Below are 144,179 nucleotides of genomic sequence, written 5' to 3'. Positions count from 1 at the left end.
TTGTCCTTACTATAAAATTAATAGTTTGACCAACTTCTGAGGGGACAGGTTTTTGCACTTGTGAAAATCAAATTAAAGCCACCTTTGCCAAACAGGATAAAAAGAAAAAAGATCTTGGTGCCTGAAACTTCGAAAGCAACACTTCATTTATTACAATCTTTTTCTAGTGCCAAAGTACAAATTATGTAAAAAATGGAACTGCAGCTGCAAAGAAGCCATGACTGTAACATGCAGCACATCACCCTTGAGTTTGATGGGGCAGTTGCAAGACAATGAAGCCATCAAAGGACTCGCACTTTAATCCACACAACCTATTTGTTGTCCAAGCCACTGAGGAAGAAAAAGAGTCTGTCCATTTCACTGTGATCTCTCTCACACTTGAGTAAGTCTCATTCCTGTGGCTGTCAAGGTAACTTTGTGCTGGCCTCATGAATCACAAGCTCCCTGAATACCAGCTTAGATGGGACTTGAAAACGCTCCACTGATACAGGTCTGTGGGAATAACCTGTTTGTCAAGTGACAGCACTCAGAGAAAGGGCACGTCTAAGAAAAAGGGAGTGTTGTTAGGCTGTGGTTACATCCTGGTAACTCCTAAGGAACATGGGAGGAGCCTGCAGAGATAGGCTTATTTCAGTGGAAGCAAAAATGTCCAAATTCCCATGTCATTGATTCTACCTTGATCTGTCTGATTTCCTTCAGACTTGTGAGGTTCTTAAATGTAATTGGAGAAAAGCTTCCATTTATTGTGGTAGTTAATGCTGATGTCACTTCCTAATACTCTTATTACTGTGCTTTGCCAAAGGTCTATTTAGTATGCAGGCCACATTCTATAAACTTATTAAAAAATTAAGAAGATGCCTGAGGCTCTCACAATCTAATTAAGACACAGTTATGAAAGAGATGATGAAGTAAATCTTATCTGACAATGCATATTCAGGTTTATAAATTTTATTTTGGTTTTGTACTAACTGGTTGCTGATATGCGTTGACTGGTAAGATTTTGGCCAAATTTTTTATTTTTATAGTAAGCGTGTGGTAGGAAGTTCATTCTATCTGAATGATGGCAGACCTTTCAAGAAAAAAAGAAAGAAATGTAATTAACAATTATTCAACTTCTGATAGTTACTCATGGGGGTTTTTTAACTGTTGGCTTGGTTTGACTGCTCACAGCAGAGTGGGTCACTTGTGATAACACAATTTAACTAGGTCTTATCAATAAGAAATTTCAAACATACAGTGTTCTCATACACTCAAGTCTGCAGACAGAAAGACTATCCTAAGGTGTAGCTATCCTACAGCAACAATAATGTATAACTCAGGTCAGGTTCCAAATCTACCTTAAAAAGATTAGTGTATGAAAGCTTGAAGTTTAACTTCTACTTAAGCTTAAATATTGTCCAACATCTGTATAGCTGTGAAGTAAGCTATTTCTGATCAGACACCTCGTGATTGTCTGGAGACGCTTTCACTGAGACCCTTCATTTTTGTTCTCAGTGTAAGCCAATCTCAATCAGCAGTTTGCAATCTACCTTCCAAAGTCAACAGAAACTGGTTTTGAACAAATAAATAAGCCACTTACTTACATTTTATTCTTTCTTTTTCAAAACCAAAGCGCAACTTTTTTTTTTCTGCTAGCTTTTCCTCTAAGCTCTCTTCTCTTTATTTGTCTTTGTTATTGCTGTTTTCTGTAAATTTGTATAAAATAAGTGAGGTATGTCTTTATTTTCCAGGCTCATTATTAAACTTCCATGTGTGGATTTCTTAAAGCCTTTCTGGCTCCACGACGCTGCGTAGCAAAGCAGAAGCTGCGGTTTACCAAGAATGCTCTCTGGAATGCACAATCAGTGGTTACTCCGCAGTTTCAATGTACCTACCAATTGTTTTTCCAGTAACCAGAAAATGGCATGCAAATAATTTCTTTTTTATTTTATGCATTAATTCTACTTAGCTGATATCAATTTTCTGGATTCTGGTGGAGTTCTACTGCACCAAGTTGATCTCATTGCTTTAGACCTTTCCTTGCTTGTTTTATTTGTTATAGAACGGCTGCACCCTTTCTGCTCTGCAGAGTATTGTTTGTAGATTGCTATGCTAGGACTTCTCACTTGCTGTTTTTTTGTTTATTTCAAAAATGTTACTTTTATTCAGTTTGATACAATATCTAATAGGGATTTGCAGGAAAAAAATTCACACTCCCCCCTGCCCCCACTCCTAAGCATATACTACTGCAGTTTACTTTTGTGTCAGGTCTGATGATCATGCAGCTAGAAGGCAAGTTGGTTTGATCTGATCTGACAGAAAGACCAAAAATGTTCTGGTACTTCTGTGAAGCATAACCTCAATGGCTTTTGCTCCTGCAAGTCTTTCTAAAATTTTATAATAATCTGTATAACTTCTGTGTGGAAGAGATTTCCTGCAGATTTTTCTGCAACATATTTACTGACAGCACAATGAAAGTGCCAGCTGCAGCCCTCCTTGACTTGACCTGCCAGCATGACGTACACTGAACATACTCACCACAGTGGGGCTGTCCTTCAGCTAGCCACACTTTCTGCCTTGTTCTTTAGTATCCATGTGTGCAGCACCCAGGATTTCAGTCCAACAAATTTAAACTCAAGACTCAAATTGCTAGCCTGGATTCTCCAAGTAGAGAGATTTTGGACTCCCATTCTTAGGTCATATATCTCTTTTTTTTTTACTGTTGGAAATCAGAAAACAACAGCTAAATTTTTATTTTCTTGCTACTCTTTTGCACCACTCTGGTTTCACAGTAAGTAACATATTTGTAACGTTGTCTTACATAAGAGTTCATCTTGCTTTCAGATAAATGTTGGATTTAGGTTAGATTCCCCTCAGAAACTAAGAACTGTGCTGGAAAGAACAAACAAGACACGGATTTGTTGGGATGCTTTTCTAATATACTTTATTCTTTCAGCTCAACTCATCACACAGAGAGAATGACTGAGAACCCATGTCTTAGGGGCATTTTCTGTTATGGATTCTGATAGGGACAATACACTACTTACCTAACGGTGCATGAATATAAAATAGCAATTAGATTTAATATAGCTGAATTTATGAGAGTAAGCAATCTAGCCTGTGCTTGAGCTACAAACTCAAACTCAGTTTCCTTGCATCCCCTCTTCAGTTGCCCAAACAATCAGCCCAGTGGTGCATAACCTCTTTCATTTTGTAAAAATTCTGTGCTGGGTGGTATGATGACTCAATATCTTATTCTTACTATTTTCTTATATCCTGGCCGCTGTTGCAGTACTGCTGCTAAAGTTTTAATTCTGTACTAGCTCATGGTGTGATCATTAATGCTTGTTCTTCATCAAAAGTGTAATGGATGTGAACAGTAATTGCACAGAGTTAAAACGGGTTAATTGGGCACGCAAGCTTCTCTGCAGGTCATCCACTTGGCTGTAAAATCCAGTGACACTGCAAAAAAGCATCTTCTCAGTAATAATATGACATCTCTATATAACACACAAAGCACACTGACATCATTCTGACAGAGTACTATGCTAAGCCATTATTATTGCCATGCAGAATTTTTTATAAATATCTACAAAGTACTTATTCATTTTGTTAGTGGTCCTTTTTACCACAGTGAATGGCAGAGAGAAAAAAAAATGTTTGCTTTCAGAGCATATGGCATGTATTTTATAGTTCAGTGAATGCAATCCAAAAAAATACTGCATGTGTCTGTGTGTGCGTATGACAAAAAATAGGGGAGGAAGGAGAGAAAGAGAGTTTCTGTGAATTTGTTTGATTATCTGTAGATTCTTTTCTCTATGACATTTTATTAATGCAGTTTTCACTTTACAGCTTTGCAGGAAAACAATGATCAGTATCTGAAAGTCCTAAGGCACTGAACAAGCACTAGGCACAATCACAGATATATTTGTATATATATCTGTAGCTGCTGCTACCTGAAAAGTAGCATTCAGCCTATAAAAGCTTCATGTCTTGATAACTCTCAAGTACTGTGACTGATGGCAGAGGCAGATGCCAGCAAGCCTCCCAGTGCAAAAAGCACTGTGCTACAAAAGCAGCTGACATTAATGGACCTTCTGTGGCACCTCTGTGAGTGAAGCACTCTACAATGAGAGTGGAAGACTCAGATTCTGACGGATGTCATATACTAAAATAAAGTTCCATCTTCTGTGTCTCTCAGAAAAGAAGGATATATTATCTAATGATGCTTAAGGGATGGAGTAATTTTAAGGCATAATAATGCTTCCACTTTTTAGTTGTGCAAGTCTATTTTATTAAGCTTATAAACAATGCTACATGTGGTTCTGGGGAAGGAAGGATGGCACTGGTTTCTGTATGTATATGTGTAAGCAGCTGAGTCCTGTTTGTTTATTCACACATTCATCTTCCCACCTGACAGCCAACCAGGTGAGAAAGGTACAGATAATAATACCCAAAATATTTGAACATACAACGTGACTCAAGCCATTGTATGTACACAGGAGACAGGACTGCACACTCTATACATGTTAAAAAGGCTTGTCATATAGTTACAAAAGCTCTGTCTCTGCTAATGAATTCTGGACTAGTATAACTTAACTACACACTGCAAAATTCTACTGTCTGATGCTCTTCAGAGGGACAAAACAAGTTCATAATCGTGTTTTTAATCACATTTTCAACCATGTGTTCTCATAAAAGTGCCTGTCTCTGCTTTTATAAAAAACATCTGCAGAAGGGATTTAAACCAGAATATTCACAATTGCAAAGTTTTGTCGGTGCAAATTTCTTTCATATAAATAAAGCTTTAGTTACTTAGGACATTTACTTCCATCCAAGGTAAAATCTGTCAATGTGCTTTTCACAAAGTAATTTAAAATATTTTGAAAAAAAAAATGCTGGGCACTGTAATATTACACGCTTACATGCTGTATATGTCTTTTTGCCTGAGTAAATCATGAAATAAATAATAGTTCATTGGAGGAAGCCCTTCTTGCTTCATTGCATGCTAAATTTTATATTAGCAGGATTTTGTATATGCATCAGCATGGACATACAACTCATAATAGCTGCCAGTGTCATTTTACACACATCCTTTAAGCCAGTACTCTCTGAATATTTTACAAACAATGATTAAAGCTCACAGCCTCATTGGGCTTGTATAAAGTATTACCTATCTATCACACAGATGAATAGAATTATGTTTTAGAGAAGAGTGCAGAGTCTGGTGTCTCAAGCCCCGCTGTAAATAAGGCATGCCCTGATAGCTCTGAAGAAATGTTTCAACACTCTAGGTACAGATCTGATTGTACAAGCCAGTGGTTAATAAAGTAGTTCATTAATCTGCAATCTCTTATCTGGCTGTAGAAATTATGTAGGCCTTTAAAAGTACATAGAGTGTGGTTGTGCAGAATAAAAGTAAAGGGACACAGTCAACCTGATATATAACAAATCACTGAATATGAGCTAAAAATTGGTTCTAGAGACATTTACAAGAGGCTGGCTGCTTCCTAGATCTTGCAGAGGGATTATTTGTAGGTAAATCAGATATTTCTGGCTTATTTCTGGCAGGTCATAATCCAAATATTTTTCTGCTCTGACCACTTTGAGGTTCAAACATCTTAGATATAGAAACTTTCCTTCCCTACAGAGAACAGCCATTCCATCTGGACTTATACAAGCTTTAAAAGAGTAAAAAGATTCCTTGTGTGCTCCTCCCAAGATGCGTGCACGCACAAAGAACAGATACTGTTTGGCTACAGGTAAATATTGTGCTTGGATGAATAGGGAAAGTAAAAAAAAAAAATAAAGGTGTTTAAAAGTGAGAGAAACTCTGCAGGACTGTTTCCCTGACAGTGCAAATAGCAGACTATTCTTTAGTAATGTTGTGCATATATAGACACATTACACCTGTCCGAATGTGGAAGCTGAGTTCTTGCTGTGGGTGAAAAACTTCGAACTAACTTGCACTTTTTTCAGGTGAAGAAAGTAAAAGACTCTGAGAGACTTTCCTTGAAGTAAAGTTAAGGTTATAAAGAAAATAATTACTTAACACTGTTTTTTTAATGCTCAGGTGGTAATGACACGGAGAAAATGCAATTCTCACTGAGGTCTACCATATGTTAGACCTCCTCTGGCAATTTCAGTTCAAATCTTTAAAAATCTTTTTCCCATGTATCAACTGGAAAATTTTTAACAAAAATCATTCTTCAGTAAAACAGTCCTAGGGGTTAAAATGGAAGACCAGAACTTAGAGATTATTTTTATTTTTCAGGTACCAGATGCACATTCAAAAGAAATTTTGAGACATGCTGAAAAACATAGAGAAAACATTTTTCCTTCTGGACATATTCATCTTTAGGCAATGGTGGGCAAAGTGCCTGTGTCACCCCAAGCACTCAGAGGGAACTCCCAAGGTGTCCAGAATAGGAGAGAACAGAAAAGTGCCCTGACGTGCGATGACAAATCTCACTCTTTCCTTGGAGAGTACTAAGGTGAGTAGAAGTGAAGAGGAGGAGCTACTGTTCCCTTAAAGTCTCTGCTTCATCCATATCTGATTTTTTTTTTTTTGAAATGATGAACTCCCAGTGGATTTACATAGTCCACTCTGAGCTGTATGTGTAGCGATACTACACATGGGCTGTATACACAGTTAGGTACACAGTGAAACTTGTCTAAAGTCCTACCCTAGAGAACCAGAAGATGTGCTGCTTTGCAGAGATGTTCTTTAGGTAAAGGTCAACTAAAATCCTACTAGAAACCTTGAGGATCCTTTAAATTACCTCCTTAAGAGAGTGAGCTATTTACTGGACATGGTCATCTGTGAAACTTTCACTGCTTTTCATAAAAACCAAGGATTCAGTGAGGTGAACTTTCAGCCATGCCAAAGCAGGCTTTTCTAAGTGGTTATTCTACCTCCAGGGGTGCCTGGAGCCAGTACTCCTTAATAATACAGGATGGGGAGTAGGTGGGGGGAAGCTATTAGCCTGAAGCACAAGTTTATTTTCAGGTTTAAAAAAGCAGAGGGTCTGAATAAAAATAAAACTAAAGCTCTCATCACCAGCACAACAACAGGAGTAAAAAAGATTAATATGATAATTCCTGGAGTTATTCTGTGTGCAATATGCAGAAATAATTGAGCATCAGTAGCAGAATGCTACTACTAATGCACAGAGGTCTGCCTCATGCTGTTCCTGGACTTCTGGCTGTGGAGTGTCTCAGGTGGCAATGAAGCTGTGCACATCCTCCTGTAATGTAGGAATCCTAGTAATACATCCTAATGGATCATCCTAATATTTCTCACTTGGACTTAAATGTGAGCATCTTGCTTTGTATTTATGTGAGCCTTATTTCCAGGCTCCAGTAGAGTTGCAAAGCTCTTCAGAGCCAGGGATAAGAACTCGATGTGACATTTAAGCAAACTCTGTACCATGCTTTCTTGTACCCTGAGTGGCCAGAGACTAGCCTTTATGCCGTTTGTACATTATGAGTCACTTTTGTCTGCCTTTGAACCAGTGTCCATAAAATGAAAGATTAATGAGATCATCTGCAGCCATCCCTCACACGAAAAACATTCATCCCCTCATCACTCTGCCTCTACAGAAATGACATTTAGCCTGCTCCGCACAATGATGTCTGATATTACCAATTGTGCAGGGCCGCTTCCCCCAGCCTCCCTATCCTAAAACTCATGCATCTGCACAAAAATGAGATTCAGAATCAGCAGGGATTTTTGAAAATTCATTGCCCTGCATAAAGCGCTCAGCCTAAATGATGAAATGACAGAAGCAGTCATTTTGCCAATGCCCCATTCTTAGTTCCAAAAGACTTAATTTCTGCTTTCCTGGTAACCTATTAAAACACGCCTTTCTTCAAGTCACAACAAATCAACAAAATAATTACTCTAAGAAAGCTAGGTTTCCAAAACTGCTTCCTGACTTTTTAACTCCTCCTTTTCTTTTTTTTTTTCTGAAAAATGACACAAAATGTTATTTCTACACTGGGCATAAAAGGAGATTTTGCAGAAAAAAAGAGAGAGAAAGAGATAAAGGGGTGGGAGGAGGGGAAGAATAAAGGAAGCAAGTAAGGAAGCAAGGAAAGAAGGAAGGAAAAAGAGGAAGAGAGGAAGAGAGGAAGGAAGGAAGGAAGGAAGGAAGGAAGGAAGGAAGGAAGGAAGGAAGGAAGGAAGGAAGGAAGGAAGGAAGGAAGGAAGGGAGGGAGGGAGGGAGGGAGGAAGGGAGGAAGGAAGGGAGGAAGGAAGGAAGGGAGGAAGGGAGGAAGGGAGGAAGGGAGGGAGGGAAAACGATAGAAAGAGAAAAGGCAATAAAAAGGAAGGAAGGGAACAAGAATCTTCTTAACTTTTATCTGCATGCAAAGTACATTCCATAAAGCACAGGAAACTGGGTCCTACGTACCCTGCGAACACATGTATTAAGTGATTTATGTTAAAGAAGAAGTTTCATCCAACTATATATTCTCACAGACTGTTTATTTTGGTTATGAAGGAAACTACAAATCTGCAACTCATAACTCATATAGCTCCTTTTTCCTTAATTAACTATTTAACTAAAAAACATCTGGTAATCTGCCATCTGCAATCATCTCATTCTTCAGATTTTCATTGCAAATTCCTTGTCATTAGGTTATCCAAAAGACCCTTGTTATAGGGGGAAAGGAAATTAATCCATGTCCCATTGTTCCTCGCTGCATAAAACTAAATCCTGTGCTTCTTTCTGTCTCCTCTGGGAATTTCTGTAGTGCAAGACAGAGCGTGCATTAAAGCAGAGATGTTTTAATGGATCTTTAGCTTTCTTACTGGAGGCTTCAGCAAAGGAAATATTCTGCTATGGTCACTGGTAAGCACAAAATATATTAAGGGATATGACACAGATGTTTTTATATCCAAGTTATTCTATGCCTCTACAAAATCCAATACAGAGAAGCTTACACTGAGAAGCTAGAAAGGGACTAATTCAAGGGTCCTGGTGTTTAGAACTTTTGCCTTGGTTAAGTACAGAAGGAAGCTCAGCCTCTAGCCTTAATTCAGACCATAAGAGTGACTTAGGGTCCCCTGTGGTTGCCAAATGTTCTTCTGCGGTAAATGTCCTCTGGTTTTTGTGGGTGCTCTTTTTCTCTCTTTCTCCATGTTCTTTGAAAACAGAGTAAATAAAAATGGCTTGTCCTAATGAATAACTTGTAATATCCCAAAACAGTTGTCTTCATACAACAGTCAGCCATATCTCATTCACCACTAGCTATATGACCCTCATCATTAGTACCATCACAATGAGTCATTGTCACCATTGGACTGAGACAGGGAAATACGATAGTTTGCATACCAGACAGGGGGAGAGCAGGTGTAACTTGCCTGGAAGTATTTAGGAAGGAATAGGAATCAAAAGCATCTTAAATCAATTTCTGGAGAACTAATTATCAGGGATGCTCTTTACAAATGATAAATCCAGCTGAAACAAAGCAGACAATGAAAATAATCCTGTTAGTTTGTTTCCAAGTAGAATGTTCAGCTATTTCATACAATGAATGCAGGATTTGAACACTGCAGCTCTCAGCAAGTCTACAGAGCTCTGTCTTCTTTCTTCTGTACATATGTCCCTTTGCAGTGTTTGAAGGAAGCAGCCTGACTTACTAAATCAAATAAAAATCTATAGATAACCATTCTAGGCAAAATAAACTAATAAGAGAAGGGAGGACGGGAGAGACCATAATAAACAGAGAAACAACTCTAAGAGTATTCAGATTTGAAACCTTATTTCTCTGTCTGCATGTGCATGTGACAGACAATAAAGCAAATGTAAAGAAGGGAGAGTAGTGAGAAAATAGCTGCAAATTTCTAAGTCAGATGACTGGATATCAGAGTAGAGAGAAAGTAATGATAAAGCTTTGGGTGGGGCAGTCTCATCATTAAAGACTCTTGTTTCTCGTTTATCTCAGCTCCTGTTATAAAACCCAGCAAAATGGCTCTTAGACATTGTAAAGCCGATTGCTGAACTGGTTTGGGGAAGATGAATACTGTTGTTATTGCTGCTTGCTCTCACTCTCCTATACTCTGTCTTGCTCCCTCACTGAGTCTGTATTTGGAACACTAGAAAAACTTTACTCAGCTAGCATGAGATTATATTTTTTACTAGCATTTGACATTTCCATGGTCTGTGATCACAGTGGAATTAAAGTGATATCGTCTCCACATGACTAACCCAGAGCTGAAAATCAGTCTCAGGAAGAAAACAAGGTAAACATACCTGACCACAGCCTTGTATCAGGAAGGGAGGTGACCTGAGATGGCCAAGCAAGGGGAGAGTATGGACAGGGAAAATATTCCCAACTGGAGTATAAATGACTTGGTTTATATTCTTTTAAATAGTTTGTGTGACTTCTAGTGGCCTTTGCTGCCTTCTGTGTCCCTGCGCCTTGAATTTGTGGAAGTCACTTGGACCTGTGGATGCAGCAGCATATTTACATGGATGTTAGCTACTGCTAGGCTTCTGTTGCAGAAGTGCAAGTCAGCCAGGGGTTAGAGATCGATGTGTCCACACATTTTCCTTAAACAAACACAGGGAAAAAAAAAAAATTTAATTGAAATTAACACAGCAACTTCTCTTTCCCCCAAACAAATGTCCCAAGACAGAATCACAGAATGGTTGATGTTGGCCTAGTCCAACCCCCTGCTCAAAGCAGAGTCACCTAGGGCAAGTTTCTCAGCTTTGTGTCCAGCTGGGTTTTGAATATCTCAAAGGATGGAGACTCCACAGCCTCTCTGGACAATGTGTTCCACTGTTCAGTCACCCCCGTAGGAAAAAAACTCTCTCTTTTAATGTTTAAATGCATTTTTTTGTATTTAAAGTTGTGCTGATTGCTTCTTGTTCTCTCACTAGATTCCACTGACAAGACCTAATGCATCTTGTTTTTAAGAATCTGGATAACATATGATATGCACAGTAGAGACAGATTAAAACAAAAAATTTCAAACCTCTACACAGACACACATATTTTTGCAGGGTGGATTTTTTCCCATTTTTCTCTCACTCCAACAATTTCCAGGACCTCTGAACTGTAGCATACTTCACACAGTCCTCACTCTGTGTTTGCTATGTATTTGCTCCTTGCTGCTCTCAGGAGCCTCCTCATCTCTGCTTCTGCTGGATGCTCCCAGCCTCCCCCTTGTCTCAGTCCTTGCTGACCCCTAGCACACTCTGTGGCATCCCTCACAACCACAGGCAGTCCTGCTTTTAAAAAGGCACAAGTTCCCCTTCCATCTCCAAAAGGGATCCAGAATTTTGCAGCAAGGAGAAGTCAAGCAGGTGATCTTCTTCCCTGCCATTCAGCCATGTTTTTTAACGGAATATAATATAAACAACGTACTGCAGAAGAACAAATAAACCAAATACCTTTCATCACTGCTGTGTTTGCTGACTGTAAGGTATAGTTGGTAAACATTACTGCTAGCTTTCCAGTATGCTGGTGTGCTTAGATTAAGCTGGGAATATTTCCAAAACTCCCAGTGAAAAAGATGTATTATTTCAAATCAGAACAGTTTCTATTACAGGGTTAGTAATGCATTATGCTACGAGCACCAGATGGTGGGAGTTCTTGTAGAGTAAGGTACACAGAGACAGATGATGTAATGAAGGTATATCCTTCATTGCTTGTCCTGGCATAATTTTATGTTATAATTTAGATGTTAATAGATTTAGCTTTGTAGCTTTTCTGCACTGCATGTCACTGTCTTGTCCCTATTTTACAGACAAGGAATCCAGTCAAAGACAATTACATATTCTCACATCAATACATTATCATACTCACTAATTCTACATTTTACACTACAGTAACTGTTTGAGTGACTTGGGTAAACCAACACAGGAAGTACGTGAGAAAAACAGGATGATATTCCAGCATTTTTATTTTCTTTTTTTTTACATTTTATGTTGTTTTTAGCCACAGAGTCAGCCTCTGCTAATGTAAAAAATGAAATATTTAATTCCCCAATATACATCACTATGTCACCAACCCTGATTGACTTTAAACAATGAGGATGAGAGTAGGATCACATTAAAACACAGTCAGAAAAGCTTAGGCGAATTTAGTTTTCCCATATGTATGAGCAGGAGCATTTCCTGTACCCGACAACATATCTTGAAAGTAGGAAGTCTTCTGCAGTCACAGAAAAGTTATATTAAAACAATCAAAGAAATGAAAAAACAACCCAACATTCATCCTAATCATCAAAATGTATTTCAAGCCACCAGCCGCTGGGCTAGCCTGGATGTTTTTCAACCTCACGGGATATTAGTTTTGACCCTTTTGGCCTTTTGGTTTAATAATTTTACAGTGTGATTGAATTCTAATATTCAGGTGCTGAGAAGAGATGGCTGGTGCTGAGCTGGTATTGCTCAGGCTGAGCAGATGGGATACATTGTGTCTGGGAAGATGAAGCTGATACTTCTTGTTAGTTATGTTTGCACTGTGTTGCAATTAAATAAACACAGTAAATATACACACCTAGTATTTTTGTTTTCTGGTGGGTTTTTTTTAACGAACGAGCTGATTCCTCACCTGTTTGTGAGAGATAAGCTATAATGTACTGTTAACATATAGTTTTTATCTCTGCTCAGCAATAAAGATGGTTTATAAATGATATCTCTGCCATAAGGTAAACAAAGATAATAGACCTGATTTGTAAGCAGCATATGGGCCCTTGTATTGAATTTATTTCCTTTTTTATTTCTCGGATTTGCCTAGGGCCTGTGTTCTGTTTGTTTAGGTTTTAATCCAAAAATGAATCTTAAAGACATCTCTTCAAATTGTGCATTGCCCCTGTTATTAACAAAGTGTAATTCAGACATCTGCTGAACTGTCCCCCAATATAATCTTCAGAAAGACAAAATTAACACAGCTCTAGCCAATTATTATGTTAATTCTATGTTGTGGAACTTCAGCATCTGCATTTAATAGAAATGTGTTATTAATGAAAATATGTAGTTTAAAAACAGCTTCTGAAATTTAATCACTTATCTAGAGGAGGAACACTTTTTGTTGCTATATAAGCATTAAGCATCCATTTTGGATCATGCTATTTTTTTTTAAATGGCATTCTTTAAGACAGAAGGATAAAGTTAAATTAGTATAGTTCAAAGAATGCTACGAAATACCTTAGTGGGTCTACTTTCTGCCTAATGGCTGTGAGACTTACCAGCATCCAAACCTGTGATTCCAAAACCTTCATCAAGCTTTTCCTAGCCCTGGAATAACCAGAAGTCTCTCTCAGGAAGGAGTTTGACCACTGTGTTTTTGGAAGTTAGAACACAATCTCCTGTAAGACAGCTGTACTTTAAAGAAAAGAATTAGCCCTTTGTTAGTTTCTGTATCAAAGAACTTTGGCACATGAATCAGCATTTGCAATTGGATTCAGTTCTGTGTCAGATTTAATGTAAGTCTTAGTCCTAACATGATCAGCAAAAACTCCTTAATAACTCTCATATGCTACTGCATAACGAGCACAACAGTTTAAGATGCTGCAGTCACAGCCCACGTGGTTGTCTGATATTCTGTCTCTAAGTAAAGTCAAAACTGAGTGATGGTAACAGATGATGAGTCCACTGGAATCCTATTTCAGACTAATAGAGAATGAGTTAGCTTAAATGATTTTCAAGTTTATTCTGATTAAAGTCGCTCTGCCTTTGAAATGGACAAAATAAAGTCATACAATCTAGAAGAGCAGCTCAGTTTCAGAAACAATGACTGAATTTTATTTTCTTTATAAAATCTTTTTTCCACTGAAGACCATCAGGACTTAACACAAAATTTCTTTGTATGAAATTCTTGTTGACTTCCAAGGGATGAGAATTTCACTCCAACATTTTACAGTGTCAGATTTTTGCCAGACAAATAAAACTTACACTATACTCCCTTTTCTTCAGTGCAAAATTAGCCAACTGTCTGCTTTCACACTTCCTATTTGGAACTGCTTTGGTAACTGAAGCCTGAATGCAGACTGTGATTTATACTCTTGTCACAAATAAGACAACACATCCCCAAAACTATGCTTTTTCCCCTTTCAGGTCAGTAAAGCCTGAATAACAACCCCATCTACCAGGCCTGTGAAAAAATCAGACAGGCTTTACATATATGTGGAGAGTCTGTTTTGATACTTTGCCCGAGAGGCAGATTTTACTCTTCTATTTTTAGGTGCCAAGTGACTAAATGAAATAAGAGCCAGAATTGGGTTCTGAAGGAAGAAAAACATTTACTCAGGGTCTTTTAAATTTTCGTTGATCCTACTTCAAGAAAGCACTGACTGAACAAGAGCGCATCATCTAACATGTTCATTGGTAATGAGTGTTATGAAGATGCCATGTTCTGTTAACACATTAGAAGATTTAAAAAGAGACAGCTGAAGGTGCACAGGGTGCCCACATCCTGTCTGGTCTCCGTCTCCACAGACAACAGTGCCACAGTGGTATGCATTTCCTGCAAGTAGCTCACAGAAGAGGGCAATGAAGCTTTGCTAAAAGTGTGGTTGGCAATATTTTCTGATTTTTCGAGGTTCAGGTTCCCTCTGATATTAAGAAGCAGTGTTCTGGTTGAGTTCTCAATATTCAGATGAGACCTCACACTGAAGTCTGGTATACTTACAATCGTTTAGAATGTCATGACAGTCAGGTGTCTATGAAAGGACATTAAAGTAAAAAAACAATGAAAATTCATCTTGTTGTTATATGTGTGTTGCAGGATCTGTAAATCTTATTAAACTGATTCCATTCCACACATCTTGAAACTACAAAATGGAAAAGGAGAATTTGAGGATAGCAGGATAGTCAGTTTAATTTCATTTAATTTGAATAGTGTCAGCAAACAATCAGATTTGTAAGCTCCTGGGGAAACATAATGATGAACTTTGACCACTAAGCACAAACTGTGACAAGACAATCTAATTTCCGTCTATGATGTTGTAGTGGTCATTACAGATGGAGAATCAGTAGAAGTCATACAGCTGATTTTCTGTGAAGCTTATGTCTCAGAAGTCATTTTCATCAACAAATTAGGGAAGAATAATAGAACCACTTCAGGGGAGATACAAAACTGGTTCCACACTCACAGTTAACAACTCATAGAGTGCAAAGAGGGATGAAGTGGCAGAATGGGAACTTGCATGAATGTAGTGATGTTTCATATTCATGACACAGAGAAAAGAGGATAGTTTAGAAGATTCAGAACATTTGAGTTCAGAAGCTTCTTACAAACTATAGAACTTTATTGAACTGAGCATCAAATTGAGTTTTTAGAATAAACAGATAAAATTAATATTAATAAATAACCAATACAATATTACCTTATGAGTTCTACAGGGAATCAGAAATGAAATTTCTGTAATGTAGTACGAAATCTAATCATTTAAAAATGTGCTTCATGGAAATGAATACAAATAGTTTAAAAAGGTGCTATTAGGGACTGATATAGCTAAGGACTAACATGTCTCACTTCTGTGTTGGAAGGCAAAGTATAAAAATAAATAGAACTAATAGTGAATATAATGTGCATGGAAAGGTCAGTATAATTTCTGAAAATGAAATTTTGGGTCTCACAGAGCTACCAGAGGTCTTTTAAGGTCCACTTAATACATGGATAAAGCGTGAGCAGAGGATGCTATCACAAACTGAACAGGAATCAACAAAGTAATGCTGTGTTGTGAAAAGGAAAATGCCAAAAGGGAACAACAGCTGTAAGAGTGATATAATTCTGATTTCCTTATACTGGTAGCAGCTTGATATTACATGTAGTTTTGTTGTGATGCACTTGAAAAAACAAGTAAAATGCTTGGACAGAGTCACCAGGAAAGAAAAGAAGTGAAAGAAAAGAAGTGGAAGAAAAGGACCTTAGATGCATGAATGGCAAGAAATGATTGAAGGATCTGACCCTGCTTGGTTAAGAAAGACATGTCAGAGGTTAGAAAAACTAGTAGTTGTTAAAATCAAAACAAATAATTGTTTCATTCTCCATGTCCAGGGCTAGTAGGATAAGTAGTAATGGATTTAAGTTTCAGCAGGGATTTAGACAAGGCGTTGGGAAACTTCACCTAAACTCCACATGCAATTTCCTGGGACACAGTATATATCACAAAATATAAAGCAATGATCAGACATCTATGTGGAGTGCCATGAGGTAGAAGAGAGGGAAAGATTAGAGGTCTTAAAACATCCTTTCCAGACTAGTATTTTATGATTCAATAATTATATCGGGATTTCAAGATCTGTTTCAGGAATTTTAATTTAAGCACCTAACCTCACTAGTTGTACAATAGTTCAGTTATTACTTTTATTATGTCATTTCCAACAAAATAGCTTTGTTTGTTTTCTCATCAGAAAACACTGATCCAGTGCTTGTCAGGAATTGCTACAGTATTCCTCAAAGACTGGGAAACATTTATCCCAGGCTATTATCATTCCAAAGTGCTGAGTGATGTCATGCCTGGTCTCAGTTAAGAGCTGGTAATGAATGGCAGGCATTTTTTCCATCTATAACCTTGAATTAAGTATGCTTTTGAGTTTACAGGTTGGCTTTGTATGTGGAGAGATTCTGCATTGGAATGTACACATTTAGTAATCAAATGGGGAAGGGAGCATCTTACTACTAAAAGAGTTCAAGAGATGTTAATAGGCAGTTCAAGAACAGGTGACTTTGCATATCGAAGGAATAAAAAACCCACACAGTCTATAATTTAATAGCAGGAATGTCAAAACTATCTCCAGACCATCAAAGGTAAACCAACTTTGGGAAGAGAAAATTATTTGGGAAGGGAAGCCTTAGAAGATCCTCAGAAATGACGGGCTTGAAGAGTTCCTAGGAAAAGATTTACATAGACAAAATCAAAACAAGCAAGCAAAGCTCAGTGTGGCTTACGAAGAATATTTGATTGCCCAGGAGAAAGCCCTGAGAAAGCAGTTACGCAGTAAGATGGAGACCCATCTTGAACAAGAGAGTCTCCAGCTGAATATTTGCAACAGAAAAATTATGTTAGTGTAACTCAATAAAGTAGTGTCCTTTTGTTACCTGTCCTTTACAAGCATCTATAATATTGTTGTATATTTAAAGGTTTAAATATGTTTTATTTGCATTTTACCATAATCTGGTTCAGATCGTGGCTATTAAAATACTTATAGTTAACAGCAAACTATTCTACATCAGCAGATGTGGTGACGCTTAAAATTGGGTTCTTACCAAATTCACAGCCTCCCTAAATATTGATGCAAGAAATTCAAAGGGTAAAGATCTATTCTTCCATTTAAGCTGCATGGATAAGAAACTATATCATGAGCTTAAGAAAGAAAGAGATATTTTTCAGTAGTAACTGTGTGGCTCTGTAGTGAGCAGGACACTGAAGCCTGAAGGTCCCAGAGGAATTGTTCAAGACTGCTGTAGCCAAGGTAGTTTGTGTTCCTACTGCCCAGCCACTTGAATTTCAGCCTATTAAACAAGCAAGAATTAGTGTTTTGAAGGCACTATCAAGGAGAGGTGCAAACTTTATTGAACAGGCAAGTGAAAAAGAGCAAGGTTCAACAAGTACATTTCTGCTGGAGATTAAAAGGTAAAATAGCATAGAGAATATGCAGAATAAAAAATCCAGCCAGAGCTGTAACTGTACACAGAGAAACAACTGGTTGCTTTTGAAGGCAGTTAAGCAAGACATAATGTGTCTGTTGAGAACATAGATGGAATGTAGAATGTAGGACTGTGAGGGAGGAAAAAAAGCCAGAATAGACAGAAACTTTTGTAGTCCTGGAATATGTCATGAAGAATGCGGAGTGTTATTAAGACAATACACTTGGAGGAATCGGCTGGGGAAGAGCAGGAATTTATCCTTGAGCAGGAAGGTGTCAGGGGCCTCTCACTAGTGGGAGTTACTACTTACTTGCAGGCATGCTGCCTGAAATGACTCTTCTTCCATGATAAACATAGAGTGGCTAATACCAGAGAAGTTGTGGCTGACAGATAGAGCTGCCACTGCCAACAAGCCAGAGGTAGCTAAGGACTACGATTCACTCGCTGACACCAATACTGGGAAGTCACAGGAGTTATAGAATAAGGATCAACCCCGCTGAATGACAGTACCTGTACCACAGGAAGATTTTATGTGCCAGAAAAGAATCTCTCTTTATGTAGAAGACCGTGTCTCAATGCACCATTGCAGGCCTAAAATAACAAAGAAATTCCTCATGAAAAATTGTGGCTATGCAGAGAGGTACCTCAAAGATGAGAGGTATTGTCAGAGAGAGACCTGTAGACTATTAGGTACACACAGTGCTTTTACAGCTAGCATACTACTGTTCTCATTTAAGATCAAGAATATTTCTGAGGTGCTCAAGAAATGATTCTTCTTCATCTTAACAGGCGGGGTGAAGTAAGGACTGCTGCAGTTTCTGTGACCAGACCTCAAAAGCTGAAAAGCATATCTGCTTCCAGGAAAGTCCCACTGAGTTCCTCTCTCAGATGGTCAAACAGCCATTTTCAATGGTCTTCATGGTCATTATGAGTGCACTTGTGGATCAGGATAGATGGAAAAAAATACTCTTCCTCCAATCCCGGCAAGAAATTCTGCTATCTAATATCATAAAGCAAGTGCTTTGCCCTTTCAGATAAGAACTGAAAAGACAAATTTTATGATCTTTAAAGAATTATAAAATGATGACACTTGTTTCTTATTATCCAGAAATAAATTGTTTAACAGACATTTTCATCAAAATACTTAAGGCTAAGTTGAAAATATATGCAATCAAAAAGATTGCAATGGCAGCATAATATTACCTCATTTACTCTCTGGCTACTACCAGGTCCTTCGAAATCTGTGCAGTTCATCGGTTTAGACACCCATACAGAAACTAGAACCAGAAATCATCAGATCTCAGTGGATATTTTTTGTGAAGGAGTACTAGGTTGAAAGAGGAACTTCATGTATTCAGAGTGTTATGTGTTGTTTTAAAATCCACATTACATTTGATGTAACCAAATATGATCAAAGGTCAACAGACTGGAAGAAGCCAAAGGCCTGGAAGAAGTGCTACAGCTGGAATAGTTGCATGAATTCTTTTGAAGTAGAGGACTTGGTGTTACCCTTAATCCTTGAAAACTACTTTAAGATGCAAAATTCTTAGGAGGGAAGCCTTTAAGGAAATGAACAGGTTAATGAATGTACTTACAATGTCAGGAAATGGCACAGTCAGGCTCTTCCACAAACTACACATTAATAGTATGGAAGCCTGTTACAGATGTGAACAGGTTATAAACACTGGTTGTGGGAAAGAGAAGGGATCCCAAACACCTCTGCTGTTAGGTGTACTCACAACAATGAAAGGAAACTCGTTCAAGACCATAAGTCTTCTCTAGGAGTTAGCTCCTTCTACAAAGGCAGAACTACATTTTTCAAAATCAATAGAAAAATGCTTTTGATAAAATAGCAGGTTTTGATGAAGATGCTACCAGACAAAGCTGCAGCCAGGAATATGAGGTCAGGGATGTCTGAGCATTGTAACTAAGGACTAAGACAAAATTAAGTAGCCCCTGAGACACAGTAAGAACATTTAGAAAATGCATTTTCCATATGACTTCCCAAAGACTCAGCACAATGACAGTATTTCATTTACTTCCTTTTTTCAGGTAAGTAATTTACTAGAAACTCAAAACTGATTCAGCCATCTCAACCAAACTTCTGTTGGGTTTGATCAGTGTATATTGTCAGATTCCTCTCAAAGTGTTCAAAACTACATTCACCAAAGACAATTTGGGAGATCAAGAAAGTGCTTCTTGGACTGTTCAGTGCAGAATTTACATTTCAGAAGGCAGCTAAACAAGAGATGCCAGGACTCCATTATTTTGCCCATGATTATCTTGGTGGCAATAGTTGGAGCAGGTCCAGAGGAGGGCCACAAAAATGAACAGAGGGATGGAAGACCTCTCCTGTCAAGAAAGGCTGAGAGAGTTGTGGTTGTTCAACCTGGAGAAGAGAAGGGTCCGGGGAGACCTTATTGCGGCCTTTCAGTACCTGAAGGGGACCTACAAGAAAGATGCAGAGGGAGTTTTTACAAGGACCTGTGGTGATAGGACACGGGGTAATGGCTTCAAGTTGAAAGAGGGTAGATTTAGATTAGATATAAGAAAGAAATTCTTTACTATGAGGGCTGTGAGGCACTGGCACAGGTTGCCCAGAGACGTTGTGGATGCGCCTCCCTGGAAGTGTTCAAGGCCAGGTTGGATGGGGCTTTCAGCAACTTGGTCTAGTGGAAAGTGTCCTGGCCCATGGCAGGGGGGTTGGACCTAAATGACCTTTAAAGGTCCCTTCCTGGGCCCCCAGCTTGAGGATGGAATACCTTCCTAGTCCGTAAGTGAAAGCCACAGTGGACTGGATACCTGAAAGCCAAAAATCAATGACTAAGAAAGTTCTTTGGACCGTGGAACCATGGTGTGGAGTGTGAATCTTGGAGACATGAGATAGGAACCTATTCTTATTACCCATTTTTATAGGAAGTTATTGGAAGAATATTTTTTGCAAAAATAAATGTGGAATTCACCTTAAATAAGTGTAGTGATGAATGAAGCTGTGAAAGTAGGACACTGAGGTAAAGTCAGAATGAACATAAGTTGTTTTGGGTTTGATATTTAAAAAAAAATTCTTAGCTGTTTCTATGAATTGATGGAAAATGTGAATATTTAATCTTCTTATCTTGACTTAAGACGCATCAAAATACTGAAACTTGACTATGCCCTTTGGGACCAGAATTTACTTTTTCCCCATTTTTCCCGGCTTTTCTTTAGTGGAATAATTTCTGATCAACTATGAAATCAGTATCGTATCCTCTGCTGGATTTTTTTTTTTTTATAACTCTTGATTTTATCACCAGTAGTACAACTGAGAATTTTGATGTTTTGTCATCTTTTAAATTAGAATCAAGCAAAAATATGTAATTGGTGAATTTTTTTTCTAAATTTAAAATTATCTGTGTACAAAGGTTTGAAAAATGTGTCTGATTGCCAAATACTCCTTAGCAAAAGCAAAACAAGGATCAGGTAAAATGTAAATTTAAAAATATTTCATTATTTTTATACTTAATTTGGATATTTGATGGCTTGTTTCATAGCCTTTTTCATCCATTGACTTGATAACATTTTGTTGAATTAGCTCGTTCCATCCCAAATCCAGACACTCCAAGCCCCCTCATGCAGTAGGGGCATAACTGCATTTTTTTTCCTTAGAAGTTATGTGAAATTTTAACAATCATTTAACTATTGAATTAATAATTTGTTTGGATTTCTCTAGAAGTGCTGTTACTAGTTTGAAGCTGAAATAAATTAAAAAACACAAACATAAACATATCCTGAAGTATAAAAATGGACTTGCATTCACGGCTGTATTATACAACATAGTATAACAAAAAGGCTCTGAGCAAAGCCTGAAATCAAATCTTCTGTGGAGAGGACCCTCAAAGCATGGATTAATTAAAACCTACATTTGAATCTTACCATTTTGGGAACATCTGTTGTGCTTAGCTTATGCCAAAGTACAGGCTATAATGTTTTTTCACAAAGACATCTTTTTAAATGCAAAGAAGCTTTCATAAATACTATCTATTTCTTAATTTTTTAACAGGAGAACAAGGTGATGCACGGGGTGAATTGCATCCTCTGATACTATTTCCTCCTTTTATTCTTCTTATCCTTTCCAGTTTTAGAATTTTCAGACCTCATCCCTAAGTGAGGCTTATTCAGTCACCCTGTTTTTTCTAATATGTGGCAGTGCTGTTAATATATCTGTAAATGCAATCGGTTTGATTTTCTTGCTCTTTTGTCATAGCAATACCCTGTTGTTCCCTGTTGAGCTTGGTCTAGCATAATCCCTGAGATTATTTTCTTGCAGCATCACTTCACTATTTTTGGATTGCTTTATTTAGGAAACAAACATTTTGTGTTCTGTGTCTGCGTGCCTGTCAGTCACACCTGGTTGGGTTGTTTTGTTGTGGTTTTTTTGTTTTGTTTTGTTTTTAATTTGTTAGTTATTTTTAAACAAGTAGGAGACTAAAAGGTCTCAGAGATAGCCAGATGCTCAAAAATATGTGAAAATGGGTGCAAAGACTCTGTAAATGACCATTCTCAGGGAAAGCTAGAGAGAGCACAGGCAGCTGGGCAATCCACAGCCCTGCACTGGCTTACCACTACACCACTGCATCACTACTCTCTCTCAGCCACCCACAGCATCTTTTCCCCGTTACACAGCTAGTTCTGTATTTAAAAGGTGGTAGGTAACATGGAAGGAGCTGAAAGCACTATGCAGGAACAACAGAGATATTGCACTAGAGGTGGGCCATGAACCAAAAGAGGGGACACAGTGGAAAAGAACATGGAAAAGGAGGGGAGAGAATGGAAAAGGATATGGGATATACAACATCTTCCACATATAAACTATGTGAACACTAAGCAGAAGGGAAATTATAGAAGTATGGAAAGGAGAAGGTTGCTAATAAACAGTAAAAACAGCTAATATTTAGACACAGTAACATGCCTGAGAAATACATAAGACTAAGCAAAGCTTTTGAAAATAAACCATAAAAAATCCTTGCTGGATAAATTGATAAAATGATGTAATACTACTTGTAGTCATATTTGGATGGATGGGAAGGGGACAGAAGTGTGACTAGAATACATTCTTCCACTAGTTAAAAACGGAATTCTCTCAGCTTAAAAATACTATTTTTGTATCATATCTGGGCTGGAAAAACAAGTCACATTCAAGAATAAAAAAGAAAAGGCATATGGAGGACATCCAGCTGGGCAATGATCAGAGGCAATGCAGCATGTTCAGGAGTTCGTTTTTGCTATATTAAAAGTCTGTTTTGAAAATAACTTCAAATTGTTTCATCTGATCATTGGAAGAATGAAAGCAACACTGGTAGGCTTTTCCATCAAATTGTGTTGGCATTTTTTTTCTTTGACTTTTTTTTTTTTAATTCAGCATATGGAATTTTAGAGCTGAAGTAGAAACATGCCTTCAGTTGTGTTAGTTGTTTGAAAACTTAACAGAAAATACTTATTATTAAGTCTTATTCATTTCAGCACTATCTATTCATTGATGTTTTATTTAACAGCAGAAAGTCTGTGAAAAATAAGTAGCAGTAATGAAATAATAATACAGAAAATGCTTTCTTTTGAGGCCATATGTTTTCCTCCTTTAAGAGAGGAAGTTTTTCATTGCTGTAAAGGCTAGTTGTTTTTACCTCCTGACAACCCTTAATTAGATTAAAACAAAGCCCATTATCCCACTATAAATTTACAAATACATCAAGTAGGCACACTTCATACTGTAAGGGAGACAAAGTGTGATTAGATGTCCACCAAAAAAGAAAGAGATAAGGGAAAGATTGCCTTTTGAACAGAATGAAAGAAGAAATCTTGTCACTGAGGATGTCCTTGATTTATGTCATGGCAACCAGGCTGTATCATTTTAGGAATCCCACTAAGGATTCTACTTACGTAATAAAAATATGGAAGGTGGCCTATACAACAGAGGGGCACTACAGGATCACATTTAAATATGATATAACTTCCTTTAATGTCAGTTTAGTATGGCATTTGATCTTCAGCTGTATTTCAGATCCTTGTGCCTTACATGAGTGAGGAATTGGTGTATCAAATGCAAACATGTAAAACCATGCTTCTTAGAGAAGTATTGAGTGATTTGGAATATTTATCCTCTTAAGAATAAGCAATGCTTCACAAAACTTTTCACTTAGAGGGCAATATCTCAATACAGGACTTAATTAATCAATTACTTTAAATGTCAGTAAAGATTCAGAATCTGTTCTGAAAAAAAATAAACCAGAGCATGAGAATAAGACTTTAGGGAAGTCTTATGAGAAATGTAATCTCATTAGAGAAGCCAACCATCACACTGAGAAGGACAGTGTCTTCTAAAGTGGAATTGACATCTTGTAAAGATTTCTCAGAAACCGGTTTTCCCTATCTAAGTTTAGATTGCTGAATCACTGCAGAAACTATTACCTACTTTGGCATGGGTTTCAACAGTACTTTCTCTTTCAGAATGTTTTATTTAGACTAAATCACAAACCTTATATTGTAGAGTGACAGTAGTAGAAAACTAAAAAAATCCAACTTTTTTAAACCACATTTTTAATTATATCTGTAAACACTAAAGGCCATTTTATAGGTACTCCTACAACTAAGATAATGCTTTTTATTCTTAAATAGATTCTCTCCTGTAACAGTACAGATACTAGTCTCTAAACTACTTTAGAGAGGATGTACAGGGATTTTATTGCAGCATTTTTTAACACTTGTACTATCTGTCCTAGCCTGTAGTTCAGTAATAGAGTATTTCCATCGCTAGCAATAGACCACAGGATTTGTACTGAGTTTATGAGACTTCAAGACTATGGCTTGTCAGACTTACTCTGTCTTGATCTGCCTGGAACTTTGCTTTGACCTGGTTTAGCTGTAACAGTATTTTTTTCTAACAATCCAATAACCATGCTTAATTTGTTTTAATATGGCTTCTCTTCTTATGGTATAGCCATAGTTTTATATATAGTTGTAATGAGTAGTCGTCCTGTATAGAATGAGATATTTTGTGACTCTCATGTAATGAATCAACGCAGAGAAATACGTGCCCTGTATGACAGCAGAGGCCTTGAGAAGAGGAGGCACAGTGTGCAGTATAGAGGAATATAGGCATGGGATGATAAGAGATGGGGCACTGGAAAGCACATGGCGATAAACAACTCATCAACAGTTACTTGAAGAAATGCAGACCTGCACAAAACTCGCTTTAGAGGTATCACAAGAACACCATATGCAGTATATTTGGATGTAACATGGACTTACAGACCAATGAAGAAAAAACAAGGTGTAAAAGAGAATTAGCAAATAAATAAAAATGACCACAGCAGACCCTAAAGTGAAGAATAAACCAACAATATCATCATAGTTTTCCCAGTCAAGGACTTGGAGTGCTGGTGATTCACAATATGTTACCCCAAAGGATGGACGGAAGGATCCTGAGGGGCAGTGGAAGGGTAAGTACAATGCCAGAAAAAGGTTTATCAGCTAGGAAATGTGATACAATTCTAGCTGTATTATTATTGAAGCAGGTTTTTGTTTGTTTGCTTAGGTTTGGTTTTTTAGTATGGTGATATCTTTGTCTTTATGCTCCTTGTTTTCGTTTTCTCTTTTAGTTAGATAATAGAATCATAGAATTATACAATGGTTTGGGTTGGAAGGGACCTTAAAGGTCATCTAGTTCCAACTCCCCTACCATCGTCCGGGACATCTTCCACTAGACCAGGTTGCTGAAAGCCCCATCCAACCTGGCCTTGAACACTTCCAGGGATGGAGCATCCACAACTTCTCTGGACAACTTGTTCCAGTGCCTCACCACTCTCATAGTAAAGAATTTCTTTCTTATATCTAATCTAAATCTACCCTCTTTCAGTTCAAAACCATTACCCCTTGTCCTGTCACTACAAGCCCTTGTAAAAAGTCCCTCTCCCGCTATCTTGTAGGCCCTCTTCAGGGCTATAAGGTCTCCCTGCAGCCTTCTCTCCTCCAGGCTGAACAAGCCTTACTGCCTCAGCCTTTCTTGACAGGAGAGTTGTTCCATCCCTCTGATCATTTTTGTGGCCATTCTCTGGACCCGCTCCAATTGGTCAATGTCTTTCCTGTGCTGAGGGCTCCAGAGCTGGACACAGTACTCCAGGTAGTGTCACACCAGAGAGGAGAGCCAGAATCACTTCCCTCGCCCTGCTGGCCATGCTTCTTTTGATGCAGCCCAAGATATGGTTGGTTTTCTGAGCTGCAAGCTTATGTTGCCGGGTCATGATGAGTTTCTCACCCTGAAGTCCTTCTCCTCAGGGCTGTTCTCAACCCATTCTCCGCCCAGTCTGTATTTGTTCTTGGGATTGCTGCGACCCATGTGCAGGACCTTGCACTTGGCCTTGTTGAACTTCATGAGGTTTGCACAGGCCCACACTCAAGACTGTCAAGGCTGCCCTGGAAGGATCCTTTCCCTCCAGCATGTTAACAGCTTGGCGTCATCAGCAAACTTGCTGAGGGTGCACTCAAGCCCACTGTCCATGTTGCTGACAAAGACGTTAAACAGCACTGGTCCCAGTACTGACCCCTGAGGAACACCACTTGTCACTGCTCTCCACTCGGACATCGAGCAATTGACTGCATCTCTTTGAGTGTGACCGTCCAGCCAGTTCCTTATCCACTGAGTGGTCCATCCATCAAATCAACATCTCTCCAATTTAGAGACAAGGATGTTGTGTGGAACAGTGTCAGATGCTTTGCACAAGTCCAGGTAGATGACATCAGTTGCTCTTCCCTTATCCACCAATGCAGTAACCCCACTGTAGAAGCCCACCACATTTTTCAAGCACGCTTTGCCCTTAGTGAAGCCATGTTTGCTATCACCAATCACCTCATTTTCCCTGTGCCTTAGCATAGTTTCCAGGATGATCTGCTCCATGATCTTACCGGGCACAGAGGCGAGACTGACTGACCTGTAGTTCCCCAGGTCTTCCTTTTTTCACTTTTTGAAGATGGATGTTAGTTTCCCCTTTTCCAATCACTGGGAACTTCACCAGACTGCCATGACTTCTCAAATACGATGTATAGTGACTTAGAAACTTCATCCACAGTTCCCTCAGGATCCACAGATGCATTTCATCAAGTCTCATGGACTTGTGCCCCTTCAGGTTCCTTAGATGGTCTTGAACCCAAATTTCTCCTACAGTGAAAGTTCTTCATCTCCCAGTCCCTGCCTTTGCCTTCTGCAATTGGGGCAATGTGGCTGCAGCACTTGCTGGTGAAGACTAAGGCAAAAAAGTCATTGAGTACCTCAGCCTTCCCCATATCCTGTGTAACCAGGTGTCCCGTTTCCTTCCAGCATGGGCCCACATTTTCCCTAGCCTTTCTTTTTTCTCTGATGTACTTATAAAAGCTTTTGCTGTTGCCCTTGATGTCCCTATACAGATTTAATTCTATCAGGGCTTTAGCTTTCCTAACTTGATCCCTGGATGCTTTGACAATTTCTCTGTATTCCTCCCAGGCTACCTGTCCCTACTTCCACCCTCTGTAGGCTTCTTCTTTGTGTTTGACTTTGTCCAGGAGCATCTTGTTCACCCATGCAGGCCCCCTGGTGTTTTTGGCTGACTTCCTCTTTGTTGGAACGCATTACTCCTGAGCTTGGAGGAGGTGATCATTGAATATTAACCACCTTTCTTGGGCCTCTCTTCCCTCCAGGGCTTTATCCCATGGTACTCTACCAATCTGATCCCTAAAGAGGCCAAAGTCTGCTCTCCTGAAGTCCAGCGTAGTGAGCTTGCTGTGTGCCCTCGTTGCTGCCCAAAGGATCTTGAACTCCACCATTTCATGGTCACTGCAGCCAAGGCTGCCCTTGAGCTTCACATTCCCCACCAGCCCCTCCTTGTTGGTGGGAACAACGTCCAGCATAGCACCTCTCCTCGTGGGTTCCACTATCACTTGGAGAAGGAAGTTGCTATCAACACATTCCAGGAAACCTCCTGGATTGCTTACACCCTCCTGTGTTGTCCGTCCAACAGATATCAGGGTGTTTGAAGTCCCTGGTGAGGACCAAGGTTTGTGAATGTGAGGCTGCTCCTATCTGCCTGTAGAGGGCCTCGTCCACCCATTCTTCCTGATCGGGTGGCCTGTAGCAGACCCCCACCATAATGTCACCGGTCCCTGCCCTCCCTTTAATCCTGACCCATAAGCTGTTGCTCAGCTCCTCATCCATCCCCAGGTGGTGCTCCATGCACTCCAGCTGGTCACTGACACAAAGGGCAACACCCCCTCCTTGTCTCCCCTGCCTGTCCTTCCTGAAGAGCCTGTATCCTTCCATTCCAACACTCTGGTTGTAGGAGCCACCCCACCACATCTCTGTGATGCCAATAAGATCATAGCGCTGCAGGCGTGCCCAGGTGTCTAACATTACCAAAGACCTGTCAGGGCTGGAAGCGGTTCATACAGCATAGGACTGATATTTAGTATTACTAAAAGACCTCTCTGAAGCAGATCATTTCTGAAACACAATTTTTAAATAATTATGAGAAATAACTTGTGAATAAAATTTTGAAGGCCATAAAGTTTGTTAGAAAATACAACTGTATTTTACAGCAAGAAGTTCTAATATAAAGAAATTAATGTTATTTCAGGCATATAATACTCTGTACTCAACAGAGTAATGCTATTAGTGTTCTACGCTTTTCCATTTGCTATGGTTATCTGACTCTCATTCTTGATCAGATGTCAAAAGCTAAATCCAAATGAGTACATGTCACCTTTTAGAATCAATGCAGCTAAGGTGTTCATTTGACAGTGCATTTCTCTACATTTTCAAAGTAAGATTAGCCTTTGAAACATAGATAAATCTTGTCTCCTGATCAAATGCTGTTTGCTTGATTATTGGGGACTGCAAAAATTTGTCTCTAAACAATTTATCTTCTATAACAAGGCAGAGGAATGTTTGCTGAGAGATTTTGGTTTGCTTTTTTTTAACTGGAAAAAATGCAGCTTTTCAAACTCACTGCAACTCAGCAGACACTTGTATCTCTGGGTTCTTCATGAAGCAGAAGATGACAAGTGAATTAAAAGACAGTTCATATGAGAAGGAAAAACTGTGAAGTACAGGGAAAGAAAAATAGACTGCAGAGAAGAAAATAACATTGAAAAAGTCAACTGTAATGCTAATGATTTAGAGACATCTGAATTTTTCCCTTCTTGTTCATACTGGGTTTTAGTTCATACTGTCTTTTCCCACATTCTCCTTGGTCTACGGCTTATTTAGCAACCACACATAACAGTCCTGCTATAAAATCACTCCTCAGATGTGCTTTGTGCATTGGAAAGTGTATTTCAGAAGGTGCATAGTATGCGCTTCCAGGAGCTATGTTAATCATCTCTGTATTATTCAAGTTTTAGTGCACAGGCTGCCAAAGCACATACATTATTGAAAAGATGCTCTCACCAATACTGACAATACAGTTCTTCAAAAAAATTCATGCTCTTCTACATCTTTGCTTTCTTTCAGAACCTGAAGTGGAACTGAAATGATGCATAAATCCAGAGCAAAAGATCAGTATGGGGTTCAACCCAGACCAATCCATATTTATTCATACAGAAATCCACAGCACATGTCTATATATATATATATATGCTTATACATATGTTTGAGTATCTAAACATATATATATATATAAGATGTATACAAAACAAGTATGCTTGTGCATGTATTCATGTCTGTGTCTTATATGTGTGTAAAAATTGTGAGAGACAAATAGTGCAGTAGACAGGTATAGAGCAAACTACTACTACAGCAGCCTGAAAAATGCAGGCAATCAGAAAACAGCTTTACTCTTCTTGTTTTAATCTTAAATGTAAACACTTATAAATGGCATTATCACTTGAGGCAGCAAGCAGCAATTTGTCCTTGAAGTCACTCATGCTAGAGGTTGATGTGGCATAGAAGAAATGATGCCAATGCAAAGGAAATTGTGATTTTTCATATTCTGGATATAAGCTGAACTGGTATCACAGTAGAAGATCATTACCTCATGACAAATGGTTCGCTGTACTTCCAGTATTTCTGTAGCTTAGCTTCACTGGGTAATTATAATCACAGTTTGCAGGTATAATTGTTCTGCAGAAACTTCTTTATTGTATTGCGACAAATAAGCAATAGTACTAACTGCTTATTTTCAAATGTTAAGAAAAACCATTAACTGGACAAGGAATAATGGAGCAAAGTAATAGACATTTAAACTGAAAGTAGGAGTGTCTGCTCTGATCATTATCACAATGACCGCATCTGCTGTGGTTTGGAATTTCATCTGCCAGTATCTTACTATTATTTACACTGATGAAAGGAGAGTAATCAAAAACATGACCTTCCAATACTGCCTTCTTACACACTCTTGAACATAACGCTGTACCTGGAACTTCAGAACTTGCAGGAAATGATAATTAAAGGCCCACAAAACAAAATAAAACTCAGATCTTTCCCTGCTTTTATAGGCGTGGGTTGTGCCTTTTGTTACAGACCTCCAAGAAGATGCACCTCAGTGAAGATACCTTACTAAGGTCCTGTACAAACAAAAATTCCTACATAATGCTGCAGAGGACCCATAATTTGCTGCATCCCTCATAAAATGGTCCAGATCTGCAGTCAGCAAAGTAAAATGCCATGACTCCAGTTATTTTCCTTCTGTTCTGGACACCTCGTTTTTTGATTGAGATCTCTGTCAAGTAGCTATCTTCCTCCTTGATCACTACAGGATTGAGTCTGAGGTACCTGAGTAAGGGAGAAGATGCATTTGCTCTCTTCTCTTTGTGCAGTTACAAGTAATTATCTGTTAAAACTGAAGCTATAAACACGAAATTCCTATAACCACAAACTTAATCCAGTCTTTATCCAGTCTTCTCAGCTCAACTTCCTATCATGACTACTGTAACTAAATGTTGAAAAACAATGAATTCAACTTAAAATTTATAGCAAAATTCTTCAAGATAATTTCTTTCTTAACTCAATATTCTTAAATTTTGTCTTGTGCTAAAAAGAAGACGCAGTCTTACTACTGTTATAACTGTAGCAGAAAATAATTCAGACTTGCTCTACTTTAAATTTGCTCCATTTTCCACTTGTTCATAGTGTTAAATTGTAAAGAGAAAAGCCAAAACCAAAGCAGAAAGGTACAGAAATATAGTTAACTATTAATTTGTCATGAAGGCAAGTATCACACATAAAGTAGCTTATCCTTCAAACTTTTCATGTATGACAAAGTAAATCAGTGCATGGAGAGACTTCCAAAGCAAAATCATGACAAGTTAAATCTGAGAATACCGTGAACCTGATACTTCTCCTGTAATCAGGCAAAAATAAGAAAATATTGACTTCAAAACTAACCTACAATGCAGATGTAAGTGAAAAGCTGCCTAGACTCATCTCTTATGAGTGGAACTCATTTCTTGCTTGCTAGGGGCCTTTAATATGAAAAGCTTCAATACTTTCATGAGAGTTTTTCAATTGCTCAAAGTACTCAACTGTATATTCTTAGAATAACTATAATAACTTGGAACATATTTCCATTTGTTTATTTTTCTAAGTCATATATGCCTGGTAAGTCATATGTGCTTGTTGTTAGTTAGGAGTAGTGTCTAGTACTGGTGAGAGAGGTTTTCTTGAAAATGGCATAGAGTTAATGTGCATGCCTTACTTCTGCAGTCCTCACAAAGACATCGTAATGCCCTGCTTGAATAAATGAAATTGTTCACATTAACGTATACTGCAGTATTTGACTTCACAACAACTCATATTTTCTTAACACTTTTCTTTCATGGGGAAAAATTCTTAACATTCGCTGTGTAAGTCAGAGAGCAATGAGTTATGTATTGGTTCCTGAAATGTGAATGCACAGACCAGGTTGTGAAGGTATATGAGGTCAGGCTTACCAGACTGTCATTTAAATCGCTTGACTTTCAAGTCAAGCCAAAGTTTGACATTCAAGTGAGTGCATTGTTATAAATTTGGAAGGACTTAACATATAAATACAAAGCTATTCTAGTTTAAGTCATCTTTTTTTTCTTTTTTAACCACAGCTAAATCTCTGAAAAAGTACTATGCACTTTCTGCAAATACTCATCATATCACATGTTCTTTATTTTATTCATTTCAAGGGATTGCAGTCATTTATTAGGGATTGAATTGTTTTGGAATGTTGTGCATGTGTTAGAAATGGATTTTGTCTGAAGATTCTGAAAATCATAAAGGACATTTAAAATTGTCCCAATGTATATTTTTAGAGCATGTCCTTTCCCATGTCCGTAAAGTGCCAGTAAAGAGTAGTAGCTCTACTCTGTCCGTAATTATTACTATAGTTCATCTTCACAGAACAAAATCTGCCTTTTCTTCACCGCAAACGGGCAGTTTCAAAGTATGAAAATTACAGCACTCCATCTTTAGACACATTGTTGCAATTCCCATCACAAAGAATTTTATTTAGCTGTGTGATCACCTGCTCAAAGTCTATAGAAGCAGAAATACTGACTTCACTGAAGAAATGCGCCATTTTAACAGAATCTTTCTGGCAATTGTGCTGGTCAAGAATGGTCGTGTTCAGCTTATCACTCTGACTAGTATTCATCACGGAGACTTCTCACTTTTGAACAGAGCATATTAAAGTCGTAAACACACACATGCATTTGAGTTGGATTTTCCATAATAGTTTATACACTGTCTTCATTCTTCAAGGCGCTCTACACTTAAAAAAAAACGACAATGAAATCAGCATGACTTCTGTTCTTTTGTCACTTCCTTCTGTGTGTGAATCCTTTCTATACAAAGGTAAATCATAGACCCAGTTCACAGAGTCAAAATTCTTCTTATTCTATATGCCTCCACCAAAGTGTAAGTATACAATAAATTCTTAATATTCATACATGCATTTTTGTAGTCACATGTTAGCCATAATATGGACTTGTAAGCAGAAAATGTGTGTGTTTATGTGTAAAAGAACATTCTTGCTATGCTCTGTGACCTGTTTGTGGCTTTAAATGTCCATATCTAGTGTGGCGCTACGTTGGACAATGTTGCTCAGTACGTATTTCTCTCTCCCCTCATCTTCTGTAAAGTGTATTTCACTGCTCCCCTAGTTTTTCAAAAGAGATATCAAGCTTACAATGTGATATGTAGCCCTACTGTCTTACTCAGTTCACGTATTTCATATGGGGATACATAGTGTGTCATATTATACAATGTGTCATACTCGATGTTTTTAATAATCCTTCTGACATATATATTACTCCTATAGATATTCCAATCTATAGTTGAAATCAGTGGGGTCAGGATTTCACCATAAGAGTGTATTCATTTGTTTTAGGAATGCAAATTATTATTAAAAAATTCACCAAGTCTCTACCCGTGTGATAGAAGTATTCCAGTGATTTTTAGTTTGAGTCTTCACTGCCAGTGGCACTTCAAATAGTATTAAAATATTTGTTTCATACTTTAATGACCAACTGTAGTTTCTCCATGTGGTATCATATCTATTCTTAGATAGAATAACTCTTTTTAAGTGAAATATTGAAAAATGTTCACTGAACAATATTGAAAAACATTCCTCTGTGTGCTTACTTTGCGGTTTCCTTGTAGCTAAACCCTCCCTACCCAGCCCCAGGAATCTACACACACGTGTGTGAATAGCTCCAGATAACTGAGCTTAGAACTATAAAAAGTAAATATAAAGATTGACCTCTACTAAAATAAATCATTTTGGGCTATTAAAAGATTATCTGATGTAGTAGTCAGTGTTTGTCAACTTTTTTTTGAGAGAGAAAACAAAATCTCCAGTTGAAAATTATGATGCCATTATTTTTGCCAGAAATATATAAAGGACGATTAAGTGTTTATCATTTACTTTACCACTGTTGTCCACCTTCCTGTGGTAAGACAAGAAGGTTTAGTTACCAGGGTCTTATCTGGCTCAGAAGAAACTTCAAGTTCAAGGAAGCATATTAAGGGGGGCCTAGATGTGGATGTATTTCACAACAGCTCTCAGTGGTTTTACTTGATATTCTGGGTTAAGACAGAGAATAAGATAGTTTATAGATGAATTGTGACACTCAACGATATTACATTTCTAAAGTTTGAAATGTCACAGCTTGCAAGATTTGATATTTCAGGTTCTGCCAAAGCCAAAAATTAGTTCTTGTATGTGTAACTAGATGAGGGATAGTTTTCATTTCCAAGTAGCTAAATCATCTCTTTATATATACTGTATATACTATCGTGTATGTTAGGTATAAGATATACAAAAATTTTTTAAGGCCTATATCTGAACCTTGTGCATTCTGAAGATTCAAGAACAATTTTGAAGGGAGTGTTGGAATAAAAATCGTATTTCATTTCAAGGAAACAGATTAATAGATAATAATAGATTAAAGGCAGGTTTAAGATTGTCGAGGGGGAATGTCAAACAGATTTGTCAAATGACTATGCATATAATGAGTCACAGCATCCACATATATATATTTGTTATATATGTGTAGTTGCTGAAGTGTATCTATTAACTGCAAAAACTGAAATACAAACTGTTCCTGTTTTACAGTGCTTCCCTATATGCATATGAAAATTATATAATCTTATAAAGATAAGGATAAATCTGAGAAGTTGAAGTAATAAATGGTTTAACTCTTTGAGAGATAGAAGATGAAAATACTTGTCTTTTAGAATGTGAAGAGAGGGTGAACATGCAGTAGAACATTTGAAAATATTTCCAGGAATGAAAGTGCAGAAGTTTGATATTTTTGTTTTTCTGTTTTCCCTTTCAGATATTCACACCCTTATTTTAATTAAGTTGCTCATATAAATACAGCAGGATTATTGTATTTTTGTAAATAACTCTTTACTGAATATGTCAACAAGATAATATATAGTGTATAGTGAGGTTTTGAAGTTAACAATGCGTGCAACATGGCAGATTGCAGAAAACAGATAATGCAGACTTCAAACCATCTATTTTTTCATGTTAAAGATAGAAAGTATACCAAACACAGAACAGAATCAAGTGTGCATGTCTCAGTTAAAATCAATTTTATGAAATATATTCTTCAGATATTTGGGACAAAGGGATGATAACAATTTATTTAGTAGCTTATCTGTTTCTGAGAGGATCACAATTCAGCTCTCATGAGGCACATTTCCACAGAGCCCCAGTATAATAAAAGCTTGTCAAATCTTTTTTGTACTAGTTTTCCAGATGGACTACTAGTCACTGTCCTTTTTTAAAGAGTAATGCATTCTATGCTGTACAAAAGTTTAATGTCAAATGCTTCAATATTGCCTGTAGTATCATCTGGGACACAAAGTGCCCTGTTCAGCAGAGTTCAGGGAAGGAGTGATCACCAGCTTCCTAGGATTATCTCTGTGTTTAAAAGAGAGCATCAGGCAGGGTTTGATGAGGCTCAGAGCCAGTAACTTTTGGTTTTGGCACTCATTTCTGTTTTGTTTTTCCACTGAGCTGGAAAGATAAGTCATGTGTAAAACCATTACTCTCATGTTCTAAAGAAAAAACTTTAATATCTTCATGTTATAATTTAAGGTGAAGAAGTAGTATAAATGGAGAATTCAATGGGAATTAACCACTTCACTGTCAAAAGCTGAGACTGAACTTCCACTTCAATGTCGTTAATAAAGTGCCTTATGTAGATCCTTAAAACCATAACAACAATAAAATATGTATAAAGTTCTTTTGCTTGCAAAATTAAAATTGATACATTTTTCAGAGGGAGAAACTTTTTCTCGTGAAAAGAGAAAATAACTGAGAGAAAGATATAGTTGAACTACTCTAGTAGCAAATAGCATAAGCTATTTAATTACTCTTTTTTACGTGGCATTCATCGTAGTCCTTTATTGACTTATAGGGAAAACTGCTAATATCTTTTCAATTCAAAGTAACCCAATCCCTAAATATTCTTATGAAGAAATTCAACACTAATGTCTCCAATGAAAACCTGTTAACAGAAAGTCCATGTATTCCTCAGGTGTTTGTTTCTACCAGCAAGCTACATGCAAGGAACACTTGTTACATTGACAGTCTGTGAAAATGAGAACACGTTTGCAAATCAGTAAGTCTTCACAAGGAACTCAAGCACTGGACACAGCAGTGTTGTGATACTGCTTTAACATCATTTCACTTAAAACTTTTACTTTATTCCACTCACCAATCTTTTCTGTACATGTATGTCAGCTGTTAGCAGTATACAATGGAAGATGGGTGAGATTTTGTCTGTAAACCACTCATTTGCCCCCAGGTCCAATGAACCTGTTCAAATCAGGACCTGGAAGTGAACATTTTGGAGAAGTTGTATATGCACACATTTGGGACTTTTGCTCTATAACCTTTAGTTAATATATATGGTCAGGTATTTGTACTATGTAGAGATGACCCCCATTTTTATGCAGCCCAAGGAAAACATGTTAAACTTTACACCACCAAAATATCATTGCCCATTTCTATCTCTGACTATTTCCAAATATTTTACCTAGTGAAAATTGCTCCTTATGTACTTATCCAGATGTGTCCTGAAATGAAGTCTCCACTGTTTGTGTGACTGACACTTTGAAACGTGCCAAACTCTGTTGTAGGCTGAAATGCATTAACTCTTTTGCAGCTGAATAGCATTTAGAATTGGGAGAAACATTCTTCAAATGAAACATATGACTTTTCGGTTGACTACAACTGTGCATTTGTTTAAATAATACTCCCAGCTCTATCCACAAATTTTGATGTAAGTGGCTTGCTACTTTTCTTCAGAAGTGTATTTACAGAAAAGAAACTTTGTCAATATCCCATACCAATATATATATTCCTCTTCATACTGAAAAGAAGCATGAACTATGCTATCTTTAATATAATTTTGATTTTTGATCTAGGTAAGCAAGTGATAGTCTACAGATAGATAGATATACATTTCATCATCTGAGATCAGAACAAACAGTTTGTGAATGTCTTCTGTTTTCACCTTGTTAGGACAGTAACCACATTCGTTGTCATCAGTTTGGGCTTGTGGATCATTCACCTACAGTACAGCTGAACTCCCTGAATAAGTCATTTGCTACAAGTAAGGTGCCTAGCTCATCTTGAAACTATGGTATCCTGAGGCCTAAACACAAGATGTTCATGAAGGAGGATGAAGATTCCTCTAGTATCAGTCAGTGAAGTATGGAATTCTAGTAAGCATATACTTCCAGCGGATGCTTTTTGAAATGAAACGTACAGCTAGTTATTTCAGTGAAGTTAAATGCTACATCCACACCCAATGGGAATCTCTGGCTCTACTTAATTTCAGACAAACTCCAGCATGCAATGGAAGCATGCAGAAGCACAACTATTTGTTGTTTGTCTTGTCGGCTTTGGCAGCTAAAACATATTAAACAAACATAACAAAAGTATCAACCTTCTCATCATAATCTTCAGTAAATAGGTCACAGAAAAAAACAGTTTGCATAGATGTTTCTAACTAGAATTACACCATTTGAAATCATATGGCAGCCTTTTATTCAGCAAAATTTCAGTGACTTTGCTATTATGGTAGCCACACAGGTTGCCTAAAACATCTGTTATAGCTGGAGAAAATAGTAAATATACACAATATAGAGTGGAATTTCAAAATGTGATTATAAAAGGTGTCGGGGGAAGGACGTGGTTCCTTACACAATGATTGTACTCTGCCATCAGTCATAACTGGATTCATTTTGTCATTGCAGAAAATGACTGTTATCATGTGATTTGAATTTGAGAAACTACACACTCATAGACTTCTGGGTTTCAAGAATGGGTTGAGTGAAGTGAGCAAAGGAAAGGATTAAAACCCTCTCTCCCATCATAAGCAGCCTCATGAAGTGAAAAGTCTAAGTATTCCGCAGTGAAAGTGCTTCAACCTTTACTTCCAGTCCACTTCTAACAACTTCTCCTTGACCCTAGTTGACCCCTGTAAAAAGTTTTCTCTTTGGTTCCCTACTGCCTCAGGAAAGTTTTGTCTCCCTTTTTTTTCCTCTTTTTTGTGAACTTCTGCTTGTCCCCACGCTCAGGAGAAAGTGAGCTGCACTAAAAAAACAAACAAACTGAAAAAAAAAAAAAAGGAAGAATTAGATTTCACCACTGAGCTGGCAAGAAATCCAGAGTTCTTGGCAGACACAGAGTCAATGGAGTGCCTGGAACATTACGTATTTTTGAGAGCAGCATCATGGGTTTAATACAAGCATGACGTTTTTGTACAGTGCATGCAAAGCTCAAGGACTCAGAAGGTATTCCAGCTAAAGCATTTGAGGGAATAAAGGAGCAAATTTTAAGCCCACCTACTGCTTACAAAGCACAGATCATTGTGAAAAACTTCCAAAAGCTTAAAATAAAAGAAGGGTAATTTAGAGGGACATTGTGTACTTGTGTTCTCAAAATTCCTCAGCTAATCAAATGCTTAATGTCCGTCTTGGTACACCTGAATGGAGAAAAAAACAAAACAAAACCAAAAACTCCAACCAGAATTTAAATACGATTTTCCCTGTTGAACTTATTTCAGTTCGTAATAGGCCTGGAGGCCTTTCCAGTAATTAATAATTTTTTAAAAGATCTTATCTGTTTTCTCTGTTTTTTTTTTTCCTACTTCTCCAAACTGAACATAACTCAGACCCCTAAATCAAACAGCGCTTAAATCATAATAGTCAATAGCAACCTTTCCATTTGCATCATATTTGCATCATGTTTTCGGCAATTTGTACTTGTAGATTCCAAATGCTGCATTAATACTGCAGGGCTGGAAGCACTCAGAATTTCCCTCATTCAGGCTTTACCTGAACATGCTGTGTCGACAAATGTTGCTCTATTAAAGAGAGGTGCAATGTAATGACAGCTATCTGTTACATATTGATAACCTTCATCTCCCACTGAGAAGGGTCAGAGAATGCCTAAAGCTTCTTCATCATAATGAAAAGCAGGAACCATTTCTATCATACAAGTATATAGTACTGGGGGACACTTTCAGAGTAGCTTTGCAAATAGGAATCAAGGTCACTTTGACACTGAGTTCTGTCTACCTTTCTTATTCCAGGTATATTGGGAGAAAACTAATCAAACAAGAAAGTAGCCTTTTTGGTAGCACTCAGAACTCCAACTTTCAGCTGGAAGTGGGAAATGCAGAACTGACGAAAGGGAACAGAAGTATTTCCAATTGTTTGAAGCTCAACAGCAAATGACAGGTTCAAGATGGAAGGGTTGTACCCATTCTATCTGAATTGTTTTTGTTCATTTCTAGTGACCCTGTTTTAATATGCACTTATTTTCCTGTACTATAGGACACGTAGAAACTTAACATCCCTCAGACAGCTTCGACAGCAAAGTGGTTAATGTTTGAAGAATGAGTCATTCTTTCCTTTGCCATGACACTGGGTTCTTATTGTACAACCCTGTACAGTACTTCGCAATATTTTTTAAAGATTTAAAAAGCAAAGAGTTACAAAACCATTTGCAATTAACTTGAAATAGAAAAGATAGCACTTTTTTTAAATCCCATTATATAGTACACCATATAAATTACAGAGTATTCAAATGCATAAATGCATCTGGGTAACATTTATCAAATGTAATTTTTTCATTGTTGTCGGGGGGTTACTTTTTCCAGAGTTTTTTTCTCTTTGTCCTAGACACCCCCATCTCCCCTCACTATCATGTATGACAGTGCTCCAGGTCTGAGACATTGCTGTTGCAATATCGCATGTTGTTGGGGATGTGGCAGTCTGTGTAGTTAATGCCCCCGTTTGGGGTATAAATGGGCTGCAGTCTGAAATCTCCTTTAAGGAGCTGATCATTATTTAAGGAGACAATCTGGAAGCTGGTTTCCGTCATCTCCAGGATGGAGTTGTCCTTCTTGGTCCCTGCCTCGCAGTAGTCATCTTTCCGACGGCCCCGGTTATATTTCCACTTCTGGGAGGTATAACGCCCTTTTTTGTGCATGTGCCAACAAAAAATGCTGAGCAGGACCACAAGGACAAATATCACTGCACCCCCAATCAACCCTGCCAGCAGAAATGGGGAGCCCAGGTTCTGAGAGGTTGTCTGCTCATGGCTGGAGGGGATGTTGCTGCCATTGCTCAAAAATGAAGCCTTGGTTGTGGCTTCTGAACAGACAGTGTCTTCTCCAGTTCGGTAATTGTTGTAAGTATCCAGTGGAACCAAGCAAATCCGATAGGTGGATTTAGGCTCCAGATTTACCAAGCTTAAGTGTTGCTTCTCACCACTAACTATTCGTTCCTGAACAATTCCTCCTACCAGACTATGGCCCATTTTAACCCATGTAAGCTTATATGCCATCACGGTAAAAAGAGACATCCAGTTAACTTGGATGCAAGTGTCATTCACAAAATGGATGGAGAGTTGAATCCTTTCAGATATAGGAGGTGTCACCCTTTCTCTGTCCTCTCTGTCAGGCACAGTGGGGAGTGTGGCTGTGGTGGGAGTGAGAAGATTATATTTGCTAGCTGGGGGAGGAACTGATGAAGTGGGAACTAATGTAGTTGGCATGGCTGTAGCTGGGACTGGGGTGATGATAAGTGGCAGACCAGGGGTGGTGGTGGGGCATGATAACATATTCATATTGAGCTCTCTGACTGCCATACCTCGGACCTGCTCTGGTCCCTGGCACATAAAACCCCGTACATTGATAGAAGCAGGAATAAATTTGAGCCATTCAGTGACCCACTTAATACTGCAGTCACACAACCAGGGATTATTCCTTACAGTGAGTTGCCTCAGGTTGTGGAGATTATCAAATACCCCCTTTACCAACATCCGAAGCTGATTGTTGGAGATATCAAGCCGTTCCAGCTTACGGAGGTTTGAAAAGGCTGTAAGTGGTATATGGGTTATCTGGTTGTCCTGCAAGTAGAGCCTTAGCAGATGTGTACCTGGAAGATCGGGAGGAGGGTAGGTCAGTGAATTCCGCACTATTGAGAATTCCTTGAGCTTGGAGAGGTGGCTGAAGGTGCCTTCAGCTATGCCTTTATTAGTAAGGAGATTGCCATCCACAATCAGACGTTCCAGGCTTGTAAGATTCTGGAAAGCCAGGTCTGAAATGACAGCAATTCGGTTTTCGTCTACTCGAAGTTCTTGTAAGTCCACTGGAAGGCCTACTGGTACGCTGCTTAAGTGATTCTTGGACAAGAACAGAAGCTTGAGGCTGATGGCTTCCCGGAATGCCCCATCCTCAACGCCAACAGTGGAGATGGAGTTGTCATCCAGGTGCAGCTCTTCCAGCTTCAAAAGCTGAGCAAGGGCAGCCCGAGAAATGGTCTGAATGTTGTTTTCCTGCAGGTGGAGAACCCTGACATTCTTGGGCAGGTTCATGGGGAATTCATCCAACTGGTTGCCATACAGGTAGACTGTGTGCACAGACTGGACATTGTGCAGCTCTGCAGGAAATCCAGCATTATTAATTTGGTTATTATGGAGGTAGAGGACGGTTACACCCTCCGGTATCCCAAGAGGCACTGAGGTCAAGCTTCTCTCATTACAGTAGACAAAGTTTCGGTCACAGCGGCACACTTTTGGGCAGGCCAAAGTTTTGGAGACCTGCATGTAGAGCCCCAGGGAAAAGATAAGCCATGATTTCATGAGAACAGCCCAATCCGTGGGCCACATTCTAGTCCATGAACCCATTTCTAAGTTAAAGAAATAAAGTACCAAAGTGTTAAAGAACTGATTACAATAATAAAGCACAGGTAGTAAAATCTCAGGTCATTAAAATTGGCTTCTATTTATGTCCAGTGTTCAGGCTAGAGATAAAGTCCTGGAATTCAGGTATAAAATAATCCTTTTATAATTGGCCTACCTCCTACTTTTTATAAGAAAGCCACAGCCTTATTAGCCAGGGTTACGAAGTTTGTTGCCTTCCTCCATGTGTGCTGAAAGAAACAACAGCTGTGTCTTTGCAGGTGAGCAACAGGTTAATTTAAAGCTACCAGAAGTCATCTGTATATGAGCTGCTTGGAGGGATAATATTTCCTTTCACTGCAGTCTATTGGTGTTACACTCAGCTTTCTGAAGTCAGCAAAGTCCTCATATCAGCTATCTGCCAGATCTGGCCTGCCTGGAAAAGAAAAGAGAAAAGAAAAAGCTGAATAGCATGAAATGTTTAATAGGGAAGATCAAGACCACTGGAAGACTATTCTGAGGCTGTGCTCTTTATGGCTTTCTGGAAAAAAAAGCATTAATATTAAACATCAGCTTAATATTACTGTTAAATAATCTTGAAACAGATTTAATCAAAGTCATTGCAGTGATTGAAGAACTTCCAGTGACTTCAATGAAGGCTACATCTATCACTTGTGTTTGAGTATTGTACCTCCAGTCTTCACCCTCTCACAGTCTGTTTCAAATCCTAAAATTAAAACATTTTACAAACCTACAACTAAACCATTTAACTGGAAATTTTTGCTCAGGTTTTTTTTTTTCTTTTGCAGAACCGCTGACTTCAATGAATGCTATTCACTGATGCTTGACAGAGTAGATTCTGGGCCGCATTATTTAATCACACTCTAAGTTTTTTTCATTTCCGACCAGACTCTGGAATGTTCTGCTTCTATTTCTGTGATGCCATTATGTATATTCTGCAGTTTAATGCACACTGCCAGATTATTGCACCTCACTACAGTGAATATGAGGAGAGTCTTTTAAATAAGTATGGTAATCCACAAATTCAAGATACCCTGCTGTAAGGCATGTATTTGCGAAAACTATTATCTTGATATTTTTTCTGATGTGAATGGTGCTGTCAACAGACTTCAGAATTAGCTTTCCACTAAATGAAACAGACTCACATCTGCTAAGTTATTGTTTTAGGATATCAGGTCAAATTACAGCAGTTTTGCAGAAGAGCACTTTGAAATCACAAAGGTTAGGTACTTCTTCTGATTCTGCTACACAGTTGTCTGTGAATGGCTACATAAACAAATCTGTTAACTTTGGTATACATGAGTTCTTTACTGTATATTGTCAGCTTTTCAGTGTACTTTTTAACTTTTAGCTTCCCAGATACCATTTATTATTGAGATCTATAACCAAACAATTCAAGTCTCTAAAGCATGCAATGAAAGATACTGTATTGTAGGACGTTATCTTGTCTTGTTATATGCTTTTTTCCAAAGACTGATAAACAATCCTGCATTTTACATCTAATGGAGTATATAAACTTTGACAACTAGCAAGCATGTGTAGATCTCAGAGTCTTGAACTGCAGTTACATAAGCACAGTATTTTTCCAGATTTTGTTAATCCGGATCAAAACTCATTGGCTGGAATTTCAGGAAAATAGAATTTCAGTGAACAGAAATCATGTTTAAAAATATTTTTTCCTTTATTTAAGCAGTTTAAGCAACATCCAGGCAATTCAGAAAGAAATGTAATTCAGGAGTACGTGAAAGCTTGTTCTTCTGCTACAGCTGTGAAGTTTATAACGTCCTAAATGCTGCTTTTGGGAATCCCACAGACTGACAGTGTAGAAAGTCTCTTTAGGAGTCAAACTGTTGTAACCCTGCAACCTTGCATTTGTAGATTACTGTCTTTATTTGGAGCATCATCAGGTATCAGCCTCGAGGCTAGAACAGTTGGAGATAAAAAGTGAGACCCTGAAAAGTCCTGTAGCTTATGATTATTAACTCAGATGGTAAATGTATGCACTCTACTGTAATGCAGCCTATACTGTGTGTTGTCCTTTTCTAGAAACAGTAAAATTAGCTACTCCACTGCTTAAGGTTTTCTCTCTCGCAGGCATATTTCAGTCAAGAGAGGTTGCTTTTCAACTATGTAAGATGACGTAGAGAAACTCTAACAGGATTACATTCTAACATGAGCCCAAGTGTGACAGTTTATCCGCCTTTAATATGGCCTGGCTCCCATCTAGATCATATTGCTCTGATCTGTCATGACACTGTCTTTTTAAAATAAGAAAGGACGTGCAGAGCTTCCTCTGAGATGCTTGGGAACACACAGAATAATAATAGTGGTTCTCTCATTCCCTTTCCATCATCTGAGAGAGATAGTCTGTACCTCCTAACAGAGCCAATACCCTTCAGCGAGCTCTTTTTTGATTGTAAGTCCGATTGCTGATTAGGCCCAGCTGAGGATGTGCAGCCACAGGTATCTGCAGCTCCCAATTTGTTGGGAATTTCCTAAGGAGGAAATATCATACTAAAACTGATTTATGCATTCACCTTATTCTAGGACTCTGCCTAGAGTACCTCTCACCTGAGTAAATCTGGCAGCTGAATAACGTATTTCAGTAACAATTCCGGCAAATTGGGTCAAATACATAGCACTTCTCACTAGACATTACAAGTAGAAGAGCTCTGACTGGACAGTCACCTAAGCATATCCACACTTTGGAAGCTAGGACTCTGGAGTTTATCTCCTTTTTATTATTACATGGATTTCGCCCGTAGAAATCTGTTAAAACTTTCCTACAGTTTTGTCCCCTTATGATGGCAAGAAAGGGAGTCCTTTTACTAATGCTAGTATCTTAATCTCTAGCTATCAGTCCTTAATAAACTGATACTATAAAACTCAGTACGGAAAATATGCATTGGCAAATACTGTTGACTGTATTAAGCAAGAGCACAAGGACAAATCTAATTAGATATTTATCATAGAATCATAGAATCATAGAATCGTAGAAAGTTTTGCGTTGGAAGGGACCCCTAGAGGTCATCTAGTCCAACCCCCCCACAGCGAGCAGGGACACCACTAACTAGATCAGGTTGCTCAGAGCCCTGTCCAACCTGGCCTTGAATGTTTCCAGGGATGGGGCCTCCACTACCTCTCTGGGCAAACCGTTCCAGTGTTTCACAACCCTCATTGTAAAGAATTTCTTCCTTATATCCAGCCTAAACCTACCCTGTTTTAGTTTAAAACCATTACCCCTCGTCCTGTCACTGCTGTCTCTACTAAAAAGATTGTCCCCATCTTTCCTATAGGCTCCCTTTAAGTACTGAAAGGCTGCAATCAGGTCTCCCCGCAACCTCTCTTCTCCAGGCTGAACAAGCCCAACTCTCTCAACCTGTCCTCATAGGAGAGGTGCTCCAGCCCTCGGATCATTTTTGTAGCCCTCCTTTGGACCCGCTCCAACAGTTCCATGTCCTTCTTGTGCTGAGGGCTCCAGAGCTGAACGCAGTACTCCAGGTGAGGTCTCACCAGAGCAGAGTAGAGGGGCAGAATCACCTCTCTCGACCTGCTGGCCACGCTTCTCCTGATGCAGCCCAGGACACGGTTGGCCCTCTGGGCTGCCAGCGCACATTGCCGGCTCATGTCCAGCCTTTCGTCTATCAGTAACCCCAAGTCCCTCTCAGCAGAGCTGCTCTCAATCCTTTCATCCCCCAGCCTGTATTGATAGCGGGGATTACCCTGACCCAGGTGTAGGACCTTGCACTTGGCCGTGTTGAACCTCATAAGGTTCACACAGGCCCACCTCTCCAGTTTGTCCAGGTCCCTCTGGATGGCATCCCGTCCTTCTGGTGTCTCGACCGTACCACTCAGCTTGGTGTCATCTGCAAACTTGCTGAGCGTACACTCGATGTCGCTGTCCATATCATTGATAAATATATTGAACAGCACCTGTTATGACTTTTGGGTTGTCTATGGTGTGATAGAGGGAAGGAATGAGGAAGCAAGGATACAACTGAATGTGTTTCAATTAATTTTTTGGGAAAAGCTTTACCTTAGTAGTCTTTTACAACTCTTTAATAATAACTGACATCGGTGGTCACAGTTGCAGTATTTTTCAGTGAATCTCAGAGACTCATGCAAAAGCGAGTTGTGTCCCTGTGTTAGAAATCTCTACCCCAAACATATTAAAAAGACTGAAGAGCTGAACCACCTGCTTGATTTAAAAAGAAACTCTGTGAAGGAAAAACATCCTGAGCCAATTCCAGAAGGCAGAAAAGTCTGAAACAGTTCGTTCTTTCTCACATTGCCAAAACTGAAGGCAGGTAGAGTAACTAAGCTTTCTCCCATCCCTGCCGTGTTGGCTTCCTAAAGCAAGCTCTCTGTTTTCAATATTCTTACAAAAACTGAACTAAGTCTCTCTATGAATGAACTGACTGTTTGCAGAAGTAGAATTCTGGAAGTGGAGGAATTAAGGGCATTAAACATCCTTAGCTTTCATGATTTTAAATCTTGGGAATCAACACATAAACTATAGATAGCAGCGACCTTGCTTATTGTGAAACCAGAAAGTTCTACAAACCAGTCTAGGAAGAGAGGATGAGGGTAAGGGAATCTGCCACGGTTAACTTAAAGAAATCAACAAGCAAATACCTCACTAATAACACATCTGCCCATCAGCACCTTAGTCATTTTGTTTCTGTTTCCTTACCCTGTACATTTGATTTCTGTTATTTCTAACTACATTGTCCTTGGAGCACAAGCCACACCTTCCAAGTGTCTAGGACATTTCCTGTCTTATTGCAGCCAGGATATGAAATCCCATTAGGATTTAAGGAATGATATAATAAAGTTGAGAGAAGCACATTGAAATAGATGAGAGCATATGCACATGTTTTAGGTGGTCATGTCTGAAAATTTGGCTTAGTGGCCTGAGTTCCTGACACCAATGGAAATGTTCCCTTTCATATCTTAAGAGGAGTTTCTGAGCAACATTTTTATCTCACTCTTTTTTCAAAACTGCCTTATTTAAATTCCCTTTTGGCATGACTAATGCTAGCTGGAGAAGAGCAATTCTGGCTTTGTGTACTGGATAAAAATTTGGTATTTGCTTTTGTTGAACAATGGAACTGAACTGCTCCTTGAAGATATTTTGATTAAAGGCATTTAAAAGCTGAAACACCAGGTTGCAAGTTGGGAAGGTGGAGGTTTTATTAGTCCCTTCACTGGTCAGAAGCATCCACACATCTTCACGCTTTAGTCACCCTGCTGTGCACAGCCATGAAATAATTTAGCTTCAACAAACAAACGTGTTTCAATAATTAATATATGTCCTGGGTTCGGCTGAGATGATAGGTTAATTTTCACAGGAAGCTGGGAGGGGACACAGCCAGGATGGCTGACCCAAACTAGGCAAAAGGATATCTGATACCATGTGACAACATGCTCAGTATGTAACAGGGGGAGCTGGCCGGAGGATGGGGATCACTGCTTGGGACCAACCTGGGCATTGGGTGATGAGCAAATTGCACTGTGTATGGTTCGCTTTGGTCATTCTTTTTGTCAGTAGTATCGTTGTTATTTTTCTCTTCCTTTGTTGTTCTGTTAAACTGTCTTTATCCCAACCCAAGAGTTTTGCCTTTTTTCTTCCGATTCTGCTCCCCATCCCACCAGGAGGTAGGAGTGAGGGTGCGGCCACGGGGTTCTTTGTTGACAGCTGGAGCTAAACCATGACAACATATTACTGAAAATGTTTCTTAATCATAAATTTGTGGTATCTAGGAAAAAAAACCCAACAACCCACTAGCAAACTGGTACCTCACTGACCAGTATTGCCTCAGTGGCTCTGTCTATGGTGTCTAAACACGCATCAGAGCTGCTCTCAGGGCCATGCTCCCCATCTTTCATGCTACAGTCTTCCAAACATGCAGTCCCAGGTTTAGTAGTCAAGGTCCCTGTGGCTGCCTGAGAACGTATTAATGTTCAAGGGAGATAACAGAGAATCAAGGGAGGAGATAACATATGAAGTACAGACTGCATATGAATAATTACAGCCCTATGTTATAAGCACAGGAGTTTTATTGTGCTCCTGAAACCAGGTTGTCTGTCTTTGTTAGTCTTCCCATGTTTTATATTAAGGCTACTAATTTTTTAAAGGAAATTAAACAATGCTTGGCTATTCTTTCCTTCAATTAGTCTTGAAAACAATCAAAAATAGAGCCTAGGAATCCAAGACTTTTCTCTGATACTCTAACCACTCAGCACCACTTTTCCTAGCAGTTTGTCCATTTATCTGAACCCGAGTGCCATGCAACATAAATTGAAAGGTAAGCAAAACCAAAATCAAATGGTCATATCTACACTTTTCACTACTACCAGTCAGTGACTCTCATTTAGCAGTAAACTTTTCGGCATAAGGTTTCTTGGCTTTACTGCAGACCAAGGTCATCATCGAGTCATAATCTTACTCTACATAATTACAATATACAGTAAGTACAAGGTTATTATGTCTGGAATTTAATGACAACCAGAAAACAAATCTAATTCCATTCCTCTGAAACCTAGTACAGAGTTCCCAGTGCTTAAGAAAAATGCCCCTGAATTTCTATCACCTGGTAACAAAAATAATTACGGAATAACACCTGGCAAATCCCTCTTTTCCACATAAGTAGAGTTCATATTTACACATGAATGAACACGGTGCTTTTTTTTTAACTGATTAGGAGCCTGAGATGATGGTTTACTGTATATGCTTCTCTATGAGCTACTTGGTTTCGAACTTCATGTTGAAAAATTAATATGAGGCTCTAATCTCTGCATCAAAGGCACAGAGAAGATGACCCAAAAGAACCAAAATGCTTTTACAGGAAGCCCTTTTGCACGCTTACTGCGGTGGCTGCTTCACAGTTATGAGTGTGCATTATGTAATAAGAAGAGGTAAGGAGAAAGAAAAAGAGACAAAGAGGTAAAGAGAAACCGTTTGTGTTGCACTCTTCTAAAGTGAATATTGATGTCGTGATAATAATCAGTAGCTAGTACTGAAAGGAAACCTTAAGGTGTCTCCATACTGTTACAAACACTATGAAATCTATATTTTGGCAGAGAAAGACATTATTGCCTTTGCAATACTGTTAGCAAAATGATTCAGCAAATGTACACAAATGAACTCTTCCCTCCTGTATTCTTTTCTGCTCTGATCAGGATGTGTCTGGTTTTCCCTCTCAATTTGCACTTATAATAATTCTCAGAAGCTCAGATCAGGCAGCCTGCTGAAGGCAAGCAAAATGGATTTGCATCTGCCTTGGTGGAAGCAGAAGAAAGTTTAAAGAGTGGTACATCTTGCAACAATGGGTGTAAAGACGTCATTCACCATCCTTCTCCCCTCCTACTCTTCTCTAACCTTCTGCTCCTCCCAGGCTTTTCTCTCTTTCCAGCTACATTCATGCAAATTATTGAGCAGACACTTTTCCGAGAAGGACGCAGGCTTCAGGAAATCCCTTTTTAAAAGGCATGACATTATAATCAACAAAAGCTTTGTCTTTGGAAATCTGGGTCATGTACAGCTTCTTGTCAGTCAACAGGAACCTGACAGAGACCAATTCCTGACCGCCAGGAGGGGGAGCTAAGACAGCAGGAAACTTTCTCTCCCCCGAATAAACAAATAAATGAATACATGTGGGACTCATTTTCTTCCCACTTTGTCGGTCTCCACATATATGCACACATTTCTTCTTCACTGATGTCTTGGATCGCCAGGGGTTGCTGGATTGTTTGACAGCACCTCTGTTACATGCCTGACAAAATGTTTGAGCAGTATAGCGCTTTGTTTCTGGGAAAATTAATATTTCTACTTTCTAATTATAAGCATTATTCTCAGCTTGAATTTTATGTGCTTCATGGTTCAAGACTGCTTTTTACTTGTGGGTTACTACTGAGTGCAATTATTGCATGGATATGAGGAGGCATGCAAGAAGGAGGGGGGAAAAGACAACAATAGAAAAAAAGAAAGAGAGGTTCATGAGTCACACAGCTCAGCTACAGCAGATTTTTCTTTTTTCACAGACTAGGAGGAACCAGTGGCAGGTCAAAAGAGAGAACAAACTATAAGACATAAGCACTAGAGTGACCACTCTACTCCAGTAAGTAGAGTTAAATAGCTACAAGAGCAATGGCATAAAGGCTTCAGGTGGAGCCATGAATTCAAGGCTGCCATTCAACCCAGTGGGCACTGTGCTGTGCCACACATCCTGCTTAGCTTCTCAGACTTGTCTGCAGGTGGGCGTTGAAGTGCCAAATCTCAGATGTGGAGAATACAGCCTGCCTAGACTAACGCAACTTTGTTCCTGCATTTACTCTAACATTTATTTATGATAGAAGGAATTTATTCTCAAAACTTCTTGTTGTGTAACTTCATCAAGACTGTATCACCTATGATAGCTAATAAACCTCTGAGCCCAGAAACATTTGTGTTTCCATTCTATGACAAAAAAAAATCATCCCTGGTCATGCACACAGATGCCCTATATGTTCATAAAATTTTTTGTCATAGTCAATGTACGTCAAGGAATGTGACTATTTTTAGTAATAAAAAATAGTATGCCTCTTTCAATTTCAGAAATTAAAGACTACAGAACATGTAATAGAAAACACTGAAGAAAAAGTGCATTTTCTCTGCAAGCTGCATTAGTGGACACTGTTGTGCTATACATCCAAATGTATCTTTTGGTGTGTCATACCACCCAGTCCAATCTGAATGCCTGTCTGCATGGATTAATCCTGCACAGAGCTTTGCTATTGATCATTTCAGCCTCTGGCAGAACCAGGAGAGCTCTAGAAATGGAAAACTGCCACTAAGGACTCCCTGCCTGTGGATTCCTGAATTCTAATGTAGGAATTGTCAAAAACAACAATTTCAGCTAATTGTATCTTTCAGAGTAAAAGTTAATGAGGACACATGGCAAACTAAAAAGCAAAATCTTTAATTGTCTGCACAAGCAGGTAGGACTCCCTTGTACAACACGAGGGAGAGGGCAACGTTCAGAACTCCCTGATGTGAGCTTCTGAGTTGTGTAGGACTTCAAGGCAGCCCAATGTCATTGATAGCCCAAGAAGTAAATACCCCTGCTTTCATTATAAAATTGCTGATTGTTGAAAATTTACTCCAGATGGTGACCATCATGATATTTTCACTCCAGTGGGCAAAAAGGAACAGATGATCACCTCCAGGACTCATATTAAATGGAGTATTGCAGCTACTAGAGAAGGGCTATTGGTGTCTTTATTAACCTTCCCCCAAGGCCTAGTCTAATTTTTCACCAGTCTAATGCTGCACTGTTCGAAACAAATTTGTCAAAAAGTGAGAACAATCTATTTAGTATGGTGGTGAATTAATTCCCTAGTCTTTCTTCCCTAGTCTGTCATTCCCAAAGAACTCATATCTTAGGTGAAATAGTATTGATGTATCTCATCTAGGACTTCATAAATCCAGCAATGTACCATGTGATGATGTAAAGTTAGACTGAGAAAGTTGGAAATGGCAGATGAAAAGAATCTTACATGAGGAGCTATCTGTAACATTTTAACAAAATGCATTTTCATTAAAATATGTGATTTCACTGAAGCCAAAATGTTTCACAGAGATTTATCAGTTTTGATAATGTTTTCAACAGGCAATGTTCCTGAGGTCCAGCGCTTTCTTGTTATTTATGATCAGAGGCAGAGAGAGAGAAAAGGACAGAGGAAGAGTAAAAAATTGACCACTTTATCCAAAAAGGTAAGTTTTGACACAATTTCATTGCATGAAAGCATTCACAAAATAGTGTTTACTTTCCACATTTTAAAACAGTGAAAGTTATTGTGGAATTATCTCCCTCTGGACAACTGTACTTAACATCGTAAAAGGAAAAGAAAGATATGCTTTGTTTGCTTTCTTGACCCTCTTCCAGAGGGCTTTCAGCTTTCTGTGACGACAACTGGACACGTCTGTTTGAGAAAAACTAATAAACTAATTTAAAATCATTCTCCTTTCGGAACACATGTTCTGTACTGTGTTTAGCATAACGCATTTTGTACTAAGAAAAAATGAAGGCAACCTGCTGTTTCTTTGCAAGCAAATTGGTCCCTACCTATAAATTATTCTACACTGTGAAGCAAACAGTTTGCTTTTATCTAGAGATATGTGGGCAGCCTGGCAAAACGTCTGTGGATAATTTGAAAAAGCTGCTTTTAGTGACCTAAGTGACTAAATATTGCTTCTGTGGAGACAACATCTTGACACATTTTAAATGTGCTGCATGGTCCTACATCACTGATGAGATTCTACATGGTGTCACATTAACTTGTGGGGTATCATTCATTTAGGGTTTTAGACAAACGAGTGTGGGCTGCCATGTTCGTATCTTCCCTATTTGTAGCATATGGCCAGGGAAGAAAATAAGGCACCAGCTGCCCCTCAACCTCTTAGGCACCTTGATATAAATAAAGCTGAAAGTATCATCATACGTTCATCTTTCCAGCAAAGCCAGATGGAGATCTCTCCTTCCCCTTTTAATATTGCTTAGCATGCTACTCCTTCACAGTACTAAGAACTATTCCACAAACACTGTTAAGGAGCTACGAAGAAAGATTAACAAAGTTTGTACCCTGTTTCAGAAAACCTGTCATGTGTGGTGTAGCCACTTGTGAGACCACTGAACAAAAGATGCTCCCCAGCTAGAGAAAATATCTTGCTTATACGACACAGCCCCTGTAACAGGCAAAGAGGTTATCAAACAAATTTTTTAAATCATTGCCATCCGATAGCCAGTTAACAGAAAAGAGGAAAGATATTAAAATGATGGATGAAGAATGTACAGCTAAGACTTTGAACCCCCTATTTGACTAAATAGCTGAATTATTTATCAACTGCACAATATGTCAGCATCAGTAGTGCCTGACAAAGGTCTAGGGATCTGGATTTGTTATCTTTTCCCAGTGATCCGATTACACTTTTCTGTATGCATAGGTGGAGAAAGTGCTGCATTCTCACTACTCCAGGAATGACACTAGAGCACTTCATATAGGAAAAACCTTGTGCTCCCATGTATCATCAGAATCAAAAATTTTATTTCACAACAATATAAAACACTGAAGATAAGCAGTAACTATTTTATAGCAGTACAAAAACATCCAGCCTGTGGTAGCATTCTTCCAAAATCCACTGTTTACCTGGACACCAGTAAAACCAGTGATTTCCCTTAGAGTACAGAGAGGAAAGAAACACCAGAGGCATTAGGGGAGAACAGTTTACCAAGGATATGGACCATTTATGGATTTTTTCTTTTTTTCAGTTAACTTTGTTCAGTTTTCCCATTTATTTTTTGCTTATTTTCATTTAGGATTCCATTAACTCTCTGTGATAATAACTGTTTTTGGTGAGAGGGTCCTATTGTCCCTTTTCAGTATTGATGGCCAAGCACATATCCCTAAGAATGTACACATCTGGGGAATAAAAGGATCAAGGAAAATATGACAGATCATGGGACTAAGCAATTTGTTTGGTGCAATGGCAATGTGAATCCCCAAGTCCTGATTCTGGCAGAGAGCAAATGTTTTTGGCACTTTAACCTGGTTTGGTTCTCTGTTGGTGGAAGGATACAATGCTACCTTTCCCCAGCAGTCATTAAGATTTCCAATTTAACTTCAAAGTTCTTTGAGAAAGGGAGGCTGCATGGGACTACACAGAATTTAACACAGGGCAGCTTCAGTTTTAGGTACTAGTAGAACTAAGAACAAGCTGGAAATAGTAAATGGACATTTCTAACCCAATGATTCTCAGCCATGGAATTAAAACCACAAGAAGATCATGAGAGGCCTTAAGGGATCACAAAGTAATAAATAAACGCAGTGTCAGCCAGCAAGAGCACTGCTCCTGCAGGATGAAGGAATACAGATTACATGTTTAAACACTGGCTGCAACATCAACCAAGGAACTACTAGCTGCCTTTAATTTCTGGCAGCAGCTCAGTTCCCTGGGGAAGAAAAGACAGGGCAGCAGAAGAAATGGTATTTACATCTGCAGCTGTGATTAAAGTCACTTCTCAGTCTTCCTCCTGCTCTACTCTTTCCTTGCAGGAGCAGAGATGCTGCCAACACAGCGGGTGCACAAAGACAAAGCAGAGCCAAATGGGCATCATATTTCCAGAAGCTGGAAATGTGCTGCTTCAGCCAATTTTTCTTCTGCCCTATGCTGATGGCTGCAGGACAGAACATTCCGTGTGAATAGTTTCACATGTTATACAGCATCACAGGTCTTCTGACCATGAACAGAGGAAAGAGGATACAGTAATGGCAATAAATATAATTTTCTCCACAATGTACAGAGTGACAGGAAAATGCCTGCCATCTATGTGCGTTTGTGAAGAAGCAGCTCACAGCAGAACAAGCCCCTGGTATTGTGTACTAAAGCTTTTGTCTTTATCTTTTCTCAGTAACTGCTCTACAACTTCTTTTTAGAGAGCTCTCCTAAGCTTATTTCACTCAGGAAGTTCAAAGCTTTCATGTTGAATGGATCCTGACAAAGACAAGAGAGAACAGAAAGCAACTGAGCTTTGTTTTTCCACTTCTCCCTTTGCCTTTGAGGTCTATGTGTGGTTGCATCAGTGAGATCAAAATTGCCAGCAGGCCCACAAATGACACCTACCAGCAGTACAGCAAAAACCATAGTCTTCTATCATTAGTGCTTCACAGTGGGTGATGTTTAGCCCTGTGCAGACAGCCAACAAGAAACTCGCGCACCACTTAAACTTTCCTAACAGCTTTTAAGTGGGTCCTAAGAGGTGTAGAAGCCTGGAGTTGGCCTTCAGCCCAAAAGCAAATTCCATCTGACATGTGCCAAAGCATTTCAGGCAATGGACTCCTTATCAATATGTGTCCTGCTACTTTTCAGCACAGTCGTTATTGCAAGGAATCACAGCAGTACTCTTATCAGCATTTTGTGCTTATACAAAACTTGAGCTCTCAAATGAGTTCAGGAAGGCAGAGAGGCAGTGTACAATAAAACCTGAGAGAGGGCCAGAGGGAGAAATATTAAAAAAGCGAGACAGAGATTTAAGCTATTGTACAGGCAGGAAAGTATGCCTGTTCAAAAATGCAATTATTGTTTTCTTCTGTTTGCAGAGCACTCTATCTATTCAGGTCACTGCGTGAATCAAATAAGAAGACACTCTCTTATGTTTTCTGTGTAGACTTCTGGGTACTCTAAATGGACCTCATATGAAGATCTGCTAAGGGCTTTGGGGATTTGCTGATGGGTTTTTCACATGGACTAAAAACTGAGGTAGGTACCTAATTCAAGTATCTTTGTAAGCATGGGAAATCTTGGATCTTGACCTATGTCTACACCAAAATTTTAGATACTGGACGCACAGATTCTTTACTTATACTTTTGCTAATAAGGCATGTATTTGTTATAAACCACTGATGTAGGGTATAAAGCCAGTGTTAACTTTACATCCAATCCATGGTATTTTCAGAAAATTTACCTCTTCTAGTCTGTTCTGATCTCTACACAATTCTTTCGTATAGGAGGCTGTAAGATAAGGGAACTAAAAAGCAAATCAGCTTTGACGGCCAGGGAAATATTCCTATTGCATACATGCACAACAGCAGGCATAGGCTTGCACCTCCCTTGTTTTATTCAATATTGGATACATACATGCAGATGTGCAAGGATACCTATGGAGCAAATGAGAAAAAAAAAAGAACAAATCCTCTGCTTTATGGATAGATGAATGGCAGCAGAGCCTATAAGCAGCCTGGAAAAAGGATTCTGAGAATTGGAGTAGCTGTAGATGTTTCTTTGATTACACAAAGGAAATTTTCTGATAGCACAAAACCCTCTTTACTTCACCTCTGTATTTGGGCTACTGTGTCTGTGTTGTGCTACTCAGGACATACAGCCTAGACAACAGAAATGCCACTTGGGGACTGGGATAAATATGACAAGGGGAAGTCACCCGAGCCTTCACACACAAACACACACACACACACATACACACCCCTCCCTTCGCTTTAGATTTGGCAGGAATTTATCAGATGTTTCACTCCAGATGTATCTAGACCTCTCTGACCTATTACAGTAAACAGCTGACCTTAATTCAAAGAGTGGTGTGAAATAATAAAGGGCAAAAAAATGAAACAGTTGCAGCTATTCCAGAGGATAACAGACTTACTGACTCCTACGATCTTGAGTGAGCTCAGCCTACAGCAGTGGAGTTTGTTTACTGTACAGTATTATTTTAGAAATCTTTTCCTTGCTAGTTCAATCAAAATGAACTGCATTTCCTAATACCGTACATCCTGAGAGATACTGCCACATGCTCTATCCAAACACAGGCTTAAACTAACCCACCCTGGCAGCAATTATCTTCAAGGCTTTTGAGCCTCTTGGGAGATATTGCCCTCCTCTGTTCCAGTGAAGCAGAAAACCATCTTGTATTCAAGAGGGGGGAAAAAAGTTTCCATATTCACTGCAAATATTTTAAGAATTAACTCTCCTCCCCCCTCCCAAACTTACTCAAATCTTCTGTGCAGGGCTTATATGCAGAAGGAAGGCTTGCCAAAGCAATAGTGTTCATCATTATTACTAATAACCAACTACTTTTGAAGCACAGATAAGGGCTGACTAAGCACTGAATGTTTAAACACATTCACTGTGCCTGTTCTGGTCACTTTCTGAGTTCACTTCCCACAAATCACTGAGCTACACTATAACAAAAGAAAACTTGAAGTGATTTGCATAGATAACTGTGCAAATTAACTGTAAATTCAGAGACATCAGTCTTCACCTGGGAAGCTCCTGACTTCCACTGCCCGACAACAAGCACAGAATTAGGAAAATTCTTGTATCAAAATCGTGTTTTTAATAAAGAGCCACTGAGATTCATTAAAATTAGTAAGCTATTTCTTTAAAACAGATAATACAAAGTACTCCTTTACACAGCAGATAGAGAAGTGAAATTTGCTACCCCAGGTGTCTGTGGAGCAGATAGTTTTGGCAGGTTCAAAAAAGGATTCAACAATTACAGGGTCTTTAAACAGGTTGCCTTGAAGAGAAGAGGAAGGGATGTACCCTCTAATATGCCCAGTTCCGTAGTTTTGGGCACTGCTAGGGGTGTGCAGGGAGAATGGATGGCAAAAAGCAGCTGCAACAATTTCTTGTGTTTGTTGTGGACAAAACGCTGAGCTAGATGGACTGCTGGTCTGTCTCAGTTGGGAATTTCTTATGTTTTAGTGAGTCACACTTTACGGTCAGAACTAGGGACTGAGCGTAACAGCGGAAATGTAGCATGAATGGACCTGGCCATTACACTTGCAGAGTGTTTGAGTCAGAAATTAAATACAGTGCCATCCTGTTATCAATCTGATAGCTTAGAAGTCATCAACACAGCTCAAATGCTGCATTATTAAACACTGAATAGCTGCTAATGACCCTAAACACAATATTAATTCAAAACTGATCAAATAATGTCATCTCAAGCAAATGTTACTTACTTCTGAGCATTCCAGATGCAAGAAAAAGGAAAAGGGAGACTTCACTGCTTTACTATGCTTTTGAGGCCATGAGTTTTTAAAGTGAGAACAAATATAAAATGGTAAAATGATGATGCAAACATGTGCTTCCAGGGCTACAGCAAGTTCTAGTTCCCTAAATAGCAATGTCCTGATTTAGCTTTAGAAGACTGGAAACTTCATAGAGTGAAGCTGTGACCACAGAAGGAACTGAAACATATCATCATGTTTTGGACTATTCTCTTCAATGACCTCTGAACCTTTCCTATAGAGAAAAACCCAAGCCACAATGTCTGTGTATAGAATTGCACTGCCTTGAGGTTCAGACTGTTTTGGATCAAGGGTTTCAGTTTGAACACATCTGTAATTTTTATTTCTCTAAGATTTGCAGAAACATCATTAAAATATTTTTTCACTTCCATTTGTATTCTTTGTACGATACAGATGGGATCTTTCTTCTCGGTCTCCTACCCAAACTTTGGTAAAAGAGGTCAGTAGACCAGCCACTATATAAAGTCTATATGAAGTCTGTGAACTTGCTAAGGTTATGTCTTCTCCTTTTTGACTGCTGAGAAGACTGTCAAAGTCCTTCATAAGAAGGACTTTCTCACTAGCTTACCTCACCTCCAGATTTAGGAACCTGAAGAAGTTCAACAAAGGGGGAGGAATAACCCAACGCACCAGTACAAGCTTGGGGCTGACCTGCTGGAAAGCCACTCTGTGGAGAGGGACCTGGGAGTCCTGGTGGATGACAAATTGACCATGAGCCAGCAGTGTGCCCTTGTTGCCTAGAAGGCCAATTGTATCCTGGGGTGCATTAAGAAGAGTGTGGCCAGCAGGTCCGAGGGAGGTTCTCCTTCCCGTCTACTCTGTCCTAGTGAGGCCCCATCTGGAGTACTGCATCCAGTTCTGGGCTTCCCAGTTCAAGAAAGATGAGGAACTACTGGAGAGAATCCAGTGGAGGGCTCCAAAGATGATTAGGGGACTGGAGCATCTCTGCTATGAGGAAAGGCCGAGGGAGCTGGGCTTGTTCAGCATGGAGAAGAGAAGGCTGAGAGGGGATGTTATAAATGCTTATAAATATCTGAAGGGTGGGTGTCAAGAGGATGGGGCCAGACCCTCTTCTGTGGTTCCCAGTGACAGGACAAGGGGCAATGGGCATGAGCTGAAGCATAGGAAGTTCCATCTGAACACAAAGAATAACTTCCCTCTGAGGGTGATGGAGCACTGGAACAGGTTTCCCAGAGGGGTTGTGCAGTCTCCTTCTCTGGAGATACTAAAAACCTGCCTACACGTGGTCCTGTGCAGCCTGCTCTAGGTGACCCTGCTTTGGCAGGGGGGTTGAACTAGATGATCCACAGAGGCCCCTTCCAACCCCTATGATTTTATGTGATTCCTTTGATATTTTGAAAGAGCCTCATCTTTCATTAACCTATAGAATCCATAATTTTGGCTGTGCTTCAATGTAAAGAGCATTTAGCAAAAATGTGAGCTCTTTCTAAATTTGATACTTTTGACAAAATAAAATTTCAGAATAGATATCATGATGAAAAAAAACAAAAGCAGCAGATACCCACACCTTTGCTTCTTATGATCCTGCACTTCATTTCATCCCATCACTACCAGTAACACCTCAGCACTCATCCTCATCAATCCCTCTCCCCTTTCAGTGGATGAACACTTCAAAACCTTCCACTCCTCTCTGCCATTGTTAACCTAAGTAGTAACAATCACATTTTTTAAAGTCTATTTTCTAATCAATCACTATTTTTCTGCTGTTTGAATGTGCTAAAGCAAATAAAATAAATTTCAGATATGGTCTTTTGACAGCTATGGTACTGCCAGTCAGTAAATGCTTGGCAACAGCTAGCCTTGCTTATTTTCTCCTCCTCTAAAAAATGCAGTTACAGATTTGTGGTCAGAAATTGGAATTTACTTTCTATGCTGTATTTGCAGTCTCCCTCTAAGAGTCAGCTCAGCTTTTGCATCAACTACTGCAGGACATAGTGAACATGATCTTACAATGTTAACATAGCCATGAAGATTCGAACACTACTTTATTGCTAAAGGATAATTATATCCTGCAATCTGTTGGGAACGGTCATACTTGTCATTGTATACATCATTATTCACCTTCTGATCGCCCTTTCTAATCCCCACGAGGTCAGTAGTGTCCAGCCAACAGTCATGAGTGATGTGTATGGTGAAAAATGAGGTGGCAACTTCAGACTATTCCTTAGGAGAAGTAGAGTCTGAAACAGTGTGAAGAGGAAGAATTTGCATGTAAGACAGTCACACTTCTCTTTCCTGACTCCAACACCAAACCTTTGATTGATTACTGAGCCAGGAGCAGTCAGGCATACCTCTGAAAGGGGTGCTTGGAGAGATTAGTGTAACATGACTCAGAAAAAACTCCACTCTTCAGGCTCTCTTCTTTGTAGACCCTGTTTTTTTCTCTGACAAGCTCTCTGGGTGAAAACCACCTTATTGTTGAAAGCAGCAGATGAAGACAGGACTGAAAATGAAACCATCCTCCTAATGTATGGCAAGTAGAATACCTCTGCATCCAGAGAAGCTCTAAATGGTGTTGTTTAACTGATGAAATAATTTATTTTTCTAAGAAATGGTGTGGTGGCCTGGACAGCTGTTGGCACTCACATTTGCAAGCACTATTCACACACCTATAATCACAAAGTCTTGCATCTTAGGGGAGAAAAGCTCAGGTTCTTCCAGACCCACAGGCTTCCAGTAGAAGGAACCATAAAAGTAGTATCAAGTATCTTAAGATTCACAATAAAATCAGAACTGGCAAGGTTGCAGGTCAGAACCTATCATCAGGAATAAAACCAGTGGATGTATTTCTTAAACTCCATGTAAGCATTAAGTAAATATGACTGATTAATCCAATTATCCCACCTGGCTTCCCACTTGAATATTTATGACAACTCTATCTCTCCCGAGCATAACAGAAGGTAAAATGAAGCCAAGCACCTAAAATTAGCATTCTCCATCAAGCTGTGTGGGTAGGCTGTCCCAAATATTTCACTATAAAGGTAACGAAAATAAACAGGATGAAGTGTCCTCTGCTGGCTTGTGTTCAACAGGCAAAGAAACAGTTTGTGGCAGTACCATTGGCTTCACTGAGCCATTGTCAAGGCAGAAACAAAGGAAATGTTCGTTTTCTGATACCTTTTTTTCTTTTTCTAAACTTGTCAGGTTTTGGATTTCCATCCTCAAAATCAGGGACTCAAAAGGCCAGTCCTCATATGTTCATACACTGGCTTTGTGAAGGTATTTTTTGGCAATACAAGATACAGTTAATCATATTTGCCCCAGCACTCATTTACATGTGTCAGTTTGGGATTTGAGAGCTCTGCCCTGTAACACTGACCTTGTTTCTGACCAGATGGCTGCCAGCAGGAGACAGGTTAATTCCCTGGTTCATTTGTGTGTTATGGGAATGCAGGACTGGGACTGACCTCCTGGGTCACGGAGTCCAGACCCCTGCTATCACAGGCAGCCCTGCCACTGGAAGGTAATACTTTAGCTGGGAGCTGACGCATGGTTTGTTCTTCATGCTGTGAATCCTTTCATGGCCCTTCCCATTTTCTCCTGGGAGATAAGGCCTTGTGCTTCAGCTGCTTTTGTTCCCGGGGTTAGCTAACAATCCCTTGCAAAAATCAGGGCATGACAAGCATTATTAGCCTCCTCCTGGAATTCAAAAAGCATTTTTATTTTTCAGTTTAGATTGAGAAACTGAGACACTGTGGCTGTTGTGTGTTTTGGGTTCAGCCGTAGACTGCATACAGTGCTGTGGCAGAATATAGAACCTTTAGTCTCCTCAGAGGAAACTGCTCTGGCAGAGTCAGTATCAAAAGCAGTTCAGACTTTTCCAAGAAATGCAGGATAAGACTCAGCATATGGGATATAAGGGAGTAAGGCCAAAGGGCTTTAGGATCTTACGTAAGTGTACTACATTGGGAAGTTATTCTGAGCTTCCTTCAGGAGGCCTTCATGTACACTTGGAGGAGCCCAAAATGAGGACAACTAAAAATGTGTCTAAAGTCTCCTTGGCCTTAGGGATTGGTGTTGCGACTCTAAAAAATGGTAGATCTTCCTCAGAGTTAAAAAAAATTGCTTAAGGGTTGCACAGTGAGACAGGAACACAAGTAAAATTAAAAGTTACAAGTTCCTGTCTCCTAGTCTGCTTTCAATCAATGAAACCACATGTTCTCTCTGCTTAGACATCCAGCTTGGAAGATATGGCCTTAACAGCCTGAGGTTTGACTGTTCCAGCTTTGTTATTTCGGTTTGGTTTTTTCCCTTCAGCCTTTACTACCAACCTCAGACAGAGTCATTCAATGCAAGTACAGGGAAGAAGCCTAGTGTCACAGTGGGGATCTCAATTTAATGAAAGCACTTGCAGAAATTCTTTTGTTTATTGAAAGCATGTAAATGGACAGTATGATTTACAAGGTTACAAGGAAACAAGGACACAGCTTCCCCTGATGCTGTTGTTGAGACAGCTTGGCAACTATTGTGCTGTGTGACAGAACAGCACAAACACACGCTGCTGAAAGCCACAGCATTATTAAAATCCATCTTTGTTTTAAGTACCAACTATTAAAGTGACCATGCTGGTTTTACCTTGTCTTTCTGACACCGGGTGACAAAAGTCCTTTTAAACGCTGAAAAATTGCAAATCTGCCATTTCTGAATTGCAGAGGGAATTTGTCTTTGTGGTTTTTGAATGGCACCAAATGAATGTTTTTTGTGGACCCAAAGCGAAAAAGAATAGCTGCAAATACTGTGTCAACTATGCACCGTAGAAAGCAAATATAAACCTGGAATATGGAGACCCACATGAATTAATGTGCCTAGATGTTTATAACATCCAGGTTTTAATGTAGCCTGATGAGACATGGTAGAACTCATGGCAGTTCTTTCACCTCATGAGTAAAAATATACCTCATGATGGTAATGCCACGATACTCCATGTATGCAAATTACCCAAAACTCTTGATTCAACAACATCATGTGGACAACTTTGCGCCAAAATCAAATAATCTTTGTCTTTTACCACTTTTTGCACTTCTATTGAGAGGACTGAATCTTAGTCTTCAAAATGATGCAAAAAAGTTGCAATAGCTGACTCAAAATTTCACCTCTTATGCTGTTCCTGAAGTGCTCCTGATTCAAATATCATGATTTTTTAAAAGATATTAATTAATTAGAATTATACAATAAAATATTCTACAAATTTCAGTGATTAGACGGTTTATTATTGAAACTGTCCTTATTATTTGCAGTTGGTCATATTAGTCATACAGAGAGCTTCTGGTTTCATGTTCAATGCTCATAATTTTCTGGTGGAAATGCTCACAGAAAGCATAGAAAGATATGTAAGACGAACTCAACACACCAACTTACAATTCACGTTTCAAAGCCTTCTCAAAACTCACGCAAATGTGCTCAAACACGAGGAAAAAAAGAATGCAAATGCATCTCTCGAGTTTTCAGGCATTTCTGCTTCCAGGGCCAAATTCTCTACTGATGAAAACAAGCCATTTTATTGTAATTCTCCTGCACAGAACATACCGTACAATATTTTAAATAGAGGTCTGACTAAGGGATTACACAGACATTTTAAGAAATGGGTAGAAAGGAGCTGTATAATTCTTAGCACCTTACAAAGGTTTTTTCAGGATCAGTTCTAAACGTATCCAAGATTTGTGGAGAAATATTTACTTTTTAAAACTGATGACACAATCTAGTAATGAAATTCGAGAATGTGAACATTATTCCTCTCTTAAAAAATAAACAAAACCAGCCTCCATTCTGACCTTCTTTCCAACGTTGTATGCTAATATGTTAGAGTAACATTCAGTCCCGTATGCTTTCTCAACCAAATTATATTGGTATTGTTAGCAGAGTACAAAACCTACTTTACTGTGAATGATACTTATTTTATCACTTAATTTAAAATATTCAAGTTCTATAATACTTCTCATATTTATATTATATTTTACAGGGGGAGATAGGTTTATTTGCACTAGGCTGCAAGACTACGTGCTTTATTTCAAAAGCAGACAGACATTATTAAAATTGGTCTATAATAAAAGTACAATTTTGAGAAACTAATACCAAATCATAGTCACGGATTCCTTTCCTGTGTATGAAGCTTCATGGCTCTGATTCCACTCTACTGCCTTTGAAGTCAGTGGAAAATTTCCCATTAGCTTCAGTTGGCCCTTTGTTTTATTTTCAGAAGTATTTTTTAAAGTTTCCCATTTCCAGGTTCCTATGATTTAACCTTGGATGTGATCTTGAAAGAATTTCTAAGCACATGAGTAGTCAGAGTTGCTGAAGTCAATGAGCCTGGAGGGCTGGACCCCAACATTACCACTTATAGTGTTATATTCTGTTAACCGCACGGAATGCCAATCACATCACTTGATTTCTCCATCCCACTTTATAACTCCAGATATACAGCTCTGCAGCTTGTGCAATAGTTATCTTGCTAACAATGTCAGCTCACTAGAAAAACACGGTTAATACTTTGTGGAATGACAAGGACATAAAACTGCAAGAGAGTACTTTCAGTACATTAGGAAAAAAAGCAAAAAGGCAATTTTCTCCAAGTTTCTTGGGACTGTTCTGAATGACAGTAATAGGCTTGAGAGAAATATTTTGAAGAAAATATCTGAAACTTTGTTTTACATAAAGTCATTTGATTCAGGCTTGTAATTATTGCTGCATCAAGGGACTTTTTGAAGTCCTGAATAACAAAAAACATAATGGGCTCCATCAGTTTCGTAGGATATTTAAGTGTCTAATTCACTTATCAAAATAAAAATTCATCCCAAAGTTTCATCTGGTGATGCAGTGCACCATCATGCATTACGTAAAATCTAACAGCCATGGCTTGATTTAATTTGAAGTAAAGATAAAAACACCACTGCATGTTACAGCAGTTTTTCTAATGATCGCCAGCCAAAACTTTAACTTCTTCCAGGCACTGTTCTTTCTCTCCCTCCCACGACTTACACGAATTAGATGGTAGCTGGATTTCTGAAAGGCCGTATTTGGTTGGTAAGTGAATACTTCTTTGATTCGTAATTGTTCAAAACAGAATTTCTAAGGTTTTTTTTTCCTTATTCTTAAATATCAAAGTAATTGAGTCTCCAGCAGCTACAACTAAGTTCCCCTTAGAATTGTGAACTAAACTTTTGTACTGGTATTTTTCAAAAATGGCATCAATGAAAAGAGCATAGAAAATAAATCCATTTTTCTTGCAAGACATCTGGGATAAATAAATGGATTTAAGGATGTCCCGGTTCTGCCCATAGGAGATAATAAGAACACTTAGCACTTACAGTAAATGTACTTTTCTGCTAAATGACTTTTCATCTCTCAAGTATAGTAGAAATATTAAATAATGAAGCTTCAGTCCAATAGAAAACCAGCAAATGGATAATTAAGAAAACAATGAACACTAGAAAACCTATAAAAACCCAGACATGCAGCTAGGCCAGTTCATTAAGTTCAGTCTAACTTGATTTTGGCTGTAACTATAATAATATCCAGCAGACACCCCCCTGCTGAGAGCTGAATGTGCAGAGAATCTCTTGACCTACTGATTTTTATAAAACACTTGTTTCAAATGCTTCTTTCTAATTAAATGTCCAGGTTTGGGGATGCTAGGTACCAAAGAAGGAGCACTAGTATACCTAGTATACCTAGGAAGTAGGCACTACATAACTGAATATATTTGTTTATAATAAGTCGAATTAAGAAATTATTAAAATTACTATTAAACATTGGTAACTGATAATTTATTGGGAAAAGATTGCAGAAGGGGAGTTCAGACATCAGGAACAAAAAAGTGGTCAAGGACTCAAAAAGTAGACAAAAAGCATGTCATGAAACATCTCCTACACTTAAAAATAAAATATCTACAAGTAGACTTCCCCACAAAACCATGACTGGGACCACTAAAAAAATACGTAAAACAGAGAAAATTAATTGTACATCAATAAGGCCTCTAACCAGAACAGACAAATTCTGGATGTAAACAACATAAACCTGTGATAAGAGTGCTAAATTACCTAGTACGTTACTACCTCCAGGGATTCAAAGAGATTAAATTAATTTCTTCATTGCACCATATTTGTTTCAGGGCTTTGATGGTCTTGTACGGGAAAGGAAAAAAATTTGTCCACCTGCCTTGATAAATGATTTAAGGTTTGGGACATTTTCTTCCACTGGCAGCTTGACACTTGCAAAGGGGAGAGGGAGCGAATGCACCTTGCCCTCTTCTCCCTGGCACTGCTCTCCTGTATTCCTAGCAGCAGCACAGGCTGTCAAATGCACACTTGTTATGACTGAAAAACATGCTTTGAGTTAAATCAATTGTCAGGTTTGGCTTTAAAAGCAAAAGTTTTCTTACTCCCAATTATTTCTGGAGAGAGGGCGTTATTTGTTGTCCTACCTAGTGTGGGTAGTGTTCCACTTCCTACGCTCGCATGGGAGTTCCCTTTAATAAATTCACAAGTAAGAGGTTGCTTTTACTTGTGAATCCTATATGTTGTTCCTACTGCCAGAATTGTTTTGACTCCTTATCTTAAACTGGGATATAAAACGTATTTTCTGGCTTGTAGTATATGATAGCAGACAAAACAAATCATGTGAACTAAATATTGAATGATTGCAAGGCTCCTTTCAATATTTTTTTACCAATACTAAGCATACTACTGCAGAATCAGTATTCTCCTCATATCGCTACTGAACATACCAGGCATACAATGCTGCCACAAAGGGTTTGCAAATCCCAAGTTCTCAGATGAGCTACGCTCAGATGATCTCTGCTCTATGATAATACCTGCTCTGTTGCTTTAAGGTAGCTCTAGTACTTGCAAAATTTAGAGGCACTTCAGATTGCTCTAAACCCTTCTGGCTGGCAGCAGCCTCTGCACAGCCATTTGCCATCTGAGAGTAATTGTAAGCAGATGCCAAGCAGTTGCCTCTGGTAAATAGTTGGCTCTGGCCCATCTGACCCCCAGGGTAACCCATTTTTTGTGGACAGGCTGACGATGGAAGTGTCAACTGGGAATAAGCAGTACTACTTACTCTTCTACTTTGTTCTGCCAGAGCAAAGCTGGAATGCAAGACAAGTTCTGAACATTTCTCTATAGGGTATGCAATACATGCATCAAAAATTACTGAAGTATACAGAGTTTTGTATATGAAGAACTGCCCAAAGGATGCTACGTAGGCATCTAGAATTTAATCTTCATGACCATGCAGACTATTTCCCCACTAACAATGAAAAGGGAGCTTTCTTTTTCCCCACTTTCTTTTCTCATAAGAACAGGTGATGCAACTAGTGATGAGGCTACCTGGGCTGTAGTTCATGTGAGTCCCCTAGGAGGGACAATGCACTACTGGCAACTTCTTCCATGAACCTTGCCAAGTGAGATTAACTTTCACCTCATGGCCACTGAGACTCTTTAGCTGTTCTGGTGTTAGAGCACTGAAGGAGCTCCTGTCTCACTCACTTCACTGACAGTCTCAGCAGAACAGGATGTCAGATGGGAGGTTTACGGGGAAGGCTCAATTACGTCCCCAGTCCCAATGATGGGGTGTTCAGCACATCTGCCTTGCACTCTTGGGACTAATGGGGATGAAAGAATGTGCGTATGTGAAGACTCTGGCCTTCATCCCCACCCCAAGTCTTGTGGCCACTGTCAAAAACAAATCACGGAATCAAAGAATCACAGAATCATAGAATAGTTTGCGCTGGAATGGAGACCTTTAAAGGCCACATAGTCCAACCCCCCTGCAATGAGCAGGGAGGGACATCTTCAACTAGATCAGGTTGCTCAGAACCCTGTCCAATCTGACCTTGAATGTTTCCAGGAACAGGGTATCTACCACCTCTCTAGCGACCTGTTCCAGTGATTCACCACCCTCACTGTAAAAAAACGATGTCCTCAGAACATTACCAGCAGCTACTGATAGACTGGAAAAGGTGTAGTCTGCATTTTTCTGAGAATACTGATTATAAACTCACAAGCAAGCAAACAGAAATGACAATGTTTAATGCTTTGCATTACAAGCAAATTGGAAATTGAATTGTTTGGGACAAAGCCATGGGGCTCTCTCTTGACTAATATCAAATGTCTGCTGTAAATAGAACACATGAAAGTTTCTGAAAGAACAACTCACAGTAATCCTTTGTAAAGGAATTGCTAGCCAACCTAAATATAGAATTTGCTAATTAGCTCCCACTATAATTATTGAGTCAAAACACAGATGCGAGTAATAGACATGAAAAATAAAATTCTCTAATTCTATTTAACACAAAGTTAGAGGTAACTAATGCTAGGACTGTATTCCAAAAGCAACTGTTTTAGTATTTTAATAAAAAGTTCCCTGTTTTCAATCACATAATCATAACTATATTAACATTTGAGTGTTTTCTAAATGCCAAATTACTATTCCTCATATTTAGAGACTATGATTATACAAAGAAAATAAGATTTTAATCTCAGGAAGGACTGTCAAAAATTAATGAAACTTGGAGGCATGGCAGCCAAGGCCTGAGTGAGGGCAGCAAGTTTTTCAGACTAAACGCTGTTAGCAGTGCACGCATCACAGCGACTTTTACATGCCCTTTCACATTTAAAAGCATGTTGTAATCATGAACAAGTCACCAAAAATTTCTGTAGGGTAGATAAACACTGTAGACAAACAAGTTGAAGCTGAAAACTGAAGAACTGTGTTTTGGAGATTCTGAGCAACCACAGTTAGCTCGATTTCTAATAGGATTTTGAATGCTTAGTACTAGACTGGTATTTATTTTTTGGCAGTGCATATCTTCTGGTGGAAAATCCTGAATCAACAACATTGAAAAGGTTTTTACTGTATTGCTATCATCAGATTTTTAATTGTAAACTGAATTTAAAAACTTTTCAGACATGGCTGATATTTTCAGTGTTCACAGAAGAATAGGTATCTTCCCACTGCGGATGTGGGACCAGATGACTCTGAGGCCAGAAAATATTCCAGCCAGTCTCATGCTTTTTCACACAGGGAGCAGACAATCAGCTACTGCACCTCCTCTTGGCCAGGTTCCCACGAAAGGAGAAAAGGTGGATCTGGACGTATGCAGATGCGGATTCAGCCTTCCTTCCAGGCATATATTCTGGCAGCAAGGTGCCACAGACACGTTCACATAGCCAGGTCCAGGTCTGTTTCACAGTTACCAATGACACACAAGCTAGTTTTAACTCACTAATAAGTCTGAAAACAAAAAAAACCCTTTATTAAGGCTGAAATGAGATGCCTTGAAAAATCTCAGGAGTTCTATTTGTCCTAACTATTAAAGAAGAAAACATTTTAAAATTATAAAATTCAACACAGTTCTTATTTTCACAGATTTTTTGGAGAGACAAATAGAAAATAATAAGGATATAAAGCTAGAAGAGCGCAGATCTGCCACAAAGCAGAAGGGGTCAAATGCAATTAGCTCTAGTTTCCACATCAAAGTCAGACATATCTGTCATAGTTTCTGCATGACCTGCTCCTAGTTTCAGCCTATAAAAGTTTAAATTGGAAATACTGTCCTGAAAAGAACACAGATTGTAGATGTGGTATTAGATTAATACAATTATGAGGAATTATTTGGTTGAAAAACTTGAAAATAGAGTACAAGATCCCTCAAACTTCGGCATATTATTTCAAATCAATCTCAGCTGGACCCAACTGTTGTTGCAAGCTGACGGCAGTTCTGTATGAAATTAGTAGATTCCAGCACTGTTATCATGGGCAGGTGTGCACAACAAAAATCACAGTTCCCATTTGCAATAACTGGCCCCTTGTGCAGCCAAAAAAGCAAATAAGCACGGAGGTGAAATTATCCACTTATTCACTGAAAGGTCCCTCTGGGCTAAGTTTAGGGATAGAGTGAGACAATGTGTGTGTGTGAAAGGAGGATAAAAGCATGGCTCGTGCTTCCATAGTGCTTGTGCTGTATTTCTTCTATGAATAATTGGAGACTTTCACTGTTCAAGGCTTTCAGTCTGATAAACCAGCACCACAACAATTAATCATTGAAAATGGTGAAAATAAATCTTGTCTACTCACTAAAATGACAAGATGGGTAAATACAGAACAGTGTATAGGCAACTTAGTAAATTTTCTACTCTGTATTAAAATGAGAAGCCATTTAAATGTCTTTATTCTTATCCTTCTTAATATGGTATAAAAGAAAAATTAATCACACTCATATCACCCTTTACCAAAAAAATGAAGCTAAAGATTTCTCTGTGCTGCACACAGATTTATGTATGATCTCCATTAACATTAATGGGAGCCTTCAGCTAAATCCCCAAGCTCTGCCGCAGACATCTACCCTTTATAATTTAGGTAAGAACTGAAAAGATGGTGGTGCAAGACCTAAAAAGCATGAAAAAAAAAATCAGCAGAAATCAAATAGTAACTGGGACTGCAATAGAGACAGCAAAAACACTGCAGAAGTTTGTAGTTTGCAAAGAAATGGGGTTTTTGGATTCCAACAGGGTCCTGAAAAGACAAAAATAGAGCTGGTGTGAAAAGGCGTGACAGAAGTCCAAGAAGCTTAGGAAGCCCAGTAGCCGATCATCACCTCCAGGAATAGTGATATACGCCTCTATGATGGTGCAGAATGGAAGATACGGGATTATTTTCCAGGGATGACTCAGGGACACTTTCCATCTGTATACTGTGTTTTGTTAGTGGGTAACTGGCTTCTTGGAAAGAAATTTATCTGTCCGTCTCAGCAAAGGGAACATGGAAGAAGATACGAACGAACAACTCTGTGCTTTTCCAAGCAAACAAAAGTCAAAATAATAATTTAAACCAGATGAGCTCTTGTTCTAGCTGGCTCTATATTAAATACAATTTTGCAGTGTAAAAGTTAATTCTTTCAGTTTTCCTCTGTCTCTTCACACGGTATGTGCGCTGAAAGAAAATGAGACACATTCAGCGGTGAATATGTCAGTCCTGGCAATCTAAACTATTGTGTCTTATAACAACTTCTGTTCTCTTATCCCACATCTTCCAGGTTAAATCCCATGTCAAATCAGACCCCTGACATAAGAGTGGAATTTGATGCAAATGGAAGGCAAGATTTAATGGAATTATATGCCAAGAATACTTTTGGGCCAAACTAGATGTAACAGAATTTCTGCCAGTGAATTAGGTGACAGAAGCAGAAAATGTAATCAACTTTTTTACTATGTTATCACCTTTGAATTTAACGGTAGACAAATGTCAGAATGTATCATTTCCATGCTATAGGGGCTGCAGAAAATACAGATATTAAATGAAATACCCTTTGAAAGGCAGAAAAGATGGTGAATTTAGAGCAGTCTGACTCAGTGTGGCTGGAGATCCCCAGTATACGGTGTGAGAAAGTATTTTTTGCACCTGGGAGAGTTGTGATGCAGAGCAGGGTACTTATGCAGGGCAAAGATGAAATGCATGAAAGATTTAGTTTACCATGTACTCTAGAAAAAGGCCAGCTTCTTAACAAGTTGAACAGGAAGAATTAAATTCAAGTATGAATTTAGCATGTAAGAGACTGTTCTCTGAGTTGTGATAAGCGTTCTGATTCTAGGTTAGGAAACTCAGATTTGGTCAACATTTGTGTGATACATTATCTGTGTTGCTTGTTTCCAACAAAAGTGCAAGACCCTTCTACATTCATTGAAGTCACTAACCAGAGCTTGTTTTTCACTCCCCTTTCAGCTGTAGTTAAGTTCAGAAGTTTATCCCTAACTTGAAAATTGACACTGCAAATAGTTTGGCCCTCTTGCAAACCAAGAAGTTTGGCTTACTCTGCATCCATTCTGTCATCTTTGCGTTCAGTCGTATCTATAGTTAGATGTATTTGTTTATGAATCAAGAATCAGCAGTGTAAAATGGCTACAAAAAATGACAAAGACTGTGTATCACTGTAACAGCTGTCACCTAAAAGTTGCATAAATAGAATAAAAGAGAAGAACAGTGATCAATATAGAGAAAGGAGTTACAGTCACCAAAATAAAATAAAATTCTACTGGAACAGCTAAAGAGTGTTTCTCCCTCTTCCCTATTAAACTCTGCTGTTACTGAAATTAACACATTGATGTATACAGACTTTATCAGGAATTTCTGAAGGGTGATGTCTTAAATACATGGGATCTAATCTCCCTTTCACTTATAAATGAAAAGTAGAGAACTATAAACCTTAATGCCATCATTTTGAAAAAGTAATGCCAGCTCTAAAAAAAATCCAAAGTCTGTGTTCTGAAATTTGTCTTTGAAAAATACAGTGTATGTGTGTGTTTATGTATGTATATATATATATTTTCCTGTTAAGTTTTTACCCTTCCTTCTAAATCTGATACAGGTTTACGCAGAGAAATGGTATCGAGGAAGTTAAAGACATAATATTAGTGCTATACCACATTGATGTCAGCAATTTATGACGGGATGGTGGGGTCCAGTGCCACAAGCTATGGCACGGGAGAGACTGTTATTTTAACATCACGATTCTCCACGAAAGTCTGTCATCTTCTGTTCTTGAACATTTGCTAACGCACTAAGGTGATGTGCCCAGACAGAAAAGGAATCTTTTTCAGCTGTTACGTGGTGGCTACTAATATAGTTACTACATACAGTAAATATCCTACTACTGCTTGCCATCATTTTAAGTTGACAAAGACATAGGAATCTCTTTGGACACCATTGTTTCTGAAGGCCCACATCCTTCACTCTTTATTCAGATAAAATTCTGAGTAACTTAGCTCAGGAGAAATTTTCCTTTTAAGAATTTTAAGCCCTTGAGATCATCTAGGTACAAATACCATGCTGTATCAGGCCACATTCACTGCGACAGACAGGGCATAATGCAACACACAAATTTGAATTTTTCTGCACTGCTGATCTCATACTCCTTTGATATTTTTCTAACATGCCTGACAAGTCAGATCCAGCACATGCTCAGCAGCAGGAAGACAGAGATGAAATTTTGAACATTATGACTGATTTACCATTATGTCTGACTAACAGCCCTCACAATTCACTGTGGATCAATAAAAAGTCTAGCATTTATTTAACTCTTCCCAGAATTTCCTTTCTTTCTGCTACCGCTTTCACTCATCTGTATTCCAAAGATTTCCCTCTTTCTCAAAACCAAATGAAAGGTAAAGAGAAACTTTCAGTCTCGTAAAGAGGAGAATTTTTAGGTATACTGTTTGACCAGTTGCACATGGTTTTCTTTTGGCTATCAAGTTCTTGCAACATCATGGCCAAGGACTGTAGAGCTCATTCTTTAAAGCCCAATGGACAGTTTTACTTAGTTATTCATAGCTTACATACGTGTTCTTCTACGCAAATTATCAATAATGCCTGTTCTTGAAAAGAGAATTCTGTCTACACCATTCATCAAGAAAGAAATCTGAGCCACCAAGATGAGCAGATGCACCTTGATCATCCCAGTCACCTGAGCCAATCAGGTCACCTGAGCCAACATGGCACTTTGAGGCATCAGGTCACTCACAGTATCAACTCAGCAAACTGGGAGAGCATGAACATTCTGTGGAATCAGCAGAATTTATACAAAAAAGCATCTACAGAGAAATATTTACATCTCTGTATTTGAATTTCCTACGTCTGTAAAAGTATTTCTTTAATGTTAAATCAAAGTAGATGTTAATGCCTTTTATACTGAAATTAAAATCACAGAATCACAGAATAGTAGGGGTTGGAAGGGACCTCTGTGGGTCATCTAGTCCAACCCTCCTGCCGAAGCAGGGTCACCTACAGCAAGCTGCACAGGACCTTGTCCATAAAATGTAACATGCGTGTAAACATTACTGCTCATATTTGTAGTGCTACAGTAGCTGTATAACTTGTTGTTGTTCGTACCTACTCATACATAATTCCTACTCAGAAAGTTTACCACCTACCTTTCATGTACTTTGTTGCCTTCCCTCACCCTGATCTATTTTTCTGCCAAAAAATACATGATTTAAAACTTGAAAATGAACTGGAAAACGCAGAAGTGTAGCATTATTTCTCTTACACATGAAACAGAGAAGAGGAAGAAAAAAAAAAAAAAACAAATCCAAAACTGCATCACTGCTGGAAATGAAAATTGAAGAGACTTCAGACAACGCTAAACACGATCTCAGCAGAGAATGCAACTAATCACAGAAACAGGTGATCTACTGATCCGAGCACAGAACTGCAATTTGTATGAGCACATGCTGTAGAACTAGAGGAGGCATCCTGGGTCAGTGAATCCAATTCCCTACTATCATAAGTAATCATGTCATATAATCCCATTCATCTCATTTGAGCTCCAACTTAAAACTCTTTTTATGAATTTGCAGAATAAATGCATTCATAGATAGTTTATAGTCCTTTGTTCTTGTATAACCTTGTCCTTTAGCTAAAATAGCTCATCCTCCTTCTCCCCCCATTTTTTTATAGAAAGCAATCATACTTTTTCTTAGCTATTATTTTGCTAGGCTAAGTCCAGCTCTTTCAGTCCCCTCATGTAAAATAGGTTCTTCATTCTTCTAATTGTCAAAGCAGCTGGTCAGTGTACCTGTTCCAGTTCAAACATCTTTTTTTGAATAGTCTCTGCAATGTTCCAAATAGTTTTAATCATTCCTACTATTAATAATCAAGTTTTCATTACCTACTGGATGCTTCATGCATTCTAAGATGTTTTCCTTCTCTCATTCTCTCTCTCCTTCTTTCTTTTTCCCTTCTCTCTCTCTCCCTCCCTGTCATGGCCAAGTTACACAAGTGTTTTGTGACTGACTCATACATCCAAGTCTCCCCTCCCATGTGTTGTTTTCCTAGCCTGCAAGTTACACTTTTTTTAATTAACAATATAAATGTATCAATGCCTAGTATCTTTGTTTTGCTTAATTTCATCACAAATCTGTTATTTCTGCGCCTTAGAACTGTCAAAGACTTCTCATATATTATTGCAGTACTCTAATGAGAATTTATCTCAAATTTGTGTCATTGGTTGATTTTATTCCTAATAAACTAAATTCCTAAATGAAAACGTTAATAATTGTTAGTCCCAAAGATAATGCTAGAGGAATTCTGATAATAGGATCTGTGGAGACAAATTACTCCTTTTCTTAACTCTCTTCCCTTTTGTTGTTTTAGACTTAGAAAACTTATTGTTTCTCAGTCCCATAAGTCTCTAAGTCTATTCTTCAGGCTGAATAATTTCACCTTATCAGATATTCTCTCGAAGTCCAGAGAGAAAAGGTGAACTATAATTTTATTCTATAAAACCAGTTATCTTGTTAAATATAGCTATCAAGCTAGTCCAGCATGACTCCTTCCCCTACCTTTGGCTAATGTAAATTACATTCCATTACATTTTTCACAGATATCTATGTTCTTACATATTTGCCTCAAAATTTGTTTTAAATCTTTGATTATGACAAAGGCAAAGAACCATTAGCCACCATAAAAAAGATGATCACTTCATTCTCTCATTTTTCTGTTTCCTGTGTCCCTTTTGTGCTATTTTCCAGCTATGAAGGATGCTTCAGGAGTTACTGTTTCAAATCTTCCAAATTTCCAGGGTGAAATGTATTTGTCCTTAATTCTTGCTGCATTCTCAGACAAAGGAACATCAGTTTTTAAATATATGTTTTGATAAGCCTTTCTGCCTTTGCATTGTTCAGTGTCATCTTCAGTGAAAACTCAGTAACAGAGTTCTAACCCTGATACTGAGACTAGTTTAACTTACATGGAAGGACTTATAAAAACCTCTCTCTTCATCTGTTTACCTACAATAGGGATAATGAAATATATGTCACTCAAAGCATGGTTAGGAGGTTCAATTTACTTATATTTATGTATTGCTTTGGAAATAAAAAGCACTGTCTATGGCATCATCATATCACCAGTAAATGACACTGTGTTCTCATACCCTAAGTGTCCAAATGCTAACTTTCTTTGATCTCTCGCTAGTTCTGCTGGATGAAAAACTGTCATATATTTAGGTAATTCCTGGGAGTGCATCTAGATTAAATCATTATAGTCTATCTTTTTGCTGTTGTGCTATGATAATAAGTTATTATACTACTATTGTTACAGAGAAATCTTACAGTGGCAAAAATTGCTACAGTTTTATTACAATAGCTTCATAATCCAAGAAAACAAATGAGAAACACAAAATGCTACATAGGCTGAAAATTCTAATAAGAAATGTATGCAGAACTGATAATATTGATGTGCAGGTGCACATATATATATATGTATGAAAAATCTTTATAAAATTAAGCCCTGTAATGCAGACCAGTAGCTCCGATAAATGCACTTTAATCAGTACTAAACCTGGTAAGCAGATGCTGAAAAGGCTACATGGTATTAGACAGAATGAGAGGATTAGTGCTAAAAATATATGAAAAAAGAAGAAAGTATAATGTTTTAAACAATATGGTAACTGGCAAGATCCTCACTAGACAAAATAATTGTTTCATATTGAAAATACATGCTGTACATAGCAGAAGGGAGAAGAAGGGCAAGTCAGACCGGTCAAAATCAATGGCCATCACCAGACACTTCAGAAAGTCCTGAACACTAAAACAGTAAAGAAATCCTAAACTCTAATTGTTCACACATATTTAAAGAAGTTTATAAGCTTCTACCTAGCTCCTGAATGATTAACTGCTGTCTTATTCACTCACTTACAACGGCACATATGCTCATATCCATAAAATATTTTTATTTTGTAACTACGTATGTCCCATTATCCGTATAAATAGCTGATACTTGTCCTGATCATAACTTTTTGACTTTACGGATATCCTGTGGCACTTAGTTCAGCAGGATAGCTCCTAACTACAGAGAATGCAATCACTTTAGTAAATGTTTGTCTATTTGTATAGTATTCTGTATATAGACCCTTGTTCTGATAGAGTGAAAAAGACACTTTGGAATATTCAGTTTCTCCCTGTCTACCTAATAGCTTTAGTATTGCAGTATTGCCTTTGGGGCATCTCCCTTCTGAGCTAAGTATTTCTATTTTGTGTAGCATCTCCTTACAGTATTAATAAATTTTGTTGTGAAAAATGCATGTTTCCTTTGAAAAAAGAAAAAAAAACAAGAGAGAGGAAACTCTCCTTTCCTGATGACTTGAGTTTTGAAGAAATTGAGGTGTCTAGATTTCTATGGGACGTTTCACACTAAGATCATCTTTCACTTCATCATCTTTAAGTGTTTTACAGACAGTACATGATTCACCAATACAGCTATGAACAAACTTTCTGGGATAGGTCAGTATTTTCAACCAGATAGGACCAAAGGTTAAATGACTTGACCAAGTAAGCTCAGTGAGTCAGCAGCAGAGTCAGAAGGAATCAGACAGAGTGAAATCTTGACTTTCTGAAGCCAACATAAATTTCCCAACATTTTCTGCAGAGTCAGAATTTCACTTCAGTTTTGCAATATGCTTCTCACTTCTCTAATCACTAAAGCACAATTGCACTAAATGGCTCTTCAGTTACTAAACTATTAAAGGCCCTTTTGTTGGTGGTGCTGGTGATAGTTTTTGCCCATTAATGCACTTGATTTCACATGATTTCACAAAAGTGCTCATCATGAATTATTTCGGTAATATAAGCTTGGACAAGTAGTATGATTTAAAATTTATTGACACTATAATCCCTTTAAATCAAGTAAACTATAAACAAATTTTCTGTAGAAAGACATATCTCCTTTCAGACTATTTGCACCAAAGAACATGATGATAAGGTACAATATTTGCAATGATTTAGAAATGCTTTAACAACTTTTGTTTGTTTTTAAGGGACTCATACTAGTAAGAATGACAGGATTTTCTGTCCTAAATCTTTGGAAACTGTGAAATAAACTAGATTAAATAAAACAACTATATATTTGTTCAGTTTGGAGAAACTTGAATAGTCCAGCAGAATTAAATCTTCCTTCTTTTGACAGCAACAAAGCTGTTCAGGTATTTGCTTAAAATCTTTTATTACTTTTTTCTTGTTTATTATTACTATACTTGATAAGCTTATTACAAAAATTTGCAAGCACCAAATCTCTTCTAATGTTTTTGCAGCAATACTTAAAAATTATTGGAAAATTAGCTCAGACATCTTCAATAATTTCTTGATAATCCTAGTAATTTTCCGATCATAGCAACTCTCCAGAATTTTGCTCAAAATGCACGAGAACTACTTGAAATTGAAGGAGTGATTCTTTGATTTAATACTTATATTTTTAACCAATACAGATGGGCATATTTTCCAATGCAATTTTACCAGTGACATTCAATTTGGACAGCTACAGTTCTCACATTACTGAGATCATGTTATTGCCATTAATAATCTCAAAGAACCTCTGAGTCTGAAGGTATTGATAGAGCCACAGATGGCTCCATGAAGGTCATTTTTTTCACAGCTATAACATTAAAAATGCTGGAACTCCATACACATGTCTTTGTTCTGCTGTACGTTTACTTTCAAAAAGCCAGAAATTTATGCGACAGGAAGAATACTTGCAGGAAACATAACACTACATAAACGACACTCTAGTGCAAGCTTATGGCAATATAAATATTGATGTTATTAATGCCACCTAAAGTGTCCAAGTATAATATATACCTCCTTATCTTCTGTGCAACATAGCAGTTTATGTCAGCAAGGCATTACTTGTGTTGCAATAAGTTTTATTTTAAAATTATTTCTTGCATTAAAGTCTGTCAGGAAGGAAGAGGAGCTTGAGGAGGTGCATAATGGGAGTAACAGAAGACCAGGAAAAGAAGAGAGAACTTGATGCACGCAGAATTCAATAGCATAAATGATCATAGTATCTTTCCAGAGGTTTCTACAGTACACATTTTTAACTGTTGCCTGCAACTTATGTATTTCTCTTACCGGAATGTAGATTTCTGAAGCAAATGGAAATTTGGATATTTGTAAAGGTTTAGCAAATTGGCCCTATGCATATAAGATCTGGAATATATGTATAACAGATTTTATGAATAGATGCCCAGACAAAAATTCTGTCAGTGTTCAGTAGACTCCTGCTGTTATTTCAGTGCCATGTGCTCCCATTATCTTCTTAATTACTCACCCACAGCTCCAATTGAAGACAGTCATGTTGCAGTCAGTGCATTGTTTGTCAAAGCAGAAGATATGAATCCTATGGTAAGATTAAACCCTGGTCATTCCTTTCCGCTATTCCAAATGACGAAAGTTTCCTTATGCCAGCTGTAGCAGACCTGTCACTGCAGGCATATTTTCAACACAAATACACCCATACTTTTCAAAGGTAATTTTATTTGTGTCTAGAAATGAGGCTTCCATAATGTCTTGGAGACTGTGTAATAGCTTTTGCTCTTAGAAAAATATCCTGATGCTCTGCTTAGTTGAAGCAGTGGCTAAAAGAGTAAAGATGGCATTCCAGCTGCTGAGACAGTATCATGATTTTCAGTTTCTCAAAGAATACTTACCATCTCTCAATAATTTTTACCTGATTATCTGTAGACAAGTACTTTTAAGACAGGCAGTTTATTAGGGTCTGTGAAAAATTCAAGACTGAATGTCGCAAGTAGTCTATATGGCAAAATATACATAATAAGTTCTGGCACCTGCTTTTACAGACTTTCTTTAGTTTTGCTGACAGATGCTAACATGCAGTACTGAGTCTGAATTATACACAGAACTCATATGTATTATCTTAGATTCCAGATGTCTGTATAATATTTTTTTTGTCTGGCATTTGGGGCGCATGCTTATCTCACTATCCCTGTTCTATCGGTGCCCTGAGCACGAAGAAGAGGAATATATCCCTTTCCAAGTGGCTTGTAAGTCTTTACAATAGAGTTAAAACTAGCAATCAGACCACAAGTTAAGCGTTTATATGTGGCCTTTACTTGGATGGATGTTATTTTGCATGAGAGAGGAAATATAAAGAGCTCATAAGCATATTAAAAGTTTTAGCAACTACCTGATTATGTGCTTGAATGAAGTCCTCATCAGCCATAAGGGATATGGAAGGGGTAGCTAGAAGTAGCCTCACTCCTTTGATGTCAGTGGGGACTATTTCCATTGATTTTGCTGAGGGATAAAGCATCACCTAGGTCTTTGACTCCATGAACTTTAACCACTTACATTAAACAGAGACTCACATGGTTACTCTTAGCTATTTTGGTGCTATTAGCTATGAAAGTGCTTAAAGATGGACTATATTCAAATTAATCAATTACATATAACAATGGTCTGGTATTAAATTTCTGGGGTTTAAGCCAATCAAAATATTATTTGAGTGAACGAATGTAATTCTGCATCACTTCTTTAGATACCCTGTCTCACCAAATCGTTTTATTCAAAATTCATTTAAATATTTCTAAAATTTTCAGCCAATTCTAAGCATAATGTCAAAGAGAAAATTCATGACTTTTTGTGTAAATTTAAGACAAATGGCTTCATCATTAATATCTGATATTTTCTTAAAATTTTTGCTACTCTGGAAAGCTAATCTAGAGATCAGATCATCTAGCTGACCATGCATTCCTTGGTTCAAATCCCAAACTAGCACAACTCATCTAATAATTAAAGCCAAGAAAATTATGTCAGTACAGACCAACTGAGGAGCAGACCTACACATTCAAATTAGAGAGTATAAGATAAGCTAAATATCAAATCAGTAACTGGATGCCATATTTTCAGCCCACTGGAATCACACTCACTCCAATATTACGATATTTTCTCTCCAGGAAACACTCGACAAGGGAAATTTCAGATATATACGAGAAATTGCTTAGATGAGCTTCGCATTGCAAAAATTATTCCAACAAACTTTATTTGGGAAGTTTTAGTACAAAGACAAGCTGTGCAATTCAAGCAAACCAAGACGTTGAAGACATGCAGAACAGCTTTCCTTTGAAATAAGTTTTAATTCCTCTCATGTCTCTAGAAGAAAACTGCGTCTAACACCTTATATTTTTCCACTGTTTCATTTAATGATTTACCAAGGGAGATTAGTCTTTGCTTTAATTCTCATTGTATGCCAGCAAACCTGCTACCTATTCTTATGACCTTTATCACTTATTGCTGTTGTTTTGCGGACTTTGCAGGTGATACTGCTGCAATTAAACAAAATACGTCAGCATGAGAAAATTTCATCTTCAGAAAGAGCTTTTATTTCAAACTGCCTCAGTTTTATATTTTAGGTGGTATTATATTTTGAAATGAAATCTTTCTCATGCAAAAATCTAACAATATAATGGGTGATGCTTTTTGTTCCTTCAAACGGAGACAGCTGTAAGCCATTTCTGTCAGTTTAAATATGCGTGGAGACCCTGCAAAATGGTTATCATGTTCAAAACCTATTGACTTGGACTGGAATTGAAAGCACACAGAATTCTGCAGAATTTGGCCTCAGCTGTGGAAAGGGGACTGCTTCCCAAATTTAGCTTTGGTCAAGCTGGAAACAGAAGTAACCAATGTCATATATAGAATAAAATGGAGGCCTGCATTTCACAGGAACAGTACCTTAGTCACTTTTGGGGGCGGGGGGGTGGAGGTAGCAGAGAAATCAAAGCAATTTCTATCATTTTAGCATGCAATGACTGCAACAATGAGTACAGCTGCATCATTCTTACGATTTTTTTGGAAAAAACGCAGTCTTAGATATTGTTAAATTCGAGTAATGTGGAGTCAATTCTCCTCAGGACCAATACTCTACATGCACTGAAATACTCATGAGAAGATATTCCTGACTTACATTGTCACAATGGAGAGTAAAACCCCTAGAAATCAACCACGGCTGCCAATAGCTCCCTGTGATATTTACAGTTGTAGTAGTAATAGCCACTTTGTTACAGTATTCTTCAGATTTTTGCTGTACTTTCTGAACAACCTTATAATGTCCTTCCCCTATTTACTCTAAATTCTGTTTGTATATGGAAAAATCAGATATTACAAGATGCCGCTTCATTACAAATTATCTGATTATAGCAACAATTTTAATGTACTCGGGCTGGCAGTAGACAATTGTTTTGCTGGATTTATTTTTGTTACTCTCCTGGGCCCCACACAGACAAGTGGCAGAATGGCCACATACTAGGCATATATATAGGTTTCTCTACAGGATGGCATGCTAATCATCAAAATAAATCAAGAAACTTGGCTCAAACAATGTGATAATTTTGCTGTTTATGGAATGCCAATTTTTTTTCACAGCTTATACTAAAAAGTAGAGGATTCTTCTTAATTTCCCTACTACTTGGTATTTTTAATGAAAATCTAACACATTTTTTAAAAATTAATTTTTGGACACTCCCTTTGGACTAAATGTTCTATTTTTGATTCTGTTTTCAAAAATGTTGTGGAGTTTTGCACTTGCCTTTTAAACTCTACTATGGGTATGGGTGGCTTGTGCAATAGCCTGCACTTTGTAGTTATCCATTGATTTGTCAGTGCACTGGCATCTATGCATTGATTCAAAATCATCAGCACCCTCTACTTTGGGTATTTCACATAGTTCTGTACATACACTGCAATTCTGATTTTTTATAGCCCTTAATAAGTTTTGCAGTGAGACTGTCAATTGGTCTGATGTAAGGATGTTCATCTTCTTTCTGCTTTACTCCATGGATGAAGATTTGAAACAAGGAGTAAGCCTCTTCAATGATGTAGATGTCAAATAACTCCAGATTTCAGAAGAATAAACTTGGATCTATACCGGAGAAAATCTGTGGTGAAAGCGTGATCAGTCACACACTAGTTCTTGCTATTTCAGGGCTTGTAACTCCTTTTCCCTTATTGGTAGTGGTGTGTCATGAAAAGATTCAAATAGTGAAAAATTGTCATAAGGATTCTCCTCTATTTCAGGCCAGTAATAAGAGATATTGAAATATTTACTTCACGTGATTTACTTGCAGCATTGCAATGCATGTAAGGGAAATAAGGATGCCCATAACGTTGTCAGCAATTATACAGCACACATTTATAACAAGGAGAATCTTCCTACTGGAAATTGCCCCAAAAGCAAGCAATACATTGGGCTGAGGAATTCAACTTGTATAATTACCTGGGAGAAAGGAACGAGAGTGAAGGAAGAGGAGATTTGCTTCTTGTCAGATCAGCTCTAATCTCATTTCCACACAGTCTAAAATGACAGCTTTGCACCTATATCTATTAGTGAACCTTTAGACTGCTTCCTAAAGTAGCTCTCAGATAAGAGACGTTAAAATAGATAGAATCATAGGATCATGAAAGCACGACCCTTTAATCTTGGTGGGAAGACCTAGGTTTCAATATATCTAGGATTTTAAGCATTGGAGGTTAAGACAGCAGTTAGAAAGAGAGAGAGAAAGGGTGAGGGAGAGATGCTGTATATTACATTTCTAAAAGAACGATCCATTGGGAGTCACTTTTGCAACACTGTTATTTGCAGTTGGAATAGGCAGCACAGTTGATGTCATTTTGCTAATTACTTATCTAGATTGTTCATATGTATAAAGTCAGTGGAGTTATAAATATAATCCATGCACTGATAAATAATCGTGGGTACAAAACACTGTCCTGAATTTCATGTTCAGAAGGGAATGTAAAGCTTTGCAATTCTGTCTGACCAGGTCTCATGTTATGTATTAATAATTCTCTGCATGAAATAAAGTCATCTGATATTATTAAACACCACAGAATTCTTTTGTAACAACACCTTCACTGAAGTTTCACAGATAGGCATTCAGCTACTACAGCGATGAGCAGAATATAAGATCAAATAGAACAGAACAGAATGTGGCTCATTATTATTCAGATTGTTTTATATCTAGTTGAAAAACACTACAGTAGTTTCTATAAAGGAAACGACTAACAAAATGGATACATTTATTCTTAGCCATTAACTGCCTCTGGGGTACTACTGAAATTTATACTGGAAAAAGGCACTAGATCATATAATAGAAGATATCACTGGTTACCAGCTAGCAAAGCTCTAAACACTCTGCTGCCTGTTTCCATTTGGAGACAACAGTGTAAACTCTCACTGTAGATTCTGGAGATATAAATTCACCCACAAAGCAGCAGGACTAGATTATCTCCAGCAACATTAAAGCAGTTTCTTCATATGGTTCTTATATTTCTTAGACCACACCATCATCAGAATATGCACAACTACAGGCTTAACTGAAATAAAAAAGTGGTAAATTGATGGAGGGCATCTGTCATTATTCTCCCCACTCCTACAGTAAAGAGTTCCTATAACAAGAGGAATTATGTAATTCACTAAAACCGATCACTTTGAAATTTACTGCAAGTGCCATAAGTCTACAATAGGATAGGATAGGATAGGATAGGTTATTTTCCATTGGAAGTGACCTACTATGATCATTGATAAAACCTTTACGTCTGTAGTCCTCTGGTAAGAGGAGATGAGGGCTAGGCTGGTAAATTTTTTAGAGCCATACGACACACCCACAATGGTCACATGCATGTGAAAATCAAGCTTCATTAGGTATAGCAATGGTGGAATGCATGAAAAATGTCACGGAAAATATGTCAGTCACAACAAGTATAGCAATCTCTACAAGACAGATACAAGAAACATAACTGAAGTATAAATAGATGTCTCAATAAATTACATAACCATGCCCACACATGAATCTGAAACTCCAAACTATACAGCAAGTAACTAGAGCATTGCTGTAAACCTGACCTTAGACAATTGTATGCCCAAGCATTTCCTTAAATCACTAATTATATCAAGAAAAAAAATATTTACTTTGTGTGAGAGATTTGAAGAGCAGGGTCCTCTATTGATTCAGAGGCAGCTAGGGCACAAACAGCACAGTGTCAGCTCACAGACTACAATCCTTCCCCCTGACCGCTAAAGAAGGAAGGCTGGCCTACAGTCATGGCTCTAACAAGGAACTCAATATTCTGGTTTATGTTGTGGATATTTAGCTGCTGTAAACTGGTCCAGCCCTGATTTACACGAGTGCTACACATGTAATATCAAGCAGGTTTCTGAATCTGCTTGTGCGTCAGTGTTCCTTTGATCAAATGCTGCTATTAACTCTTCCTTCTATCTTTCACTTGCGTTCTCTTTTTATGTCAGGAAAAATAGTGCAGAGTTTGTTTCTGACTATGTGCTTCTTACCAGGGCTTGTACAGTGTGACTTAGGCTCAGTTCTGCTTTATAAGAACAGAGGAAGAAGAAGATGTAGAGGTGAAAGGGCCATTCATCCTCCTTACCTAATGAAACTTTTCACTTCTGACAAGGACTGGAAAAATGAGGCTCAGCTGATAGGGGTGGGTTTACTTGAGTCCACCTTTCATTTCATATAGATCACTACAGACCATGTCTGGATTTCAAACAAAAACAGAAAGATTTTGTATTCAGCAGAGGAAACCCTGTGTCATTCTGTCCCCTCTTAAGCTTTAAAAATATTGCACGTTTTTGTTATTTGTCTTAGACTGTGAGGAAAGATGGCTCAGAAGCTGTAATATTGTTCCTGTTCTCAGGAACAAAATCTTGGCGAGTAAGAAATAATTCAGGGCATTTTAATTTTCACTTGTAGTTTATTTATTTGAAATGCCTAATAAAAGACTTGCAAATCTGACAAAATGCAAGTTTTCTCCAACTCCCTAAAAACAATTACTTAAAAAAACAAGTTTGGCTCAGTTTTAGTGCTTGTGAAGAGAGAAGACAGATACCACTGAGGGAAGCATCGCACATAAGTTCCCCGGAGCAGTTCTGCCAATGCAGTTCAGCCTCACACCTGTCCTGGAACTATTCACAGAGCTAATCTATGCTGTAGTTATTCCCGTGTGGGCAACTATCCATGAGAGGCTTGACTGGGACCAGCCAAATTCATCTGACTCGTGTTTTATTACTCACAGGAAGCTTGATCTGAAAGACTGAAGGGCTACATGTTAACTCATACAGTGCCATCTTTCCACTGAGGTTTTTCTTCTCTTTTACAGTTATGGTAACTGGATCCTAGTCAGGTTCTTTACCAGACTTTCTGCAAGATTACAAGTAAGCATGTAAGCAGAGTTACATACTGTCCCACATATTATTACTACCAGAACACTTGTGGTGAATGCTGAAATCACAAAAAAATTGCACACCCTCTCTAACAAAGCAAGGGCATATATCTTTAGTATAACCTTCCCCATAAATTGTCTCGCTCCTTCCTACTGAGCACCTGAACTTGGTACTGCTGATGACTGTGGGCATTTGTCATGCCTGGGGGAAGAGAATTGCCAACCCTCCCATATGTACCCACATGCAGGGAGTTTCTGTGATCTCCATCAGTTCAGTCCTCAGTGTGCACCACTTCTTGCCCCCTCACTGTTTTTAGAATCCAGTATTGAATTCTGCCCTGCCTTCAGCAGCAACAGGAAAGAGCATACTGCAAGCTCAGACCGCAACACAGAGTTTGATCGGTGTCTGTCCTAGCCAGTGACTTAATCAACAGGACAGCATGAATGCGCTAATGATGCAGAAGCGACATCACAGTTCTTTATGTTGCAGTGCATGATGATCATTTCCTTCAGCACGTTTCTTATAAGCAAGAATAATAAAGACCCACTTTGGTGCCATTTGCCCCCACTGTATTGTCCCCAGTATTGCCCTAATTCAGTCTTTTTTCATTATGTGATGAATCTCTAAGCTTTCAGATGAGACGTCTAATAGCAAGAGAAAACTAAATGACATAAAATTTTCCAGGATCTAAATTATGTATTTTAAATAAATAATATTCATTATTCCCTTTTGATTTATCTATGTAATGCAGACTTTCTGTGTATATACCCATGCCCAAGAGGAAATTCTGAGACTAGTTACTCGCTAATTGCTTTATCCATCCCATCTTTACTCTGTTTTTTGTTATGGCTAACACGCACAGTTTCTAAGGTCACAAAAAAGAGGGCATGGAATAGTATAGAGAGGCAATACAGGAAAGCTCACCAAACCAGACTCACTGAACCAATAAGGGTTCTGTTCTAGAGCTAATATACTCTGACATAGCATTAACTCTGCCTGATAATTCCCATGTGCTATTCCCACCACAGAAGGGGGTGTGAATCTGTGAGGCGACTTCACAGATCCTCTTTTCTCCTCCCAGCTCCTCCCAGATGGTGCACTGCCCTACTTCTCCCTCTCCTGGCAGTGAACAATCTTCCTCTCAGATGAGTAACAGCTTAAGTCGTTGAAACTGTGATCATTAGGAAACTCCAATTTCCTGTTGCCCTGAAAGTTGGTTTTTTATCTCTCCACTTCATTCAGTCTGGAAAATTTTGATTACTCACTTTCATCCTGTTTTTCCCCCCTTTTTTTTCTAGTTGCTTTCCCTTTCCTGATTTTATCTTCCCTCTGCACAATACTGCAATACTTGACCTGCAAAAACAATATGGGAAAGATTTAAATGAAAATTAAATCTTCCATCAATCAGCATTATTGCTTATTTTAGTTTTGATAGTATCTTTAGGATACTTTGTGTCCTCAAAGCACCTGACATGACAGATATAACAGAATGAACTCCAGCTTAAGAAAGAGATCTTTCTTAGCTCAAGAGTTAACTAAAATTCTGATTCAGCCGGTGCTGTCACATGTATTTAAAAAGCAAAGAGAGTGAGAGAGCGAAACAGCAGAGAAGTATCAGAATATAAATACATACCAATAAAAGTACCCCAGATGGTGGAAGAGAGCATAAATTTTATAGCAAGGCTACAGGTCTTTGTGCTTTTTTCTGCTTCTAATAATTAGGAGATACTCTTTTAGCACAGCATTGAAGGAGTTAAAAAGAATGCCTTTCTGCCAAACACGGTTATCATTCAACACAAGACAATATGCAGGGCTATATTTAAACACCCGTTCCCAAGATCACCAAATATTTCTTCATAAGACCTAGGTAGCTTGTGAACTGATACTGATGTTATCTGAAATTTAAAGGTGTTTATTCTCCCCGTGCTTAGAAAGGATCATCTCTCTGCAGCTGGTTGGCTAGACTGTAGGATGTCTTCCCTCGGTCGGCACATGCATAACCAGACAATCATTCGGCAGCTTGTAAAATATGATTGCAGAAGATATTGATGGCCTAAGGGAAGTTCTGAATATCAGAGGTTCGTAATTAGAATACCTATGCATTTGATCCAATAGAGTTTCCATCAATGTCACAGAGATGAGTGGTTATGAATTTCAGGGTCATCTCTGCTCATACAGACTGATTTATGCACTTTCAACTTTGGACAAATGAAGGGCAAAGAATTAAAGCCAAACTCTCCTATCTAGAAAGCTCCTTATCCTTAGTGGGTTTCTGAAATTTATAATCGCCCCTCCCGGTGCTTAGGATCAAGCTCTGCAGTTGGTACCTCATGACCCATTTATGCTCACGCCGTCCATCCGCCTTCAGTCATTCTGTCCTCTTATCTGTAAATCCACAGTCACACCATGTAGGATGTGTGGATCTGCTGATAAGAAATTTCTGCAGGAAAGAGAATCTAGGCAGATCAACAGTTCTGTTGCCAGAGCTGTTGGCAGCAACTCTAACATCTCATTTATTCCAGATTTGTAAAGATCCACTGTGCTGATCTGAGGATAGAGCTGAGTGTTTGACTTTTGTGATAATAGACTATCTAGTTGAAACCTGTATTTGGTATTAAATATTAAGTTAAATAGATACTGATAAGATTATCCAGTGTGGGACAGAAAACAACCATCTTGTTAATGTTGAGATTTTCACAGTTCCTGGGCTGTGGGGTTCCTTTGGTCTTCCTTTTGGGTTTGGTGTTTTTGTTTCTTGTTATTTAATTTTAAATCACTGCATTTTACTTGAATTATACATAACTAAAAACTAAGGCATTAGGGCGAAGATAGGGATTCAGCACCCTGTAGCCAGCACTGGAAAAAAAAAAAAAAATCCAACTGCATAGTTCTTTTAAAAACTGTATTAAACAGATTACTACTTGTGAAAACAGTTCTCTACTAACTATAAGGGAAAAGCACTAGGTGAGAAAGGCAAGCAAACCAGAAAAACTTGTATAGTTTCCATTTCAAAATTCTACAGGACCACTGATTGCCCTGCTTTCTAGCTAGATAACAAAAAAGGAAGATGCTGACTAACAATCAGAAGCAAACATATTTTGCTAAATGATCTTCCGCCACTCTAACTCTCTCACAAAGCTCTTTTTTTTTAATATTTTATTTGTGTGTTTGTGTCCTCGCATGTATGTTTGCACATGTTTATCATTCTGAATACACAATACCACACGAATAAAAAAGAGATTTTGATAGGGCACAACACGGATAAAGCAATTAGAGTAACCTTACTGTCAGATGCTCTGCCACGGAGTTTTAGGCATCTCCAGGTGATGATAAGGGACTCGGCTCTGTTTGTGGCATTCAAAGTGCACATTAAAAAAAAAAAAAGAGAGAGAGATGTCCATTGTGCTTCTTTCTTGCCTAATTATTTTCAAAGCTATAATGATAGACACTTTCCTCTCTGAGTAAAGACTGCTATTCTGTTGCACAACCGCTAAAGAACAAGGTTCTGAAACTAATTTTGTCAAACAGCAAAAGTAATTTCTCAAATAAAAAAAGACTTCTACTGGCAAAATGCATTTTACAATTTACTGCTGAACTGCTGCAAGAAGCAGCTCTTCACTGAGCAGCATGGCGCAGGGCCAGAATGAGCTATTTCAGAAATCACTGTTGAGCATATACCGGTTTGATACACAGGATTTAGCAATACAGTTGGGAATGACTCTGTGTATATGTGTGTATGTGTTTATGTTCTGTTAAATTTTAGCAGTGTCTAACTGTACACTCATCTTCAGTATGAGGAAATTTGTTGTTAATCTGCTAAATTTGTTTTAAAGAAGGAAAATTTTACCAAGCTGGATAATAGGACTTTTTACTTTTCTGATTTTTGTATTTTGTTTTGAAAATTTATTTTTTATGGACAGTTCAAAGGATAAAATGTCTCAGATGAAATCCTTGAAAACTTTTAAATCAAGAATAAAAATTTTATGAGTGTACTAGAGAGATGACTGTGAGCTGCTGGTTAGCCTTATATGTCTTTTCCACCTCCAGATTCTCTTTTTCAATGAATAATGTGGGGGCTTACAGTAATGGATTAGTACAACATTACACAAGATGCATACAGAGTATTAACATATTAAATTGGAGTCCTCCAACCACCTGATCCAGGTTCATATCGATTCAGGTAGCAGTGATGTGATTTTTTTTTTAGATAATTATAATAAATTAGGAAATAAACAGCAACTGTTTCTTATTTTCAACTGATATGGCTCAAGAAATAATGTTTAGTCTAGGAGCATTTGTGACTAATTCCAAAGCTAAGTGGTTAAAGATAAGGTTAAACCTAGATCAGTCAATGAAGTGGCCTGTGAAACCAGATGAACAAGATTGCTAAATGGGGTATTAGTTGGATGCAAATCTCTCAATGACATAATAAGCACCACGTAGGAAAAACTTCCTAGATCACAAATCAAATTATAAGTTAATACAAAGACACTACTAACAAATAATCATTCGTTTAGAGACACCTCACATGGTTCCAGATAGAATTTCAAGAATGCAACAGGCTCACTAAAACTACCTCACTTACCAAAATCGTAATTCACTAAATGATATGCACACCCAACGCCTAGTCTACAGGTAGTATTTGTAGAAGTATACTTATGTTGGCTGTGTCCGTGACAAACACATATACTGCTACAACCCTAATACAGATGCAGTTCTAGTCATTTAAATGACTTGTACCTACATAGCTTGTTCGCCCATACACACATGAAGAAACTACTAATGAAAGCATATAGACATTAGTATAACCAGAGACACACTGATGGGGTTGTATTATCTTCAATTACAGCTAAATGACATCACTGTGGGGTATTCAAATTATTACTCACATGAGTAATCCCCAATCATGAGAAGAGTGTCTGTGAAATTAACTTGCCAGTGAAAGAGAGGATTGAGTCTGGAATCAAATAAATTAATTTAAATCTTTCAGCTGTGAAGTTCTATTTCATAAGCGCAGGTAAGCTTGCTACAGACTCTTTCCACTCACCTTGGGAGCAACACCTCTCGGGAGCACCTCGATTTTTTACGCAGTTTAGAAACTTCCAATACACTGGAGGAAAAATACAGTTTTTTTCTTGTTTAATTTGATTTGCAATTCACCAACAAAAATAATTTTGAATGAAAATTAATTATATGTGCTTTGAAGGGTCTGAGGAAGACCTCTGTGATTATAAAGTCACAGTTACCTATATATGTAGTACATACACAAATTACATATGTATGGATATATATATAAAATTCCTACATTTCTTCTTCAGAACTGTGTATTAAATCTTTTGCTCTGTCAGAAAGATGTTGGTGTAAAATAATATTTGTTTTCTGTTGTATTCATTTACAATGACATTGTGAATGTCATACCCATTTTAAAACAATTCTAATATTGCATTTCTTTTTCTCTGTAGGTAAAGCATGAAGGAAATCTCCAGAGAAAGAATGACTTGCAACTCTGAACCTACAAGCCTGTGCTTGATGATCTTACGACTGCAGTTTGAGATCCTCTGCAACCTGTGTGAAGACTAAGGACTGTGTGTGAGCATCACCGAAGGCTCCCAGCAATGCCAGGACATGCTGCTGGAGCGCTGTGTCCTTTCCCTACACGAGCAACCCCTTTTGCACATGATGTTTCTTGCCTAACTCTTCAGGAACAGCTCAGCGAGGTATGAACTACTCGTAGCTGCGTGGTGCAGCACTGAAAGTACTCTCGAGAAAGGCTCTTGTCTTTAGTTTAATTTTCCCTGTTGGTTTTGATGAAGGAATGACAAAACCTGCCAGCAGGAATGCGGAGTGACGCTGCCGCACATTGATTTCAGTTCTCAGAAGGTGCTGAATAGGCTTTTCACTCAGAGCTCTGACCTTTCCTGCTCTTAATGGGTCATGTAGTACTTCCATATGATTTACAGTATTTACTGTGAGAGAAGTGTCTAGCATCAGCCTGCCCAGACCTTACTGAACACAGAAGTGTGTGACAGTGAACAGCTAATGAATCAGAGAGACGGAATTCCAAAACCTTTTGCCTGTAATTCTCCCTCAAGATCCCTGCATTAAACAAGTTTTGTCAATTTTGTCTGAATAAAGATTGTGGAGTAGTTTCAGATGAATTCAGTCATAGCTACCATGTTTTCAGGAAGGAACTTACTTGATGTCTGTATGATTTTGCATTTTGAAGATAATTAGACAACTTGGCTACAATGAAGAACTTTGACCAAAGAACAGAACTCCTGCCCCTTCATCCAAACATTATGACTGTGATATATTCACACATATGTAATTACAAAAGGAACTAAATGCCCTTTTCTTTATTCTGTGGCTCAAGATACATCCCCACCTGGCCAGGCATTTGTAAAACCAGACTGCAGACCATGACAGCAATCTACAGATTATTGTCCAAACCACATTTCAGAATGATTCTTTTTCTTCAAAATTTTTTGACTGCAGTCTTTAATCTATAGCTGTCGCAGAAAATTACAATGATAATTCACCTCGTGAATAGGTAGCTGGTGATTAAGTGTTATGAAGGTGGCCTGTTGACTTGAAGGCGAAGACAGATTATTATCTGTGACCTTTAATACTGTGCTTTGGAAGGGGCAGTCCTACAAAACTCTGACCAGGGTCTGACAGAAACAAGTCACCTCTCACCTGGGGCCTAAGTAAACTCCTCACTTTGCAGGACAAAGTCTCGCAATTATCCGATCCTGCACGTCAAAAGCCTATTGAGTTTTGTCTGCAAGGACTGAAGGATCAGTTTCAACGACAGTGTACCTTTGAATGATCAAAAATTCTCTGCACTGTATGCTTTTGTAAATACAGCCTCACATTAAACTAGGCTAGAAAAAGTTTCTTTTACAACAAACTAATAAATACAGAAGTTACAATATGAAGTAAAGTATACAGGAGACTGTTTCTAGGTAGAGCTGATAGCACAAGATTTCTTTTTGGAAGAAAAGAGTTTACAGATCTCTTTCTGCATCATTAAGTTTTCGGGAATGCTGAACAGGGCATGATGGATTTGTTTTAAAATGTTGCTAGTATTTAATTTTTATTCAGTTCAAAGGGCCATGTCAGAAGAATAAGTCAAGGTGGGAGGGGGAACTGTTAGCTGGGTAAATCGTCCATTAAAAAAAGGAAGGTATAAGAAGGTTCCAAAACATTTCGCCAGTGGCTAAAAATATCAGGCTAAATTGCACTATCCCTGGGACATCTTGTTTCATGTGACTAGAATATAATTTGTTAAACGGAGAATAGTTTTTATTTCAAACGCTTCTTTCCTGACTATTACCTACGGGTTAAAGTTTGAGTTTGTTTAAAATAAATTAATAAAACATGTTTTGTCAAATAGATTCTAATGATTATTTTTTGTGGCCATTTTTCTTCAAAAGCAGTTAATTACTTGAAAGGTGTAGGTTACACTTCGCTGTAGGGGAACTAACGCCCCTATCTACAGTGTATGTTAAATTACCCTTCTTTACAATAGTAAGTATATATTATTCTTTTCTACTATTTTTTATAAAAGACTTACAAAATACAAATATTTATTTTACCAAAAGAAAAGAAAATGCAATTTTTATACCTCTGGGACAAGTTCCAGCTCTTTTGGTTTCTTGAGGAAATAAATAAAAAGCATTGGCAGAAAGACTCCTAAAAAGACTGCCCAAGGGGGAGGGAAGGAAACACCTAAAACCATCATATTACCAAGCGCTGAGGTAATCAACTACAATCTGGGAAATGTCAAACAATGGTATTCACCTACCCAAAGATATTGCTGATCAAGTCCTCAACTGCCATTTAAAATTACTAACTAAAACATGGAATATAGCTGTGGTTATAAACAAGAGACAAATTAGCATTGGGAAGCTGGGTTTAATAATGCCCTAAAAGAGACCATCTGTTTATAAAGGCCCCCTTTTCCTTGATCTCTGACATGTATTCCTAATATAGACACAGCTGGATTTTTTTTTTTTTTTTACATTTTTTAAACACCCTGCTACTATAAAGTCTAGTTATAGTATAACTGGTCTGAGTGTTTGTCTCAAGTTTCAGTTATTATGTAAGCACTCAGGGGCAATAAAATTTCACATAGAGTCAGCCTGCTTCAGAGTATTAAACCCTCAGACAAACGTAAGTGCAATTCCTTTACTATTGGATGTTCAATTTTTGCAAATGTTCATCATTTTATCACTGGAATAGCTGGAATAGATTTAGAGTTCTGTTCAAGTACTTGATACATGTTTGGAACTGTAGTTTGGTTTTCATGTTTTCCTGTTGAAAATACTAGGAAATCGCACTGCCCATAATCGATATAATGTTGATAACCTGACAAGCTAGGTGATTTGCAGGTGTAAAAGACCAAAACAATTCATAGCCTGTGTTTCCAGTCCACTATGGTGAAGTAAAAGGGGAAAAAAACACCAGTGACTATACGCTTCTCACAGATAGAGGTCACTAATGGACTGGATTTGAATCCATCTGGTAAAAGCCTGAAAGTTACTTGAAAGTAATCTAGTGAAAAATGAACTCATTTTGAGATTAAAGAAGTAGCAGAAATGAATAAGAAATAAAGCTCTCACCTTCCTGGAAACAATATTATCTTAAGTGAGCCCTCTTTCCAGTCCTTTAAATAGAAAGTGCAGTACAGGAAAAGCCTGATAGCGATGCTTGTTTGAACTCCTTTTTGTTTTCTTGACTTGGTAAAACTATGTCTCTCCTTCTTTTCTGCGGGAAGGGTAGGGAAGTCAGCCCTAATAACATCCTACATTTTAGATACTGCTATTTTAAGCAGTTAGAGGCAAGCACATTCTTGAATCTCAAAGGAAACCATAGCCTATGTAATGCAGATTCCAACTGGGAGGGTGTAGGATTGCGCAAAAGAGATATGTCTACAACCTAAATCAAACTATCCAGCAGGCCAGGATAGAAATGTGACTCGTAACAGTGGCTCAAATTGGATTCAGACTCTCAAAGCCAAACACAGATAATATCACCTTACACAAAATATAGGGTGTATGTGCACGCAAGGAGTGAATCTTTCAAGAGTGCTGGGTGCATTCCAGCACCACTTCTTCTTGCTACAGCCTTTGACTTTGGAAAACACTGACGACTCTTCCAGTCACAGGTAGTTTCATGGATACTGTATTTTCACAGTGCTATGACTTGCTTCACCTACAGTACTCCAGGCCTGCACTCCCTTACTTTTAACTGCCTTGCTACCGTATCAGGATAGAAAACCAACAGTTTAAACAGCAAACCTCCTCCAAATAGTAATCGTGTTTGAAATCTCTCCTCTCACACCATTTTCAAGAACAAGATCAACACTAACATTTTAAGGTCATTTTTGTCACTTAGAAATTGGGTCTTTTGCATAACATCTGTTGTATCTTTTTGATCATGCAAAGATTATGTCTCTGTGATAACACTGCATACATTGACTCTTTAAAGGAAGAAAGGAAAGAAAGGTGGACAGAGGTATAGGTACAGTACCTTTCACGTGTTTTGAAAAAAATGCCAGGATGGATTTTTCTCCTTCCAAAAGTACATCTGAAACCCATTCATGATTTTCCTCTGAAACTACAAATATGCAAAAGCGCTCTTGGAGAAAGACCATGTCAGTGGATGAAGCAAGGAATTAAGTCCATGGAAGTTTGTGGGGGTTTTTTATCCTGTTGGTTGGGTTTTTTAAACCCAAGTAGCGATCAGTCTCAACCTCTAAACTGGTTTAATGTCTCTGCAAACACTGTAAGGCTAGATGCAGTAAACAGACCTGTCTTTAACAGACACCCTGTCTTTCTGTGCACCGTGTGTGTGTGTGTGTGTGTGTGTGTGTGTGTGTGTGTGTTTGTGTGTGTGTGTGTTTGTGTGTGTGTGTTTGTGTGTGTGCGCGCGCGCGCGCACGTCTGTGTGTTAGAGGTCTGACTTGCGTTAGGATCTTTTCCTGCTTCTCATGCAAGGAACCTCTCCCTTTCTCTTTAGGTGAGCTCTTGCTGCATTGCAAAAAGCAGTATCTTAAGAAATCTAACCAGTACCTTCCACACACAGTACAGGAATCCACACGGATTTGTGCCTTGGATTTATTAGCTTATTGTAAGCCTTAAAACAGATTTCGTCCTTTAAAATTAATTAAAAGCTGCTGTTGACTGATTCCCACTCTGCAAAGAAGGTGGAGAGTCTTACTCTCTTACTTTGCCGCCGGAAATTTCTTTAGCCTTTATGGGGTTTTATCTCATGCTCTAGAGAGGTCTTTTCAGCTGTTTGACTTCTTTTTGCGACCTGTTTTTATGCTGATTCCCCACCACCACCCCACCCCCTCCGCAGTATTTGTTACTATTTTGCCAGAGACCACGGTCTGACTGAAGTGGTCTATGAGGGGCTCCTTTGTACTCAGAAGTCCTGACCCAGTCCTCCCAATCTCGCCCCCACCCACTCACCCCCAGCCCGGCTCCGGAGGCTGCTGGTGCGGGTCTGACGGATCCTCCCCGGTCTCTGAACGCTCGCCAGCGCCGAGCTCAGCCGACTGCCTCTTCCGAGCAGGTCTCACCGTCAGAGGTCCCGCTTCCCAAACAACGCTAACGGCGGTGCTAACACAGGCGCTCTGCCGGGCTGCCCTGCAGCAGGGGTACTTCTCGGCTCTCCCTTCCCTGCCCGGCGCCGTGCGGGGAGCGACGGGGCGGGGGCTCGGTTCGCCCCCCGCCCGCTCAGCACCGAAACGCGACCGGGGAGCCGGGACCCCGCTGCGGCGGCGAGCTCCCTGTCCCACTGCCAGCACAGACGCCGGCGCTGAATAACGCGGGGTCCCTGCTAACGCCTGCCATTCATAAACCCGTGCGTGTGTGTGTGTGTGCGTGCCCGGTGCCGCACGCTCGCAGGGACGGGGCTCTAGAGAGGCGGAGGCGGCATTTCTGACGCACGGCCCGATCCCGGCTCCTTAACTTCGCCTTCCCGGAGAAGGCCAAGGGCACCGGGGCTCTGAACCGCCCGGGGCTGGAATTACCAGGAAGGAAAAGAGGGAGAAATGAAATCCCGACTGTACCTGGCGGTGTCTGGGAATCCCTCGCCGGCACCGATCATGATCTCCCTCTGCGCCCCTGGCCCCCCGCACCAAAACTTTTCCGCCGCCGCCGCTCCTCGGTGCCGGCCGCCGCCTTCCGCGCCGCGCAGCGCGGCCGCCCAGCTCCGCTCCCGCCCGGCCCCGCGGGCCCGCTCCCCGCCGGCCGCCGCCGCCGCTCCGGGGCGACCCCCACGCCTCCCGTGCCTTCCTCCGCTCTTACGAGGCAGCGGCATCGTCCTCCGCCCTCCTCCGCCACCTCGTCCTCCGGCGCGCAGCCCGCGGCTCTGGCATCCCCAAGGCGCTTTCTCTCCGCGATTCGCTCGCTCTTCCCCCGCCGCTCCTCCTTCTCCGATAAAAAAAACAAACGAGAAGGGACCGCGAGTACGCCGGGTGTTGGGGTTTCTTTCTTTCTTTTTTCTCTCTTTCTGTCCTCTGGAAATGGTGAAGGGATCACATGAGGAGCAGGCGCGGAGACCCACGACCCTTGGAAGTGGGAGAAGGCATCGGGCACGTCTGCGTGAGTATCTGTGTGAGCGCGCGTCTCCGAGTCCTGCGCTTGCCTCCAGCTGAGGTTGCAGGCTGATCTTAGCAGTAATGATGCCTCCGATCCGACTATTCCCTGCTAATGTAAGTCGTGCCTTTTTTTCCTCCCTGCCTGACACCCCAGGGAGATGTTTACAGTAATGAATTCAGTTGATAGCCATCTCTCTCTCTCCCTCTCCTGGAGTCCCTCCCACATTTCCAGTTTAAAGAATGCTTGGAAGGCAGGGCTGCAACCTAAAGCTTTCCAAGAGGCAAAGTCAGCCTAGGTTTTCTCTTTTTCTGTCTTTCCTTCTTTTTTTTTTTTCCTCCCGCTTTTAACCCATTGCTTGCTGAGGGCAGTTCAGCGAGCTCCGTCCCTCTGCCCCCCCCCCCCCCCAGCTCGTAACGAGGGCAGCCAAGCGGGCGGCGCTGCCCGGGGCGGGAGGGGGCGGGTTTGGGCTACGCAGTCCCCGGACCCCCGCCCCGCCTCACCGCGGAGCCCGTCGGGCCGGGGCTGCGGGGAGAGAAGGTGCCGTGTTGCCGCGGGTATCGCCGCCCTTGGCGGCGGGGCTGCCTGGGCCCCGCTGCTCTGGGGACTCTCGGGGTGTATCGGAAGGGAAGGCGGGGAGTGAGCCGAAAAACTTCCCGAGCTGCCGTCCTAACTGGGAGATGCCCTCTCTAGCAGTAATTACAGCCGCGCTCTCCACCAACATGGCGATATTTCGTGTGCAGCCACAGACAAGCCCGCCTCCCCCACCCCCTTCTTTCTTTCTCTTTCCCCTTCTGGGAACTTTTAGGTAGGCAGTAGCAGCACGGAATAAATACAGCACAAAATAAAAGAAAGTCCAGCCCTCAGGGAAGAGAAGGACCTCCTTTAGTATTCCGTCTGATTTCCATCGTCAGTCAGAAAGACTTAAAAACCGCTGGAGAAACCACCTTCTGCCCGAAAGCGCTAAGAAATCCCCCCCCCCCCCCGCCCATGTCTCCTGCCTGCAGCACACTCAGTGCGTGTGCGTGTTCGTGTGTGTGTACATGCATCCCGGGTTGTCCGCGCTTGTTTCGGGGTAACCCTTCCCCCACCGCCCAGTTCCCTGGTAAGCTACTGCCTTGTCCTGACAAGTCCACTTACAGGCAAGGCTATTTGATGCCCGGCGGGGGGGGTTTGATATCGCTATTTGAGCGATAGGATACAGCCGTCAAAGGTAGACGTGGGGTGTGCGAAGAGAACGTGCCTCAAATTGCTCCATTAGTATAGAAAATGCACAATACGGCTTTTGCTGCGGGTTACTTTAATAGAGGGGCTGGGGAGGGATGGAGAAGAGGAGAGCTGATCAATGCCATGTGTCGAGGAAACAGAAAAGGCAACAGGAATGTCTCGGGGTTTGCTTCCCCGTCACCCCTGGCTGCGCACCGGTTCGCGTTTTCTGCTCAGCCGTACCTCAGAAGTGGAATCGCTCGCCATTGTCTCCGCTCCTCCTTCGTCCTTCGCCTGGGGAGGGGGCTGAACCATTCACCACTTGCGAGGCTTAACAAGCCGTACCGCGGAGCCCCGGCGAGGGCCGGCCCAGCCGCGGTACGCTCGGCGCCGCACCCCCCCCCGCGCCGTGCCCTCCGAGGGAGGCCAGGGGAGCCCCCGCGCCTTGATAGCCCGGGGCCGGGCCGGGCCGAGCCGAGCCGCGCCGCCCGCCCGCCCGGAGCAGAGGCTGTGCCCGCAGCCCTCACCCACCCGGGTGCGCGGAGTGATGGCGGGGGGGGGGGGGGGGGGGGGAGTGCAGGTAGCCCAGCGTTTCTCAGGGGACTCGGCGAGGGGAAAGGAGTCGAGGACGAGACCCGGCAGCGCTGCCTCGGGGCCGGGGTCTGCTCTGGGCTCCCGGGATGGAGGGCAGGGAGCCCGGGGCTCTCCGCGGGGCGCAGCTGGGCGGGAAGGAGCGGGTCTAGCCTGGGTCAGAGCCGCGGGGAGCGGCCGTGTCCCCGGCGCGGAGCCGGGTCTGCCCTGGAGTGGAGTCTCTGCCTGCGGCTCCCGGCTGGTCCCGAGGGATGAAACCATCATAAGACCCGTAGGGTCCAAGGGAGGACGAACAACCTTTGTCAAAGGCTGTTTGGGGTCTCTTTTGACTTCTAAGACCTGTCTCTTTCTCTCTCCCTCCTTTTTTTTTTTTTTTTTAAGGCTCTGCATACTTTTCAGAGCACTTATTTGAGCATGATTTATATCTCTTTCCCGAAGCTGATGGACAACCGGTGCATTTTCTCACAAAGAAAATCCCCCTTTTAAGTCTTTCTCATCCTCCCGTCCCTTCTTTCTCCACGTCCCCGATATTAGCAACCTGTCGGCAAACATAAGGCAAAGCAGACCTTGTCGATGACGGGCATTTCTGCCTCCTGTGTCCCCAGTCCCGGGAGAAAGTGGGAATGCTAAAAACTTCTGCAAGGCTGCGGGCTGCTGCCCTGCCCCGCGGGCTCAGAGAGCTCAGGCGGAATTGTGCCTGCCCCCCTCGCTGTCCCTGGCCCCTCAACCAGACCACGTTTCAAATCCGAGAAAGATACTCGGGACGCGCTTTGGTCAAATCAAGATCGTGCCAATCCAGAAAGTGACCTAACTAGCCGTTACCTGCTCCTGCGGAGGTGGGTCCTCCTCCGTAGGTCACCCAAAGCCCACAGGGTCCGGCAGGTTGAAAGGGGAGAAAGTGGCAGAACAGCTGGGCTCCGGCATGGTATTGTTTTAAGTATCACCACCAAGGTCTCTGTTTTCCATAGCTGCCAATGATCGCCATCACCCAAAGTTTCTCTCAAGGAAAGCAGGAAGGGATTTTTCTTTCCAAGCTGCTGTCCAGCCGGTCATTTGACCCTGACACCCGCCGATGACACTGAAGAATACCCTGCTAAAGCGGTTAAACGCCTCGTAATTTCCTTGCTTCTCTTCCCCCCGGCGGCTCCGGCGCAACGCCACGGAGCGATCTTATCGCCGTGTGATCATTATTCACCGGTGACAACCAGAAACGCAGAGCTCCTAAGTGAGGGTGACAGATTTCAAACGCGGGGCTGCAGCGCACTCAGCCTCAGACATATTCTTCCTCAAACTTTGCCTAGCAAGCAAGCCAGAGGCTTAACCCTTTGCAGCCCTTTCCCCCGCCCGGGCACCGCGACCCCAGCCCGTGGGGCAGCGCTGGTTTGGGAGGAACCGCAGCGCACTCGGGTTGCTTGGCCGGGGACTTTTTATTTTGTGTCATTTTCTATTCTTGGGTTATTTTCAGCAGAAACAAATCGGAACCACCAACGCTGGGGAGCAGTTGGAGAGCCGAATGCTTGTCCTCCGTGGTTAGGGGCTGGAAAAATCCTCTCGGCAAAGCAGAGCTCCTGGGGACTCACCTGCGGTCCCTACTTTTTGTCACAAAGTCTGGTATGCAAACTGTCATACGCATCGCGTGAGTCCCTCTCACACAGGCATACACAGAGCTGCTGCACTTTCCTCAGCGTGGGGTAGCTGAAAGTACAGATCCGAAAGTGCTGTTTCACTCAGACCTCTGGATTCAGCTTGTTTGCAGGTTATTAATAACAGCAGAGAAAGGAGCAAGCGAGAAAGAAACATTTCCATGAAAAAAAAAGCGTTTTTCTCACATGCACTTTGTAGTCAAAGGAAATATTTACCACCAGCACACTCCAGCATGTCAGAACACGTTTCCTCCGAAGTAGCAGAGAGCCTTAAAAAATGAGAGAAAAAGCACGTGCAATTCAAAGATGAAATGAAGTGCGTGAAAGCTTTCCAAACTCGGTACCACCGGCTTGGAGCCTGGTGTCAGGACAAGGCTGTAGCACCGTAACACGAAGATGTGGAGAGGGAAACACGGGAATTAGCAAACTCCATTGGTTTTCTAGTATTCATTTATGTCTATTTTGAGTAAATTATGCTGTTTCTGTCACCCTTCTCTGCCCCCAACCCAAAAGAAAAAAAAAAAGAGACGACCTCTAACTGCAGCTGAACGAGACAGAGCCTGGAGGTGGGGTGGGCGGCCGGGGGCTCTTCCAGAGCCCAGCGGTGGTGGCGCCGCGGGGAGGACACGGGGGCAGGTCGGTGCTCGTGGAGGGGCGTCGGAGTGCTCCCCTCGTCACACGCGCGAGATGAGGCTGGACAAGGAAGGAGAGGAACCCCACAACAAGGAAACGGGCAGGAAATAAAAAAAATATGATTCTCCTCCCACCCGCATTGCCAAGTTTCGAGCCTGAGCCCGGCAGGCGAGCACCCCCTTCTGAAGGGCACCCCCGGCCCCTCTCCGAGAGACACCCGGCCCTTCAGCCGCCGTCCTTGCCCTGTTCGTGGCAGCGGGTGGCACAGGTGGAGGGCGCGGGGGGACGCGGCGGGCGGGGGCTCCCCAGGCGGGCGGGCAGCTGCCGCGGGGGCGCGGGGGGAGCTCCGCGGGAGCGGCCCCGGCCCCGGCCCCGGCCCCGGCCCCGGCGCGGTGCCGCCTGCACTTCCCGCCGCGCGGCCAAGGGGGCAGCAGAGCACAGCGCGAGGACGCCCAGCGGCGCTCGGCGGGGAGCTTCCCCCGCTCTTTCCCGCCAGCGCGCTCCGTTTAAACCGGCAACACCTTCACACACAACCCCCCCAACCCCCCCCCCCCCCGCCTTTCATCTCGGCTGCAGTCTGGTTACTTGGGCTCGGCGCAATCCCCCTCCCCCCCCCCCCCCCCCGCCATGTGAAGCATCTATTTGTTTATTAGCGGCCTGCTTTGGGCGGCCGGAAGGCTGTGAGCTGGAGGGAGAGCGTGGGCACGTGTTCGCTTTGGACGCTCTGCGACCGCACAGGAGGGCAAGCCGGGAGAGACGGTCCGCCGGTCCGTAACACGGCCTCACTGGTTTTAAAGAGGATGTGAAACGGCGCAGCGTTAAGAAAGAATATAAAAATGAAAGTGTCTTTTTCATAAACGTCTTTTTTTTTTTTTTTCAGCTATATTGTTAGAGTGATTTTTACAGCTTGTGAGAGAAAGGCTAAAAGGAGATGGGAGCAGTTCTCTAACTGGGAGGCTGGTCTAAAACATACTGAATAATTCCAGTTTTTGTCAGTGATGACTAATTTTGGACCAGGCCCGAGTTTCATGCAGCCATCAAAAGATAAAAGTCGCAAAGTGAATTCTTCATCAAATTTTGGCAAAATCCTTTTTTTTTTTTTTTAAGTGCTTTGCAGAAGGCAAGGCAAGGCAAGGCAAGGCAAAGAAAGGCAAGGCAAGGCAAGGCAAGGAAGAATAGCAGACCAATGAGTTATTAATATACAGTTATATGAAGTTCTAGACAAGATGGAAGTATGAATGTGTTCTTTTCCACTTTAATGAAACAAGTGAAGCACTTAACTAGAACTATATTAGACTGGGAAAAACCCACACCTGACATGTATTTTCTCTGAGCTCTTACTTCTACGGTGACCTTAAAATGAAAATACCATACTGGTTCTGAAGCAGACTTTGGCAGAGTTTGTGATATGACTAAAATGGTAAATTTCTACCATTTTGGAGTGTAGGGATTAGAATTCGTTTCCAAATAGAATTAATAATAAAACTTAAAGACGCCATTAGACTGTCCTAATTGTTGTGCTTCTCATCAGCTCTTTCTTCCCTCCCCCTTTCACTTCAGCCCACAGTTACCTTCTTTTTTTTGCTTGTGTATGTTGTTAGGTATCACTTTGTAATAATAAGCATAATGCCTTGGGTTGCTGCACTTCATAGCCCTGACCTAGTAGAGGCTCTCTCTTCTTTGCTCAAAGGGATTCCTGCATTTATCTTTTGACAGTATCATGATAAACTATTTCTATGGATTGCCTTTGGCCATCCTTCATTGTCTTGTCCCAGGAGACACAGGAATCCAGGAGTCTTATAGACCTTTTTTTTGTTTCTAATACTGAGGAGGATGTTCCAAGGTTTTCTGTTTGCAGCCTCTTTGTCAAGTTGATTTCCAATAAAACCAGGAAATAAGCTGGTCAAAATCTGGTGATTTTTTTCCCCCCTTCTGAATACTTTAGAGGCTTTTGTCAAATTTTGTTCAAATCATAATAGATCCACCCAAATGCCATCTGATAGACATGCTGGAAATAGATAGATAAATAGGTAAGACAGGAAGACTGGTCTGTAACAGTTCATTATATTTTAAACAATAAAAAGTATATTTTTCTGACCACACTTTGTGACCAGAGTAAACTATGACAAATTGCCTTGCATAATGTGCCATCTCATTTTAAGCAAAAAGTCTACACGGAAGACAAAATTCTATGCATAAATTGCTGGTTGCTCATCTTTCAGGCCGAAATGAGTTGCACAAATATAGACTAGTCCAGGCAACAATCAATTGCACCTGATGAAATTCAGGTAATTGAAATGGCTAAATCATAACGGACGTAAGAATCTGGCAGTCATTAAACATTGTTATGCATTGGTTCTTTATTTTTTTCATATATGCAAAATGCCAGGGAAAAATAGAAAGACGAGAAAAGCAACAGGCTGAAATCAACACACGTAAGGAAAAAAGTTCATGTACAGTTGCCTGTCTACTTACCATGATGGGATTGGAAGGCGTAAGTAGAACCTTTTAAATAACATACAAATGGCCCATGTAAGTTGTTTCCTTAACAGATTCTAGGTAAAATCATTATGGTCCTTTTCATTGTCAAACCCAGCTTTTAAAACAAAGGAATTCTTTCTGTCTCTGGTTCTGTCGCTGGAACTTTATCTTTCTGGAAGAAAAATCCACGCACTTCTATCAGATGTACTCCAGTTGCACTACATAGAACCGAAATACCACCTCAGTGAAAGTCACGCAGCATTCATTAAGTTGCCCCTTATGCATTCATCAGACTTCTTTTATTCTAAGTGGAGAAGGCTAGAAGGCAGACTATCAATCTGCTTCAGAAAGAGCATCACTTTTTGATCGCGAGGCCATCTTCCCTGTCTCCCAAAGGACCTGAAGAGCCTACTCGTTCTAATTTTCTACTGATTAAAAACCCAGATTCGTTTGTACTTTCCTACCCACAGGTTCAGCAAGCTAAAATCATTCTTTCATTTTTGTCTCTGTCAAGTCTGTTTCTGTAACTCAGTGTATTTTCAAGGAAATGGTTACAATTATGGAAGAGTCCCTCTAAATGATCTAAGAGGGTCCAATTTTCTTTCAGCTTAATAAATGTGAATGGACAGATTTTTGAATTATGAGGATTTATAAAAGTTGGACAGGAGAAAATTATTTTAAAACAATTAGCCTCGTCAAAATCTCTCAATATTGTTCAAAGAGATACCATGAAAAAAATCCTGTATTGTATAATATAGACCCCAGGGGTCATAGCATAGCTCTTGTAGCTTTATAGCTGCTTGATTTCCTTGCAGCACTTTATGTGAGACTAGCAAACTTTGTTCTGCAATGTTTTAAAAAACCTTGAGCTCTATCTGACAACTGTTGTTAGCCCTCTTTCGATTTCAGTATTAGCTAATTATGTGTATTAGGATACAAAGAACAATGTAGATTTTCTGTTTAAATTTATTGATTTTTGCTTTTTCTGGATTAATCCCTTGATTATGATAAAGAGGTAATGCCATGTCTCAATTAGCTGAAGTACCATTCTGTGATTCTGTGAAGTAGAAGGTATAAAGACATTACCCTGACCATCAAGGTCAAGAATCAGAGGCTACATGATTACACCTCCAAACTCAGAAATAAATCATGGAATCATAGATTGGTTTGCGTTGGAAGGGACCTTATAGATCATCTAGTTTCAACCCCCTTGCCATGGGCAGGGACACCTTCCACTAGACCAGGTTGCTCAAAGCCCCATCCAGCCTGGCCTTGAACACTTCCAGGGAGGGGGCATCCACAACTTCTCTGGGCAACCTATTCCAGTGTCTCACCACCCTCATAATAATGAATTTCTTTCTTATATCTAATATAAATTTACTGTCTTTCAGTTTAAAGCCATTACCCCATGTCCTATTGCTCCATGCCCTTGTAAAAAGTCCCTCTCCAGCTTTCTTGTAGGCCTGCTTCAGGTACTGGAAGGATGCTATAAGGGCTCCTCGGAGCCTTCTCTTCTCCAGGCTGAACAGCCCCAACTCCCTCAGCCTTTCCTCATAGGGAGAGGTGTTCCATCCCTCTGATCATATTTGTGGCCCTCCTCTGGACCTACTCCAACAGCTCCATGTCTTTCCTGTGCTGGGGGCTCCAGAGCTGGATGTAGGACTCAGACAGGGTCTCACCAGAGCGGAGAAGCAGGCCAGAATCACCTCCCTCAACCTGCTGGCCACACTTCTTTTGATGCAGCCCAGGATATGGTTGGCCTTCTGGGCTGTGAGCACACATTGCTGGATTCTCTTGAGCTTCTTGTTGGCCAGCACCCCCAAGTCCTTCTCCTCAGGGCTGCTCTCAATCCATTGTGTGCCCAGCCTGTCTTTGTGCTTGGGATCGCCCTGACCCAGATGCAGGACCTTGCACTTGGCCTTGTTGCACTTCATGAGGTTAAATAAGCAAGAGTCTTCGCATATTGCTGCACCAGAAGGTCCGTTTCCAGGGGCTATTACTAGAGGGCAGAAAAGCATGTTACCGTGGTACAGACTGATCACCTGTAAGGAAAGCCAAGAAAAAAAACCAGGCAGAATGACTAGGCAGATGGTATTGGGTTTGAATCCTGATAATTTGGCAGTAAGTTTTCAGGTCTTTGAGAGCGTTTTGAGGCAGTGAAAACATTTTGTGAAAGCATTTGTCTTACTCTTCAGCAATGCCAAGCACCCACGTCACTGATTTGTGGACTGAGGGGGATAGGAAGGTTGTCACAGCAGTCAACAGCTCTTCATCAGTTTCGAAACACAGGGCACCAACTTCGTTTTGTTCAGTCCTAAACTTTTTCTTAAGATCCAGTAAAAGAAAGCTTATGCCACTTCAATAACGTCTTTATGAACAGTAGGCATTGCCTTTTAGACTTAGGCGAAATGTTGGAAGGAACAAGGATTTCTGATGAGATCTACTGAACCAGCAGAAGAGTCATCATCTGTCCAGGTAACCATGGCCTGCTTGTAGGGAAATAGAAGGGATGTGCTTTAATGAGTGATGTGTGCTATGCATAAGCAGAAACACACTGCTGAAAGGTATGAAACTACTCACTGCATTGACACTATGAAGAGTATTTTGTCACTAATAGCAATAGATTTTTTCCTAATTTTGTTCCCATACTATAGCTGAATCGGGAAATATTCTAGATTTATTTCCTTAACGGGATACTGAAGGAACCTTCTGGTGAGAAAACCCATCTGCAGAATTGCACCAGGATTGCAAGTTTAGGGTAGGTTTATTTCAACTAGAGGTGGTTGTTAGGAAATTCCACTCCTCTTGGTTTTCTATTTTGCAGCCTTTGCAATTCTCAAGACCTTGAACAGTCCCTGGGGAACGACCTTTATTGGCTTTGTGTGTACTATATTCATTCAACCTGTGAGAGAGTGCTGACTGTTTTATATAAAGAAAACAGCTGTATGCAAAGGTAACAGCACCTGAGAAGGTTTTTCTGGATCATATACACATATTTTTTATGTTATCTCGCAGAGTTAGTAATTAAGTAATTGTGGTCTGGTGTTTCTTTGCTTTTGACTTAAACAGAACCTTGCTCAATTCATGATGAGTTTTCTCTTCAATTAATCCTACTTACTTGGGGGTGATAAATTTCACTTGAAATCAACCATGGGCTTGTTTAGTTAAACACAGCACACATACAATGTCCTAGGTGGAGTAGTTACGAAGAAGAGTCAGGAATATACCCTCAGGATAAATTGAACCTTTTGCTTGCATCATAAAATGATCTTCCTTTCTGTGCCTCAGGCAAAAAGAATGTTAAGTTAAGCTATTCTTTTGGTAGGGTTAGAGGAGGCAGTGAAATCCTCCCTGAAGAGAATGAAGCAGCTTGAATGTGTAAGAGTTTATTAGTGACTTTTAGTGAGTCCAAACAAAATGAGTTAGGGAGAGGAGAGTTTTCAGGAACTGACTCATCCATTTTATTTCTGAAGCACATACATGGTTTTCAGCATTCATTCAGCAGAGGGGCAGATTTCTGCAAGCTCAGAGACAAGCTAGGTTTTCACTATAGGAACATCTCAGATTGTTCTGTGCATTTGCTCAACACCATTTACCTCAACCACTGTTGAACAAAATAGGCTAATTGTATACTTACATTGTCATTGCCCTTGGATTTCTCTGGTTTCTGACTCGTTGGCTATTGAACATTATTTCGACCAGTCTTGGCATTCTCATGATTACTGGTTTATTGCTGGACTTTTTGTCAGGGAACAGCAAAAGCAAGGCTGGTTGATAAGGAATGATGAGCTGGAAGCTGAAGGTGACCCCAGGCAGAGGCAGTACCCTCAGCCAGTCCTGCAGCAGGGAGGTAAGGTGGGCAGAGCAGGGTGCTGGGGGCAATGTCCATCAACAGTCCCAGAAATGGCAAGGTGGAGAGTCAGGCTCAGGGTCCGCCCAGGACCGGAGACAGGACTGGAGGGAAGGCTATCATGTATCTTGAGGGTCCATCCAGAAGACAGGACTGGAGACCTGCACACCTCCAACAGTCCTCAGGTCTGGGTTGCCAGTCCCAAGCTGACACAGAGCTCCTGCACTGGGGCAGAGGGTGTGTGGGGGCTCCCAGGGAGGACGGACCCAGTCAGGGCCTATGGGTGCTGCCAGGACTCTGACACTATATTAACCATGAGCAGCTGCGTACTTGACTTACTGAAAACACATAATGCTTCAGTAGACCAATAGAGAACATCAGGTCTCAGAAGGGCTGTTTCATCAGCTCACAAACAAGCTTCAGCACTTTTCTCAGACAGCGAAGATTTTACCATACTGGAAAGTCTCTTAGAGCAAATATTTGAAAGATATGATAATTCATCTACATATGAGAAAGCTTTTAAGCTCATTGAAGATAGTATCAGTGCTTCACTGTTCTTAGTCTTTCTCATTGCTGTACATGAGAGTGGACAGTCTCACAGAGAAGATGCAGTATTACCATTTTAAACGGTTGTATTATGAATTTCCTAAGAGTTGCTGATAACTTGACAGCTAATTTCTGGACTAAGGTGATTGCTTGAGACACTCAGACTTTTGCAGTCACCTAAACTAAGGTGATTTAAGCACTTATTGCTCAAAGCTCTTTGCTGTGCTCCTGCAGGTGCTTTTTGCCCAGCAGGTATTACTGAGAAGTGTTCTTGAACCTCTACAGTTGACAGCAAAAGATGTACTAGCACTGCCCAGAGTCAATTTTCAGCTTCCTTTTTTTATGCTAGGCTGTACGCTTGATAACTATCAGGAGTTGCTGCCAGTCTAAGAAGCTCTTCCTGTTGATGCAAAACGAGGGAAGAGATGGGCGGACAGCCAGGGAGGTAACAATTCCAGCCACCCTTGCTTGATCCCCTACTGCAAATGAGTCAATAGACACAGCTCAGTTTAAAGAAAAAAAAAAAAAAAACAGTCTCTAACTTTCAAGAACACAAATCCTCAAGCTGGAAAAAAAGCCAAAAAACCAACGAACTTATCAGCCAACCAATGCAAATTAAGTGAACAAGATAATTACTGGATAAAAGAAATTCCTAACCAATATTGGTTTAGATTTCTGCATCATGTTGCAGACTGCCAGCATGATTTCCACTAGAAATGCAGGTTTTGAATTTCATGATTTTCAATTGTGTGACTGAGGAAGGATTGGAGCTAACTGTTCTTTTGCTCTTATTTTTTTGCCTTTTTTTTTTTTCTTTCCATATTCTAAACTGGCCAGAAATGCTGAATCATGTTTGTGCCATGTGATATCCGAGCCAAACATGTTGCAGTCCATGTGCACTCTTTGTTGCCCATATCCTCAGAGCCTGGTCTACTGTCACTTACCTTATGCTCTCATAGAATTGATTTGACTTAGCTAGGCTTATCCTAAATTGCCAGGGGAGAATATTAAGAAATGTATCATTCTCCTAGGAAATCTGTCCTTGGAGACATGGGAGTAGATCCTTTGGGAATATCTCTTCTGTATTTTTACTAAAAGAGAGGGCATGAAATTACTTCCTATGGATTTGGTTACTATTACAAATTGTACACTTCTGAGAGATAAATGGACAAAAAATGCCAGGGCAAACTCTGTTGAGTCAGCTGAGTCAGATCACACGGACTGCACAACTTGTGATGCCCTGAATCAAAGAATTGGTATAGTTATGCCAACACCCTGCTACTTCTGATCATGCCATTGTTTGACACTTTAGAGAAATGTAGAAAAAATCCATAAACCACCTGGCCAATTGTTCAAGTTAAATATCTTGATTAAAAAAAGTTATGTATGAAGAAGCAGAACTCAGGGAAATTGATGATCATTTTATAGCTGAGTGCTCAGATAGACACCTTGTATTTAACAGTTCATGAAGAAGCTCCCTTTTGTTTCTCACTATTTTTCTAAATGCTCATATTTTATGAAGCATGAGCATACTAATCCACAAACATACATGATTGGACTATTAAGACTCATTAAATGCATTGATTTGCCTTTCTTTTTTCTGTTTCTTATCAGTCATTAATGATGCACAATGACTTGTCTCCCAATTTTTCATCTGTTTTCATCTATATTCCTCTTATTTTATCTCTAACAAAGAGTAGTCTTGTGCCATGAAGGCTCATCAAAGTCATAATTACATTTCATTCATCTGCATTGAACTGTCTGTCATCTGTTGGCATTTTGAATGCTCTATGTGTCTTTCTGCACTTGTCTGCATTCTTCCTCTTTATTTACTACTCCTCGACCATCCATTACTGATTGCTAACCATTTTCTGGTTTTAGTTTTTTTAATTACCAGCTGTATTTTTAACCTCCCACCAGTTTCAACTCAGAAATATTGGTAGTGTTTTTTTTTTCCCATGTATTGCAAGTGTTTATACTCTTAACACTAATCTTTATCTGCAAGACCAATGTGCCAAAGCAAGACAGGATAAATCTCAGGATTGAGGATCTGTTATATCCCACAGCCATCTACACACTTTTTCCTAGTCTATCTTTTATGTTCTGGACACTGTCCTTGACACAGCCTAAAACTCAAAAGCACTCATTTATTTTGTGATGTGCAGTTGTCCCCGGATAATGACTAGATTGCTGTCCAGGAGAGGGTAAGGACAGTTACTGAGGGTTTTCATTCCTTCTTGGTTTTATTATGTATCATGTTTTATTTTTATTTAATTAAAATATTTCCTTATTTTTTTCTTGTCATGTAACCACTTATGCTTGTCTTTGAGATCTTTTGCCTCCTAGGTACCTGTTTCATCATTCATTGCATATTATTTTAAAAAAGAGTACATGTTATCGGCAAATCTGTCTTCTCACACATATGCAATACCTGCCAAAGTTGGGTCCCAAAAGGTGATTTGCAACTTAGATGCAGACCCCAAATTTCAAAGGCCTGCTTTGAAAGAAATAAATGTCAAAAACATTAATTATGGGCTGTACAGACATTCCTTTAATTGTAAAATGGGACAAGTATGCATCATTTCCTTCACAAGGAAATCCTCATGAGTAATTGAAGGTTATCACATATAAGGTTCCTGTAGAAGAATAGAATAGTATATATATTATGGTTCAGATTCTTAACTGATGTGCATTGGTATAACTTAAATGGAGTCCATGAAACTATGATGGTTTACATAAAAGGAAAACATGAAAGTACATAGATTTGTTTGTTCATTTTTGCTTTTAACAGTTGATTATACATAATTTTCTTCATGCAGCTACTAATAAATGATGATCAAATGACATATGAACCTTCTCTTCACAAGCAAAATGAATTCAGCTCCTTAACTCTCTGAAGTAATGAAATGTTTTTTCCCTCTTTTCCACTCTTTTGTTGGTTATCAGTTCCTTGTCAACTACAGCATCACACACCCACACATCCCAGCTGCCGCTATCTCCTTTTCCTTCCAAAACAGCTGAATGCATCACCTGTTATCAATACTGCCATTCATTCTTAAGAAACAATCAAGAAGTAGCTACTTATCCTAGGCTCCTGGCAGCTATCCATGTTTGAAAGATTGAGGAGTTCTATTTCAGGTCTATTTCCTGATCTTTTTCACCGTAGAGCATAACATGGCTCTGGAGAAACTTCTGAACTTCCACTAGAAACAGCTAGCCACACAATGGGAACAGAACAAGATTGTGGTATTGCTGAGGTAGCCAGCGAAAAACTAATTTCCAACTGCAGCAGCCAGAAGGATCTCCATTCTCCTGGCCCTCAGCGCCACAGACAGGACTTTACATCTGGCTTCCGAAGTTCTCTGCTTCTCTACTGATCTGTCATAAATTCTGTCAGTGTTTTGTCCAGCCATTTCACAGCTTGCTTGTTCCTGCCATTTAGTTTGCCTTGCTAAATGCTATAGCACATTCAAGCCTTTTGATTGACTCTTCTTTGCTGCAATTTAATCACCTTTGCTAGCTTTCACCTCCTTTCTGCCAATGGATTGAACTGCTCCACTGCTGCCACTTGTGTGATTGACATTATTTTATTTACCTATGCTGAGGTATGCTGTGGATTAACTCTCCTACTACTAGTTCTTAACTGTGACTTATTTATTGCTTCAAAGGACAGTACTCATGCTGCCTGCTTTTCTCTTTGTGTACTCCTTTTCCCTCCTTCTTTCCCCTACCCTTTCATTTCTTAATTTCCCTTTATCTTACCCCAGAATCTTTATCTCTAAATCACTAAGTGCAATGTAAGAAGCACGAGTAACTGTGCTGTTATGACTTTAAAAAGAAAATGAAAAAGGGTCAGGGAAAACGCCCTAGTTAATCTCTGCTCCTGTATTTCACACAGCCTTTTTCACTACTCCAGGACAGATTGCAAATGCTAGCAACTTTCAACTTTGTCCCAACTTACCCACAGGCAAAGACAATGTGAAGTGGAAGAGGAAGTGGCCACGCCCCACAGACATGCATATCTTCTACAAGTCACAAATTCCGGCTTTTTTTTTTCTTTTTCCTCCCCACAAACTCTATCTTCCCTTAAAATTTTCTCCTCCTGTGTTACCACTAGTGCTTTGCTGTATCTAAACACAGCACATGGTATACCAGGAACCATCACAGTCTTAATTCTCAGCTCTGTTTAGCAATGGCAGGTGAAAGTGAAAACTCCGTTCCAGCTTATACAGCTGACAGCATCATTTAGAGCTACTGTCCGCTCGACTGGTTATTGCTACAGCCTCTCCACCTAGCAGTAACTGCTCAAACCCAGTGTTTTTTGGCTCTCCTTCTACTGCCACACTTCTTCCAGGGAAGTTTATGAGAAGAACCATCCTGAGACAGCTGTAAGCTAAAGAGATACTGAGCCAGAGGCAGAATCTGACTATATTTGGGAACTTGTGGCACAATTCCTGACCAAGATGAGGATCTCCCACTCTGTGGAACTGCCACTACGAGTCCTATTCTTTTGACTGGAACAGACTCAGCAGTGTTTTAGGCTGCGTATCCCAACCCCTTCTCCATCTTCTCATAGCAATGTCTATGCTGTGACTGAAACTTAATAGATAGCTTCTGGTCATCCACCAGACCACAAAAGCATTTTGGAAAAAGGATGGATGTGACCTGTTTTACCGTTTGGGAATGCAGTGGCCATATTCTGGTCATGTGTTGAGGGAGGATTATGAGGGCCTTCTAAAATGAGGCAATCCTTGCTGTCTTCATTTGGGTAGGTCATCTGGCTTATATTGTATTTTCTGCACGTCTGTGACCTCTCTCCTCATTAGCTTCTCCATCCAGGGTGAAAGAGTGATAGGGTAGCTGGTGGCACCACGTTTGATTTGAAAGCTAGTAACAGAATGAATCCCCTAAGGAAGAAGATGCAGGGAGCAGTCTATAACTTACACTATTTGTGCAACTTCCAGTGGAAGTGTGAGAGGAAGGCTGAAAGAAAAATCAAAGATATGAAAACTTAAAAGTGTGAGGTAGGGATGGAGGAAACTTTGGGAGCATTGGATATCTGAAAGCTGTTTCGTATTCATTTTGATTTGGTGTATTGTTAATCAGCAGCCTGCCTTTTTTTTTTTTTTTTTTTAGTTTGGATGTAATTCTCAAACCATGAATCAATAGGACAAACCAATCACTTTTCAGTATTAAATACAGATTAAGGTTGTTCACTTTAACTCCTTTTGCAACGCAATATTTTATGAAAAATAGTTTTCATTAGTTCTTGCTACCATAGGCAGGGATGTTCATCCATACATATGAACAGTTTACATATGCATGTGTACACAAAAAAATGTATTTGTATAGCCAGGGATCTGTCTATACTGGAACAATCTTTAAGCCAAATTCAACATTTTTACATCTTCTCTCTCTGTATTATCCTAGTGTGTTTGGATTAAGCAAGTCTGCAGCTTTCTAATAAAAGATCAGACACTCTCCCTTCCTGCTTTGCACAGCCTGTACATCTGGGAGATGATTTTGGAAGTGCTAAGCAGAGGAAAGATCACTTCCTGGCATGTGTCCTACTTCAGCTGAACATGGCAGGAGGCTCTTTTCCATTGAATTAGTGTTAGTGCGCTGTAAAGGGATCTCCTCACCACAGGACTGTCTCTGGCTCAGGACAGTGGAAACTGTCAGATTGTATGTCAGCACTTTACCAATCCCAAATCCAGCTGGACAGTGGTGAATGAGCAATGACCTTTTTGAGTCAGTCTGAATAACAGAGCATCTACTCTGGATGTCTTGCTCAGGGGTGAATCACTGAATGCTGGGTGGGAAGGAATCTCTTGATATTGTCAGGATGGAAAATCCTGCACTTTTATCTTCTCAGAAGACAATGATTAGCTGAATGTAAACCCGCATGGACTCCGGTCTTTCAACAGAACCCATAGAAGTCACAAAACATCACGCCAGCAGTAAATGCCTTACTGTGTTGAAACCTCAAAAACTTCAAGGTTTCTTTCAAGTCATAAAAATGACATCAGTCTGATTGCTTGCTTGCTTTTCCCCTATGTTTTGTTTCTAACTGAAGAACAGTAGTTATTTTCACAGCAATTGATGGTATCATCCCTTAAAAGCTGGAAAAGCCTCACAAAGGATGTTGCAAAAGTTTGATGTCTCCTCAGGGATGGCCAAATCTGTGGTTTCCTTCACCCTTCCATTCTGTTTTTCCCTAAAGTAGGCAGGAGTTCTCACTGATTTAATCATCATTTTCAGTTATACCTTTTACAAAGTAGTTGGCAGATGTTCTGCATCCTCCACACATCAGAAAAGGTAGCAACTGTATTAGTTTTTAGATCTCATAAAAAACATGCAGATGAGTGCTGCATGCCAATACTTCTGGCACTGGTAAGTGAGAAGTTGAGTGATGAACAAGTTGCTGCTGTGATCTCAGTAGATCCAGTGATTAATTGTGTACCTGCTGGAAGTTTGTGCACATTTCTGGAGGTTTGTAACAATATTCAAGTCTAACATTGTTTTTCATAGGTATACTTGACTTGCAGCTGAAGAGTAAGTAGAATTTAAATAACTGTGAAACATATATGGACATATAGAACAATATAATTATGTAACTGGATATGTATTTACACAATGTAGAATAATGGTTCCTGAGAAAATTGTCTGGCCTATTGGGTAAATAAAATGCATTTCTCAAAGCATTCCAATAATACTTTGACAGTATTATGGGGGAAATAGGCTAATTACTAGTAAAGACATTTAAATGAGTTTCCTGTGTGTATTTACCTGGGAGACTCATGCTGCTTGATAGGAATTTTCAGCAATTATGATCTAACCTCCTAAATAATGTCCCCTTTAGTTCTAATGGAAAACAAATAGGCTGGAAAGTCATAAGCAAGGCTTTACTCTAATTTAATTTGCTTACTTAACTGAAGATAAACAAAATTTTAAGATAGCTCGCACTTAAAAATCCAAAACACAACCAACCCAAAGAGAAGTAGTTATGTTTAATGGAAATTCAGTGAGCCAGAGATCGGAGACCAGAGATTGCAAGGATCTATGAAATGTTTCTGATGGACAGAGATTTTAAGAAGTCCATGACCAATATGTACAGCTTGGCTGACACCAAAGCCTTTGACATGGTCATTTCAAAATGTGCTGTGACTGGAATAGCTTATTTTCTTCGGTGGGAAATTAGCATGCATCAGAAGAGGAAAAGTAGAGTTTATTCAGAACAACGTGTAATAACTCTAGTAGTACCTTGCACGAGTGCTAGAGAGGTATATGGGCATTCAGGACAAAATCCTTAATGACAAAATCCCAACTTGACACCCAGGACATCTCTTCGCTTCCAGGGGCCTCCTCTCCACTGTTATTACAGTACTGCTTTACTTTAGTTTAACGCATTGCTGAAAGCAGGGTCAGCTCATTGTTGGATGAAGTTGCTCAGGGCTTTATCCTATCAGATCTTGAAAACATCCAAGGATGGAGACTGTACAGGCTCTCTGGGTAACCTGTTTTATGTTGACTGCTGTCATGGTGAGAAAGTTTTTCCATATATCATGTGAACCGCTCTTCTTTCAGTTTATACTTCTTGTCTTTCATCCTCTCACCACATACGACGGAGAAAAGTCTGGCTACGTCTTCTCAACATCCTCCATATAGGTGTTAGGTCATCCCGAGGCCACCTTCTTCTCCAGGCTGAACAAGTCCTGGTCCCTCAGCCTGTCTTCATGGGCAAGTGATCCAGCCCCCAAACATATTGTTGCCCCCTGCAGATCTCACTCCTCTTTATCAATGTTTTTACTGTATGAAGTGGGCCATAACTGGACAAAGTAGTTTTGCAGTGGTCTAATGAGCGGCATGTAAACAGGAATAAACACCTCCCTTGATTTCTTGAATGTGCTCTTCTCCTGTTCCTACAGCTCAGGATCCAGTCAGCCCTTGCTGTTACAGGTGTGCACTGCTGGCCCATGCTCACTTTGCTGTCCACTTTGACCCCCAGGACCTTTTCAGCAGAACTGGCCACAACCAGTCCATTCCCAACCTGTAACACTGCAAGAGGCTTTGCTTCCCATATGCAGGATTTTACATTTGTGTCTGCTGAATTTGATAAAGCACCTGTTGGCCCAGTTCCTTCAGCAGGTCTGGGTCCCTCCACCCTCAACTGTATCAACTGTTCCCCCCTTTCTTGCTGTCACCTACAAACTTGAAGAAAGAGCACTTCATCACCTCCTACAGGTTGTTGTTAGAGATGCTAAACAGGACAGGTACGTATGCAACATTTGTGTTTCAAGAATCCAAGTAGTTCACCGGGTCTTTCTGGTTCTGAGACTCACAAAGCATCTCTCCTAACTGTTCTTAAATCTGAACAGCTGAAGTGCTTTGAACTAAGGCTAAATTGATGGTCTGTATTATAACACCAGAAAATGTCTTTTTTTCACTGAAAGTGTTATCTGAATGAAAGCTGAAAGATTGTGTGGTTCATAATATTGGGCAGACTTTCAACAAATGGATTTCAAGAAAATCTCTGATTCAGCAAATGCATAAAAGCAAGCCTTTTGATTTTCATAGCTGTACAGTATGGTGCTGGCAGAGTGAGCTTGGTGTGTAATTATCATTTCTGAGAATGAATTCTATTAAAATTGAAATAAAAGGTCTTTGTGAGGAAATATGGGCTCTAAAATGTGAGTGTTACATTCTACAGATTGTCATTATTTTGAAGCCTTAGAATAAATAAATGTTTCCAGAAACAAACATAGGCTATTCAGATGCCAAACTCTTTTGTTTCCATAAGTGTCCCTTTGAATGCATTGAATCCAACATTTAGCACTTGGCATCTAATTAATTTGTTATCAGGGAGGAAGTCACGGAGCGATGCAATTCCCTATTCTCAGAAGTACCAGAATCTGTTTTTAAAATTGTGGAGGCAGAGCACTAATAACAGGTTTCTCAGCTTAAATACTATTTCTTTTCCAGCTCTACATCATACCTTAAAGAAACCCTCCTCCAAGTTCAGGGGAAAAAAAAATACAAAAAAAAAATCCCAAGAAAACTTTCCTTAGCAAAACATAACCCTGAAGATTTTTTCCATTAGTAAAGTAAATCATGTTGTTCTTTTATTCTGATTTGAGAAACCTTCTTCTCAGTACATTTTTAAGTCAATGGAAACAACATTCTGGGGAAGATGAACCAAGGCTGTTGCATATTTTCTATAACTAGACTTCCAAGAGCCCAATTAATTTGAACTGGAATGATGGAGGGACAGTTCTGTTATTCACCTTTTCAAAGTGCAGAACAGGCCTTGCTTTTACTGAGTAGGCTCATCAAATCTACATCACCATTAAATTAAACGTTTGTAGCAATAATTCACCTCAGGAGTAAGTCATCTGGTAATAAATAGATTTCACTCTTTCAAAATAGTATTTTACTGACTCTGAGATGCTATTCATAGCCTGGTAGCTTTGCCACAAACGTCATCAGCAATTAATTTAAATGCATATTACTTGTAAAATTGACAGTGAATCAGAATGAAGTTCAACAATAGAGATTTCAGCGCACGGTCCAAAACAGAAAGTAATATGCATTTCTCTGAAACTTTTATTTTCAGAGACAGATCAAAACTGAGATAGGAAAAAAGCCCCAGACAAACAACTCAAACCCTGATTTATTTAATGTCTTCATGTTTTTCTATTTTTTGACCTGCTTAAATAATTACTTAAAGAATCTGTGCATATCTCAATTTGAGTTCAATAATGTTTCAAATAAAAAGGCAGGAGCTTTTTATTAGTTTTGATGAAATACAGTGATAACCTCAAGAAACCAAAATGGACATACATTTAATGTCCTTCCTCCTCCAAACTATCGATTTATTACTCTACTTTTGTTTAAAACCTGTGAGCTAAGTTCAGAGGTGATGCATAAAATGTGTAATTTAGAGTCCTTTATGCTCAGTTAGACACCTTAAGACCTACTTACACTCACTTACTAGAGTATAAGTCAGTGAAATGGAGTGTAAATTGATGTGATTTATGTGTGGAGGAGCTGGAAGAGTGAGAAGATATTACTTACAGGAGGGTTTAGAGTTTTTACGAGCACTTTCTAATATTCAGCTGGGTTTCTTGCTACACCTCTGTACCCCTGAGTAAACACGTTTGTATTTGCCTGCTTAAGCTCCTGTGCATTTAGTGAGAATTTCTGTGACAAAGTTGCTGGTGATATGTAAGAAGTGTGCTGGAAGTTGCGTGCTGAGGAGTTAGTATGAGGTTTATAAGTAAGTAAAGGCTTTGGCTCACATTCTTCTTTGCAGTTAGCTGCAAACCCAGCAGTTTTGTAGTTACTTGTAATGACTGAAGACTTTCTCATTTAAAGCGCTTGCTCTGCCTGCTGTCAGGAAGATTTTTATGTCCAATGCACGCTGCACATTGTGCCCTGGTACCTTGTTTGACAAGCTGGCAGGTAAGAGGTAAGCTCTGTCATGTTTTCTGTGGGATAAGAACATGCACCTGGCAGCTACCACATTGCTGCAATTTCACACTTTTACCCTGTGGTAAGTTGCTCTTTTGCCAAGTGAGCTATGTAAAGCCTTGTCAGCTCCCAGAATTGTACCACTTGAAACATCACTTGAAGCACTACCAGTACAGAGGCAATTCCTGCAGGATGAAGAACCATAAATCTATTAATCTCAGTTTCTTCTGCCTTAAAAAACTCTGTTGATAATACATCAATTTAATTGTTAAAAATACCAAAAAAATCCTGACCAAAATACTTACCCTAAGATCATGGTTATACATAAGCAAGACTCAAGTTTAAAATGAGTCTGAAGCATAATGAAAATATGTGCGAAGAGAAAGAAAAGGACTAAAGGAGATAGATACAAACAAAAGAGAAGGAAGAGGAGTAAAGGAGTTATGAGCTATCCTAGTTAAGATCCTGGGAAGACTTTGGCCTGGGCTCCTCCAGAAAGTTTTGCAGCATATGGTCAGATAAAGTGTGAAAAACAAAATAAAAAAATCTATCCAGCTTTTGCTATGGTGGCAAAACCAGACGCATTTGTTCTGGCCAAAAAATATTTCTGCAAGTGTAGTTCATTTTGCTCAGAGAATTAACATTGGTTTTTGTTTTTTATTTTTTTTTAATTCTCAATTTTTATAGAAAGCCTTTACCAACTCACTGTAGTGATGTAGCTGTCTTTTTTAGTGTAAAAGATGATAAAGGCATTCATATAGTTATCGTCTATGTGTAAATTTTTTGCTACGTATATTAGTGATATACAGGGACAGTTAAACTTTATCTACAGGAATTTTTTAATTTTTTCTCAAAGCTAAACTATAAACAGGTAGCTAAACCACAATTAGAAAACCTGCTCTGGGATTAGTATTTCAGCTTGCATTCAAATCTTATACTAAGAAGATTTTCCAATGTAGCCGAAAGCATTTTTCTGTGTAGGACTGAATCCGTCTAATGCTTTCTGAAACTCTAGTCAAGAGAAGGCAAGTCGCTTTTTCTTGTGTATTAGAATGTTCCTATATCCCAATATTAACTTAACTCACTTTCTATATAACTAGCTTTGTGCTGATTAGAGTTTTTGAAGGTGTAATTAGTTCCTGCTAGCAAATAAAATAAAAAAATTAATCCTTTTCTCTCTTTTTTTTTTATTATTTTCTGAATGAAATCTTGGAATCTTCCTTGAATTTAAGAATACACTTTTCCCAGACAGTAACTTTGGTTCTAAAATTATGTATGTTAGGGTCACCCACCTCATCTATTAAGTCATTCTTTCAATAACAAAGACATGAAGCCATTAAAGAATTTTACCTAATTGGTGGTCACAGTTGCAGTCCATTCCCAGCTTATTGCTACACTGTACCTCACAAATAAACAAATATTTCATCCTGCTTGTTTCTATTTCAAAATAGTAAACATTATATTTTAAAGCAAATGTTTTAAAATAAAAAATAAAATCCAGACAAAATACAGCACTAATTCCGAAGTGAGAAATAAAAAGAAGAGTTTGGGAGATCTTGTAACTTAACTGACAATAGGGTTTTATCATGTTGTGCTTTGTTAAAAAAAAAGGATGAAAGTACAAGGAACTAAATTTAGAAGAAAGAGGAAATATGCCTGCTAGCTTACATAGAATATCCCCAAAGAGGATAACAAATATGAGGTCATTTGGAGAAACTGCTGATGTTCATGTGAGCAAATCTTCATTTTAAGGGAAACTGACTCAGCAAAACAAAGTTACAGCAAATGTCAGTGAAACAATTTTCTATGAACCAGCAAGGAATTAGAAACAGTTTATACGTGTAAATGCAGCTGAGGAACCAGCACACTGTCCCCACAGGAGCTCTTTCACTGGCTGTGATCAGCAGGACCGCTTGGAACAGGGTGAGGCCGGGGCCACTCACAAGGTAACCCTGACTGACGTGGGAGCTCATCATAGCATAGTCACATGCGTGGAAGTATTGATTTACCACCATCACTTTGACATTTGAAAAGTCTGACTATGGCTGTGGTCTCATGCACAGATATTTTGGAATTAACTAGAGGGAATATAATTATCTATGATATTTATGTGTCTCCAGTTGCCATACTATTTTGGTGTCAGCTGTAAAGCTAGGATAACGGCACTGGCCCAAGGAGATACTTGTCCTACCATGGTTCTGCTGAGTGTAGAAGGATAAGCTTTTATATTCCCTTGTCTTTCTGCATTTTTTCTTTTTATAGTAAACTTGGGGACACCACATTGTGCCCCTAAGATTCACAATTAACATGGCAAAAGACAGAAAATAAATCAGGATGATGAATTTTTTTAATACAGTCACAGGAGATATAAATCCACATTGGCACAGACTAAGACGAGAGTTCAGGAGTTGGATTCAGACTGTGAACTCTTATAAGATGAAGCCCAAGAAATACTACATAAAGAATTTGTTGCCTAGATACAGTCATTCTTCCTATTCTTGCTCCTTTTTCATTTAATCAATTTTCTTGGAAAATTTTGGACTGAAACTATATATGAATTGTAGGGTGGACATTTTTTTTTTATTTTTCATTTCTGTTTGATAGACTTTGGGCAGTTAAATTTCAGGGTACAAGAATTCATCAAACAAAATCAGATGCTACTTGCTAGCACCTTCATCTCCCCACACTTTCAGTAAACATCATCAACATTTTTTTACAAAATTCGTCACCGTTGGTATCAGGCATGGGAAGAAATGTAAACCTCTGTAACTGCCTTTAAGCAGTTACCAATGCCATGTAATTTTAAGAGAACAAGGTTTTGAATGCATTCATTCATTTTCTACTTTAGAGAAGCCTTAATAGCCTTTGCATAAGTAAATGAGGCATTTTCTTCAAACATTACTGTTGTATCTAAGCAGTTCCTACACAAACGTAAAATGTTCAACATTAGCCAAATTCATCTGCTTGTTCAAGCCAGGATTCTTTTTTGTAAAGGGAATGCATAGCTATGTGTAGCTGTTTATTGTGTAGCTGCTTATTGACTATGATCCTGACTTACTTGGGAACAGTTTTTAAGAGCTATATGGTTGTCTTAAAAAGCAAATAGGCTGCTAGTGGAATTTTCAAAGGTACCTCAACTTTCTAAGGTAGTTCTGCATGTTTAGGAGTTGAAGTGTTTTATAAAATCTGATCCCTGAGGTATATAATTTGACATAATCACAACCTTTTATCTGTGCTCTTCTATTTTGAAGGGCAGAGTGGCGTGCAAACTTTTTGTTCATGGGATGCATATTTTTAGGGTGAAGAAAAATATACCTTCAATAGTTCACAAAGCCACACTAAAGTCAAGGACCCACATTCTGCTGTGACTGAATGCTTGTATCCTCACTGAAGTAGAAAGAGGTGCTCCAGATTGTCAGAAGTGTGAAATGAGAACAGGATCTTTCCATAACATGCATCACTGTGAATTTTAACACCATACATATGTCTAAAATCTGAAGAAATTCGTATCTATATTTGGCTTTGGAAGCATATGACATTTGAGTGAGCAGTTTTCTCAACCAAGAAGAATTAAAAATAGCAGATAAAGGTATCTAATGCAGAGCAAAATCAGATACAAATGGCCTATAATTCAGTGAACAACTTGGGCTACGACTTCTTTGATTGATTCATTAGTAGTTTATGTCCTCTTGATCTTTGTATTAATCACAGTTATTCCTGATTTTATGATGCTACCTGCATTGAAAGCAGCACATTCCCTGATCACTGACAAGCCTCTACTGGGTCATGGTTTTGCTGCTATATTCATCAAACTGATTCACATTTGAAGTTACAGAATGAGAAAAAGCAATCCAAGGCAGTAGTATTAATGTTACTCCTCACCACCTGTATTTCAGCTTCAGCTGCAAAGATAGCTCTTGGTGTTATTAAGAGAGAAGTGTATTGAAGTAGTGACTTAGGAAATACCTAGACCAGAGTCACAGCAAGCCAGGAAGAGAAGTCTTTCTAAGGTCTGGTCTAATCAGTAGGGAGTTATCAACTGTCCCCCACAAAGGGAGAGCTCATGAATGTTTCTTAGTGTAGAAATGCTCGTTGAGATCTTTAATAGAGAGCAGAAAGAGTCTGTATTTGAAAGGATGTGAAACAGTCAATGGGTCTGTCATATCCTGAGCTTTTTCCTTTCCATCTTTTTCACTTTGTAATTTTTTGAAGGTTATGTTTTGTGCTTGGGGCCATACCACTTATGATCTTACTGAAACATCCTTTTTGTGTCTGATGTCGTAGAATCACAGAATCAGAGAATGGTTTGGGTTAGAAGGGACTTTATAGATCATCTAGTTCCAACCCCCCTGCCATGGAACACCTTCCACTAGACCACGTTGCTCAAAGCCTCATCCAGCCTGGCCTTGAATACTTGCAGAGAGGGGGCATCTACAACTTCTCTGGGCAACCTGTTCCAGTGCGTCACCACGCTCGTACTAAAGAGTTTCTTTCTTATATCTAATCTAAATCGACCCTTTTTTAGTTTAAAGCCATTATCCTGTGTCCTATCACTACATGTCCTTATAAAAAGTTCTTCTCCAGCTTTCAATCCCTCTCCACCGTTCAAACAACAAAGGAGAACCATGTACTATTAAGAGCATAGTTCCTAGTCACAGTCCCAGAGCGCTCTCCAGCTCCTTTCTACTTTTGCCTGTAACATCTGCTTGAAAGGTATGACACGATTCTCAGGAAAGACACATTTTCTATGTGCATTAGAAAAGCACATTAAAAACTCCATGGACTATTTTTCACTTGGGCACACAGAAGAGCAATTTTTCATTGTTTGGAGTGCTCCATCTGCATTGTTTTATTAAACAATCAAGCTCCATCAAAGCGGTTTTGACAAAAGATCCAGGCGTGTATGGAAGGACAGGCAAATCCCTCCACTAAGGTCAGTCACCTGCTCCCTACAGGCCAATGGTTTCACAACAAGCGGAGGGTTGTGGCAGTGGACCTTTACTTAGTGAGGAGTAGCTGCTCTTTACCTGGGTTCTCTGCTGGATAAAGCTGATCCTGAGCAACTCAGTCTTCCAAAGCTGAATCTGCTTTAGATATTCACCCTGCTTTGAGTGGGTATTGGAATAATGGCCTCTGGATGTCCTTTCTATCCCAAATTACTGCATGATTCTAAGATGGTATTTTGGTCCAGGTTGTGGGGCTTAAGACTGAAGTTTGGACCTCTCTGTTTCCATGGGAAAAAACTGTAGTCTTAAGAATAACTTCCTTAAGCTACTCTAGTAATCTGCAGACTCAGGAGTAACTGAGTCAGTCAGTAAAAAGAGTATGTCACACCAATCTTCAAAACATAAAGAAAGGGCATTATATTTCACCATTAAAACTCACCTCCTTACCTTGAGATTCCCTTTAAAGAGAATTAGTGGGCTACCTAAGTAAATCAGATCTCAAGTCATGGTTCAGAGACTCAGAAATCAGGGTACAGCCTGCCTGTTGATGTAGCCTAGTACCCCAGAGGGCAGGCTCTGCTCTGACTGCATTGCATGGAAACCACTCATTCAGCATGCTCTCACTGTTTTCAGAGTGTATCCTGGACATCCTGGTTAAGAGGTGACAAGTGGCTTCTCTCTTTCCCTCCTTGACTGTTCAGATAGACTTAAATGGGGTAAAGTGAATGACAGTGGTGACATCTTTCATTGCTTGTTTACTTTGGATAATCATTAGTTCAGAGTTTGTCTAGACTGGGATTTGAACTCTGATGATCGCCTCTTGGTATGTTACGAGCTGCCTCAAAAAGATGACAGGATAAGCGTGAAACTCTCTTAAAAGGGACAGAAGTAGAAGATAGCTAGCACAAGGCGTATGCTGTGGCAGGAACAGCTGCACTAAAAGCTGTCTCTCTTTAGGATGAAGCAGATGAGAAGTAACTGTCCTGGGTTCGGCCTGAATAGGGTTAATTTTCGCAAGAAGTCAGGAGGGGACACAGCCGGGATGGCTGACCCAAACTGGCCAAACAGATAGGGTATTCGGTACCATGTGCCATCACGCTTGGTGCTGAGTGAGGGAGCTGGCTGGGGGGAAATTAATCACTGCCTGGGAGCCACGGGGCACCAGGCGGTGAGAGTTGCTCTGTGCATTCCGCTGTTTGCTTTGTATATTTTTCTTATCGGTATTGTTGTTTGTTACTGTTTGCTTTGTTTGCTGTTCTGTTAAACTACTCTTATCCCGACCCATGGGTTCTGGAGGTTTCTTTCCGATTCTCCTCCACACCCCAGCGGGGGAAGGGGAGACAGAGTAACTGCATGGCCCTTTGTTGCCGGCCAGGGCCAAACCACAACAGTAACTTGGAGAGGGAAGGAATGAAAACTGAAGAAATACTACGCTGTTGCCGCAATGATTTTTGCAGTTGTGTTTTAAAGACCAAACTGCGTTAGTGATTTCATTAGTGTTTGTATCTGGGAAAAATGGAGAAATAATACTTCAGTTGCAGGAAGAAGTTAGAAATACATTTAGAAATGCATTCACTAGAATTATTCTACAAAGAATTTGTAAGCGAAGGTTGAAGACTGGACACATTTATAAAACGCATGAAAATCTCATCTCTGTGCTCAATGTATTTCTGATGTTGTCATTTCTGCCTTCTGAGTACATTATCTTTATAATCAGGTTAAATAAATTGTGGCTAAAAATCCAAATTTTTATTTTGCTGGTGTGTCTTTGAGCAATGCTTAGCATCACTACATATGGTAATTATGAGTAGAGCAACATCAGTTTCTGGGTTTAGGCAAAGTTAAAAAGGGGATCAGTTGTAAGATACAAAAACTACAGATAAACAGGAGTAGTGATTCTAGTCACTGTTCCCTTTTCAGACAATGGTTGTGCTCTCAGGTCATTCTTGTGACAGTGAATAAGTACTGAAAGAATGAAATCAGCTCAGAATTTCAGTGTAGCAACAGCTGTATCTCGAACTTTGCTCTGCACTTCTGATCCAGTGGAGATAACACCCTTCTTAGTGATGCTGAACTCCTAAGCTATAAGTAATACCCAGAGACTCATCTCTGTGCTGTCGTCTTCTCAAGAGAAAACTTTCTGTTTTGTGCCTGTGAGTAAACAGATAGGATCTGAATATTACTTTTAAACAAAGCTTAGGAAACAGTAATTCTGCTTATCTATGTATCTCTGGCTATATCCTGAAAGGTGGAAGAGAAGAAAATTGCTTAAGTACCTTTGAGGATATTGCTATTAGACACAGATGTTTCTCCTTTTGTCACAGTGACATAGATAAAGAGAAATAGACAGTAAATATCAACTTATCAGGTACCTCAACAGAGAGACTTATATACAACACAGTTTTATAAATCATTTGACCTCCTTGCTTCAGTTTCTCTGTCTATTAAACAGCTGTGGTTACTCTTACCTGTCAGAAAGGGTCTTCTAGGGATCACCCTTGTGAACTGTGCTAGCATGCAGTCAACATTAGCTCTGCTGTTTATTAACTAAGAACACTGCAACTTCATAATTGAGATTGCAAAAACGTGGTGAACTATGGCTCAAAAAATACAGTAGAGTTTCTACAGTTATTTAGAAGTATGACTTCTGAATTTTATCTGCTTTTTCACTGCTGTTCAATCTGTACAGGGACTTGGATTTCCTTGGAGAACCCCTGTTGCTCTGAGAGAGGATCATGCAATCTTATGCTGCAGATACCCTCTCTCCTCCAAGCCCAGAAATTCTGACCCACTTACAATTCAGGTCAGTTTATACTCAGAACAGTTGCTTCACCAGACAGCTGCTTGTGTGCAGTTGTCTCGAGTCAGTTTTCTCTTTAATTTGCCTTAAAGTTCTCTCCCTTCGGATAACTCATGAATGGACTAGTGGACAAAACCCATTACATTTCACCACCAGTGGCCATAATTCTTAACTAAACATGGAGAGAAATAAGGATTAACTTGCCTGAAATAAATTGTAGCACAAAACTGGTGGGAGAGAAGGATGAAGTTCCAAGCACTTCACAACACAATTCTGTTCTAGTGGATTGTTGATTTTGACAACAGCAAGGGCAAGATCTGTGCTTTCATATCTTCTGAAGGCAAATTATCTTAGTACATATAATCTTAATATAACTTTTAGGAAATGTATGTTCATTCATCTCACTCATCTTAATTTTGCTCTTTTTTCTTTGAATTTTGTTGCAAGGTTTGAAAAAAATATGTATCAGGACTTTTAAAATCAAGACTGGGGGGGGAGAACTCCTGCAATGTGTTAAATAGGTAGGCCACTGGCAGAGGAATTCTAACGCTTTGGTGTACCGAGTATGTGAAACAGAAACAAGAATTTCCAATGGTGATTAATGAGAATTCGTGACTGATTTTTGGCCTGAATATCAAGGCTATAAGAACAGTCTTACGACCTTAGTGACTTGGTAAATTAAGGCAACTCAGCTCCCTCATAGATTTTTTTTTGCATAACCTTTGTGAGAATTTGTGGGCATGTAATCTTCTGGATGCTGCATATCATTGTGTAAGCAATGTAAAATAAGTTCAGAAAGCATGAACCATTGCACTGTGGTGATTCAGTCACCCTTGCTTCCTGGTTCCCACATCCAGATTTACAGCCTTCCTTGACAGAGTTATCAAGGTTCTTTTCCCCCCATGAAAATGAAATTATACATATCAGATTTCCTTTCAGGGCGAGGTTTCTAAATAGCATCACCTTGCTTTTTACATAACTAGGAATCTGGGAGTGGCTTTCTTCTGTGTTCTTTGATACTGGCATACTGGCTGCACAGGGCTACCTTCTACTTTGTAGTGATTGTGGTGAGACGAGATTCAGGTCTGTCGTGCCAGAGATTTGCATGAGCAAGTCTTCATTCCATATGCAACACCGTGGTTTAACTTTTGATGGGAAAGTAGAACTCACAGTGTCTGACCGATTTGTCACTTTTTGTTCCGTTTTTTGAGATAAAAGTGTCATATAGATGAATCACAAACAGCAGAGTATGTGTGTTTGGTTACTGTGTCACTTTTGGTAAATCAAATAGAAAAATCTTTTGTAATCAGCTAGCCTTTAACTTAATAACACTTTTGATAAATTGCTTGTATACAGCAGGTTATCAAACCCAAACATTAAAGACTTCAGTTTGACACTGCAGGAATGAATCATACAGACACAAAAGGCCAAATTTACAATTCTTTATCTGGAGTAAAGAAATAAAAGTCACATTGGTTTCAAGACCTGCACTAATGACTGAGAAAAGAATTTTAGCCTAAGGAAGCAAAAATATGCTTGAAGTAGAATTGTTCACTACAATAACATTTCCAGTTCCTTTACCAGTGAGTTTTAGCACTCTATGCATCACAGTTCTGTAGTTTATTGTATGGTACTGTTAGGAAAGTCCTCCTTATATTCTCTTTTTTTTCCTTTCTTTTCCTAACTTATTCCCATGCCTTGTACCTTTTCAGCATTGCCCCCCTACCCTCAGCTGGAGCTGCCACATTTCAAAATATATGAGCGACAACAGGTTTGACAGCCTTCGGGGTGGTGACGGATCTGGTGGGAGCAAGCCTCCCCAGCATGCTCATCAGGTTAGTAGGGATAGTGTCATGGATGGCAATGTCTTATGTCAGCCAAAAGTGTAAAGTGAATACAGCCAAACCTTCCCTCACAACAAAAGGAGGAAAGACTGAAGAAACCTTCACTAGATAGCAAGTTGAAAGATTTTAATGCTTTCCAATTTATAAAACAAGGCTCCGTTCAAAGTACTTTGCAAACGCGCCTGCTTCTCATTTCTGTCACTTTCACACTATAAAGAGGCCTTACAGTGGCTGTAAATATAATGTATTTGAATTTTGTAATCTTTTATGCTGCTGGAACACCGTGCTGAGGCTTCAGAGTAAATATGAATTAAAAGCCAGATTGTGCCATTAAGGCCTTCATTGGTCTAATTTAGAAATTCCCCTCTGAAAAAGGAGATCACAGAGGCAAAACAATTTTACAGGGTAACCCTGACTGCGCAAAGGAAATATTTACTTCAGTCTTCCCAAGACTCAAGCACGCCCTCTCTTCAGCAGCCGTCTCTGTGTGTGCAGACATGTGCACAAGTGTGTACACCTACTTCCTGCCTGCACCTTTAGGTGGCCAGCAACCACAGAGAGCCTCTGCAAGGAGATGAGATTAAAGCAGGCATATCTAGACCATTCGTTGGAAAAACGTGGGGAGATGCTGGCTCTAATGTAGTGACAGGCAGAACAAAGCAGCTGTCCATCTCAAGGTCAGCATCTCAGCAGCAGGAATCTACCAGCCACTTCAGTTTATGCTAAAATGTTAAGACAAAAATACAATTTATCCCATTTCATTTTGTATTAAAATGTGCTTTGTCCTCCTTGCTGCAAAGGTAATAATCATACTAACCATTGGCAGATGAGGGAGATAGGGAGCATTTACCATGTTTGTCATCCCACCATGTTTGTTATAACATCACCAAATGTTATCATCCCCACCATGTTTGTTATCACACCACTAAACTGACTAAACGTTCCGAGGTTGAGAGAAAAAGACAGCATGTTGCACACCCTCATAATAGCCAGATAAAACGTGATTTTCATAAGCTCCTTTTGATACAGGTAAAAATAATTGCAGCGTATTTAAATGTGGTAGGTGAAATACTCTAAGTGACATTTTCTAGGTCAGAAAAAGAACCAGCCTTTGTATTCGCAACGGAGTGCCAGGGCCCTGACTTCTGTCTTGTGCTCCCAGTGCTGAATTGTATCTCACAGACCTGAGCAGTGGTGATAAATGTGCTGTGGAATTTGCTTTGCTAAACAAATATTTAGCTTTCTACAGATCATTGAAGACCTGACAAAACTCTTAAGTGTCACCTAACCGATTTCCTTTTTTTCTTAATCGAAGAATCTTTTTATTCTTTTAATCTAAATATATGATTCAAATAAAAATGGAAAGGCCATTTACAGTTCTCTTCAAATACCATTCATGCAAATAGCTTTCACAAAATCAGTGTTCAGAACAGGGCTTTGAAGGAAAAATTCCCATTAAAAGCATCAGTTATTTAAAAAATAGGAATCACATTTGCAATCAGTCAGGAGGGCCAATGCTTCCTTCTTGCTTTCGGGTGTGGAGAGGCAGATGGCCAGGAAGGGGGTGTAATGTGTGCAGCTTCGGCAGCCTGGGCGCCGCTCCCCTGTGCACAGGCTTGTGGTGCAAATTCCATGGTAGGGAAGGGCAGACCAGGAGCCAAGCGAGCGCTCCAGGGAGCACGATAGCGAGATAGATAGTTCCTTCTTAGCAAAGACACGGGAATGCCGGTACAAGCTAATAATTCATCCAGCTCCAATCGGAACAGCACGAAAGGCATTCAGCATGTGGCAGGAGAAGGTTGGGTTTTTTTATTGTTTATTGTTGTTTACAGTACCTTCTTCTGAGAATTGAAGGCTTTCCTATGTTTGGGTAGGAAAGCAAAGACAGCACAGATGCTGAAAAATATAGCCAAATACAATATTGGTAGGAAAAGTCAGCCTGAAAATTCCAGTGTGATGGAGGGATTCTATGCAAGGCACCTCATGCACTTGTTTTTCAGCTGTTTTCAATAAGTTAGCTAAATATATTACCTTCATAATTTGTTGTTCATATGCATTTAAATCACTCTGTCTATAGCAAGATTCCAATCTGGCAAAATAATTTGTTTAAGGAGTTATAGATTTCAGTTTGAAATATTTCAGGTCAAACTTTATTCCTCCTTCACTCCTCCCTAGAAAGCAAAAGAGGACTTTTATAACTGTTGACATATATAATCTTGGGAAGTCCTTATATTTACAAAAAATGCTTAAAATAAAAAAAACAATCAAGGCTTAGGAAGTATTAGGAAAGGGACTGAATATGAAATGGAAAACATAATTGTGTTACCGTATATGTTCATAGAGTGCCCATAGATTCAACATTGAATTAATTTCTGATATTCTTATCCTAAAATTGAATACAGTAAAACAAGACAAGGTGTATCGAAAGGAGAGAAAGCTAATTAAAGAAACAAATGGCTTCTATATTAAGAACATGCAAATAGATTAGGATTAAACAAGACGGAAAAGACACAAATCAGGGGGGAATTACAGAGACCTAAAGCAGCATCACTTGCTTGGGGAAGGTATGTTTGTATGCAATGACTCTTCACTGCTTCTCTGAATATAGGAAGCAATGGAAATCAAATTAAATTTCATGTACTAGGTTCAAACCAGACAAAATGCTTTGTGTTTTTTTTTTTTCCTACACAAGAAGGTATTAATCTGTGCAACTTGTTGCTACAGTATGTTGCTGATGCCAAAAATTTACAAAAATTTAAAAACTCATCAAGCAGACTCGGAGAAGAATAATCTGTCAAAGACTAATAAACATAAGACACAGCCTGCTACTTAGGAAGACCTTGGATCAGAGGAAGCTGTTAGATTATACTAAGAAAGCATCTCTTTAACAAAATTTGCCATGTTTCTATACTGTTCTGTAGATGACTCTTCTTGCATCTTCCTTGGTCAGCAATGAAGACGAGAAACAGGACTATGTGTATCTTTTTTTCTACCAAGCTAAGTTTTTGGTTTGTTTTTTCTGGAGAAAAAAAACCTGAACAAACATCCAAAATTTAGCAAAACTACATATTTTGATTGTCACAAAAATGTTTGCCAGGTTTCTGTGACTTAAGGTAAAAAAGAAATAATAAAAAGGTAAACTATCTATTTACAAGACAGAAAATCTTATTTTCCTCCCACACCTATTCATATCTACTTGCAGTCATTACAGGTAAGAACATGCTGCTGGTAAGGATACTTAAAAATATAATTATGTGAAAGATATAGCTGGTAAAGTAGTAAATCAGGCAGAATCAGATACTACAAGAGCAAGGCTTATTTTATATTGGACCATATTTAAAACAAAATTTTATTATTATTTTTGGAGCAGCTCCATTGAAAAGATTAAAGAATCCTTTTTTACTGTTTTTGTAATGTTTTTACCTTGGGATTATTTTGTAGTCCTGCTTGCCTCAGTCAGTTTGCCTAACTTTCACCATCTACTCGTCTAAAAGAGCAATTTAAAAGATGCACATTTTAACGAAACAAAGTAAGTGAATTTTTATTATGCTGTGCTCTGCAATGAAATGATCTCTTCTGCTCTTGCTTTGCAGCTAATTATACAATCTCCTTCAATTTCTTAGTAAGCGTAAATCTGCCTTTTCTGTTGATTGATGCAGAACTACCCTGGTTTCTAAAAATAGGCACACCTAAACCTAGTAGCAGGTACCAAAAGGAGATGAATAAAAAAAAAAAAAAAGAAAAAGAACAAACCTTCAAAATATAGGGAACAAAGCTGCACCTAAATACGTTGTTCTAAGTGTGGAAATTGTGTTTCACGTCATTACAACTGGAAAGTCTTATCTACTATTTATCAGGTTTATACTACAATTACAACTTTTAATTCAAGGAATCCTGATGTTGTATATAAAGAATTTTTGTTAAACTAACAGAAGCTAAACTAGCTGTAGCTGGAAAAAGCAGACAAGCTGTTTCATAGAAACTGTTCTTTTGGCCTTAAAAAGAAGCCTTTTTTTTTCTGTCTCAGAAAGCTCCACTATTTTTCAATTATCACTCATTTCAATGACAAATATTTCCTCTTCCTACGAAATCTGAATTTCTCATATCCGTAAGCAGTCATGTCTGTACAATGTTACTGAAATAAAGAGATTCCGAAGGACCAGCAGACTGAAAGGTGAGGCTGGAGCCATGACTGTTTAGGAATAAATACCCTGCTTTTACCGATATGGAGAGGCAGTGATGATCTAGCACAGTCCAAACCGGATCTGCTTGCTCCAAACAGCTGGGAAAACAAAGGCGAAGCATGTACTATTTAGTGTAATTCTGTGTGTTAGAAAAATCCAGAGTCATGGGAGTGATGCATCATCTTGGTTCGTCAGACTGGTCGTTCTGTGGTAGAGATTATATCTGAGTCTGTCTGCGTTTGCTCAGAGTTTGAGACAGGGCAAGACTTTGAATCTTTCTAAAAATCACTTAAGAAGCCAGACACCTGAACTGCAAACAGATGACATAAGTAGCAGTGGTCAATGATTTAGAAGTTTATCTCTCTTTTGTACGATTCAGTGGGTGTTTAAACATTGATTTTCTTGAAATCAGGATCAGGCTCCTGGGTTCTAAATTAAATTTTAACTAACGTACAGAAAGAAATGCTTCATTAAATTGCTGCTACTGTATTATTTGTCACAGCTCCAACATCACTTTTTGCTGTTGCAGAGGCCTCAGTTCAACACCCCCTCATCCTCCAAGCTCCTTGAAATCAATAGCACTATCTTCAGCCCCCATAAAATAACAAAGAGTCTGTCTGCCTAAACTGTGCATAGGACTGAAAGATATGGAAGCTCATGTGATCCTTATTTTCATTTAAGAATAACATGAGGGTTGAGAAATTCTCTTTTAAAGCTGAAGTGTTATAGTTTGTTGTTTACCTAGGGCTTTATGTAAGGAAGCTGCTTTGCTTCATGGGCTCTCTGTGGACTTCCAGGTATGTAAGAAACCCTTACCTGCAGCCCAAGGTCAACATCTCAACATCCTCTTCCTGAAGTTTTCAGCTTTGCATAGAGCTGCTGGACTAGAGTGTATTAATGTGATGCTCAGTTTGCCCTCATTTTCCTTCCATCAAAGCAAACATGGACATTCAGTGAATTTGCCAATCTGCTATGCTTGGCATTGCTGGACTAGGTCAGGCAGTCTGAAGTTCTGTGAAGTGCCTTTCTTGGGGGAGCAATTAGAACCTCACAATCTTTTATTGTTTCTTGTCACTTGCAGGCTTGTTTTAAATAAATATAATACAACAGAAACAAATACAAATACAAAATGGGGTGTTTTTTGTTACACCAAGCTCATTTAGCATTGGCATGTCAGGTTAAGTTATATTCTTAAGAGGAAACCACCAAATTACCAATGTATGGTTCCAGTGTGGTAAATTACAACACCATTATTAAGATAGAAAACTCTACAAAAATACTGCTATCCTCTCTGTTTCTTTGATTAACTCTAGAATGTCTCTGCTAGTCCTGGTTTCTTATGGGACAGGGCTAATTTTCTTCCTAGTAACTGGTATAGTGCTGTGTTTTGGATTTAATATGAGAATAATGTTGATAATACACTGGTGTTTGTTTATGTTGTTTAATGTTGATAATACACTGATATATTCAGCTGTTGCTAAGTAGTGCTTATACTAAGTCAAGGACTTTTCATCTTCCCGTGCTTTGCCAGTGAGGAAGTGCGCAAGAAGCTGGGAGGGAGCACAGCCAGGACAGCATATCCAAACTGGCCAAAGGGATATTCCATACCATATGATGCCATGCTCAGTATATAAACTGCAGGGAGCTGGCTGGTGGACTGCAATGGCTGCTCAGGTATAGGCTGGGCATCAGTCAACAGGTGGTGAGTAATTGCATCACTCATTTTACATATTCTGTTATTATTATTTTCTCTTCCTTTGCTGTCCTATTAAACTGTCTTTATCTCAACCCAAGAGTTTTGCTTTTTTACCTATTCTTCTCCCCATCCCACTGTGTGGTGTAGGAGTGAGTTAGCGGCTGCGTAGTGCTTAGTTGCTGACTGGGGTTAAACCACAACACTGCTGTGTGTGAATGGGCAGAGAAATAATAGCCAATATATGTCCCAAACATGTAGATGAGTTCATGTGTAACTGCTACACAATTACTTTAAATAAGAAAGCTGCTTATGTACATTTCTGTTGCATGTTCTTACAGCTGTAAATGGACAAAGTGTACTTTGCATGTGAAAGCAAACACAGTTGCACATCAACGGGTGGGCCATAAGACTACATGGACCCTTTGAGGTCTATGAAAATAATGTTAGCAATTTCAGTGGGCTTTTCAGTTAGATTCTCAGTATATGTACATATGTCACTGGAGATGTATATTTCAACTGCAGTAGCAGAGAAAAGTATTTACAGCGGAATTAATCATCCTTAAGGCACAACTATTTTGCTTTCACTTATTAACCAAAACTTGGTTGGTTTTGTTCAGGAAGCTTTTACACAGCTTCAATCTCATTGCAATAAAATAAAAATAAAAATTATTTAAACTTTTTTTTTACCTCCTTGCATAATTTTACAAAAGTGGTTCATGAATGGTTTCAATTAAGTAAAAATATGTTTAATTTGTATAAATCAATAATTTAAGATAATTGTATTTAGAAGTTCAAATGAACAGAATGAATAGAAGAAAAAATGCCACTTCTAACCTTGATACTGTTTTGGTTGAACGCATTTTATTGTTGACATTTGATTTGGTTACTGGTTGAAATTCGAATTACAGCCATGGAGGCATATTTGTTTCAGGTTTAAATTTTTTTTTGTTTTAATTTAACTGTCAAGTCATGAAAAAAGTCAGATCATAAAATGACAGGTTTAAATAGAAAAATATTTTATGAGGCAGTTAAATTTCATTTGTTTTAGCTTCAGAGAAGAATAGGTTATTTCAAATTTGCTAAGTCACTAGCAACTAATTTTGTATCTGATTTGCTTCATTAATAAAGGCAAGCTGACGGCAAGCAATTTCCTGCTGTTCACAGTAAACATATCCCCACGTTTCACAAACCATCAGAGATACTAGGTTCTAAAGACCAATTTGAAATCACCTGATGAAGAAAGAGCTTTGCTTCTAGTTGTCTGTTTCATCTGATGACCTTTCTAAATGCTCTGACAGTGAGCAGGCTTAAATGTAAATTTTGTGTCTGCTCAGAATGAATCTCTTGAAAGAGTTAAGAAACAGTCCAGGACAAAGAAATATTGAGGGAATCATGTTCTATTGAAAGGTATGATTCTGTCAAGACTGCATTTCTTATACTGGGTACAGTCTGCAAAGTTTCATTTGGGGGGGGGGGGGGGTGGCTGGGAAACACCACAGTGATAAAAAAATCTCATTTTACCATTTTCATAACAATTACATTTTGCTTTTGATTTAACTGCTTGCGTTATGCTTTCTATTTCTATTTCTGTTGTGTTTTATCCCACTCTGTAAATTACAACACTATAAAAGTTTAATCAGCCACAGTAATTCTCCTTCCTTTGTGTCACCCATGTTAAAACTTACCTTCCTGGATGGTTTGGAGTCTGTGTGGTTTGTTATATGTTGCAAATTCTTCACAAAACAGAACTTCTGGCTCCTGCACAACTCTAAGAGCTGCCTCCAATGTAAAAAACATTTCCTAAAAGCTCTTTCCTGTCCTATGAAGATTTCATTTAAAAGAGAGATAATTCTACAAGAGTTTTGCTTTGTTTAAAGCAAAACATGAAGTCTGCCCATTTCAGTGTAAGGAAAGGAACAAGCAGAGATTTTACTACCAGGAGGATGCTCAGAGCTGGAGATCAGGAACGGCAAGTGCTCATGTGCTACTGGGACCCACACCCGAGGAGGAATGGGTGACGTTTCTGAAGTGCTCCTGACCACAGAGTGTACGATTCTCAATTGTATCCCCCTCAGCCTGCATGTCTCCAAATTAAGGAGAGAAATCTCTCCTCATAGAATCTCTCCAATAATAGTTGGAGTTAGAAGGGACTTTTAAAGGTCATCTAGTCCAACCCCTCCTGCAATGAGCTGGGACATCTTCAACCAGATCAGGTTGCTCAGAGCCCTGTCCAACCTGACCTTGAATGTTTCAAGGGAGGGGGCATCTGCCACCTCTCTGGACAACCCATGCCAGTGTTTCACCATCTTCACTGTAAAAAAAAAATTTTCCTTATATTCAGTCTAAATCTACCCTCTTTTAGTTTAATATCATTACCCCTTGTCCTATCACTACAGGCCCTACTAAAAATTTTGTCCTCATCTTTCTTATAAGCCCCCTTTAAGTACTGGCAGGCTGCTATAAGGTCTTCTTGGAGCCTTCTCTTCTCCTGGCTGAACAGCCCCAACTCTCTCAGCCTTTCCTTCTGGAGAGGTGTTCCATCCCTCGGATCATTTTAGTGGCCCTCCTCTGCACCCACTCCAACAGGTCCATGTCTTTCCTGTGCTGAGGGCTCCAGATCTGGATACAGGACTCCAGGTGGGGTCTCATCAGAGCAGAGTAGAGAGCCAGAATCACCTCCCTCGACCTGCTGGCCACACTTCTTTTTATGCAGCCCAGGATATGATTGGCTGCCGGGCTGCCAGTGCACATTGTTGGCTCATGTCCAGCTTTTCATTCACCAGTACCCTCAAGTCCTTGTCGGAAGGGCTTCTCTTAATCCCTTCATTGCCCAACCTGTATTGATACTGGGGGTTGCCCCAACCCAGGTGCAGGACCTTGCACTCGGCCTTGCTGAACTTCATGAGGTTCTCACAGGCCCACCTCTCAAGCCTGTCAAGGTCTCTGGATGGTATCCTGTCCTTTTGGCATGTCAACTGCACCACACAGCTTTGTGTCATTAGCAAACTTGCTGAGGGTGTGCTCATTCCCACTCTTCATGTCACTGATAAACATGCTAAACAGCACCGACCTCAGTACCAATCCCTGAGGAATGCCACTCATCACTGGTCTCTGCTTCAACATCGAGCCATTCAGCGCAACTCTTTCGGTGAGACCATCCAGTCAATTCCTTATCCACCGAGTAGTCTATCCAACAAATCCATGACTCCCCAATTTATAGAGAGAAGGATGTTGTGCAGGACAGTGTCAAATGCTTTGCTCAAGTCCAGGCAGACGACATCTGTTGCTCTTCCCTTATCCACTAATGCAGTAACCCCGTCGTAGAAGGCCATCAAATTTGTCATGCATGATTTGCCCTTAGTGAAGACATGTTGGCTGTCACCTCCTTATTTTCCATTTGCCTTAGCATAGTTTCCAGGAGGATCTGCTCCATGATCTTGCTGGGCATAGAGGTGAGACTGGCTTGCCTGTAGTTCCCTGGGTCTTCCTTTTTTCACTATTTAGAAATATGGGTTGTGTTTCCCCTTTTTGAACTGCTGGGAACTTCACCAGACTGCCATGACTTCTCAAATATGATGTATAGTGACTTAGAAACTTCATCCACAGTTCCCTCAGGATCCACAGATACATTTCATCAAGTCTCATGGACTTGTGCCCCTTCAGGTTCCTTAGATGGTCTTGAACCCAAATTTCTCCTACAGTGAGTGGTTCTTCATCTCCCAGTCCCTGCCTTTGCCTTCTGCATTTCGGGCAATGTGGCTGGAGCACTTGCTGGTGAAGACTGAGGCAAAAAAGTCATTGAGTACCTCAGCCTTCCCCATATCTCGGGTCACCAGGTGTCCCGTTTCCTTCCGGAGAGGGCCCACATTTTCCCCACCCTTCCTTTTGTCACAGAGGTACCTACAGAAGCTTTTCCTGTTGCCCTTGATGTCGCTGGCCAGATTTAATTCTATCAGGGCTTTAGCTTTCCTAACCTGATTCCAGGCTGCTTGGACAATTTCCCTGTATTCCTCCTAGGCTACCTGTCCCCACTTCCACCCTCTGTAGGACTCCTTTTTGGCCTGAGTTTGTCCAGGAGCTCCTTGTTCACCCATGCAGGCCTCCTGGTGTTTTTGCCTGACTTCCTACTCGTTGGGGTGCATTGACCCTGTGTTTAAAAGACATAATCATTGCATTTGTTTCTTTGATTTTGAACGTGGGTTATGGTCGGTACTTTCTCTTGACATCTGGTATATAAATGGAGTGTTATGAATGTAAGCACATAAAAACCAAAACACAACTGAAAAGTTATTTTAAATCTTAACAAGATAATCATGACCTTTACAGTACAATCATGGGGAACTGTCTCCATGTTCTATGCTTTCTTCCAGGAAGTCCCATGAAGTCACACCTGTGACAATTATGGTGCTGGGAAAAATTAGCACTGGCCTGATCTATGGTGAGATCTATTTATATCTAAGAAAGTGCAGCTCTACAGGCCACAACTACAGTTAAAGTGTAACCTGAGACTGCTCAGATGAACTCAGATTTGAAGTGAGACTGTAAACTCCTAAACACTTGGCAACAATACCATTCCAACTGATGTTATCACCAGTTAAACTGTACCCACTGGGAATTAATTCTCCAAAAAAATCAAGTATAGAAAAATACACTGTTAGTGCAATTGTTCAATGTAAAAGGAGAGAGATTAAAAGCATTACAAAAGAGATATTGTCCCCACATATCCCATTGAATCTGCACTTGTATAGAATAAATACGAAATGTTATGACATTTTCGGACTTGTACTTAAAATGGCTCACAGATAACAAAAGGAGACACTTAATTCTGTTAACTGTGATACACAGCTGTTCAAATAAATTAGGCATTAGGGAGATGACCTGAAGGACTATTTGCACTTAAGCTTTTCATTCTTAAAGGTTGAAGTCTGTGTTTTCCTTTTAATTTCTCTAAGAAATGCTATAGACCTTGTGTCCTCTGCACAGAGAAGATGGACAGCACAAAAACTTAAACATAAGAGGAAGCAGATACAGAAATTAATTTTTTTGGTTAACTTTTTTTTCCCCAAAAAATTCTTCCCTGCTCAGTGCAGTAAGAGGCAGCAACAATATCTTACAGTGATAGGGCCCTGAGGTTACTAATAGGCTTTAATGGCCCTGACCTGCCTCAACCCCTGCAGTGATCCCAGGAGTCCCATTTAAGCTCAGATTAGGGAGTTTAGTCTTTTTCTGAGCTGACCTGTCTCTAGCTGTCAGTCCTGCATCCTGGATGGATACCTTGTATGTGGATGCTGCATTGTCTCCAGCTGTCTTTCTGCTCCCAGTGCTTTTTGTCACCCACTAGGCTTTCTGCTTGCCATGCTGATGGCTCTGTTGGAGCTTGTTGCCAGCACTGGGTCTGCCTGCTGTGTTTGGCTTCTCTGCCCCTTGGCTTCCTGTGGCTGAGGGGGCAGCTGGACTTTGCTATTCCCTGATGTGCGATTCATGTATACTGTTTGATCCCCATGCAGTGCTCTGGAAGATAGTGACAGTCTTGATGCCCTTGCTGTTATGTTCTAGGAGAAGTTTCCCTTTGGACCCAGGTTTAGTACGTCATTTTTGTCTTGAGCATAAAAAGAAGAATTATTTTTATGAAGTAATTGATGTTTACATGATATCTTTAAATGCAGTGGCCTAATTTTCAAAGACAGTGAGCAAGAGCTGTTTCTGCTGGTGTCAGAGGCAGATATGGTGTTTGGCGCTTCTGCAGCTCAACTGTCTACATATTAAGGTCCTGGCCCAAACCTTCAATAAGTTTTAATAACTCCAGTTTTTCTGATTGTTCTGAAGAATGCTTAGAGCCCTTTGGAGTTAACTAAAGCAGAGAGTAATGGGGCTGTGCTCTTAACCTGTTGCTATAATGTTGGCAAGAAACAGATGAATAAGAGGTATCTATATTGGATACATGCTAGCCAGGGGAGGAACATCTTTGCACTGCTGATAATAACCATCTGAGCTCTGCTGTTCAGCCAGTTCTCAATCCACCTCACTGTCCACTCATTCAGCCCACACTTCCTGAGCTTCCCAATGAGGATGTCATGGGAGACAGTATGCTGAAGTCAAGGTAGACCGCATCCACTGCTCTCCCCTCATCTACCCAGCCAGTCATGCCATCACTGAAGGCTATTCATTTGGTCAAGCATGATTTCCCCTTGGTGAGTCCGTGCTGACTTCTCCTGCACTTGCTTAGAGACGACATCCAGAATGAGCTGTTCCATCATCTTTCCAGGGATGGAGGTGAGACTGACTGGCCTGTAGTTCCCTGGGTTGTCCTTCTTGCCCTTTTTGAAAACTGGAGTGGCATTAGGTTTCCTCGAGTCCTCATGCACTTCTCCTGTCCTCCAGGACCTTTCAAAGGTGATGGAGAGTGGCTTAGGAATGACACCTGCCAGCTCTCTCGACAATCATGGCTGCATCCCATCAGGGTCCATGTTTTTGTGGCTTTCCATTTTGGTTAAATGATCTCAAACCCAATCCTCCTCAACCAAGGGAAGGTCTTCTTTTCTCCAGACTTTCTCTCTTGCCTCCAGGGACTGGGATGCCTGAGGGCCAGCCTTAGCAGTAAAGACTGAAGCAAAGAAGGCATTCAGTAACTCCGCCTTCTCTGGGTCCTCTGTCGTCAGGGCACCCATTTCACTCAGCTGTGGGTCCATATTTTCCCTAGTCTTCCGTTTGCTACTGATCTACTTGAAGTAGCCCTTCTTGTTGTCTTTGACATCCCTTGCCAGAGTTAGTTTCAGGTGGACTTTAGCCTTCCTCATTGCATCCCTGCATACTCTGACAACATTCCTATATTCCTCCCAAGTGGTCTGTCCCTCTTTCCACTTTCTGTAGACCTTCTTCTTCCATTTGAGTTTTGCTAGAAGCTCCTTGCTGATCCATGCAGGTCTCCTGCCTCTTTTGCTTGATTTCGTACTCGTGGGGATTCACTGAGCTTGAATACAGAGGAAGTGATGCTTGAATAGTAACTATCTCTCTTGGACCCCCCCCACCTTCTAGATCCCTGACCCATGGGATTCCTCTAAGTAGGTCTTTGAAGAGGCCAAAGTTAGCTTTCCAGAAGTCCAGGATTGTTATTGTCCTACTTATTGCCCTGCTTCCTCCACACAGGATCCTGAGCTCCACCACCTCACAGACACTGCAGCCAAGGCTGCCCCATATCCTCAACCAGTCCTTGTTTATTTGTCAGTACAAGGTCCAGCAGCACACCTCTGCTCCTTGGATCCTCCACTATCTGTGTCAAAAATTTATCATCAGTGCTCTACAGGAATCTGCTGGACTGTGTGTGCCTTGCTGTATGGTCTTTCCAGCACATATCAGGGTGGTTGAAGTCCCGCAAGAGAATGAGGGCCCTATGAGTGTGAGACTACTTTCAGCTGTCTGTAGAAGGCCTCATTGACTTCTTCTTCCTGATCAAGTGGCCTGTAGTAATCACCCACAATACTGTCACCCATATTAACCTGTCCCTTAATCCTTACCTATAAGCTCTTGACTTGTTCTTCGTCCACCCCTAGCCAGAGCTCGATAGAGTTTCTGGTCACAGAATCACAGAATGGTAGGGGTTGGAAGGGACCTCTATGGGTCATCTAGTCCAACCCCCCTGCCAAAGCTGGGTCACTTAGAGCAGACTGCACAGGACCTTGTCCAGGTGGGTCTTGAATATCTCCAGAGAAGGAGACTCCACAACCCCTCTGGGAAACCTGTTCCAGTGCTCCCTCACCCTCAGAGTGAAGAAGTTCTTCCTCACGTTCAGATGGAACTTCCTATGCTTCAGTTTGTGCCCATTTGTGCCCATTGCCCCTTGTCCTGTCACTAAGCACCACTAAAAAGTGTCTGGCCCCATCCTCTTGACATCCACCCTTAAGATATTTATAAGCATTTATAAGAACCCCTCTCAGCCTTCTCTTCTCCAGGCTAAACAAGCCCAGCTCCCTCAGCCTCCCCTCGTAGGAGAGATGCTCCAGTCCGCTAATCATCTTTGGAGCCCTTCGCTGGACTCTCTCCAGTAGTTCCTTATCTTTCTTGAACTGTGGAGCCCAGAACTGGACACAGTACTCCAGATGGGGCCTCACTAGGGCAGTGTAGAGGGGGAGGACAACCTCCCTCTACCTGCTGGCCACACTCTTCTTGATGCACCCCAAGATACCATTGGCCTTCTTGGCAGCCAGGGTACACTGCTGGCTCATGGTCAACCTGTCGTCCACCAGGACACCCAGGTCCCTCTCCACAGAGCTGGTCTCCAGCAGGTCAGCCCCAAGCCTGTACTGATGCATGGGGTTGTTCCTCCCCAGGTGCAGGACCCTGCACTTGCACTTGTTGAACCTCAGCAGGTTCCTCTCTGCCCAGCTCTCCAGCCTGTCCAGGTCTTGCTGAAAGGCAGCACAGCCTTCCAGTGTATCAGCCACTCCTCCCAGTTTTGTGTCATTGCAGTCTTTTGTATTCTTCTGTGGTAGCATGGAGAGGAGATTAATTTATCCACTTAATGCGCTTGATGTAAAATATTTTGTACTAGTCCAACAAAACCGAGACAAACATTGGAGATATGCTTAGTAGCCCAGATTTATAAACACTAACATACTCTATTTTTCATTTGGCAAAACCTGTTGTACATGTGAATGAAAGAATAACTCAGGTTTTGATAGTTCACAGTGAAACATTTGTTGACTTTGAAATGTTTCCAACATTGGACCTGAGGAAATGATCTTTCTCTCTCAGTTGCCAGCTGACACTCAATCCCTGCTAGCAATGCTTACAAGGAACCATCTTTTGTGCATTGTCCTCATCATCTGTCCAGGTTTTGATTAAGATTGTGAAACAAATAAATGTGGTGGGGAACAAATCAAAACAGAATGTCTCTCTCTGTATAAAGCCTCAGTTACTTTTCCCTTCTTAGGTACAATAAATATTCATGAGTGAAAGACCCTTAGTATGAACACATACGTGACATACATGCAGTGCTTTTCAGTGAAGGATAAAGAAACACAAAGTACCATTATGACTTACTTTTTTTTGTTGAAAATATACTTATATACTGTGTTGGGAAGGGTTCCAGTTACTTTGCAACCACTCTGGGCCACAAAGGTATACCAGTATATAAAATACTTGCTAAAGTAATAGCTTATACCACCACCTCCCTGGCTAAGCTTAGATCCCTTTTTTCACCTGTTGGTTATGCATAAGAAAAAGGGGATTTCGAGCCACCTCATTGACAGCGTCTTTCATGTGTCCGCTAGGTTTTATGGACATGTAACATAAACAGGGGCAGCTCACAGCTCCTTGATTTTTAGCAAGTTATGGTTGGTACACACACAGAGCTGAAGACAAGAATAGTTAACGTCAACTTTAATTCTTATTCACCCTTCAACTTTCCATTTACATTGTGCATCACTCTCTCCTTTACTCATCTGTGTTTATTTTTTATTCTTCCCTTTTTTAAAAATGTTCTCTTGTTTCAGAAACAAAGACTATTTAAACTGATATTAACATTTATAAAGCAATGATATTCTGCAAAGTAGGATAAATTTCTAATAAAACCTGTTGGGTAAATACATAACCAGAAGAAAAAGCTGTGTGAACAGTTATGTAAAAGTGACATGTAAGACTTCAGCAGTCTCCAGAAAATTTACGCTTCTAGTATGTTCTAGTCTGAGTTTCAAGAAGTATTTAGGAGAACAAAGACTTGTTTTGATAAGTCAAAAATGTGCATATGATGGAATTGTCTGGAGATATCTGTCACATACTGTTTTTACTGAAATCATGTTCATTAATGAGGCTTTTCAAGTGTTGGTATGTATTGATTAATGACAGGATTAGAAGGATCACCAGCCACTGTAAAGTGCTTACTGACAGACAGTTTTCTGCTCTCTACAAAGGTACAAATTAAACTAAAATGCTGAAAGTGAAGATTCTTAGAGCGATGAAAGTCTTTATTTCTGTGTGTGTTCTTTGCATGGCAATTTCCTTGGGTTTTAAAACCTTGGACGTGAGGATTTCTTGTGCGATATGCTGGGGAGGTACACACCAGAACCAGGCTTCTCAACAGTCAAGACTCTAACTTGGGGAGGCGGACATGGCAGAAGAAGACAGATTAGGCACCTTAGCTAGTCAATAAGAAAAAGAGAAAGAAGGCTTTTGTTTGATTCTGCCCTGTCCCTTTCTCAGCTTCTAGGCTGAAGTCTCAGACTTTTCCATGTATGTTCAATCTTTGCCTTTGAAATGGTGCTATGGGTGTGGGGTAGTGAGGATCTTCCTTATATTTATTGACCAGTATGGCAAGCTGCTCTGTCTGAAACTCTGAAATGGGAGACTCAAATTCAAGTTCTTACCAGTCTATGGACAAACATGTCAGCACTGTCCAATCTCCTACAAGAACTGTCTAGGAGAATGGTAGATTCCCTCTTTCTTGCTGCTTTCAAATCAAGTGGGTGTTCTTCTGAAATTATATCTCAGTTGAAAGCATTTGGCTCTCTGTCAATGACAGCTAGCTAAGATTCCTTAGATTATAGCATGCAGACAATATAATACTCGCCTCTGGCCTTAAAATCTGTTGTCAAGAGCCTGTGACTTGTAGGTCAACAGCTAACCCTTACTAGAGTGTTCAATAGACTGTGGTTTCACCTTCATTATTTTTTCTCTCGCTGAGTACATTGTATTGCTACATGCTTTAAATTATTTTCGTAGTTGTAGAATTTATCATTTCACAGAACTGATAGAACTGTTGTTGAGAT

At 39.7% G+C, this 144,179-nt stretch overlaps 1 protein-coding gene and 1 long non-coding RNA gene across 4 annotated transcripts; one reads left to right on the top strand and one right to left on the bottom strand.

Moving 5' to 3' along the window:
• Positions 1-28,139: 28,139 nt before the first annotated feature.
• FLRT2 (fibronectin leucine rich transmembrane protein 2) lies at positions 28,140-100,392 on the bottom strand. 3 transcript variants are annotated; one of them, XM_075425959.1, is made up of 2 exons: positions 99,146-100,392; positions 28,140-41,709 (listed from the first exon to the last, which is right to left on the bottom strand). In XM_075425959.1, exon 2 carries the CDS (start codon positions 41,277-41,279, stop codon positions 39,291-39,293), a length of 1,989 nt encoding a protein of 662 aa, XP_075282074.1. In that variant the 5' UTR covers positions 41,280-41,709; positions 99,146-100,392; the 3' UTR covers positions 28,140-39,290. The 3 variants fall into 3 exon arrangements, with proteins under 3 accessions (XP_075282074.1, XP_075282073.1, XP_075282075.1); XM_075425958.1 differs by lacking the exon at positions 99,146-100,392 and adding an exon at positions 95,998-96,132; XM_075425960.1 differs by lacking the exon at positions 99,146-100,392 and adding an exon at positions 95,396-95,919.
• On the top strand, positions 96,187-133,416 carry LOC142361904 (uncharacterized). Its single transcript, XR_012764504.1, has 3 exons — positions 96,187-96,532; positions 127,405-127,527; positions 133,252-133,416. It is a non-coding gene; the product is annotated as an uncharacterized LOC142361904 (long non-coding RNA).
• The last annotated feature ends 10,763 nt before the right edge of the window (positions 133,417-144,179 follow it).

This window comes from Opisthocomus hoazin, chromosome 7, assembly GCF_030867145.1.
Source record: "Opisthocomus hoazin isolate bOpiHoa1 chromosome 7, bOpiHoa1.hap1, whole genome shotgun sequence".
Lineage (NCBI taxonomy): Eukaryota > Metazoa > Chordata > Aves > Opisthocomiformes > Opisthocomidae > Opisthocomus > Opisthocomus hoazin.
This window is presented reverse-complemented; position numbering and strand designations above follow the sequence as displayed.

Bases quoted from the DNA above. Each gene is read 5' to 3' on its own strand.
- FLRT2 (XM_075425959.1), bottom strand. From the start codon at position 41,279: ATGGGTTCATGGACTAGAATGTGGCCCACGGATTGGGCTGTTCTCATG.